Source organism: Falco punctatus (genome assembly GCF_963210335.1).
Source record: "Falco punctatus genome assembly, chromosome: 2".
In the NCBI taxonomy this organism is placed as follows: Eukaryota; Metazoa; Chordata; class Aves; order Falconiformes; family Falconidae; genus Falco; species Falco punctatus.
Genome location: NC_137581.1, coordinates 12267008 through 12399854, shown reverse-complemented (window position 1 = coordinate 12399854; position 132847 = coordinate 12267008). Strand labels below are relative to the sequence as shown.

Genomic DNA, 132847 nt, shown 5'->3' with positions numbered 1-132847 from the left:
TCAAATACAGGCAGGAGTTTACACTTTGCACATCCCACAGGGACAAGACTGATGAGACACCAAAGGACCTAAAATTTTGAGGGCAAAATGTCTCTCAGTTTCCCTACCAGAGCAGGACATGCTGCCTTGACTGCTCTTGCATCAGCTGTCATCCCATCATTCTGGGGACTCCTGGGAAGTCACTGTGACTGGTGTATGGACCTTAGTCCTACTGGCCTTGCTGGATATACTGGCAGCTCCATCTGAGGGAGCTTTTGGTGTGAGAGAGGTTGCGGGTTAACGGTCGATGGGAGCTGACGGACAGGCTGGCAGCAGAGGTGAGCCTCAGGCAATGGTCTCCTACCCGGTGCTTTAATACAGCTTTGACAAGCCAGAACCCTTTGGAATGAGCCATAATTTACATCGGACGTCTTTTGTTTCCCCTTTCAATGAACACAATGCAGTTGTTTCCAAGCACATACCTATGTTATAATGGACTCTGCAGTTAGATCCTTGGATCTAGCTTTGTCTGGGACCAGGGACTCGTCTGAACTCAGTAAGATGTTCTTTCTGAAGCTGAAGGTAACATCTTCAGATTCACCATTTTTGGGTGCAGTTGTCATTCTTCAAAGAGAACCTTGCTGTAACTCCAGGAGGCAAAATCCTCAATTTCCCTATCAAATGCTCCAGGGGCTCTGAGCAGGGCTCCTGCAGCTACAGCTCTGGGTCCTGCACCCCTGCACCAGGGGGAAAACCTCCCTCCTCCAGGTTCTGCCCAAGCCTGGAGCTGGGCACAGCGGGGCCATAAGAAGTGCTGAAGCTGTTTGACTCAATTACAGAGCACAGGAGGGATGGACCCAGTAAAAAGAAAAAAAGAGGCAAATTGGACAGTGAGCCTTTACAGCCTGTCCAGGAATGAACCAGTGGCCAGTGGCCAGCAGCAGTACAAATTTTAGAGAGAATAGGACAGAAGCTTGCAAGAGAAGGACATGGTTAATGCACTAGAAACGGTGCCCTTGAAAACTGCACATAATACACTGTGCTACAACGTACTTAATGTGGTATACAGCGGTTTCTGATGAGCATCTTTCCTAATTAGCTATTTTTCATTTTCTTCATATCTGATCTGGGATTCTGGAGAAACATTTTGCATTCACCGGTGCCTCTGAAATCAGTGGGGGTTGTGTTCTGAGCACACAAAGTACAGTATGATCGGATTTTTTTCCAAAACCATCATGTCCTGGGTAATCTAAATTGGGTGTCCAGGCTTCACAGGTATTTTCTCATTCTACCCCAGCTCTGTTGCAGACCAGAGGGTTCTTTTAAAATGTGAATACAGCGATTGGTATGTTAACTGCATTCAGATGCCACCTTGGTGAGCATGAAGGGATGGTCTGAGTGATGATAAAATGAGATATGTGTACAGGGTGGATGTTATCTTCTTCCATTTTCTCTCTTGTGTGTGTTTGCTCGCTGTGGCTTTTTGTGACCTTTTGAATGTTGGTGTTATGCAGTGCTTCGAAACAGGTGATTTAGTAACTAGCCGTAGAAAAACAGACCTGCAAGAACAATCCTGGGGGGGTCTTCGGCGTGAGAAGGGACTGGCTGCTCCAGATCATGCTGTCGGGAGGCTTTTCTTTCCCCTCTGGGAATATAATGAATCAGAGCTAGCCATGAGGCATTATGGAAAGGGGAGGTCATTTTGACTTTCCGAATTTCCTAAGCAAGTCAGTTCTCCCTGGTCTCACCCTCATAGCCACATCCTTGGAAGCACCAAGTCCTGTGTGCGTCCAGGTGGCCTGGCCAGGCTGACTCCGGTGTGACACGGAGCTCAGGGTTGCTGGCTACTGACCCCTCGTTATGCCTGTTGGGTTCCTTGTTGTTGACAACGACGAACTGGATTTTGGACGGGTGTTTTGTACTCTTCAAGGGTTAACGGTTAGTTTTGTTATCTTTTCCCTCAAAATCTTGCCTGCTTCTGCTTCCATAAACCTCAGGCAAGGCCTGCTGGTTTTTCCCTTCCTTTCCAGTGTCTTTATAGACACAGACTGTCCCCCTGTTGGGGTGAAGGAAGAGCAGTGGTGCAGGGGACATGCTGTGACCTTGTGGCCATCCTCCTGTCATCGCACCACAGTCCTCTGCTCACAGCGTTACGGGTGCGTGGCTCTCTGGCCCTGGGGCAGTGTGTTCCCCCAAGCTCACTGGTTCGGCTGCTGTCAGCCATGTCCTCGGCTATCAGTGTAGGTCAGGCTTTTAAACCTGGCTCAGTTGTTCCCTCTGGAGCTTTCACGCAGGTGCCTCCGGAGCAGACTGCAAACGCGGCAGAGCGGTGCCTACGGGGTAACGAAGAGTACGCGAGGCACTGAAATGCTGCTCATTGCACGAGACCCACACAGCCTGAGCACAGGAGTTTTGTGGAAAAATTAGTTGCACTTGGAGAAGGCATCATCTGGCGTATGAATAAGGGAACTCGATTAAGTGCACGTAGGTAAAGTTAATGCTAGCATCTCCGAAATCTTGAGTGGCTGGCTTTGCAAGTTTCATGACTTAAAGGGTGCCATGTTTTTTGTATTCGAAAGTGAAATTATTTGTATTGACAATACTGTGTTCTTATTTTTCTATTTCCTTGAAAAATATCATAACAGACCTATGAAAATTAATTTACAAGTTCTAGGAATTTATGAATGTTAATTCTGTTTCTAACACTGTTCCTAGTGTTTCATTAATTTTCTCCATGTAGAATTATGCAGAGACTTTGAAAGGGAATGAAGATGGTGCCAGGCTGTATTTGGCAGCTGCTGTTATTCAGAGGTCTGTTCCCTGCAGCCCCTCGACCCCTTGCCCTCTGTCTTGCTGGAGGGGACAAAGGGGGGCAGTGACTCACCAAGACCTATGAACAACCTGGGAAGCCCTTGGGGCTGGTGCAGCTGCTGGATTAGCCGTGCGGTGCCCTTCTGCTGGGTTTTGCTGCACACACCACCAGCGTCTGGGGCCTTTGGCTTTCCTGGGCTGGAAAAAAACCCAGTTTGTCTCCCTGAAGACAACCTCCCCGGAGTGTAGATACAGTTAGCTGTGAAACTATAGAGACACGACAAGATAATTGGAAAAAGATTTATTATTGAGAATAATACCTAATTTATTTTTATGCTTTTCTGTGATTATTTGTATCTCTATGACACTCTATTCTCTTTGTTACCCAGCGTCTATACCTCTTCTGGTGTACCCTGTGCCAGGGTCCAGGCGCGTTGCCTGCAGCTGCACCGTTTGGAAGGCAGGTGCAGGTCAGCCAGCGGGCTTGGCTGTGAGGCAGCCTTGGCAGAGCAGCAGCAGAGGTCACAGCATCTGTGACCCGTGGCAAACCATGGGTCACAGATGTGAAGGACGCTGGCCCAGGGAGCCTGCATAGCTGATAAACCTGGATGCACAAATAGAAAGGAGGGAAGTCCCAGCCCTGGTGTAGAACGACTGTTTGGTACAAGAGGTCAAACATGGTGTGGTGAAGCAGTGATGGAGCAGAAGCAGCCTCCTGGATGTCAGCTGGGCTGTGGCCGTGGTGATAGGGGTGCACGGGCACTTCTGATTTGGGTAGTTGCTTTAACATGTGGCTCGATAGGTATGGATTTACTGGGTGCAGGTGTCTAGTTGTCCTCCTGTGGAGCTGCTGTGATGGATCATTCTCCTCTGCAGAAACAGCTCCTACCACAGGCTGAACATCTGAGCTTCTTGTCAGGCAGCCTTCCTCCAAATCTTGGTCCAGTGAGGATGCAGCTGGTGCTGTGTTTTTTAACCAGCACTTTGCTTAAAGATTCTTAGCAGCTGGGGAAAATCTCTCTTAAAAAAAGTGTTATAGTAGGCAAATAGCTAAAAAATGCAAAGGAGAGGAGTTAGTTGCCACCATTTCAAGACTGAGAAAGGCAGAGATATGATAAGTATGTGTTTGAATCAGAAAAGACAAACACAGATATTAAAAAGGACTCTCAGGGTATTTTAAACCTAAAGTTTAGGCTGAATAAAATGTTCGGTACAGTTATATTAAGTAATAACCACCCTTGTGGATTTGCCACTTGAGAGCAGAGAAGTCTAGAATTCTCAAAAGCATGAAAACTGATCTAGAAACTCAAATGCCTCTAATTTTCAGCCACTTCAGCACGGAATGAAAAAAGTAGGTAATAATACGATGCTGACATGTATCTTCTCAGCGTTCAGCTGATGCCACAAGAGTTGGTATGGGTCCAATACTATTGAATATCTTTGTCAGTGACACGGACAGTGGGATCGAGTGCAGCCTCGGCAGGTTTGCAGATGACACCAGGCTGAGTGGTGCAGTTGATTCACTAAAGCAGGGGTCCTCAAACTCTTTAAACAGGGGGTCGGCGCGCGGATGAAGTGGCAGGCAGCCATCTGCGGCTGCTTGGTTTCCCCCCCCAACCCCCGGCGGGGGGGGGGGCGGGTTCTGTAAATACCGGGGGGTGGATTGAGGACCCTGGAGGGCCGTACCTGGCCTGCGGGCCATATTTTGAGGACCCCTGCACTAAAGGATGAGGGGATGCTATCCAGACGGACCTTGACAGGCATATGGAGTGGGTCCATGTGAACCTCATGAGGTTCAACAAGGCCAAGTGCAAGGTCCTGCACCTGGGTTGCAGCAACCCCTGGTATCAATACAGGCTGGGGGATGAAGGGATGGAGAGCAGCCCTGCCAAGAAGAACTTAGGGGTACTGGTGGATGTAAAATTGGACATAAGCTGGCAACATGTGCTTGCAGCCCAGAAAACCAGTTGTATCCTGGGCTATATAAAAAGAAGGGTGGGCAAAAAATAAAGGGAGGTGATTCTGCCCCCTCCACTCCACTCACCTGAGACCCCACCCGGAGTTCTGCCTTCAGCCCTGGGGCCCCCAGCACAAGAAAGACCTGTTGGAGCCGGTCCAGAGGGGGGCCACAAAGATGATCAGAGGCTGGAGCACCTCTCCTGTGAAGCCAGGCTGAGACAGTTGGGGGTGTTCACCCTGGAGAAGAGACTCCAGGGAGACCTTATTGTGGCCTTTCAATACTTAAAGGGGACTTTTAAGAAACACTTAATTACATATTACCAGGCCCTATAGCAACAGGACAAAGAGCAATGGTTTTAAATTGAAAGAAGGTTGGTTTAGACTGGATTTAAGGAAGACAATTTTTTATGATGAGGGTGGTGAGACACTGGCACAGGTTGCCCAGAGCAGCTGTGGGTGCCCCATCCCTGGCAGGGCTCAAGGCCAGGCTGGATGGGGCTGGGAGCGACCTGGGCTGGTGGGAGGTCCCTGCCCATGGCAGGGGGCTTGGAACTAGGTGGTATTTAAAGATCTCTTCCAATGCAAACCATTCTATGATTCTATGATTCCACTACCTGCATGCATTTTTCCTGAAAAATGATGCCTGAAACAGAACATTTCAGGTACTCCCTGCCACATCTCAAGTGGAACAGGAGAGCCATCTCTCATGCTTACACTTGGCATTCCTCCTGTAGTAGTCCAGAGTGATGAAGGGGATTTGGACAGTGGAGCTGGGATTTGATTTTATTTTATTTCATTTTATTTCATTTTGGTTTGGTTTATTTTAATTATTTCTTTTATTGGGTTTTTTTTTTATTTATCTGCATCACAGATAATGTGACTTACAGTGTCTTCCCAATTAAATCCTTGAATTCAAACCTTCCCCAGACTCTTTATCATAATATTTAACGTACACTATCAGTAGTCTCTTGGGAAGCAGGCCAGTTCTGTTGTAGTCTCGAAGACTTTAGTGGCAGAGCATGAGCTGCCACTGCCATTAGACATTGTGGTGCTGAGCAGAAAAAATCCACAACTTTTTTAATTCCACTACATGTGGTTTTTTTGTGATAGAGAAATTTCTGTTGCAGCCAAAAAAGTTATTAAATGAGGGGTTTTTTTCCTCACCTACGCTTTTCTATGCCTGCAATAATTAGCAGTAAGCTGGCTCAGAGACTGTCTCATCCAAAGGAAAGCAGCAAATAGCTGAAGCATTTTGCCTGCATCCAACAGAGGGATATTTCATAAAGCACAGACGAAACTGACAGCGCATAGCACAGTCAGAGCCTCTTGCTGTAATACGTGAAAGGAAGCCAGCGCTCCTTGAAGCATGCTGAGATCATCACCCAAGGAAAAGATGATGGATTTCTCCTACACAGAAGAAATTAACATCAGCTTTAGTGGTGGGTTTTTTTCTGGTATTGTCTCTGAGTGCAGGGCAGCCTACCCCTTCTCCTGTCAGCATGGGATGAGTATGTTCTCCTCTTGATTGATGGAGATGAGAAGAGGGCTGCTAAAAATACAGCAATTTCCTGGAGCTTCAGGAACGTTAATGCCATCTCTGCACTATCTTTACTTTCACTGTTCTTATGCGGAAAATGTTGAGAGGTTCCAAAGATTTCAGAAATCACAGTTTTCTGATAAGAATAAACCTCTTCCTAATTTCCTTAATGAATGTATTTAACTAGCCACAACTAGCTAATACAAATGTGAATTTCATCTCTGGAGCTCAAATCACTTAGCAAAGGTTGATGCCACTGTCTACATTTCAGTACCACAAAGAGCGAGCAGTTACTCACCCCCATCATTCAATTACTGAGATTCTTAAACATTTGCATATTGCATGTGAAACTTCAAGATGTTTTTTGATCTATTTTGGGTAGACCACAATTAAAATAGTCTGGCTATGTCCTTCACAGAAGTCATTAATGGACCACAGTGTGATACCCTAACATCTTTGCCAGCTACAGATGTCTGCTCTGTGGAAGAAGAGACTCCCCAGCTTGCTCCAAGGTGCAAGCTACCTTTGTTGGGTGAAGCTGCTGAACTGGGAGCTCATGGTGAGCTCTGCAACAGTTGGATGAAGCTGTACAGCTCTTGGACATGCGTAGGTAAACCTACCCAGCACTGAGCCATGACCCGTGTGTGGACTAACTGGGTGAGTTTCAGCTCTGTTGTCTCTACTTGTGCGCTGCAAGCACAGGCATCACAGGCAGATATTCCCACTAAAATTAGATCTTCATGGTCTTAAAAAGAAGTAGTGAATGGCTGCTGTAAAGTGTCAGGCAGTGGAAAAGTGTTTCAGGAGCTCTGGGCGTGTCTCAGCCCTCTAAATAGACCGGCCTAGAAGCTGTATGTGGACACAAAGAGTTTTAGAATAGCAGTTTCCCAGGAGACTGAGAATAACTTATTATTCACGACTGCCGTGTTCATGAATCTCTTGAGTGCTGATGAGACGGTGTAGCCAGCTCTGCTGCTGACGCGGTCTGCCAGCCTTGTGTCAAGGCCACCGGGCTGTGACAGCCGGCACCCGCGGAGGCACCCACCTGGTGCGGCAGCTCCCAGAGGCTTGGCCAGGGAGCTCGCACCTCCCGCAGCCGCTGTGTCTGGTACATCATCGCCAGGTAGCTTGCAATCCTCTTTCCTGGTCTTCCTTATACCACCAAAGGGGGACGAGAACGGGATTCCCCCCAGCTTTCCCCACCCTGCAGAGCAATGGCAGCCCCTGCTCCTTTCCAGGGTGATACGGTGGGCTGGAGAGCGGGTTTGGGCCGGCATTAGAGAGACAGAAACAGGGAAATGCTTTGGCCTATCCTTTCTTCTTCTGGGAATCGTGTTCCCCCCCAGCCTTCCCTCTGGTTTGCAGGCTTGAAGGGATTTCTGTGAGCTGCTGTGGACCACGGTGGGGTCAAACCTCTTGCCTCAAGCTCAAAGCCTTTTAGCGACACTTAGGGAGGAGGCAGGGAGGATCCAGTCATCGCTGCAGCTGTCCCGACCACAAGAAAAATCGCCTTAGTCTACAAAACAAGTGCATGGAGGGTTCCACACCCTTCAGGTCAGTCTCTCAGCCACATCTTAGGTGTACCATTTCTCCGCAGTCTGTGTCTGGCAGGCAGGGCTTTTTAGGACGAGACAGGTGTGCCCATCCAACTAAATAACCGAAGGTCTACAACCGATTCCAGGCTTTAAGGTGTCAACGCACTTGTTTCCACAGTGTGTAGGCCTAGCTGCAGCTATGTCGTGGCACACAGTCCTTGCCTCTGAGCCCCGAGGGTCACAGGGATATGGGGATATTAAGATATAATTACATTTTTTAATGCTTTTCAGTTGAAAGTGCTATAATGTCACGTTTGCCAGAGGCCACCAGAATAGTTGTTAATAATATGAAGCTAAGGACATGCATTGGATGTCTAAGAACGTGGCATTAGAGTCTCTGAAGGTACACAACGTGATGGGATGTGTTGGAGGGACGTGTAGGGTAGTGGGAACCAGACCGGTATGGTCTCATCCCTGCTGCCTTTTGGGAGCAGCTCTGGAAGTGGACTGTTCCCAGAGGCTTGACCATAAGTTGCCTTGGAGAGAGCCCAAGACAGGGCTCAGGAATGAGCTAACATTTGAACGATGAGGGCAGCAGGGACCAAAACCTTCAGCTGGGTCCCTGGCACTCCTGTTTGGCAGTGCAAGCACATTCCTACTGTCGAGCAGCCAAGTACCCCTCGGGTCTGTTCCCACCCTGCAGCTCAGGCTCCAGGCACAGAGGGGCTGTTCTGACCTGTGCAGCATCACAAAATTCTCTCATCCCAGTTTAGCACCACTAAGGGGGAAAAAGCAAACAAATACCCCAATTATTTTGTTGCTGGTTGAGAGATTTCACTTCTGTTGCTTTGGTTATCTGAAATTTTTAAGTGTGCAAGAGCTAAAGCAATTAAAACCATAGTACAAACACAGCAAGCCCAGGCTGTTTCATCCCAGGACTGGGTACCTGTTCAAATGCCTTCAAAGGCACCTACCACTTTCCCTGGACTACGTGGGGAGTGAGGCTCCAACTTTAGAGGACTAATTCAGCGGGCAGCTGAGTTGAGTGGGAGCTTGGCATTGCTTGGCATTCATTGGCAAGGGATTTTGTTTGCATGAAGGTATTTGGTTAATCTCAATGTTATAACGAGTTTGTAAACAGGTGAGGCGGCTCACATCAAAAAACCTGGAGACACAAAAGAGATGATGCAAATTTTACTACCAAAAAAATAAATCAAGTGTTACAATGTGAGCTGTATGTCACAGTCCTTCAGGGGAGGGTTGAAAACATGAAAATGTTTTGAAGCAAATTAATATGTGAATATTTAATGATATAAAGCCATAATAGATTTAATCTTTCCATTACAGTTTGTAACTTAAGAAATATACATTTTTCATGTTTAATAGAGTAATTACTTTAAAAAGTATCCTAGTAATTTGGTATATTGTCCTGGTTTCAGCTGGAATAGAGTTAATTTTCTTCTTAGTAGTTAGTGCAGTGCTGTGTTTTGGCTCTGATGTGAGAACAATGTTGATATGACACTGATGGTTTTAGTTGTTGCTGGGTGATGTTTATACTAAATCAAGGACTTTTTGGTTCCTTGGGCCCTGCCAGCGGGAGGGCTGGGGGGGCATGGGACATTGGGAGGGGACACAGCTGGGACAGCTGATCCAAGCCAGCCAAAGAGGAATTCCATACCATATGACATCATGCTGAGTATATAAACTGGGGGAGGAAGAAGGAAGGGGGGGACATTTGGCATTACGGCGTTTGTCTTCCCGAGTAACCGTTACGTGTGACGGAGCCCGGCTGCCCTGGGGATGGCCAAACCCCTGCCTGCCCAGGGAAGTGGGGAATGAATTCCTTGCTTTGCTTTGCTTGGGTGCGCGGCTTTTATTTTACCTTTTTTTCTCCACCTTTCCATTTTGTTATTATTGTTATTGTTATTATTGTTGTTCTTACCTCTTTATTCTGTTTAGATTATTAAATTGTTCTTACCTCAACCCTTGAGTTTTACATTCCTTTCTGATTCTTCTCCCCATCCCTCTGGGTGAGGGGGAGTGAGCAAGTGGCTGCGTGGTGCTTGGTTGCTGGCTGGGGTTAAACCACCACATATATTCAGTCAAATATTCCATTGTGAGGAAAAACGAACCAAATTCCAATCTAACGCTTTGATAACTTCTCTCTGAGCCACCCAGTTGGCTTTGATGTGATTGCCTTAGAATTGCAACAATGTCCAGAAAATCTCTGATTCCTTGAGCTATCTACTATCGTTTGCATTATTATGTTCCTCCAAGAAGCATGCTTTGTTTCCTGAGTTCTGCCTCACCCGCAAACTTGCTCAGTTCTTTCCCAAAAAGCATCTCCCTCTAGAGAAAATCCAAAAGGAATAACTAGCTTTTGAACAGCTGTACCACCAACAATTGCATTTCCAGATGTTATAGCCTTGGTACCTCATCGTTGTACTAGCTAAATCAAATAACTCTATGGGCTGCACACTTGTCAGACCAGATAATCTCCTGAGAGGTGACTGTCAGTCATTTCACAAGGTAATGATAAAACAATAAGGAAAACGTTTGTGTGTGAGGATAACAATCCTCGTAACATTTCAAGAAATCCCTTAGGACGAAAACCACAATGCTGCAAATGTTCCTGGAGGAACCACAGACTGAGTTTCAGGTGTCACCACATTACATTATGCAGCATCCACCCTTAGAGCAGGACTTGTTTCTCAGCTTAAAAATCAAATATGTTTTAGGCAATTGTAGCCTGCTGAAATCTCATGCTCTGTTACAGTTCTCCATTACTTTAACACAAGGTGAGAAAAATGAACGTTTCTCTCATTCTGTTTCTCTGGAGTCAGTATTTCTTTGATACTGATGGAAAGTCAGTGTTGTGTAACATTATGGAATTGTAGAATTGTTTAGGTTGGAGAAGACCTTTATTATTATTAATAAAGGTCTTTATTATTATTATTGTTATTGTTGTTGTTATTATTGTTATTATTATTATCACTGCTAAGTCCACCACTAAACCATGTCCCTGAGCACTGTGTCTTTTAAACATCTCCAGGAATGGTGGCTCAACCACTTCCCTGGGCAGCCTGGTCCAGTGCTTGACAACCCTTTCAGTGAAGGAAGATTTTAAAAGAACAGTAATATTACAAAGTGAAACTACAATTTCACTCTTTAGTTTGCTTCCCATTGCATGCATGAATGATACAGCTTTCGGTTACAGGATTACATGCCAGGTTTTCATGATGCTCTGCCTTATCTGATTTACAGAACAGTGTTCAAAAGCAGTTATTTAATATTTTCTTTCTCCTCTCTATCAACTATGGGTAGGTATCCTTTTCAAACCCTGCTCTGCAGGGAATTGATTTCTTCAGAGCACTTTAGAGTGCTTTGTTGTGGCACTCAGTTACATTGAGGAAACCTTTGCTTGTTCTGACACTTAACATTTTTTTAGAATGTCCCCATTTCATGAAGTGGTGTTATCACCCCTGTTTTATAAAACGGGGACAGAGAGAAACAGAAGAGCAAATGCATCTTGTACTCATGATGCCTGGAACTGAGATTATGAGAGCAACATGGTTCAAAATCATGTATAGGAACAAAGGAAAAGTCTTTTGTGTGTCATTTTATTGATGCCTGGATATATTCTCAGAAAGGCTGGAAATGTAATAACTTCTTCTAATCCATCTATCTGACAGCAATGGTAGGATGCTGTCCTTCATGCATAGTTAACAAACAGGGCAAAAATGGGAAGTTTTGCCTAGGGATTTGAATGTTTGCTAACAGCAGAGAAATGATGAGACCTAGGACTCCCCCAGTACTTGGAAGGGGTCACACCTTTTCCATCTTCTTCTTCTGGAGGTGTTGTCTTCTCCCAAATTTTGGCTTCTCATTCCAAGGCAGTACTCCATTCCTTCAACTCTTGCAGTCATTTTGCCCTAATGCAGCAAAGGCTGCTTTTTGCCCCATAGAATTTCTTTGTCTGCTTCCCTGACCTTCCTGTGCACAAGAAAAGTATTATTTTTTTAAAGGCTTAAAAACACAGCCCTTGCACAGAGCCCGTTGCTAAGTCTATACCAAATTTCATCTTCAAAATAATGGGGAGAACAATTTGAGCTTTTTGAATAGAAATGTGCTGGAATATCTCTCAGGCATCCTCCTTTATTGTTCTCCAAATGGTTGTCATTTCCCTGCAGAGGCTGCTTCTATCGTCAACTTAATAATATTAATCTCAAGGGGCAGGAGAATGATCTGGCTGTCCTTTGAATTTAAAAAGCCCTGGTTTGGGGCAGGGTTTTTTGCAAAATATGAAAGGTCTTCAAAGGTTTCTAGCTGAGAGTGGCTCCCAGATCCTGCTCTTAACTCTTCCCCAGTGGAGCTTTCTCCTTAAAGAAAAAGTGCCGCATCCTGCACAGTCCTTGCACAAGTGCAGAACGTGCCCAAGACTTCTGCTGCGACAGGGACAGGCAGGCTCAAAGTTCCTGCAGTGAACAAGTCCTGCTTGAATGGTACTCAAGGCCCATGCAGGGGGAAGGCATTCTAGTTGCTCCTAAATGATGGACAATTGCATTACATTCCTTTTTTTTTTTACCTACCTGTAAACTGGCAGTGCCTCCCTTGCTGCACTGAATGTCCCAGCTGGCCTCTCCTCTAGACAGGGCTTGTTGGTTGAACCTTCTTGGAAAAGAATACCACAGAACTGCAAATGGGGCAAATTAACTGGCAATTTAACGTCTGCTGAAGTGCTTACCCTCACCAAAGGGTCAAAGTGGTGACAGTTAAAAGCACAGATACAGGGAGTATCTGTAACTGGCAGGTCTCTCAGGAGAGATGGGACTTGTCTCACTGTTACCTCACACACGGAGATGAAGAGCTGAAGTCAAGCAATCACTGATGGCTAGTTCCACCTGACCTGCTGCCTCAGGCTTTCTCCTGCTTACTGTTTTCTTTCATGGTTCTTTTTACGTTGTAGGGGAAGAACTGAGACGAGCTTCTAGTGACATTCTGCCGTGTCTGGCCCACTGTCGCTTCAAATACATCATTTGTGAGCTGCAAGGTCTCACATGAAGCCCCCAGAGGAAATCTCTAGGTAGGTCTTCATGACCTTCAGCAAACTTGCTACCAGCAATGGTCCAGCAACCTCCACCTCCTGCTTTGCTGTTGCACTCTCTGAGAACCAGGAGAAGGCACTCCTCCCTGCCCCCCGAGGTGCTCAGTGCTGAATCAGAGGGCTGTGAGCTCAGGGTTGCCTCATCATTTGCCGCACTGAACTGTCTTGGGAACACAGAGACAATGCCTGAAGCCTGGGAGGCCACTGTGGTCTGGAAGGACATCAGTGGCCGCCGACCACTCAGCCTCCTGCAACAAGCCTTGGCAGAGGAGAAGGTGTAGTAAGGAGGAAGAGGAGGAGGAAAGAAACAGCTCAGCATTTCAATGAAGGTATTTCAGGACATTTCGTACCTTATCCTTGAATTAAAAACTGACCTGTGATTAAACCCTAAGGAGCACAGTGCTGTAGCTTGGGACGACTACATTGGTTGCTAACGCCAGATAGCCTCCCTGACATATACTTTTGACATTATCTTTCCCCTCATCTTTTGATGCCGTTCTGAAGACACAAGTATCTTGTTCAGAGTGTGGGAGTGATGCTCCTTCCCTCGAATGAGGGCAGCCGGGTTTTGCAGCACTTTGCTGTCTGATCTGTGAAGAGGAAGAGGTGAGAACTGCTGATGTTGTGGGCCTTTGGCAGCAGCTCTGAGATGTCAGAGCTCATCGGTCCTTCTACAGAGTAACGGCATGTGAGGAGACGTGCTTCAGCAGGAAGCAGTTTGTCTAAGAAAGTAGCTAAAGGTGGAGGAAAACTGTTGCTGCTGCTACGGGAGTATCAGAATCCTCTGGGTTGGTAGACAGTGTGCCTGGATTCCAGCTTTCCATCCCTCTCGTGAGCCCGTGAGCCCAGACAGGGTCTGGGAAATTCGTGCTGAAGTGCAGCTCAATGCCAGGCTGTGAGAGCAGGGAGCTGTTCTCTCTCCCCTAAAGAATGACCTTTCCTCCAGAGGAAGAAGGGAAATCTCTCTTCAGGAACTTGTCTCTACAGGATGCTGTGTATGAACAAGGAACTTCAGTCTGACCAAAAGAAGTTGTCCCTTTCTTCTCTGCAACTCGGACCACTGTGGCTATGGCCGTCGTGATGGACCTCCTCCAAAAGCAATGAAGTGTTTGACCAGCACTTCTGGGTCTTAGGTCAACATGAGGAGGTCCAACACACTTCCCAAATGACCAATTTGAGGTGCTCCTCTGGATGCCCTGTGGCTATATGGGTCTCTGTGTCAGCAGGTATCAGACTTGGGGGAGCTCCTGGAAAAGCTGTTGACCTGAAGACGCCTAGATGTGTGCATACAGGTGAGGGTAAGTCTAAGGCTTTCTGTGGTTTTTGGGCAGCAGGATAGAAAAGCATGGAGGCCTAAGACAGTGAGACTTCCACCCACTCCCTCTGGTTTTCTGGGTGAGTAAGCTCTCTTCCAACATGGAATTCCTGGTACCAATATGGCAACCCTGGCAAAAATTCTGGAGGAGCTGAAGGAGTTCAATGGATCCACTCTGAAAAATATAATTGAGATTTTCTTTGATGATGTGAGTGAGCAATATGACCTAACTCCTGTTTCAATGATGTTTGTAAAGTTCATCTGAAAAATGTGTTATAAGCAGGTGCAGATGAGGATATTTCGGGTTCAGAGACGATACTTCTTCTATGGAAAAGACCAAAGAGAATATGGGAAGACTGGGGGTGATCTCCTCTGATCCTCAGTCTCAGACAGGTATTCATCTTTGGATGCCAGCTGGAAAGTGCTGAAGAAAGCCAGGACACTAAGGAAGGAGTCATCTCACTGCACTGTAGGTTACTGCATCTGCACCTCTGCCTCCTGTATTTTTTCATAGCCAGTGGAGATGAAGAGAAGAAACCTCATTGGTTTGATATTTATTACATTCCTGAGCTCCTCCAAGCACACTGTGGGTTTTGCTTTCTAGAAAAGTGAGGATTCACTTTCTAAAGCCTGCAGCGGTACCCTCAGGCCACTTCTGGTGCTCTGGCTGTTTTTTTATCCTGCCCAAGCTTCAGAACGGGGCTTGATTGAGAAAATTCTGAGAAAGAACTGCGGAGGGAAGGAAAATCCTTGCTCTTTTTTATTATAAAACACTTGAGAGGTGTTTGAATACTGCAGTGAGCAACGGGAGTCCTGTTCTGTACTGTCTAAAACCTGCTCCTTTGCCCAGCCCAGGGGTGTGGGGACACAGAGCTGTCCTCTGCAGGGAAACAGCCCCAGCCATGCTGGAGGAAAGACTTACTGGAATGACCATCGTTTCTCAGATGCTCCTCCTGAGCCATATGGAGAGCACGGTATGAGCCTGAGGGGACAGATGTAGGACCTGGGAAAGGCTCAGAGAGGCACTGCACCTGTGAGTGAGCCAGCAATAGGGTACAGACTCTGGAGGTAGGCACTTTCACCAGCCAAGTCTCAATTCAGCATGTTACTTGTCAATACTTGCCATGTACTACAAGGGCTGGTTTTATGAACTGGCAAGTCCTGCTGTGTATCAATCCTCATAAAAGGGCAGGGTCAGGATGGGCAGTACAAGATTTTCCTAGTTCTTGTAACCAAAGAAATGAAATTAAACTTTTAGGAACGCTTTGAAGTGGAAGACGGGGGGTCTCGGTTCTTTTGCAACGCTCTTCCAGAGCTTCCATGTTACTCTGGCAATTTTCTGAGAATAAAAATTAAAAGAACACTATTATAACTACTGTCCAAAAAGTTTGACAGGTTTTAGCATCAGACCACATGTGTTGCACTACAGGCTTTTAGATGGTGACCCGCGACTGTTCCTGGAACCTTCAGTCACTTATGCTACTGTAGTTCATAAAATTGATTTTGTTTAAATAACCAAGAAGAATTGATACATATTTTATTGAGCACATTAGATGACAATGAGAGATTCACTGCAGCAAGTCATATTTTTAAATACGAAAGGGGAATTAGTAAAAAGTTAGGTTCATAGCCAACAGGAAACACGAATATGTTGCTTTCAGGAGCTTCAAGTTTTCAAGACAGAACTCTACTTAAATCAAACAGCTCAAACACATCCACATCACAAAACCTTAGTATTGCACTATAGCTCCTTGTTCAAAACACACAATGCACAATGTGCATCTGCATTAACCACGTATAAAGAACGATCAGCACAGACAGAGCAATGTAGGAAAGGTCAGAGGGGCTGTAGGTTTGCTGGGAGAAATACGGCAGTACTGGACCACCAGTATCCAACACAAGCTGTTTCTGGCTGGTAATGCAACAGCCATTAGGACTGCAGCTGTGCTACTGTCCTACGCTGAGGTAGCATAATACTATGGCTTTTAAAACTTTCTTTGAAATAAGGTTTTTCTTAGCTGAAAGCCATGTAATAACTGAAGAGTTCTTGTAATACTAGCCCAAGGTATAGCATGGCAGCACTTTGGGAGCCACTTGTTTAACAACAGCTGCCAAAATTCAAGCAAGTGCACTACCTCTCTGAATGCAGCACATAAACAGTTCTGTGCAGATGGTAACACCAATTACTTCTTTTCCCCCTCATCCTCAGCCACATGGAGAAGGCTAACAGTTGAGAACAAAACAGCATGTTGTTCTGTTTTCCTGTGAGCCAGAAAATGGAAGTCCTACCTAGCTATAAAAGAGGTCCTACTTTGTCTATAAAGACAACTTGGAAGAGGTGACAGGCAAAACATTTCAATTACATGGACAGTACAGAAAAACAAGTGAGCATATAACATTTGTGAAAGAGACACGCTGCTATTGTGGTGCTAAACCCCCCCCCCCACCTTGTATCTAAAATTCAAGACAAAGGACATTTTAATGTTCATTGAAGGTAGAGGTCCTGGGTAGGGGGAATCACATCAAAGCTGAATGCTACTTTGCCAAAACAGTCAAATAACAAACCAGGACAGTTTTCCAATTTAAAAATGCTCCCCCTTCTTTTGTCTGTTCAGCATCTTACCTTGAATTAAAATTAAGTCACAGTGTGTGTGTGTAGAACAAACTTTCCTTGTATTTACATCTACCTCACTTCGGCTATCCGGTGCTTAGCTCTGCTGAGGCACTCAGGTGCTACTGTAATACAAATAAGACTGTCTTCTCAAGTGGAATTTGGAAAACAGCACAACTAATATTGTGATTGATACTACAAACACATTGAAACAAATTCCACATACAAACATTACAAAACAACTTGTACAAACCATTACAAAATTCACTGATTTTCAATCCAAACTCCAAGGTGGGTTTGTTAGTCACTAAACCAAAATAACCGAGAAATAGAAATTAAACTAACATTTAACTTACATAGCATTACATTTTGTAGAAAAAAAACCTGTTAAGACATTATTAATTTATGAATGCATAGAAAAATCAAAATCCCTAACATTTATAGTACCCCCTTATAGTAAGCCTGTTTGTAGTTTCGTTTCTATCAGTGCCAAGTAATTAATCTCAGACATCAATGCTGAGATGGCTAACCAAGACATCTCAGGCTGAACAGAGCAATCTCTATTTTTCCTGTGAAGACACAGTCAATATCAGTGGCCAGCCACCACCTGGTACAGATTAACCAGACTCATAAAAAAACAACCAAACAAACAAAAAAAAACCCCAAAACCAAAAAAACCCCACCTTTTCCAGGGCCTCACTTAAACCCCAGAACTGAGAGGACCACTCTCAGCAGAGCAACACTTCAGAATGCAACGTGGCCATCTCTTCTTGTTACCTACAGGGTTGTGTTTCCCATCCCTGTACCGCAGAGTACTACTAGCTCTTTGCTGCTGGCAGCTTCAATTGCATTCAATGTATGTCACTTTATACTCATGGTAGAAATCTTTTGTTCTTGTTGTTCCTTGTGTGTGTGTTTTTGTTTTAATAAATAATGAAAGTCTACCACACGCTTTTTCAGGTACATGATTGCTGATTATTATACAACAAGTAGTCTGTAAACCAGTTTGGCCTCTGAGGAATTAAGACAGTTGCATTCAGAGCAGCACCTTGTGTTGAGCGCAGCAAAGGTGGAGGAGAAGCCCTCCTGCAGTACGAAGCTCCTGCCTGCTGCGGTGGGGACGCATCAGCATGAAGAATCTGTAAGTCTCTGGCGAAGTTTTTTATCTTCTCTCAGACTCACGCTGCCACCTGCATCATGGTCTGTCAAAACTAAAGAGAAAGTAAACCTTTAGAAGTGAAAGGGCCATCAAACCACTTGACACGTTCTGGTCTGAAGAGGAACTGCCACCAAGCCAGTGCTGCCAGGCTGGCTGTCCTGCACTGGGCTGGAGCTGCCGAGCAGCCTCCAGCTGTCCCCGCGCAGCCTGGATGTGGCACCCAGCGGCAGGATGCCCCGCAGCCTCTCCTGCCCTTGTGGTCCAGAATCAGCACCTACCACTGGTCTGTTAACACCGTCACTAATTAAAACATCCTGTGCCACAAGTGACGGAAGACAAGGCAACCAGCCACAAGCAGGCGAAGCTTTGCTGGTGGGTGGTGAGGTCTGCAGCAGCACCCCGGCAGAAGGAGTGGGCTGCACCAGCCGGAGCTGGTCACAAAATGCAGCTTCTTTCTGCAACGCATTTTAACGAGAGCTTCAAGCATGAGTTTGTCCTGCTCCGGAGGATGACAAGTCTTTGAAGTGGTTTTGTGAGAAGAAAACAGTCTCATAAGTTCTGCTTTCAGATGAAAATGAGTCAGATTTTCTATTAGCTTTCTCAGCTCCCGGAGCGGAGACCTCCAACTTGGGCTTTTAAATTCTCCCTATCAAAACCCACCCACCTGTCATTTCAAAACCGGACACATTTAAGAGGAAAGCTATTTTCTGTCAGTATCACTCCAAACTGCTGTACTAGAGCTGGCTGCCAGAACTGCTTCTTCAAATTTGAAAATAATTCTACTTGTTTGTCCTGAGTTCCCCTTTTACATAAATTGGCTTCTCATCCAAACCTCAGCCTACCAGGACTACCTGACCAACGCACAGAGGAACAGTTACCCTCTGCGTGCTGCTGCTTCTTTTTTATTAAGCACAGGGCATAGCCTTCTGAAGAGAAAGTAAGTGTTTTTTCCTGCCTTTGAAACAGTTGTTTAACTTGCCCTCAGCATTGTGCTCCCCTACCCAGGTCAGCTGCTTAACGTTTTGCAGCATCTTCACTTCCATGAGTGAAGGACTTTGTGAAGTGATAGCCCACAGAATCTGGTCTACTTCATTCAGGGGATGCAGCCACTTGCGTCCTGCTGCCTCTGTGGGGATGGCTACAACAGTGGCCACGCTCACATCAAATAGGAAGAAAGCTCTTCCATCCCTTTATGCCCCTCCCTGGATACTTGGCCTATCGTCTCTAATTCTGCACTTGAAGAAGGAATTGGAATCACATTTAAGATATGCCACATTTTTTAGCACAGAATCTAAGATTATATATATCTCATGTAACAGCGATTGCTCAGAGCTGTCTGAGCAGAGATGTCTAGGAACTGGTGGGAATATTCAGAGAACAGCTGTACCAATCCCGATCGACTCAGACCATTCTGGCAAAAATCACTTTACAGTCAATCTTCCTTTCCATGTAAGAAGGAACAGGAGCATGTTTGCTGGCTGCAGCCCTACTTCCCTTCTTTTGCCATTTTCTGTTCCTCCACCAGCAGCATTTCTGACCATCAGACTTATTTCTACATTCATCTAAGACTTCTGCCAAAGCCTGAATGAAAAGCTTAAAGCAAAAGCAGCAGTTACTCTTCTTTTGAGCTAATCTCTGAAAATCAAATGTCCTGAAACCACCAGCTTTCTCACTGGAGCTTCTTCAAGCACAACCTACTGTAGACCAGTCTAGTGCTCTTCTACCATGCAGGTGGGTTTAAGGAGTTCACGTTCAGACAGCTGAAGCCTCTTGCTGCTCTAGCAGAGAGGTCAGCAAGGACCATCAACTTAACAGGCACTTCAGCGTCTAGCCTGTGCCGCTGACTTGCAGCACCACAATCTTCTGGCACTTACAAGAAGTTATAGAAGTTATACTGCAGACAACAGAGCAAGGTCCAAGCAGGTCTGTTTGCTTGTAGAATATATGAAAATGTTTTGGTATACACATGGATGGAATACACATCTAGATGAAACCTGCTTTCTTTTGTATGAATGGATTTCTGGTTTAATGGATTTCTTATTCATTTCTCTATACAGGCAGGTTTGGGTGTAGCGTTTTTTGTGGTGTTTTTTTTTCTTTGATTTTTCTTTTAAAGAAAGAGCAGGTCACCTTACCTTGTAGCTCTGTTGCATTTCTTTCCAGCTCTTCTGCAGTTGTTTCTTCAGGCTTCTCCAACACAGCTGTTCCTGGCTTCCCATCTATGGTATCTGTCTTAATAGTACCAAGGTTTACCAAAAGTTGCATGACATCAAACTTTTCAGAAACTGCAATGTTCTCCAGCACTTTGAGGCATTTAAATGATTTAAGTTCACTCACATTTTCCTCAAGAAAGAGGAGGTAAAGGCTTAAGTCATCAAAACACTTTGACTTCAGTTTCAGAACATCGAAAGTTGGCAGGATTTCATACACTTTGAGAATACTCAGATTCCACCTCCATGGAACAAACATTGCATACACTACCAGTGGCATCACTAGTAGATAGACTATCAGGTTAATATAGCTGAGTACCTTGAAGACACCAACAGCAATAAGCTTGCATTGAACCACTTCTGGAACAGTTGTGTCATTTTTTAAGATCCCGGTTTTGATAGTGCAGAGAAACTCATCACTCAAAGAGGAGAGGCTAATGTAGTAGCTCAGGTAGAGGCATGCAATGAAAATAATTACTAGCGTGAGTACACGGCAGATAATGTATTTAATTATTAAGCATTTGGAATTCTTCTTTGTCTTCAGGTACTGCTCCACAATTGGGTATTTAAAGTGGCTTTCAGATATTTCCCACAAACTGAAAGAGAGAAAAAAACCCAACAAATCACATAGATCAGATGCTGCAGCATTCACCTACCCCAAATTTCAAAGAAATCAGTACTCTAAAATAGACACGAGATTGGAATCCCTCTTATTAGGGTAAATCAAGGGTAGTTTTATTGAAGTCAACAGAAAAACAACAGAACAGCAGATAAAGGAAGAATATTGACACTAATACAGAAAAGCCACTGAAGAGACAAAAGACCTGAAACTGGAAAATGGAAAAAAAAGTATAGCTCTCACAGTGAAAAAATATTTTTGTTCTTTTCCCATATGAAGCAGGTACAGTAAGCAAATCCATGAGGAAAAGCAGACTTCCCAAGCACTTGTTCAACAATAGCACACTGGAAGCTTTTTACTTGTCAAGCCCTAAGTCCACATTTTAAAGAACTGACCTAAGTCCCCATTGCATTGCTTGCAATCACTGCCTCACATACAAAGAGAAACAGGTTCCCTGACCTAGGATGAAACAAAACTGGATCTGGTTAGAACCATGCACCAATCTGATCAGAGAGGGGAGTTTTGCTTTTTTTGGGGTTGGTGTTTGAGGAGGTTTTTTTATTGTTTTGTTGTTTTTTTTTCTTTAAACAGAAGCTTTGCATACCTAGATCTGAAAGGACAGGAGATGATAAGTAACAGACTTTGCTCACAGCGTGCAAGTGACTGTCAAGAACATTGAGAACTGAAGACTGCAGCCATCCCCATTTTCTTATGCTGTGGTGGGTAAAACTAATTCACACCTACTACAACTGAAGAAATCATGACAGCTTAGGTACTTAGTGATCTGAAGAGCTCATAATGAGTTTTCTTTGAAAAAAGAAAGTTATAAGTTCCAGCTCCAAGTGCCCACAATAATGATTTCAGGTATCTTCTTTATTTTTAACCAAATTTAAAAATACCAGGTCACCATTCAAACCTTTGCAATGAATTTCTAAGACAGTGCAGGTTTCACATCTCTTAAGAACTTAAGGAAAAGACCAAAGAAAGCCAAGCCCAAACATCTTACCTCTGTGTCAAGTTCTCATTAACAGCTGGAACCAAGTCGGTAGGGTCCCTGGGGTCCCCACCGCGAATGCTATTAGCAGCTTTGATTGCCCTGTTATAGGCTTTGTCAAGTTCTTCCATAATAAATTTCAGGTCTGAAGAAAGGTGAGGTGCTGCGGTGAAGCGCCAGAACAAACATGGTAGATACAGCAGGATAGCAACGAGCAGAAGGATGTATGGAAAGAACTGAAGGGAGAAAAAAAAAATCTGATTAGGCTCCACCTGTATATAAAATAAGTCAGCCATCACCCCTAAAAGTCTATTAAATTCCTTATAATTTTATTTAAATGCTTTTAGTAAAACCCACTTCTGTGGTTATCGGGATATGCAGGGAAGCAAAATATCTTTTCAGACAGCTCCAGTGACCTTGCTGCTGCTTAGAGCTTTGCTAAAAAAAAAAAAAAAAAAAGACGTGGGGGTGGGGAGCAGCAGAATAAAGTTACCATGATCCTGATAATATTTTCATTGCATATTCAGAACTGCACTGTTGGAACTGAAATCGAGAGAGGCAGCATTAACCTGGGAAACAACAAATTGCAAAGGCAACCAAAGCAGCTATCAGAGAGGCTGACTGGAAGAAGAGGATAGTGTCACATAACTCTCCCTCCCAGATGTGTCACTACTGTTAATACCAACTAAAATGCTCCAACCACCAGCAAAATCTCTCCTGCTCTCCATTAGCTGTCAGGAGGTTGATGAATAGACCCTTTATAGTGCTGCATCTGTCTGCAAACACACAAAATCTGTTCAGAGTGCATGACATACGGTAACTGTGAAAGATGTAAGTGTGGCTGTAAAATTTAAGGGTATTTAAATATTTTTAGATAACTCCTAAATGGAAACCAACACAGGGCATCAGAATGGTCTGATGCTAATGCAGCGCTAAGAAGTCAGCCCCTACACAGTCCCTATTGCTTAGGGAAAGGGCTGAAGCAGTTATAAAGTACAACAGCTTGATGTCTTTCTGTCCTCCTTCTAGTCATCAAGTAGAGCTTTTTTGCCATGAGATTTAATTTCTAATTCCCTCCAGATGCTGGAAAGATGGTATTTTCTACCTACTGTGACATTATATTCAAGGTGTACATTCATAGATAATATTACCTTTACAGAGACATGATGTAAGACCTAGTTAGGCAAGCAGTTAACAACATGTACTGCAGATTTGGATAATCTTTAATTCATCACATTCCACTTTTGCTAGTAATCACACTTAAATCAAACCAATCCCTAAGGAGTTTTAAATTAGCTGTGGTGAACAAATCTGAAACAGATTTAAGGCATCTTAAGTGTTACAGCCATGCACACATGCACATTCATTGAAAAAGCCAACAGAGAATTTGAGAGGAAACTTGGACTGAAGTTATTAATCAGTGCAAGTGGAACAGCTCGACTTAGATTTGTAGATTTAACAAGATTAGAATTTGGAACTAATACTAATATGTCAACTTATGTCTGCATTAATCAAGAGAGAGTAAAGTTTTGTCCGCACAAAAGAAAAAATTGATGTTATTGAGTATTTTACCTGGGAAAGCTACTTCTAATATTGCCTACCATTAAAGCAAAAGCCTATGTTTTTATTAATACTATGGATGCATACAATACATTAGCACATAAATAAAAAATGACTTCTTAAAATAACTGCATCAGCAACTGGAGACCATAATACAAACCATCATTCTGGATGTGCACGTTCTCTACATAGCAGTAAGGCTGGAGATTTGTAACAAACAGGAAGACAAACCCACGAAAAGCACTAAATAGCCACAGAAAACTGAGGATACTGTACCAAAGGTCAGATTTTCCTTGCACCCTTCTTATGAATTCATAATGTCACTCTTTCTGCTCAATAGCTACGTAACTGAAGTTGGCCCAAATTGCTACTTCAGTCTTGAGAAGGAAAACTTCAGGAGAGGCTTACCCTTAAAACTGAAATGGAAACCTTGCAGGGATGGGCTAACCCAGTGCCAAGATTGTTTCAAAACCCTAGTGAAGTTAGCAAAGCAGAGCTGACTGTAATTATACTGTACATCCCATTGGAGGTAGCTCTTCCTCAGAAGCATGGAACAAGCATCAACCCTTTACTGCTTATCATAGCTGTGGTCTGTCCCCTCTCCGCCTCATGGGCTTGCCCTCACAGGATGGATGGACCTAGGGGATTCCTTCTGACATCCTGGAATTGCTATAGACTGCTAATCTGCCCAGTACTCACACGGAATCCATACTATTTTCTGCACCGCTAAACCACACTCACTGAATGGATTGCCTATAGTCACCATCAGGAATTTCGTCCGTCCAGAGCTCTGACCTATGCCAGCAGCCAAGACAGCCCTTGGGTGTGGGTGCTGCTCTTCAATCATGTCCTTACTGGTGGTCGCCTCTCAGCAATACTTTCTGCACCCGTGGCAGGACCCCTCTCCTATCCCCAGCAGCCCCTATAACTCCGCAGAGCTCCGCCCTCACTACTGCCTCCCTCCCCTCTTTTTACAAAGCAGATAACCTCAGGTCACCTGCTTTTTTCCGGGTTTGTCCTTTCTGATTCATTTGTAAAGTTCTGGCATGTCCGGCATGCTTTTGTAGACATCTCACTAACTCAAAGGCAACAGCTCAAGAATCTGCCCTTCATATTTATCGCTGTGGACGATGCCACCAGGTGTCACAGGTCTAAGTCCTGGATGCCTTTGGTCTACCCAAAGCTTTATGGTTTCATGTCCAGGCTCTTTCAGGCCTCTGGATTCTGTATTATGTAGAAATAGAAATGATCCATCTACGAACGCAGCTTAGCCTTATCTAAGCTCCTCTAAGCTGCTGCAACACCTTTTCCATAGGCCTTGGCAAATGCCAGCTTGTACAAGATTGCTGCAAAGCTTGTTTGACTTCACTTACTCCTGTGTCACATACCTCTTAGCACCCTTCCACTGGTGCCAGGTGGCGAAAGAAACAACAAAGAAACGTCTGATTTAGTAAGGAGTGTCCAAAGCTTCTTACATTGGTTTATACCACTTGGCTTTACTACTTGCACACGGGAAATTTTACAGGCATCAGATGATTTATGAATTCCCTTTCTGATGTTCAAACTGGACAAGCCACCAGCAGTATTCGATTAATTCCTTGAGATCTCTTTACCCCGAGGCCTACAAGACATGTGGCAAGAGGCAAGATTAGTTGACACACTGAAGTCACAGCCCCAAACCTTCACTGTCCCAGTCCCCACCTCTTCCTTTATACCTAGAAAAAGACTCTGTGGGCACGTTCTGCACTTGCGTAGTACATTGGTATCAGCCCTGTTGCTCTGCCCCAGACCTGCTCCAATCCCCACCACCTCCTCTGCCTCATTACAGACTCCTGTCTTACAAAAAACAGCTTCTGCCATCTTCCCTTGTACCTCCTCCTCTCCCAACTCCTTCACCACTGCCACTTCACCTAGAAGCATCGCACCACTGGGACAAAGGCACATCTGTCATGTGTTTACTGGGCTTCCCCACACCAGGCTCTCACCACTCGCAAAGCTGTAGCTTATGGCAGCATGACAAAACACTATGCAGCTCTTTTCTGAATGATCTCGGAACCAGAGCAGCAGCGTGACCATCAGTCCAGCTCTTTTTGTTTGGAGACAAAAGCCTGTATTTGTCAGCCCTTCCACAGCACTTAATGAACGACTCCATCCTTCTCGGATTCTGGCTTTTTTAAAAATGAAAGATATGCTTGTTCTATTTGTTCACAGTAGGCTTACATAATAGCTAATTGTTTTGAACCATTAAATTTAAGGCCTTGAACCAACAAGCAGAAGTGAAAATGCAAAGTCATCTGGCACAAATCCTAGGTTTCAGAGCAACAGACTCGGATTACCCAGCTCATCTGACCACATTTAACAGTCACACATAATGACTTCCCATTTTAAGAAGAGGACTCCATGGTATTCGTAAGCAGATGTTCACGTGTCATACGCTTTTCTTTTATGGTTTATGTATTTACTTCTAAGGCACCGAACACACAAAGAGGAAATGCTACTTCAGTCGTGGATAGTTTGTAGCATTTATGTTAAACGGGAAGTGTCACCAACCTCAAGAACTGTACGGTCAAAGATACGCCAAAGAAAGATACTGGCCTAAAAGTAAAACTCAGGTTTTCCTTTGCTGTCTAGTTATCAAGTTCCTTTTCAACAACAAGTTCACAATGCTGGATGTCAGATGGTATGGGACTGCATAACTGAAGAAAGGTCCTCTGAAAGCGGATACATTGGAATGGACAGAATACCTTATGGTTCAGAATGCTCCTTTCTGAACCTTGTTAGTGAAAGTGTGTGGAGGGCTACAACATTGTGCTTCAACCTGGATGCCCTGAGTCTTCATTTCCACCCAGCTGCAAGGAGGAAAGGACAGGCAAAAGCCCATCGAGTTTGGCACTCAAAAACAGAGTAGCAGAGCTTCAGCTAGGCTAATCCAAGTTGCTGGAAGGTACTAGCTATAGGTACTGTGCAATTAATACTCAGCATGAGACAGACAAAACAAGTAGTGCATGCACCAGGGACTCAAACTAGAGTCCCCTGTAAGTTTTCTGCTAATTATTGGTGAGTTCCCGAAAGCTAAAGATGATGGAATCAGGTTCACCTGCCCTGCTTGTCCCTTAGTCTGATGGCACGCTGGGTGGGACAGCAAGCTCCTGAGGAAGCAGAGCACTAGGAAGCCAAGAAGACAACTGTCCCTTGTTCTGTACTGCTGCAGTTCATTTCCCTTGACAGACCTGTGAGCTCTGTATACATTACAGGCTATGTACCCTTACTCCTCCTGAAAGCTGAGAGTACATCACACCTGAGCAGGATGCATCTGACAGTTCAGCACCAGAGACCGCCAAAGCCCATGTTAACTGGTACTGATGTGGCACTGAAATCCAAGCCATGCCTGAGTAGGAATCTGTGCAGAGAAAGATTCCTCCCTCCAGGCTAAAGACGTGTGTGCTCAGCATCACTACTCCGCAACAAGTAACCCAGATTGCAACTGCAGAACTAGTCTCTCTCTCTCTCTCATGGCCATACTCTGAGAGTAACACATCCCACAGGGCAGTCAAAGACAAAAAGAGCACCAGATCTGACACTGGCTTTTGGTAGCCTGTGGCACAACACTCCACCAAGCCCTGCAACAGGCAATGCATGATCTTTCATGCATGGGTAAAGACAAAGTGTTTGAGTAATCTGGTTTGCACATAGGACACTGGAATCCCCCAAACTATCTTTTAAAGATGCATTACCATCACACTCTCCTGAAGATGAAAGGAAAAAACAGACTAAAACACAAAATAGTCTATTATATAGACTATTTTATTCAATGTAGATATTTATAGACTATTCAACAGACTTTCTATAGTCTGCTCTACAGACTACTGGGACCTTGACAGGCTGGAGAGGTCAGCTCATGTGAACCTCATGAAGTACAACAATGCCAAGTGCAAGGTCTTGCATGTGGGTTGGGGCAACCCCAAGCACAAATACAGGTTGGGCAGAGAATGGGTTGAGAGCAGCCTTGACGAGACAAACTCGGTGGGGCTGATAGGCAAGAAGCTCAACGTGACCCGACAATGTGTGCTTGCAGCCCAAAAAGCCAACTGCATCCTGAGCTGCATCAAAAGAAGCATGGCCAGGAGATTGAGAGAAGTGATTCTCCCCCTCTACTCCGCTCTTGCGAGACCCCATTTGCAGCGCTGCATTCAGCTCTGGAAGCCCCAATGTAAGAAGGACATGGACCTCTTGGAGCAAGTCCACAGGAGGAGTCCACGAAGATGATCAGAGGGCTGGAGCACCTCTCCTATGAAGCCAGGCTGAGGGAGCTGGGGTTATTCAACCTGGAGAAAAGGAGATGCTGGAAACACCTTATAGCAGCCTGCCAGTACCTAAAGGGGGCCTACAGGAAAGCTGGAGAGGGACTTCTTACAAGGGCATGTAGCAATAGGATGGGGAGTAATGTTTTAAGCAAGAGGGTAGATTTAGATTAGATATTAGGAAGAAATTCTGTACTGTGAGTATGATGAGGTAGGCACAGGTTGCCCAGAGGTGTTGTGGATGCCCTGGAAGTGTTCAACACCAAGTTGGATGGAGTTTTTAGCAACCTGGTTAGTGGAAGTTGTCTCTGCCCATGGCAGGGGGGTTGGAACTAGATGATCTTTAAGTCCTTTCCCACCCACACCATTCTATGATATAACATCTCCAGCTTCAACTGTGCTAAGATACAGTAAACACACAGCAAATAATTTAAAAGGACATTTAAAAACTTCATCAGCTCAAATATGCTTTTATCATCCGAAGAAAATACAGCCACCAAGCGTGGTGTGACCCAAAAGGCATTTTCAAGGACGTCATCTACAGAAAACTTGCCAAGGTCTGGATAGATATCTGGCAGAAGATGAGAACCACTTCAGTGGCACTTAGAAAGCAACAGTTTTCTAATTCTACTGCATCTTCACTCCTTTTTCCCCCCCCGGTCAAACATTACTAAAGCATTACTAAAGCATTCTTTGTATGACTTCTACCATACCCAATAGTGATCAAAAAGTAACTTTAACTACAATAGCACAAAGCTGTTAAACTGCACAGGTCTGGATTACAGCCTCAAGAAAATTCATTGGCATAAGTACTCAACAAAGAAGAAGCACTGAAGTGTCTTCACTCACTTGAGATGAAAATTTTTCTCATTAAAATGTAGTATCATGGTAAGGCACCTGCTTCTTCAGTTCCAAATTTCTATTTACCACCAGGAAGAGCCTAAGCAAAGGCACCAGCCCCCAGACAGGCTAATGACAGCGATGGCATGTTTCCAGAAACAAAGGTATTAAGCTCCCTCTGGATATGACACTATCCCTGCTTGAGTAGATGGGAGATGTTCCATTGGTGTTCAGGGCTGAAACTTGAGCTACAAATGACTCATCATTCTGGTTGAGAAACTATCCTGCCTGCAGACCTGCAAGTGAATCTCAAACCATACATGACCTTTTTTACCTGACCTGTGACTTAATTCCTGTTTCGATACAGCTTAAAAACTGTATTTCTCTGGTTTCAGTTGGTAAGATGAAGGTGACTGAAGTAGCTCTAACACTATGCTCTCAAACAATGGTTTACAAATCCATCTGCATCCAGGTTTCCTTGCTCTGAAAGCGCTTAATCCCTCTGGGTGGGGCTTTATAGGTGAAACACGAGGGCAGTCCTCAGTCAGCTAAGAAGTTATACAAACAGGGGATAAAGAGAACCAGGTTACAATCACGATTGTAATCATATTAACAAAATAATAAAGAACCTTGGGATTATTTTGTGTATTTACAGACAAGCAATTCAAAGAACAACCCACAGGTCCACAGTAAATCTTACTTCTGCTACAAAAAGGGAGTATTTTCAATGAGATAAGCTTCACTCTGTGCATACAAAGACTTCAGACCCACTCTTTGTATGCAATGCTTTGAGCGGGTCCCACGGCACTTGTCCTGCGCTTTTACAAAGACCTGAGTCAGACAACTGAACTCTCCTGGCTGTGCCACGTGTGAAAACCTCTTCTTTCTGCTGTCAGTCAGATGAACTGTTTGCCTGCGTTTCACACTGGTATGAACCCCCTTCCTCTGAGGAACCATCTACTCCCTTTCCCTCTGCTTTGCTTACCTTTGTCTTCCTCCTTGATTCTTCCCAATTAATAATAGACTAGAAAATAATTTTTAAAATCCCCAGAAGCTTCTTGATCATAGGCACCTCCATGCCAGCAATCTAGATTTCAGGGCTATTAGAGATGTCATCACTCAATGTCCAACTGCCCCTCAACTTGCTTGCTATCATGTCTGGTGGGTATCAACAGCCAGTAAAGGTGATACTCACTGTTCTCCTGCATGTGTCCGTATACATTCTTCTGTGCCCTACAGATTAAAAAAGCTTCACAGTGTAATTGCCTTCTCCGCTAGTCTGCAAGGAGTGCCCTCTCACACTGGCCAAAAGCTTGTTTCTATTCCAGTTTAGGATCAAGCTAAGTTTTATCAAAATAAGTTGTCAGGTGGAACACTTGTCTTCAGAGCCAGAAAGCAAATAGAGGGAGCAAATACATGACTCTTCCACCCCAGATCACCACTGTCTGTCTCTCTTTACCACTCATCTTTAGAAACCAGTATCTCCATTCTGACACTTCAGACATATTCCCTCAAGAAATCTTTTGAGGAAATTAAACCTGAACGGAAAACCCCAGAAGAAAAGAGACAACAGAAGAGTGAAGCCCAACCAGACTAAGTTTCATCAGGGACAAAGCCGAAGATGAGTCTTGTCAGAGGACTCAACCATAGAATAATTTTGTCAGCTTTTTCACTGATGAAGAGAGGAAATCTGAGCGTTAATCTAAGAATATATGCAGGACATACCATAGTCCCTTCTTTCCATTTATCTATCTGCAGACAGTTTGTTTCTTGAATTGTGAGTACAGAACTCATTTTGCTTTCGGCTAAGGGTTATCCAGTGTGAAGAGCTATTCCAGGATCACTGGAAATTTCAGAACTCCTGTTCTCCAAGCAAAGAGGTCCTGGGCACCCTCTAGAAATGCACGGAACTCTAGAGTCAGGGAGCCCAGAAAGTTGCACTATGCTCCTCCACTCCAAAACAAGTTTCCAAACTGGTAAATCCAAGTGTTGGGAGAGATCTCCTGGAGCAGAAACTACAGCAGGTAAAGGTGCCCAAGCTGTGGTGACTGCCCAAAATTGAAACGTATATTTTACTGAATAATAAACTAAAAACTCCAACTCAAACTTGTACTCAGCTTTTCTGTAATGCAACCTGGTTTTGATAATCCTTCAGAGCAACTAGCTGCCTAGAACAAAAGCAGGGCAAGCTGCTGCAGGTTGGCTTCTTCACCAAAGAGCTACACTGTCCTGCTGCCTCTGTACACCACACTGAGCACTGTCCCAGGATGCAAACCTTTGACAGCACTTCTGACAGAGCACAAAGAGTGTGCCATAAGGAAATCCACCTGTTTCAATCAGGAACTGGGCCCTACAACCTCATCCCTCCCAAACTGTAATATAATGCCTCCTTCAGCATTTTTTACAGTCTTCCAGCATGCCAATACAGTGAGATGCTAAGTGAGCCAGGGTATTAGAAAGAAACTGAGATGCTTTGCAAACAAAAGCACTGCTGCCCAGAAAGCAGAAAAAAAGTTTTAAGTGTTGTCCGAAGAAAAACTAGGCCTAATGATCCCTGCTACCCCTCTGTGTGCATCCCTGCCCTTGCATTGTGGAGCCAAGGCTCTTCCCACCTGGGCTTAGGAAGGCCCTCTTTTCTCATTAACATCACTGTGCTCCCACAAAGGTTCCGCTCTGCCCGTTTTAAAAACGGTTATCTAACCAAAATCTGCAGAGCAATGCACCTGTACGTACCTCACAGCACAAGGTCAGGGGGGACAACCCGAACCCTGTTTTCCTGCTGAAGTGACCAGCCCCCACGACAAGCCAGCCAGCAGTGCAGCCAGCAGCTGCTGGCCCTGGATGCAAACAACAGCCAAACACTTTCAGACACCACAGTGGAAACCAAAGGTCAGTGTTAATAGCTGTAACACTCCTCCTCCCCTGGAAACTTGTAAAGTGTGGAAGCTGATGAACAAACGGTAGAAGGATATTAACACTGGCCTCCAAACAGCTTCTCCTGCTCCCAGTGCCCAGCTCGGAAGGGTAGGTGGCTAAGCATGGATTTAGGAGATTAAGGCACCCAGCCTCTGTTACCGCATCTGATTCAGCTTTTCAGGTGTACTGCTTGCACCCAGTCTGCAGGGTATTTACAAGGAAATGTCACATACCCTTAATTTATCATGGAGGAACTGTGGGAAGAAGGGCCCTAGCACCAATTCCTGAGACAGCACTATTCAGCAAGTTAACATGGGTTGCATCATAAATGTATGACTACTTAAGCTATTAGTTAAGAGCTGGAAAATAGGAGACTTGCAGCGATCAGCAGGTGACTAAGGCATAAAATTCAACATAAAGAAATAGGGTAACAAGAACTCATTCCTTCAAGAGAAAGGGGCAACAGCGTATCCAGGCTTGCAGGTGGAGTTTCCACCCATGCAAGGTGCCTGCATTGCAAGATGTCCCAGCAGCTTCAACTGGCCTCTGTAGAAGGCCTAGCTGAAGTGAAGTGGAACAGCAAGTGAGCAAGGAAGAGTTTTTGCTAGAAACCAACAAGTCTGGCTTTAATATTCATGAAACGCAAGACTGTCAGGTCAAGATTATGAGTGGAGCTAGCTGGAGAAGGCAGTAGTAAACCCTTACAGCTAGGGATTTGAGTCAGCAAACAAATCAGAGGCAGCCCTGAATAGTCTTTTGGAGGAGATACCACCAGCTGACTGGATAATAAAAGCTGAGGTACAGGATACACCAGCAAAACCCAGAAATACGGGTGCTGCAGGTCCCCGACCTGAGCTCCCTCTAACACCAGGTTCTCCGCTCCCAGGTGCAAGGGTGGTTATTTGCTGGGGCAAGTAATAAAGGGGCTGGGGAGGGCAGCACACAGCACCCCAAATCTGCAGAGTCCTCACAGCATTTCTTACTTTGGCATCAGCCCTGCCCGAGCAGGGCGATGCTGCCTCGTGAGCTCAGTCAGCTCCAGGCATTGGTATGGCATTTACTCAGTTTGTAACTCCTTGCAAAACCTGGTTAACTGCTTCAAGCCAGCTCAAGTATCTTAGTATCTACTGCAGTTTTTACCCCTAAATTAAGTCTCTTACTGTGCATTCAGTATGACACTGCTTTACCTGGAGCAGTGAAAGCATGGTTTGCAAGGGAACAGCCCTGAGGAAGCACAGAAGAGCACACTGAAGACAGAGGTTAAACTTGTTGGTACAAGGGATGTATTTAATCTCTCCCAAAATGCCTGTCTTCCCTGAGTTCCTCTCCATGCACAATTGGCCAAGTGTAACAGAATAAAAATACAAAATGTTTTTACTACTCTGTTTTCCCAAGCTTTTGACACAAGCATTAGGGCAGTTGTTGTATCCTGTATCCTGGTTTTAAAATAGTTTCTGGCTAAAGCCAGGTAAAGCACTCGGCTCCGGGGCCACACAGCAACATTAACATTACTCTTGTGTCAGATAACTGGTGACGCTTTAGTTAAAAACAGAAAATACCTTTTCTAGTACTACCTTCTTTGGAAGTAAGGGAAAGAAAACATTCTAAAAATAAAGTCAAGTCAAAGCCAAGGACTACAGCACAGAAGAGAAGCAAGGAAAGTGAGGCAAAGGCAGGCTTCCAAGTGGGGACAACTTTTCCAGGAGAAGGAGATCTGTACGTACTTTATGCAGCCACAGGGGAATGTTTTCTAAGTTGTTCTGGGATGGTTGCCTCTGTTGCACAGCTGCCCAGCAGTAGGAGTCCACGTAAGCAGCTTGTCGCCAGGTGAAGGAGCTGGGTGCAAAACAGCTTATCTGAGCACCTGGGAAAACAAAGCTAAAGTCATCACACCCTCAGAAGATTAAAAAAAAATAATAATAGATCAAGTTTAGGAAGAAAAGCTCACACTCAAGATTTCGTGGTATCCAAAGCTATTAGGTTAAGTGATGGAATGAAACACAGCGGCTCTGTAGGGAGGAAAGTCACCGAGTTCCCACTGCACTCAAAGGGTTAAACTCCCACAGGGAATCTCAGATGTCTCCTAAGGGTTGAGACAGCATATTAGAAGCACCTGCCTTTTAGGCTGATTTTCGTAAGTTTTAGGGGGAAACGTGCCCTCCAAGAACTACCTCACTTGCATTCGACACAGGTTGGCCAGAGGGGAACCAGCAGATATGACGTGTGACCAGGAAAGGCTGCTTTCCCGAGGAAACGGCTACCATCACCTACCATCATGCCACTGCAGTTCCCAAACACACAGCCTACAGCTTACACGCTTATTGAAGCAAGACCTCAAACAGCATTCCTGCTGCCCGGCAGTCCTTGCAGTGATGCAAGGGCAAGTTTGGTTCAGGGTGCTGCCACTTCTTCTGCCTCTGAGACTGCACATGACTTTTGAAGGGTTCAAGTTATACATGTGAAAACAGGGATTTCCACTTGCAACTTCTGGCAGAGCAATAGTGGCCCTCAGACACCTCCAAAGGGCACAAGGTCCCTCCTCACCAGTGCAGTGACATGCTGTGCCCAAGAACAGGTGTACCACCATCATCCCCACACGTTCCCAGTACCTCTCCAGCTGCTTGGGCGCTTCAAATTAAGATCAGGGCACTAACTGACAGCAAGAGCAGCTATCTAGCCAGCCTCACCCTTAGGGTCAAATTCTGCTCTGACCAGATACAGTCACCAACTAAGTCTTCCCACAGCGTATCTCAACAAGGAAGAGTGGTTATTGGAAATGGAGTATCAGCGGTTCCTTGGATAAAGCTAGTAAAACAGGATGAGGGGTTCTGGTTTTGCTTCTGAAGCTTTGATAGTGAAAGCAAAAAAAATCCACGTATTTTCAGCACTTTCATAAATGTTGAGAGAGGATAGCTGTTTCACCAAATGATTACACAAAGTGGAGATGGCTCTTCCATGAACACCCCTCTTCCAAAAGCAACTCCCAGTGCTTCCTCCAACATACCACCAGTATCAAAAGACAAACAGGGGGAAATATTGCTAGCTTTATTTTCTTAATATATTCATCAGTAAGTGCTAATGGCGTTGCTGTGTGCTTTATGGGAATATACACTTCATATAAGATTGTATCATTCATTGTGCCTTTTTGCTAGTTTAGCCTTTAGAGAATAAGAACTTCTTTTGTAACAGCAGCCAACCACTTTCGCCTTGTAACTTGCACAGCCTTTTTACAACGTAGTGTAGTCAAGAAGCATTACGAATAAAAGCCTTTCCTTATGAATCACAATTATTTCTATGGCTGTAGTATCTATCGTAAGGACATGGTCTGACGTGTCACAAGCCTCCCTTCATGGAAAACAAGTTACTGTTTATCAGATCGGAGCTCATGTGGTTTAGCAAAGTTGGCACCAGACAAACCCTTGCACTGTCCCAAAGCTTGGGGAGTTTCTGCTTTCCAATTTCCATTAGCTGTAGAAGCTCAAGAAATAATACGCTGCAGGGGAAAAAGAAAAAAAGGAAAAGAAAAAAAAAGGAAAAGAAAAAAGCAGGCAATTGGAGCATCTATTCTCCACTGGATAGGGACCATTTATGCTCTGCTCTCATCACTTAACGAACCTCCTGCTGCTGACTGTGCCTGGCGTGAAGCAGCAAACAAGAGACCCTTTCAAAGGGCGTGCAATAGCAATGTTCAGAAAGATGCTTTGTCTTATTCACGTCTCCCTGCAACAAGAGACACATTCCATGTGTTCATTCTTGTCAATGGGTGGGAAAACCCTGAAAGTGATGGAGTGTTTAAATTGGTGAGGAAAAAGGCAGCCAGCCTCCTTCTCCAAAATTAGTGATGAAAAATGCAGCCAATCTCCTTCTCCAAAGGGTTACGTGCACAACTTCATACCAGAACACCTACAGGCTGCAGCAGAGCAGTGACCCTCACTCTTCTGGTCCCCACGGTTTCAGCAGGGATGAAGGAAACCTTTAGCAACTTGACTTGGGAGCAAGTTGCTGAGCAGGTAAACCTTGACATCAAGCAGAAGCTGGGGACACCCTGGTTATTGCACTGGTTTTTAATTAACTTCCTGCAGTCTTGATTCTAAACACTTGTTACTGCAAATTACAACTTTGCACTGACAGCAGTAATGTTAAGACTTAAACAGGATGTTTTTGTGGATCATCTACACAGAACACAGACTATTAAATGCCTCTGAAAATGGTCACAATTTTCCATCATTTTTTCCTTCCTTCTCCTCTCCAAAGGAGTAATAGCAATAAATCTATACAGATAATTAACTTTATGGTGGGTTGTTCTGGAGGAAGGGAAGACCTGTGGTTTTTATTAGAGGAGAAATTACCCAAAGGGCCAAACACCTTCCACAGATGCACTTTGCACACAAGCATGCACTGGGCTGGTTTATGAAAGGCCGATAGTCCTCTGCTGTCAAAGGAACAGCCTCCTGGCTTGGTGACAGGAAGCCATCCCCCATCCTTCGCTTTCATAAGAAGGGAAAGAAGAAAAGCAGCAGCCAAGCCCATAACAACAACAGGGAGATAAAACACACAGCAAGAAGGATGAGGAATAATAAATGACTGCATTTGTTAAGCAGTTGCCACAACAGTCTTTGCCTGAGTTATCATTACACTTGGCAACGCACTTATATTGTAATCATTCCCTGGTACTAAAATCAACTTTGAAAGGGAGCGATGGGGGTTTCACTTACACTTTTGCAAACAAATGAGGATATAAAAATGCCACTTACTGTGGTTGCCCTAAGGAGAGACCACCCGAAAGAGCTGCAGAAACTTAAGGCAGCAACAGGTGTGCAGCCGTGCATGATAAAACGTGGCTTTTACAAGTATGCTGAGATTATCAGATGGAGCAGCTCGCTGGCAGCAGGAATTACTTGCAGGCATGCAAGTGCTGAGCGCAGAGTACAAGCCCGAATCACTGCAGCCAGCGAGCAGCAAGGCCGAGCTGTCACCCCACCCAGCTGCAGCATGTCTTCATGTGTGCTCTGCCAACAAGCCCCCAGCGATTTCCTCCCTGTCTGTACCAGGAAAACCCTTCTCTTTTTGCAGCTGGCTCCTCTTCAGCTCCTACAAAGCACTGTAAAAACCAGCACGGGGCAGCCTACAGGTGGAGGTCCTGTGCCCTGGTAATACCTTTTCATCCATTTTGCCTAAGTCTTGCAAGCTCATTTGGGAAGGATGTCTCATCAGGTGCCTGAAAGAAGATGTTCCAAACCCAGCTGCAACTTCTCAGAGTTGAGATGCTAGCAGTGGGCTTACTCCAGCTCCTTTCGTCCAAATGGAGGTGGAAATTTTGCTGTTGATGCTAAATGAGCAAGATGCAAAGCACTTCTGTGATTCCCACCTTACTGGCCCTGCAGATGCTTCCCAAAAAAAGAAACTTACCTACAAAAAGAAGCTCTCAGAATCCTAAGGAAAATCTCAGATCTGAAGGAGCCTCCATGTTCAGTATCCAACTGCTTTTCTGGGGTGCAAGGCAGGATGAGCAAAGGGCTCAGCACCCTCTGGCTGCATCCCTCACCAGAGTGCAAAGCCAGCAAGCTGGACTGGTTTCCTCCTGAGTGGCTCATCAACCCTCTTCTGACTTAAACATCTAATTAAGAAACTACAACTAATAGAGCGTACTTCCAAGAATCAATGTTAATCATATGCTGAACTATTTTTCCTAAACCAGGATCAGGTAGGTGGTTGTGGTTGACAGGATTAAACCTTCAGTAAGCAATTATTTGGTTTCTAATACACTGCAATCACTGGAAAAAGATTTGCATAAACTTGGATGAAAACCTAGCCATTCATTACTACTATAATTTTCCACATGGCAAAATGGACTAGCCACAATACCCAAACACCTGATTTATCTAGAAAGAATTATGCACTTTAGCAGCCACTAAGGAAAAACCCACAAACAAGAAAATCAAGGCACAAGTATGCAATGTACAGACTGCCAGGCACCATCCAACACACATCCTTCACCCCAACATCAAAAAAGATTTTAAAATATGAAAAAAGATGTCCCCATGCAGGCCAAAGAAGAAGGAACTGTATGTGTGGGTGTACATGCATACATTAAGAGTGCACCAGCAGGAATAATTTTATTAGATTTATAGATGCTTCTCACAGACCGAAGTGGCAGGTCGGGTGAAACAGAATAGACACTATGTTTAAGAAGGAAGTATGGAGAGACACAAATGGGTGCCCTGGAGAGAAGCAGCTGTTCCCTGAGGTTTACTTTGGAAATGAAGTAGTAGCAGAACGTAAAGCTCAGGTCATGCAGTGTTTGAGTGGGTCAGAGGAGCCAGCAAGGATCTTTCCTTCCATGGGGCTGCCTGTTATCCCTCAGAGCAGTCTCAAAATCATGTAGTGGGAAAAGAGCTGGGTGTTTATCAAGCATTGCCTCTGGAGCAATAGGTTTTTTGATTTATAGGAAAAAAAAACGTTGTGAATGAAATTCCCACCAGGGAGATTTAAGAAAAACAAAAACCAAAAAAGCTTCTCTTTCAAAAAGTTTCCCTTCGTCTGAAGGAGAAGCATCTGAAAACAGTGGCGCTGACCATCTGGCTCCACTGACAACATTGGTGGCACCCCAAATCTCAGGCAACACCAGAGGGCCATGATGCTTTTTAAACTAATTCTGGCTCCAAAAGCAGCTCACCATCATTTCTGGAGGAAATGTAAACCTGGCTCTGTAGAAGTTAAATAGAAAAAAAAATCTCCTCCCCCAACAGCTGAAGATGTTCACCCAAAGACAATTTAGACTCTATATTAAAGTAAATGCCTTTACAAGTTTGTCCTGGCTCCCCAGGCAGGCCTGCTCCTGATGATTGTAGCTTCTGCTCTTTACTGAGTGCTCCTCATATGCCAAAAAGCAGCACAGTGTATGCTGCTGTTCTCGGGGGTCTGCACCTCCAATGAAAGATGCTCTGGAGCTCACAGTCTGTCTGGCTGCTCCAGACTGATGCCACTCACACATCCGTTGACTCAGTCCTGTCATTAATGCCTTGGGTTTCAGAGCATCCTGCAGAACTAAATGCAAGGTGTGCAAATGCCAACTATTAGCACACAGCCTGCTTCAGCAGCACTTGGAGATGTTTTTCAGGCTCTCTGCCAGCAGCTGCCATAGTAATAGTCTTTGGCCTAGTTACACCCAACTTAACATTAGCCCCCAGCTCCTACGGAAGTCACAAGATTATTTCCCAAAAGCCTCCCCAGCAACTTGTGAATGTGAAGGGAGAGGAACATCAGCAGGGAGGGCCAGAGAGGGGGCAGAGGGAGAGGAAAGGAGCCTAATTCAAGAGTTAAGCCTATTTTTTCCTATATATTTGTTGTGATATAGTCTCACAATTGTGCCGTTTTCTCTTTTTTATCCATTAGATTCTCATGACTTGTTTAAGAAACGTGATTAACATGTACAGAGGGATACAGGCTCAGCCGGGCATGCAATAAGGGATGCTGCAGATGGTGGGCACTGCTGCCCCCATGGCATCCACAGGAGCTGTTGGGATGTGGCACCCAGCTAACACCCTTCTCCCTGTGTTTTCTGCTGGCCAAAGCACCTCAGATCCCACAGGCAGCCAACTGGGGGGATGGCAGCTAAAGCAAACAAACTGGAGAAAAAAAACTTTCTGGAAATTAGGTGGAAACTGAGCAGGGCAAGCAAGGATTGTCACCACTGGGAAAGCCCAGAGTGGTCAATGGGGACATAAACCCTGCGGTGTGTAGAGCACAGCACAAGGCTCTGCTTTGCCATGTTTGCACACCCTCCAGCATAAAATGCATCAGAGAGCATCAGTAGGAAATGAGACTTCGTTAGCGCAGCAAATGTTCATTTTGATGGATTCATACAGATGCTGTGGGTTGGTCCGTAGCCAGGCACTTCCCAACCCAGCATTCTGCCACAACTGATAGGCCAGTAGCGCTAGCCAGGCCTTCATGCTTATTATACCCAAGCTTCTTAGGTGTCTTTACTCAACACATGATGGTTTCTGTGTCCTGGGAAGGTTTCCAGAGTGTTTTCTTATATTCTAAAACAAACAGAGATGCTAAGCCAAGAAGATTAATTAATACCAGCAACGTATGAGCCATGCACAACCAACACCCAAACTGAACATGCAGTAAGGAGTGCTGGCGGCCACCATGAGATTCCCTTCTTCTCCCCTTCCCAGCTCTCTCCCTCCCTCCTTGTCTCCCTTCCCAGCCATCACCACTGAAGCGAAGCCGCAGTGAATGCAGCCAGCCCATGCTGCCCGCTGCACAGCAGTGCCCCAAAGCTGCTGTATACAGAAGGTCCAACAACATCATTTGGTGACAAGCAGCCACTGGGCTTAAGCATGTACGAGAAATTCCCAATTGCCTTCATAAGGGAAGACACAAATGGTTGATATCAAATGGACAACTCCCACATCTGCTTTTCTTTTGGCTGTAACCCAAGCCAGCCACTGATATTTTCCCCAGAACTCGGAAACAAGCCTCTGCCAAAATTAAGCAGCTTGTTTTGATTTCCTTTCTGCTCAACTGGCTGTACCCACTTAGGGCTGCAGTATCCTGCTACAAGCAGTGCCTTGGTAATAAATATCTTTATTTTCAGCTACATTGTTTACAGTAAGAAAGCGTATCTCATAATATACACACACATAGAGTTTAAAAAATGGAATCTCAATCCTGGCTCAAAGCTATTCTTATTAAATACATGGTCACGGAAAAAATGACACAGATGAAATCCTCACGATTTGTGGCGCATACATTGCTGAGGGTGCCCCTATCTTCCCTCCCCCCCCCACACCTTATAAGAGGAATGGGTGATTTAGCTATATTTTTATGGGGTTTATTACCATACTACTGATCACCTATACTGTATTTACCCTAAGAACTGCCAAATAACACAAGGAAATGGTATTGGGCCATAAGAAGTATAAGCATACACAACATAATCCTCACAATCATATCGTTATTTCCATTTTCAAGATCCCAGTATAAAAATACATAAAATTGTATAAAACAAGGTCTAGCTGCAAAGAGGTGCAGGATTTCAAGCAGCAAAGTCTCCCAGGACTGGTCAAGAACAGCTCAATCACAGCTAAGCACAACCAGAACCAGCTTAAAATCATCACAGACCTGCAGCTTGATCATGGGTTTCTAAAATATAACCAAGAATAAACTTAGAACAGTTCTCCTCCTGCCCCTGAAGGATGCTGAAGTGCAGCGCAGGCACTGACTCCAGGAGTTTTGGTAGTGCTCACTGACTGAGCATGGCAGCTGGGTTTTCCATGCCTCTGGCAAAGAAATCCTCTGCAATACTCACCTGGAATCTCATTTATTCGCTGAAACGTCTATCAAAACGAGAAGTTACCCAGCAGCTTCAGAAAACCTCTGCAGCCTTCATAAATATTTTAAGTATTTTGCAGAAGTAACAGCAACCACATGTAGGAGGAAAATTGCAGTTACCTGACACTGCACTGCAACGATACAGGAAAGCAGAGCGGGAAGGGAAGGTGACAGCTCGATGTGCCAAGAGAATTTTAGGTGGGAAGAATGCAATTATCCCAACAGAAATAGGAGCGGAGCATTCATTTTTGGAAAGGATGTTTAATTTTTGTACCCAGAGGCAGAGGTATTTTCATGCACTCACACACCACTTTCACAATCCCTTCTGATTCTGAGTTGCCTTCCTTCAGACCTAAAATGCACCCTACCATTTTCTCTCAGTTTAGCACTCCTGAGCTTTTTCAAAGCACAATTACATCAGGAAGCATTTGAAACCAATCCTTGCTTTCTATGTTATCGCTGGCTGAACACTAGTGCTTGCAGAAGCAGGCATATCCAGTCCCCCAGAGCCTCTCTCTCCCCAAAAAAAAGTTTCAAAGGAAGCATCTCCCGTAGGCAGCCAGCCTGCTGAGCCGCAAGGACCATGCGGGAAAGAAGCAACAGCTGTAAGAGCAGCGCAGCTGATACAGTATCACTTTCTGTATGGAAACCATGTGGTGCAGTTTCACTTATGCTGGGGGCGTGACCCATTCCTCATACTTACTTTCGTATTTATTTTTCAGAGGTGCTCAGCTTTAAACCCCATGCTTTCTGCTAACAGGTTCTCAGGATTATAAGCAAAATAAAGCACATGCAAGACATAGCGTGCATTTTAATATTTCCTTTATGAATCTACTGCAGTCACAGTTTTAATCTGAATTAGTGTAATATTGAAATATGTTATATATAGCGTGTACTGAGGCCCAAATGTTTGATTAGCAAAGATGAGAACTTAAGTCATCCAAAAGAAAGGCAGACTTTACCAAACTCTGCAATTCAACTGCATGTTCGAGCTGTACATAAGGAAGGAGAAGGAAAGAAATACTTCTGTAGAACTCATGAAAGAGACCTTGACATGCAGGCACAGTTTCAAACTGGATCCAATGGTCTTAGAGAAGCAGAAGGTAGAAGAATTAAGGGGCCCATACACGAGCTAGTATATGGAAATGCAAGCCCTCCTTTTCGTTGCTTTAAGATGAAATGTGCACCTATCAGTAGCAGATCTAAAACTAAAAGCAGCCGGTTACACTACAGAAGTAACAGTTGTATCCATCCCTTCTCTGATTGACCAGAGCTGCTGGGGCTCAGATCTGGCCTCGGTATTCCCGGCCTGGTTGTCCTTAGCTCCTCTCCACAGTTATTGCAGGCCACAGCACTTTGGGTCGAAACCGCATCTATTGCAATAGGTATGTAGCTAGATGTAAATAGTGTTTACATCTGGGGCATCTTATCTCTTAAGCAGCCCAGTATCTGATTAATGCTATTCATGAGGGTTTTGAACAGATTCACCACCAATGCACAGTCTCATTCCATCTTCCACTCTCTCGGCATTCACTTGACTCAAACCTATAGATGATGTACCTCAGGTATACAATGCTGAACGGCAACAAACAGGTATACGCAGTAAATCAAACTATTTCTGAGAGGGCAGAAGACCTATGATTCACCCCTGTCTCAAAATGGCCAGTACTGCTTATTCACCTTTAAAATCTTTATTCATATAGTGCTATTTAAACGCAGAGCGATTCTTACAAGCAAATAGCTTTTATAAGCGACCCCCCAAGTTACAAGTCCTTGTCATTTGGATTTAACAGTCTCCTCCCCATTTCAGACTCTGAAAAGCTCTGGCTAGGAGGCTGCCAGACAAGGACTTCTGGAACTTGGAGATTGGGGGGGGGGCGGGAACAGATGGCAAAATAACAAAGAACCTCGGCCTTTCTCCCGTAAGGCACAGCTTCACAGCAGAAGCTGAACTGAGCAGCCGGCAGAGCGCAGCAGAGCCGGGGGAAGCCCCCCGCCCCCCCGTCCTCGTCCCCGGAGCCGGTGGCGCAGCCCCAGCCCCAGGCGCGCCACCCGCGGCCCAGCGCAGCGCTCCGGGACCCCCTCCCTTGGCAGCTCCCCCCAGCAGTGGCAGCTCCCCCCGACAGCTGCCGAGGGCAGCGGGACGCCCAGCAGCTGTGAGAGGATGCCAGAACGCGGAATCCCCAAGGAGGAGGGCATGGGGAAGAGCGGGAAAGGCCGCCGCCCGGGATGCCCGGCGTACCTGGGTAAGGCTGCGGGGAGGCGCCGCCCGCTGCTAGGGATGCTCGCCACGGGAGCTGCCTCCCCCCGCGCCCTCCCGCGGCCCAGGGGTGCCTTCTGCCCGGCTCCCTGCTCCTCCGCTGCCGGCTGAGCCCCGCGGAGCGCCGCCACCCCGCCCCCGCCGCGGCCCCGGCCCCGGGGCTCGGCACCGCCCGCCGCCCCGCCGAGCCCTTTGTCGGCCGCGGGGGGCCCGTCGGGGAGGCCCGTTACCGATGGAAACCTCCTGGGCGAAGGCGAGGGAGATGAGGAGCAGCGGCAGCCCCACGGCGATGCAGGTGACGATCTTGTCCAGCGCCAGCTCCAGCCGCAGCCCCTTGTAGCGCGTCTCGGGCGGCTCCTTCAGCAAGAAGTCGGAGAAGACGTACTCGGTGGCGATGTGCGCGATGGCCATGGCGGGCCCGGCTCGGCACGGCACGGCACGGCACGGCCATGCACACCTCGGCCCCGCCCGGCGCGGCTCGGCAGCGCCCCCGCAGCCCGGCCCGGCCCGGCCCCGCGCAGCTCCGCCCGGCGGGGGGGGGGGGGCTCAGCCCGGCGCGGCCCGACCCCCCCGCCTGGGGCCGAGGGGCGGCCGTGGGGCCGTGGCAGCACGCAGGAGCGCCGAGGCCAGCCGTCCGCCCAGAGCAGCCAAGGCCACCGCCGAACCCTGTCCCTAAGCACCGCATCGAGGTTGTCTTAAACGCTTCCAGGGCTGGTGCTTCCGCCACCTCCCTGGCAGCCCGTTCCAATCCTTCACCACCCTCTCAGAGCGGACATTTTTCCTCATCTCCAATCCAACCTCCCCTGGCACAGGTAGAGGCCTTTTCCTCTTGTCCTGTCACTTGTTACCTGGGCGAAAAGACCGACCCCCACCTGCCTGCAGCCTCCTGTCAGGCAGCTGTAGAGAGCGATAAGGTCCCCCCTCAGCCCCCTCCTCTCCAGGCTGAGCACCCCCCGTTCCCGCAGCCGCTCCCCATCAGACTTGTGCTCCAGCCCCTTCCCCAGCCCCGTTGCCCGTCTCTGGACACGCTCCAGCACCTCAGTGTCCCTCTTGCAGTGAGGGGCCCAGAGCTGAACCCAGCATTCGGTGCGGCCGCACCAGGGCCCAGTACAGGGGACAATCACTGCCCTTGTCCTGCTGGCCACACTGTTTCTGGTACAAGCCAGGATGTTATTTGCCTTCTTGGCCACCTGGGCAAAAAATATGGAATGTTTCACCAATTTGTATGCCATCCTTGCACAGGTGGGGTTATGCAACCCCTGCTCAGAGCAGGGGGCTCTGAGCCGTGCCAGGCACCTTCAGGTGTCCCCCAGGAATGGAGGCTCGTATTGCAGCTTGCACCCATCGCCTCTGGTCCTCTTACGGGGCACCGCTGAGAAGAGACTGGCTCCATCTGCACTATGTTGTTTGCACACACTCTTAGGATCCCCCTGAGCTACCTCTTCCCCAGGCTGACCAGTCCCAGCTCTCAGCACATATGTCCCCACCCTGTCAGACAGACACTCCAAGCCCTTAATCTACCTAGCGCCATGTGCGGTGGCATTTTCCCCACCCAAAGTGTTTGGTCACCACTGCCATATCCCAAATCACTTTTTTGTGGGAGTCAGTGGGGTGCCTTCATCTTTAGTAACCCTTAATTCGTTTGCACCCTTATATTCTTCCAGTTGCTTCCTGAACATCTGTAAGCCTGGAGCATCCTCAGCCCCCTCAGACCAGGAGTTACACAGGTGCCTGTCCACCCCCTAAAGAGCCAACTCCTGTGCTGTGCTTTGCATGTAGCACTCCCCTAGCTCATACTACTTCTGCCAAAAGGGACAAATCACTCCCTTCTCCACCCAACTCTCTTTTTATAAAACCACTATGCTACCTGCTTTCAGTTGTTCTTTCTGTTTTTCCAAGCTGAAATCATTCCTCATATGGAAACTGTTCTACAACACCGATTCCCTTTCTTGTTCTTTCTGTGCTGTTCTGCTGCTGCTGCGTCCTCTCCTGCATATGGCGCCAGGGGATGTGACTCATGCCACATTCGAGATGCAGGTGCCCCAGACATTTACGTAATGGTATGAAGCTGTTTTCTGGTTTGCTCTGTTCTTAATTCCTACTGATTCCTAATATTCTGTTGCCTTTCTGCCCACTAAAAAGCACTGGAGATAATGTTGTCATTAAAATATTACAAATAAGATCCCACTTCCAAGATGCTTAGACAGTATGAAGCGCATACATCTAGGATTGCTTTTTTTCCACAAGTACTACTGTAAAAGTATCAGTACTAAATTTTATCTTTTATTTTTCACCAGTTTTTCATGATACACGTACTTACGATTGTCACTCAACTTGGTCACCCTTCTTCACACCACTTACAGAAAACAGTGAAGAGCAGGGGTCCTTGCAGCACACCATGAGTGACTTTCAACATGAAACCTGGATACTTTTTCCTATCTTTTAACCAGCTATTTAACCACCGTGGGCCCTTCCTCTCATCCCATGGTGATTTCATTTCCCTAAGAAGCTTTAACTAAGGACTTTCTCAAATGTCTTATGGAAATGTAAGCAGGCTCTGTTCATCCAGACCTCTAGTCTATACATTGAGTCCTTCAAAAACCTTGCTGAGGCACAATTTTCTTTAAGAAGAAAATAAAAAAAAAAATCTGTTTTGTTCCTTTGGCCACTTTTCTGGGTTTTTTTTTAGAACAGTTTCAGCCAGCTTGCGTTGTGTGGGTATCAGAGCTGCTTATTCCTCCAGAAAGTTTTTAAAGGTTGTTTTTGCATTTGTCCCCTTCCAAGATTTTGTCACTTGTACAGTTCCCAACTGCTACCCAAGCTCCTAATCCAGACTTTTCACACTCGAGAGCCTGTAGCACTCCGTGGACAGCACGGCTGCCCTGGTGACTCGTTCATTTTATTCTTGTGTTCATTTTGTTGCTTTAGTCTGTTCTCATCAGTGCTTCAGGCCAACACAGTTGCTGTCCTTCAATACAGGTGTCGGGGCACAGCTGACCACAGCACCGTGTCCTGAACCAGGCAGGAAATGATAAAATCAATGCTTGATGCTTGCTGTGATGCTTCATGCTCTCTGTGGCAGGCTGTGTCAACTGGGCAAGCAGTGGTGATGTCCTGAGGCCCTGAGGACCTTTGGAGGCTTCATTCTTGTTTCACAGCTGCCATCCAGCTGAGAAGCATGCCAGATGAACTGAACTGTTCCAGAAGGTTCATAGAAATAACCACATTTTTATTACCATTGTAATTGCTTTGGCTGGCTAGGTTCTATGGTCAAAAGTTATCTATGATTCTGCTTCTAAAAAGTCAAAGACATTAGCTCTCAAAGGAAAGTACCAAACAATTTCCTTTATTAACAGTGTATGTTAAAGTGAAAGGCTTTAATTTTGTATGTATACAGAGAGCAAATGTCCTGCACAGAGACAGATAGTGGTTTTACACAGAACAGGAGACCACAATTTTAAGGTTTACAAACCAGAATGATGAAAGGGCTTAGAGTATCTGTTTTTGTCAGCTCAAAGGGAAGATTTAGAGGAGGAGTCTGAAAGTGTTTATTGCTATGGTATAACTCCTCTTTGGGCTCAGTCCTGCAGTTCTGCCGCACTTGTGTGGTGGCTCTTAAATGTCTGGGGAAAACAAAGAACTGATAAATAACTGAGAAACATCCAAGAAACTTGAACATACTGGTTAACCGGACATCAATCCAGGACACCATTAAGCTACAATAAGAGTGATGAGCAGTAAAGTTTCCTAGAGTTGAACATAATTCCAAACACAGAAGTGGAAAAAAAAAAAATCCCAGCAACTTGAATTTACATTCAAAACCAAATTTGGATAAATAGTCTCACAGATGTGTTTGTTCTGGAGTTCCTCTGCCAGAGCTGTAGCTGATGTGAGCAGGCAAGAATGAGTGCTATCTAATTAAAAATGAGCTAGAAACATTCAAGCATCGATAAACATGGCCTGATTCTGCCTGTCTTCCTCGCAGAGCACAAAGATCAGCCTCCTGGTGGCTTCATTACAGGTAGGGAGTGAGGTGCTACTCAGTGCAAAGAATCAGGACCACAAGGAACAGCAATTACAAAGGTAACTAATGTTCTAAGAGGGTGCTCAGGGCTAGATTTTTAAAGGGATTAACAAAAGCTTTTAGAAACTAACATCAGGGGACTGCTGAAGTCCATCAGGTGCTAAAATATACTGGTAGGTCCCTAAATGCCTTTAAAAATCTGTCCCCAGTGCACAGTTTCCTCCTTTAACAGGGCAAAAAAAAAAGGAGAATTGCTTAAATATTGGTGAATTCATTGAGCCTGACTTTGGGAAACTGTGAGGACTTCCAGATTAAGACCTGTTCCTTCAGAAGCCAGCATGCTTTAAAATTCCCTGGTCGTATTTATTCCCTAGCGTGAGTCCCGTGTTTCTGCCCAGAGCACATGGATGCCGTGCTGCCCGCTCCTCACTCCCATGGATATCCTGTGCAGCCAGTGTGGATGCCATGAGGTGTGCTGCTCTGCTTGGCTGCCAAATTTGATCTTGGGTAAAGCTCAACTGAACTCCAGAGAAGTGGAAATGGTGATGGGTGGTATGTGACTCTTGGAGACGAACCTTAGAGCTCATATTCACTCTTGTGAGCTCTGGCTATGGGGTAGGACTATCAGCATATATCTTGTTCCAGTTTTATTAGCAGCATGTCATGAAATCCAGTGCAGCTCTGTACATGATGCTAAAAGTGAGGTTTTACAGGGGACCTGTAAGAAATGCACTTTTGTCATGCAGCGCCATGTAACGGATCCTGTTTCCTTGGCGAGTGATGAGGCAGAAGACAATTAATACTGTTGATAGAAGAACAAGTCCAATGAAAAAAAAGGCTGCAAGTATCAGGCTGGCTTCTCCAGGACTCAGAGGTTTGCCCCAAAAATTGCCCCATTTGCTGTTGTAATCTGTTAAAAGATAAGTAGTTCATGAGAAATCTATGCATGCATCGAGATTTTTAAATGACATTTTAAAAAATCCTTACCCTTTGCAGTGGTTCTGTTTTTTGCAGTACTTGTATCATATGCTCCAGTTGTGAGTTCTCCTTCTGAAGGAGCTTCCCACTCTGCAGAGAGAGAAAAAGCATAATGAAGTTGAAAGCCTTAATAAATACTTTTTTCTTTTCTGCAAAAGTCATGTTGATTTTATTTGATTATTTCTACCTTGTTGATCTAAACAGAAATCTCGATTAGATCAGCACAGCTACTGTTCTGTGGGCAACATCCCCCTTCTCTATAGGCATCTCTGTTACTTCACTGCTCACTGTAGTAATGGGACAGGGGGCAACAGTTTTAAACTGAAAAAGGGTAGATCTAGATTAGATATTGGGAAGAAATTCTTTACTGTGAGGGTGCTGAGAAGTGGAGCAGGTTGCCCAGAGAAATTTTACAACCCATCCCTGGAAGTGTTCAAGGCCGGGTTGGATAAGGCTTTGAGCAACCTGGTCTAGTGGAAGGTGTCCCTGCCCATGGCAGAGGTGTTGGAACTATGTCATCTTCAGCGTTCCCTTCCAACACAAACCATTCTGTGAATCTATGATTCAGTTATGCATTTGCTTGTTCCTTGGAAGTTTCACAGCCTGCATGAATATGTGGTAAAAATAAATTCCCCTTATCCAAGGAAGGAGTATTTTGGCTACATTAGGCATTACTTTTCTCATCCTGCTGCTACAGGGTTACAGGTAAGAGACGTGCTTTCTGGCACCGTTGCAACCCCTGTAGAAGAGTGTAGCAAGCACAGTGGGGACCCAGGAAGGAGATGCTGGATCCAGATGTTTAGTGAAATTATGTCATGTGGAGAGGCTCCCAAAGCATTTTTGGCTTCACTCACAAGTGGTGGAAGGGACCAGCACCACTCAAAAAGTTTGCCAACTTTTCTTAGTCAAAGGATCGCCTATATCTTGGACAGGATGAACAATAATTTTTGGAGCTTCTTGTATCTCAGCTGGTCTCTGCCTGTGCAGGAAGGAACTCAAATAGATCTGGCAGCTGGCAGTGATTGCAGGGTGGAACCAGCACCATGCCAGGCTGCAGGCCCTCCCTCACATCACGTGGCAGCAAGGCAGAAAAATAGCTTTGCAGTTGTTTTCTGCTCCACCTGCAGATGACTAATGGTCCACAGGCCACAGGCTGCTGCTCTCTTAGATGGGCTCTTGCAAACATCAGCTATTTTTAAGTTGCAGAGCACAGCAAAGATTACCGACTTTGCCATATAATTAGGGGTGTTTGTCCTGTCCCTAGATGATGCTAACTGGCCACGGCAGTAATGCACAGGTACTTCCCACCGGCATGCAGGGTGCAGTGGTGATGTTAGCTCTCTTCCTTTCCTCCCTGCCTTCCATCCGATCTGCTGTGATAACACCTCGGAGGCCTCAGACATGTTTCTGATACTGCACCTGATTTATTGATGGTGTAGGTTGTCTCCATGCCAGCATGGATATGATCAGCTACGTGGCAATGCAGAAGCCATGTTCCAGGGTTTTCTGCTACCAGTTCAACTGTCTGGAAAGTCCCAGGAAAAAGGTCATATACGTCTCCTCTGTGGTCCTTATCTGTCTGTGGCAAGACAAAACCAGCATCATGAGAGTTGTGCCTCAAATACCCCCCTACAGGCACTGAAATATTCCAGTTAGACTTTCAGCTCCTCAAGGCAGATCAAATGCTTCTTGTTACACATTTCTAGTGAGCCTCATCCAAGGAAACTAAAGTCTGTGGGCACTCGTCATTTAATCAACCAATTAATTAACAACAGAAGACCCCTCCTGAGGACTTCAAGTGCTGGTTAAGCGCAGGTGTTTCTTTGAAAGACAGATTTTTTAAACAGTCCTGCCAGTAGCAAGCTGTCACAACATAAAAGCATACTCTAAGCAGACATAACTCTCTCTGATTTCCTCCCTGTATCTTCCCTTATACCCCAGGGTAAACATGTACTTTAACCCACCTAACCATGTCCCCTAATAGTGACATTTGTTCAGGTTCATAACAGGCTCAGAACAACAGAAGCTTTGCAAGGATCTCATTTTGTATTTCCTTCGTATGCAAAACTCCCACTACCCCAGCATCAGTCCAGAGCTCCAAGCCCAAGCTGAAAAACCAGGACAGAACCCAGACTACTTTGCAGAAATTTTTCATCACACAACAAAGGTTTTACTTTCACTAATTTTACCAACCTTGAAGATGAAGGTCTGCGCATGGAAGTGAACTGTATGTATATCCACTTCATTGCCCATTCCTATCAAATACCAGTTTGTCCTATCACCTTCATTCATTGTTAGGCCCAGGAGACTGTTATAAATCTTCCCGTTGATAGCTGGAAGAATGACAAAATAGGACTAATTGATAACTGGACATGGTATGGGTGATGATAACTTCTACTTCAGGCACCTTGTCTCTCTGGGGAGAAGGGGGTGCCCAGGCAGAAAGGGGACAGGCATGTGTGGCCAGGGCAAGGGCTCTCCATAGCGACCACTGCCATTGCAGGGAGACTGTCCCATTTTTGTTTCAGTCTACAAATCACGTAAGTGAATAGCAGCACTTAGTTTTCTGTCTTAAAAAAGCATCAGGTAGTTTTTTTACTGGTTGAGATCAAACTCCTGAATGCCGAGAAGCTGCATGGAAAAAGAGGGAATAGAGTTGCCTAAAATGGGTACCATCTGTAGAAAGAGATGTTTGCTTTACCAGGGCTGTTCCTGCCCCTATCCAGTCTTTTCTGTTTGGCTCCTGGGCTGGTTGCTACTACAGCCACAGTTTTGAAATATCATCCTTAACGCTCCTACAGAACAAACCTGCAAGGAACACAGCTCACGAATGACAAGGGAATTCTGGCAGGGCAGCCTCTTCCCAAGAGTAAAAGATTAAATGATCTAGTTAGAAAAATATATATCTTGGCTGGGTGTCATGAAATCTTTTTGTTTCCAGAGTTGCAGTTTATGAAGCTGTCACATGGTTGGGTAATTGCAGGCTGAGTCTTCCTAAAAGGGCTTTGAAAAATAAACTACCGTCCCCTTGGCTGCTGTCACTTGAGTCCTACATACCATGCATGCAGTTGCCTTCTACGAAGTTCTCAGTGAAATTAAAATCATCAGGATTCTTATGAAGGTATGTTTCAATATTTTCTTTCAAGTACCAGGATTCATTTTCATCGAACACCATAAACAGAAGAGTAAATTCACGATCAATGTCTTTCCTTAGGCCTCTCTCATCTAGAATTCCTTTTCTGCAAACTACAAGAGGCCCAATCAGACCACTGTATGTGTCCTGAAATAAAATAAATATATGTGTTACAGATTTTCACTTCACTCAGTTATGAAATAGATACAAATTAACTACAGATTAAATAAAGATGAAATTCTATTTTCCTATCAGATGAGAAAAAAAATTACTGTCTGATTAGAGATATCTTTTTTTTTCACTACAAGCACCTATGTTAATGTACCAAAGCAATGTTTTGCCTTCACTCAAAACCCCTTCAACTATTCTTTATGGAGGAAATCACATTACTATGATGTATCCCTAGGGATTTCAGTAGATTAAGTTACGCAGGCATGTGCAACTGTAATCAAAGAAGACAAAGCATCTATAAATTGTTCCCCTAACTTGTGATCCTCACACAAATGTGAAGGAGGATCCTTTCAGAAACATTATGCAAGGCAGGATGCTTTAGCCAGAGCAATGCAATCTTTAATGACCATTTCTTGGTTACCTTTACAAAATTCACTGTTGAATAATAAACCCAAGTGATACAGTTTGGATCTGTTTTACCAGGGCCGGAACGTTCTGGGACATTCCATCTGTAGGTGTTTATTTCCCCTGAAACAGAGAGAACAATTTTACCAAGAGCGGCATCCCACAGATGGAAGTTTGGAGACAGGACTCTTCATCTTTCTCTTTGGGCAAAACTTGTAGCAGATCAATGATCTTGGATGCTGATGTTTAAGGTCAGTTGAAGATGCTGGGAGTCAAGCTCCAGAAAATGTTTCTTGGACTTTCTCAGCTGAAAAGGGCACAAAGATGAGGCAGTTGCCACTGGGATTTTGCACAGTGCTGCAGCAGTGGATCAGCTCTGGGCCAGGAGAGGAGAGCTGAGTACATACCAGCCTGTGGACTGGGAGCAACAGGAGGGTCCTTTCATCTTCCACTAAGCCACTTCTCTCAGCAACTACCAGAGGACCCCTGCCCATCCCAAAAGCTATCACCTCTGCCATGTCCTCCCTGAGCAGAGATTCCCTGACCTCTGATTTAAAAAACTGGAACAATCTGATGGAGAAATTATCTATTTGGGTGAGGGTCAGTTCTCTGCACTGAACACAAACACATCTATGTTCAGATTAACTGCCTATGCTGTGTTTCCCTGCTTTGTTGTTTTGGGGGTGTTTTTTTTGTTAGTATTTCAGGGGAAGGTAGGAGACCAAGATGTGGTCAACACCTTGCCCTTTTAAGCGGTGAAGAAGTGTTGAGCCAGGCAGTCCCTGGCCCAAAAGTCTTTCAGGGTGACAAAAGCCAAGAACAGCTGGGGGCATGTTACAAGTCAGGAGAAAACAAGGAAATCACAGAACTCTTGGTCGTGCTCTTAGTACAGACACAACCCAACAGCTGCCAACAGCAGCTGGCATCAGAGCAAAGGAGAGTTTTCAATCTTAAAATGGTTGTGAAGTGACCGAGCATAGTTTTATGTCACTGAGCCACTACACTATTTTGCTGGATCATGCAATAGTGGGTTTTATTGTATAACAATAACTCCAAAAAAAGAAATGGTGACTCTCAAATATCATGCTATATGAGATGAGTCTCATGAACGTTGTAGTATTGCAACAGGACAAGCATGTTCTGTTCATTACAGCATGGATTTACACACTTTAGCAGAGATCAGAAAGGCTTTCAAGGCACAATACTACACTAATACGACAGAAAACACTAACAAGAAATCTCAGAGGCATTCATGCCATGGAGACATACACTAGGGAAGAGTTTGTTATCTACCTGTATCTAACCTTCGCATCATCACTCCTTTTTAGAGGGTGTGATGTGAGAAGAGAGTCTGGCCATGATCCTTCACCACTTCCTTGCTTTTTACTCATCACTTCAGCGCATTTGGAAGCTTTAGATGGAAAAATCTCCACTCTACTTAAAATCTGAGACACTTCAAATGGCATCAAAGAAATATCTTTGAAATGCAAATGAAGCATAAGCCCTGAAAAGACTGATAAACAAGAGGAAAATGGATATTTTCTCCCTTTTTGCTGCTGGGTAAATGGAGGAATGGACAGGGAAAGGACAAAGCTGTGGTAGCTGAGAGCTGTTTTGGGTTAGGCTTCTATGGATCTGCTCTCTGCATCTCTTTACCATGCCACCCACCCACAGTCCCTTCAGGAGCTGGCAGTGCTATCAGGAGCACAATTTAGCAGGACATAAATCAGATTGATGACTTGTTCAGGATTTAGTAGAACTAGACGGGCTCTGGGAAGCTTGGGGAGAGTAGTCCAGCCTGATCCAGGATCAGGCAGCAAGGATTTCTAGATGATGGTGATGGGGACTGAAGTGTCCCAGAATGATGCTTGATTTGAAAGACTCGTGTTCTGTGTTAACTGCTGCTTCCAAAATCCTAAGGAAAAGTTTGTCCTTAGATCTTGCTGAAGAGTACTTGCCTTTGTCTTACTGTCAAACGCAGAAACCTTTCCTTGTCTAACTCATTCCAAGCCTGCTCCCATGTGGACACAGGAAACATGACAGTAGTGTTTCCAGTGCTACACCTCAACTGTTAACAAAACAGCATCAACATCATGGAGCAAATAAAAAACCCCAAGGGAATCATATAAATCACCTTTTTTTTTTTTTTTTCCATATATTAACCACAGGTCAAACTCCAGCAAAGCAGATGCTGGCTCACATTTGGCCATTAATTTCTGTGTGAATCCTGTGTTACAGGAAAAACATTTCATCTTGCAAATGTCTCTTGCAAAAAAAAGATTTAGTGCATCAGATTTTCTTTTCATTTAGTTTTTCACTGAAGCTCACAAAAACTGTGAAAAAAGTTGCATGGGTGGTGGAAAAGAAAGGCATGTACATTTTATATTTACTATAATGCCAGGATTTGAGTCTGACTTCCTACTAAAATATAAAACACAACATAAAAATTGAAGTACAAACATTTTGACAGGTATTTTTCTATATGAAAAATTTCAGTGCTTTGAGAACTATTTTCCACTGTTTTCCTTACTGGAAACTGAGGCATACTGGGTAAACTTTTCCAAAGACTTTTAATTCACACGACATCTACCTTTTGCATTTAATGCATCGGCTCTGAATGCAAATGCCAGTTCTGTGTAGATTGAAAGAGAGTCAGAGTTAATATTGCCAACTGCAACTCTACCACTGGGTTTCTCAGTTTTTAAAACATTGTGAGAGTTTCAGTCTGGAGCCAAATGCAGTGCTGGCTTACACTTCCCTCGCCATGGTTAGGGACCTGCTTCGGCCTTTTTTGGAGATTGTCCAGTGATACTACATTCCTCTTTCTATGCCTGATAGGAACAAAGGCTCATTCTCTGCCCAAACATGCTCACTTGTTCAAGAACCTACTTGTATAAACAACACAGAATTGTATCTGAATAAACGTTGAGCTTATTATGCCAGTAAGAACATACAGGTATGTGTAAACTCGACAAAGGGATTATCATTCATATGTTAATACGCTTTTATATACAGCCTTTGTAGCTCAAGAAAAAAAACCAAAAAAAAACAAACAAAGAGCCTTACCGGGGAGAGTAAGTGGTGTCTCAGGTTGTTCTTCACAACCCACTTCTTCTATACCATGTGCGCTTATGGAATAAGGCCTGCTGGCTTTGTTCTTAAATACGATCAGTACAGAGTCACCAACCTCAGCATGGAGTAATGGCCCTAAATTAAAATGGAAGATGCTGGTGATTAATGCTGCTTTTCTGAATTTAACAGACTCTCAATAGCTTGGCCTAAGAGAGGAGCCAAGGTCTTTCTCAAAACCCTTGGGCTTTCATTGTTCTTCCAGCAAAGGAATCAAAACTGGTTTGTTATCTTGGCTGATGAAAAAGTTCCATATATATATAAATAATCTTTTTTCTTTTCAGTCAATAATTGTTCTCTCCGGAGACAGGTCTTGGACAGCTTGGTTTTAGGGAAACCCCTTGTGGATGATTTTTGCATCTTTGAAAATTCTATTTCTTAACTATTTTTTTTACTTTTGTACTGCAAAAAAGGAAATGACAAATATATTCCTAGAGAGTGGTGGCTACTTTATGACCAGTTGTTGCCTGCTTCTCACCCCATAAAAAAAACATAAGCTGATGGTTATTTTATGACACACATAAAATTTTGTCTTGCCCAGTTTCAGACACAAATCCAGCCCTTAATATTGACTTAATCTGCCCATAAGAGTCTCCTGCACATTGCATGTTCTGAATTTAAGGTGAATCCTGGAATTGCCCTTTTGGCATCCTTTCTGATAGTACTCTTTGGAAATTCCTTATACATGTTTGAGAATGAATTCTCTAACTTGGAAAACATCTTTACACTCAGAAATTATACAAATTGGTTGTAAAGTCACCGATAACCTGGAATTCGTATTCCTTGTTTTCCATGTTAACAAAGCTGGAAAAACTTAGTTCTTGGAAAGCAATCCTCTCACTTATCAGGCTTAATCTGTGAGCTGAGAGCTACTTGCCCAGGATTTCCAGGTGCTCCTCCTCCTCTGCCCTCACTTTGCGCTGCGTGAAGTTGCCATTTGTGTACTCCCTGTAAACCACCTTCTTGTATTTTGAACCAATCAGATCTTCTGCTTGGCTCAGGAAAACGTGCCCATAGCTGCAAAATAAAAGGGAAAAAATTAAAAGCACTAAACTTTATAGGTCTAAAGGCTAGTAACTGTTTTGTTATTCACAATAGACATAATAAGAATATATGTCTTGGTCTGATGTGCTGGTTCATGTGAAGACCTGGATGCTGCAAGAGATTTAAACCAGCAATAAACGTGATAATCCTCACTAAATGAACACCTTCTTCAAAGAGGTAAAGTTGAGGATATGTTGCACTCACCACAAACCTTTGGGAACACAAATCCTTCACCAGACCTGTCAGAGCACAGGTAAAGTTCAAGCTATGAGTGGGTTTGATGGTTTGACCACTCTCTCCAGCTGCATCCTCCACTCCCATAAAAAATACTGCCTTTCTCTGTAAACCTGAATCCTCTTATCATGATGGCTGCTTCCCTATCTTGGTTATTAGTCACAGGAAGATGATAACCAAAGCCTAGCCCTGTGAAAGGAAATGCCATCATCTGAGATAAGAGGGGCCTGCTTTACCCTGTCCTCCTGCTGCTATGTACTGCGCAGGGCTGGATGCTCTCCCCGTGTGAAGATAAAGTGAGAAATTGATTGTCACTTCTGCATCTGGCACAGGATGCTTTTTTGTGCCCTCCAGGTTTGTGCAGTCACCCACAATTTGTTGCTACTCTTGTGGGAACCCGGAGGATTGACTCGCCAGCAGAGGACACTCACCACCAGCTACATAGGAGAGTGTTCACCCTCTTCTGAGAGCAGCTCAGTCTTCTGGCAGTTCATTCCCAAGGTGCCCTTGGCAGGGAAACCGCAAGGCTGGCTGACAACATACTAAATAAAAGCAAAAAATTGCCCCAGGAATACTGCTTACTGTAATAATATACTGTGTGTGCAACAGAAGCCTTTGACAATACTGGAGTTAGTATTTTCTTTAAACATGCTTCACCACTTGTGACTCTTCAGGTACATTATCTACTGACTCCACCATACTCTTCCTCTTTACAGGCTGCAGTTTCCCAGCCACTTTTCTAAAGTTTATTTTTAAAATATGTTCCTTGGTCCTTTTTGTTTCCACCAAAGGGGTCTCAGAGACCTCCTTACCCAATATGATCTGGAACGTGTATCTTTTGCACATTCTTTTTACTTCTTAGCACAGCGCAACATAGATGTGATTCACTTGCAGTGGTTACTATGTTCTGACTTTTCTAGGGGAGCCAGGTGCTACTGCATTGCAGTGAAGCAGGCTCAGCACCTCCCTAGCACACCTGCACTGCTTGCAGGGGCTCACGTCTGGGACAGGTACATAGGTTTCTTCTCTAGGAAAACCACAACACTGGGATGGGGAGACTGGGGAGAGTGAGGAAGGAAGAAGAGGGGGTTGGAGGACATCATTGTAGGGTTGAGCCAGGGCTGGAAGCCACACATGTATTTAGGGACTTGGAAGGCTTCTTGGGTTCAACAGCATTACAGTACACTCTGAGATGAAAACATTCCAGAATGATGCCTATGAGCTACTTTAGTCTGAGAGGCTGTCGCTTTGTAAACACTTTTTTGTTGTTGTTGTTAGAAAGTGCCTCCTAAGAAGTACCAGACTGGCTTCATGGAAGGATGCTCCAGTTTCCCCTCCATTATAAGTATGCTTCATGCCCACAAGCAGTTTTTTGCTTTGGGTACCTTTCTTCATTGCTGCTGACATTGTAAATCTTTGGTGCCAAGCTCTTATTTGAGGCATAGTCCCACTCCACCTCCTCCGCAGCGACATAATAGATCCTCATGGCTCCGTGCTGCTGCTGGGCTCGGGTGGTGTTACGGCAGCTACTGACCTCATAGAGATGTTTCATTCCACCAACAAAGTGATCAAAAGTCCTGCAAACCACTTTGAATGTGCCTGGAAAGGAAAGCACATGAAATTTAGACATTTTTAAAAACTTTGAAAAACAGCTTGGCAAATTAGGTCCTGCGCTTTGTATATCCCTGATCTGTCCTCAGACAAACCTGATCTGTGATGCTATAGGGAAAGTCAAGAAAAGGAATGCTTATATAGAATCATAGAATTGTTTAGGTTGGAAAAGACTTTTAAGACGATTGAGTCAAACCATTGACCCAGCAATACCAAGTCCACCACTAAATCATGTCCCTAAGCAACACATCTACACATATTTTAAATACCTCCAGGCATGGTGGTTCAACCACCTCCCTGGTCAGCCTGTTCCAGGGCTTGACAACCCTTTCAGTGAAGATATATTTCCTAACAGCCAGACTAAACCTCTTCTGGCACAACTTGAGTCCATTTCCTCTTGTCCTGTCACTCGTTACTTGGGAGAAGAGACCAACAGCCACCTTGCTACAGCCCCTTTCAGGCAGCTGTAGAGAGTGTTAAGGTCTTCCCTCAGCCTCCCTTCCTCCAGGCTAAAAAAAACCAGTTCCCTCAGCTGCTTCTCATCAGACTTGTGCTCCAGACCCTTCACCAGCTTCGCTGCCTTTCTCTGGACACGCTCCAGCACCACATTGTTCTTCTTGTAGTGAGGGACCCACAACTGAACTCAGCATTTGAGGTGCAGCCTCCACAGTGCTGAGTACAGGGGGACAATCACTGCCCTTGTCCTGCTGGCCACACTATCCACCACGATACCTTGTACCTTGTATGACACCTCACGACATCCTTGTAGTCCTCCTGAGTGGCTTGCCCCTTCCTCCAGAGGTCAAAACCTCTCCTTTTTTCCCTGAGTGCCAGGCAAAGCTCCCTGTTCAGCCGGGCCGGTCTTCTGCCCCGCTGGCTCCTCTTTCAGCACATGGGGACAGCCTGCCTCTGTGCCTTTAGGGTTTCCTTCTTGAAGCACGCCCAGTCTTCCTGGGCTCCTTGGCCCTTCAGGGCTGCCCCCCAAGGGACTCTCTCAACCAGGCTCCTAAACAGGCCAGAGTCTGCCCTCCAGAAGGCCAAGGTAGCAGTTCTGCTGATCCCCCCTCCTTACTTCTCTGAGAACCTACAACTCTATCAATTTCATGATCGCTGTGCCCAAGAGCCTCCAACCATCACCTCACCCACAAGTCTTTCTCTGTGCACAAACAACAGGTCTGTCAGGCACAGAGAGGATGGGGAACCCCCGCCCCGCGACCCCCCCAGCCCACCCACCTCCCCCGGAGCTCCGTCCCGAGGCGGAGCAGTTCCCCGCCCCGGCGCTGCCCCGAGCCGCCCGGGCCTGGCACGGAGCAGGGCACGGCCGGCAGCCCGGCACCGGGGTGGCTGCGTGTTCCCACCGGAGCCCAGCCGGGGCAGCTGCCCGGGCCCGCTGGGCGCAGAGCTCGGAGAGGCCGCGGCCTTCTGCCGGGGGGACACCGCTGCTCCCCGGGGAGCCGGCAGAGCTCCGGCGCCCCTCCCGCACCAGCTGCCGTGCCAGGCCCGTCTGCCCGCCCCGCTGCCAGCGCTGCTGGTCGCTGGTGCTCCCCAGGGCTTCTTGTGTGGGCGGGGGAGGCTGGGCTGCCATTGCTCCTGGCCACGCACGGGGTCCATCAGCTGCTGTAGCCTCAGCTGTGGGCTCCTGGCAGCTCTCGGCTCCTCCGAGGTTCCCTCAGTGCGGGAAACCCGCTGTGCAATGCACTGGTGTGCTCCGCTGCCGACCCTGCCGGCTCTGCAGCCGCTCGCCTCAGAAAAAATTAAGAGGACTGAAGGAGAAACTAGTTGATAAAATGGATATGCACCAATCATTTCCTTTAGTCACCATGTGCTTGATGGTGTCAAGACGTAAGAGGGTGGGGATTCAGGCTGTCGTCACACACTCAAGAGTAAACATGTGTAGAAGAATGGCTGCAGAAGCGTGGCCTTAGAATCTCTAAAGATCTGCACAGTCCAGGCCTGGTATTAGAATAGGCCTGTAATCAGAATTGTGCTGAAGTTGCTGTGCTGAAGTTAACAAGAAAGGTAGCCTTGAGCTATTCTTGAATCCTGAGACCGAGTAATTATGTTGTGCCAACAGGCCGTGGCTGTAACAAGCTGCAGCTGCTGGGAAAGCAGGTGCAGGGCCAAGAAAGATAGGGAGCGGTATGGGAAAATAGGGAGTAACAAACTGCAAGGCTGAAGCACAGCAACACAATTAGCTACATGGATAGAATGCTTATTTTAGTCATGATAATTAGGGGTGTGAGAACCGCGCGCCTTTAGAGACTACTAACCAATTATATTTCTGCTTTACGAATATGCATGTGTATCGGTTCTATATAAGTAGCGTTAGCAACTAATAAAGTTGAGCAAGATGCATAACTCATATTGAGCGTCTTCTTGACTCCGGCGAACCCTTCTTCCAACAAACATGCACATAAGACACTGCCGGGTTGTAGCCTGTAACTCCTACATTACAACAAGCCCTTCAGCTCAAAGCAATATGTGAATCCAGACACAAATGGAGATCCGCAAGTCAGCAAGTGACTTTTTGCTCCAGAGGAAACACTAGCCTGCTCCATCTTTGCTCAAGAATCTCCAGAAATTGCTTCTAACTATCTGAGTTAGATTAGCTTAGCCAAGGGAGCTCTGAAAAGCAATTCACTAGATGTCTGGCAGCAGGAACGCAGCCTTGCCAGTCAGCTTTCACCAGTGCTGCCCTGTCTGCAGATGTGCCCACAGGCAGCACGAGAAAACACAGGAGGAGTGTGCATTACGAACACTGATAAAGGCATAGAGAAACAGAATGTGTGTTTCAGAGATGCTGTTTCCTTGTCCCTAAGCACAGAGCCCTGGTGCCAGCCTTGGGTGCGTGAGACTCTCCACTGAGTCCCTGCAGCTCTCTGGTGTAATCAGGCTAATGGAGGCCTCTTAGAGACTTTACAATACAGCTACAGACCTGTTATACAAGAATACAAACAGAAAGATGCTGCTTATAACCATTTGTTTATATGCACCTATATGGTATAAAAAAGATTGAGTTAAATTGCACCTTTCTGACCCTTTACTCTCTCTCCATGAAAGGCCAAACCACCATGGGCCAGGTTTTTTGTAGCTCTGATTGTCAAAGGCTGCAGTGATGGTGGGAGCATCTTTTGGCATGTCTGTGGGCAGATTTTAATGTTTGTGCTCTCCTTCCCATTTACTCAAGTAGAAGCTGACCACAATGTAGTCCTGCATAGCTCCACCTGCTAGCACCTGCTGAAGGAGGAAAACACTTTCACGGCTACTTTGTATGTGAGTCAGTGATGGAACCAAAATTAGAAGCATAGCTCTGTCCAGACTGGATCTTAGTTCATGCCTTGTGCTTCTAGGGCAAAATTGACGAAAAGGGTAAAATAACATGCAATTAAAGAAAATCACATATGTTGTTGAATGTAAAGATATGATAATTCACTCAGTTTCCTTTATTGCCAGTAGAAGGTTAGCTGGCAAAAATCAATAAGCCCCTAGAATATATTGCTTAGTGTGAGTCCTGCAGTGCAGTTTCATGACAGACGATGGAAATGTATGGGATGGAAAAGGTGAAAATGTATGTACACATTGCCAACAGGTATTTCTATCAGGTGCTCTGGCCAAGGATGGCCCTTGGCATAGCCTTGCACAACTCTGATGACTCTTGATTTAAACAGTTGCACAAATGTTAAGAAAAGTAACGTTGCATCCTTTGTCATAAAGCTTATCTGGTGTTTCCAACAAACAATTCACTCTGAGTCTGAAGAAACTATCGTTGGATTGTACATGAGAATTAAAAGTATCCTTAATGTATATGATTCTGAAGAAACTCCTGAAGACTATTATTGAAAAACTATTACTGAAGTCATAAATACCTTAAATGATGCTGACTGTCTACATGTCAGTGGATTTTATCTTTGCCGAAAAAGCCTGTTTTTAGAGTTATGGAAATTCTGTGAGCATCCCATTAGCTGTCTCTGCCTGCTCCTCTGCCTATCCCAAAGTCTTCAAAGCCTTCACTCCTTGGTGCACACACAGATTTGTTTTATAGCAACTTCCCAGAAAAGTAGCCCATCCTGAATTCTGAGCTACGCCAGGTCCCCATGGTCTCTACACTTTCAGGCTCCCTCGTGCAGAGCAAAGAATCTCACCAACTATTATTTTGGCTGCCTGATTTCTGTGTGTGCCACACCGCCAAGATAAGTTCATGAACGTACCCACGTGGTCTGGCTGCATCAGCGCTGTCCCTGATAAATGAGGAAACAAGGCCAGCCCATCCCTCGTCGTCCCTCTCAGGTCAATGGTGTTTCCTTGAAACTGAACTCCATGCATGTCATAGTGACTGCCCAGTCCGATGAGGTGCCAGGAGACCTTGTCATCCTTGCACATGGCCAGGCCTGGCAGATTACCGAACAAGTAGCCATTGACAGCTGGAGGAGAAAGAAAGAGCTCGGTTGGCAACAGGTCGATGGAAACTCAACACAGAGCTTCTTACTACCTTCCTGGAAGACACTCGTGACTCAGCAAGTTGCAGCATTAATTAAAGAGGCATTTTGTGAAGCAAAGGTGGCACTGGATAACACCAAATTAGTATCTAAATGCTATGTGTATAAACTCTGAACTTCTACCTTTTCTTTTAGCCTATAAAATCTTGCAGTGATGTAGCATTTCTGTTCCGAGCTTTTCAGGGTGCCTCACAGACACCGGTTAAGTGTGTAAATTAGGTACCTCCCTTCAGCCTGGAGAATACATAACTAGATCATTAAGGCCACAGAGTGGGCCATAAAGAATCCAAGTCATAAATTCAGTTCTGACAGAGCCTTTTTATGTGATTTTGACCTTTGATTTCCACTTTTGCTTCCAAAATTTATCTCTTTCACAAGGGTGTTATGAGGCTTATCTCCCTATTCCTCAAATGCTCTCTATGATCACTGGGTGAAAGATATCATGGCAGAACAAAATTTTAGTATGAGATACTACCTCATAACAGAAGAATAAAATAGATGGGTCCAGAAAGCTCTGAGGTTCTCTAATAACGGATATTCTCAGTGCTCTTCAGAAAATTAAAGCAAAGAGAGGTTATGTAATTTGCTCAAGTCTGTCATGTCAGGAATAACTTGGAGGAGGTCCACACTGAAGTAAGATACTTATATCCAGAGGTGATGTTTTAAAATATTATTGGCCATCTCTCTTTGCTTCTCCTCTTTCAGAGGTGGTTGCTACCCAGGTGCGAGCTGACTCAGCAGAGCAGGTGGACCTTCATTGTCTGAGTCAGTGCCAAGGCCAGCAGGGAAATTTAAATCACCGGTGAACATTGGTCTCTTCTGCAGTTGGTGTCTGACTCTGGCCTTATGTCTTTTTACAGACCCAAGTGTTGTATCTAAAAGCTACACTCTATTCCCTTACTCCAGGTGTAGTTGGTAGGTGGATGCATTCATTGTTAATGTGACTGGGGCTTCAAAATACACTCCAAGGGCATCAGGAGCTGGCCATAAGCTGACTGACAGCTTTCCATCTCACCCTCCAGTGCACTGTAGTCGGCTATGAATAATGATAAAATCTGCCAACTCATCTTCTTAATATGACTGAAGAAAAGGTATCATTAACAGATATTAGGTATTTCATACCATGCATTTTGTTAGATTCCTTGAAATCTGCATCATTTTCATCTACTTTTGAAGGGTCTCCAGTAAATGCTTCAATATTCTTGTTCAGATACCAGCTGTCATTCTCATCGAAGATTGAAAAGAGAAGGTAAAATTCTCTGTCTATTCCTTTCTGTAGACAAGAAGGAAGGCAAGAGATTAAAAAAAAAAAAAAAAGTCTATGCAGAATTACCCAAGTTAAAATAATATTTTTTTTAAACAAAGCTTTCTTTCCCCAAAAAATTGCAGCCACCTTCTTACTGTGCCCTTGCAGAGACAGGGATTGGCACTCTTCTATCAGCCACAAGGATAAATAAAGTGTCCATTACTTACAGAGGGTGGAAAGACTCATTCATTGCTAATAAGTGTGTGGAAAAGATGGAAAACCTAGGGACAAGCCAGCATAATGTGGATGACAGTGTCATCTTCCTAACCATCCCCTTTGGTCAGCTTTAAACTTGAGGAATGGCGTTTATTTAATCTCTTAAAACTGAGCTGGGAACTAGGCAAATTGGCCTATATGGGAAGCCCCCTTAGTGCATGACACATTAGGGTCAAGCAGATGTCCATGTTGGTCACCTGCGTCCCGTCGTCATTCAGTGTGTTCTTCCGACAGACCAGCAAAGGCCCCACAAGGCCGGAGTTGGTGTCCTTGACAGCATCGGTGGCTGAGTAGTACAGATAGGTCAGGCATGGGGGATCACTCTCTGTTGGACCTCCATTTTCAGGCACCCTCCATTTGTATGTGAAGGTTTCACCTGGCTTAACATGGGCTCCTGGCTTCAGATAGCCTGCAGAGAGAAAATTGAGAAGCACCTAGGTTACAGGAAATTTTTCTCTTCCTGAACACAAGTGTTAGCTAGGAGTCAGACATAGCTGCTTGTTTCTATGAACACGGTCCCCCTGGCAGCCACAGCTCAAGCACCATCCCATAGCCTGAGCACTTATGCCATGGGGACATCTCCAGACTGGAGTCCTGTGCCATAGGGACAACTGAGCCCGTTCCCCACAGAACAAGTTTAGCTGCTTCACCCAGACACATTCTGATGCTATCTGTATCATCTGGGTTTAATCAAACAAGACATGCAGAGCTCATCCTTGTGCTTCAGTGGCTTCCTCTAGTGTTTGTTGCTTGCCTGCCCTGTTGTGAGATTCATCTGCAACATAAGCACAGACTCTGGCTTTTCATTAAACACCAACAAAGCAATTACATCAGCAAGTGGAGCTGCAGCTGTGGCTCTTTAGAAATTGAAACCAAAACTGATTCTGGTGTTTGTTTCTTTTTGATTTTATAGCAGCGCCCAAGAACCTCTGTCAGAGTCCCCAGAGGGTGGCTGCTGTTACTCTTTTTTGGAAGTTACTCTTAAAGGATTTGGGCCATTGTCTCCTGCCAAGCCACAGGGTCGATATAGCACCACTCATATAATTTAGCCCCTGTAAAAGAGTGTTGGTATCCACTCAGGGAGGACATACAAAAGAGCCTTGAAAGGAAAGTTGGGAAAAGGAGTCAGGTCTGCACCCTTTGTAGAAAAAATAAAAGTGCTAAGTAACCTTTCTGGTCTTTGCTATGAGGAATATCAAATCAGAAATTTTGTTTAACACTTAGGCATTCATTGACTGGATTTTCTCAGCAGGGTCAGATGTGCCTTGCAGCAGCAGACTGCACCAATGTAATACTCCTCTATAATACTCCAAGAGCATCCTCTGAAAATTTAGACACAAGTGAAAATAGCAGTATTAGATATGAACACGTACTATTTGCTGCAAACTGCAATGCAGCTTAGAGTACTGCTTCAAGAGTATCTGATACTAGTGGGTTCATCCTGCAACAGTGTTCAATAAGAAGAATGTTGGAGTTAAAAACCCTCTGAGACTGGACAAGCGCCAAATGCAACATGGAAGAGTATTTCCTGAGAGCGCAATTGAAAAAAGGATGTCTGCAGATATCTGTAGGTATGTTTACGTACAGCATTTTCACATTAATAGGCTGCACTCAGGCAATGCACAGCCTTTACATGTATACATTTGTAGATAGATATGACTGAAATCCAAGACACAAAGGTTACAATGAGAGAAGAAGGGGCAGAAAGACTGCTGATGAATCTGGAGTCAGGTTCCTCTCCAAAGACCCAGACGGATGCAATACACACTGCTGCTGAATTGTAGGGTTCGGTTTGATTTTGCTCCACACCAAAGCATGCAATGCTGATGGGTGCTCCTGCTGGGGAGCGTTAAATGAAAGCACAACAGGACTGCAAGCAGAGGGAAGCTGCACTTCCATTGGGGAACTACACCTGACATGGATGGCATGAAGACGTGTGCTCTTCAAGGTTGGACTCAAGCCAGTTGTTTCATGATGCATTGGAGCCTGCTGGCAAATTTGTTGTGTTGCAAGGTCAGCAACTAGAGACAACAGAATTTAATAAAGCCTTTTGTATTGATTTTATTGTATGATGTTATGAGTTTTACCTGTTGACCTCATTCTTTTAGCACACTTCTCAAAAGAGGGATTATGTTCCATGAGTTTCTTTCTGATGTGTTGTAGTAGAAAGAAAGCAATTTAGACAACAAGAAACGTACCTTTCTTTTCAGTGCTGCGAATGCAGCAAAAACTTTTTAAGAGGCCACTATATTAGTTCTGTAGACACTGTGGATGGGATTCAACTCACTTTACTTGAGCCACCTAAAGCTTAGTTCCTAACCCAAACTCTAAGCTTCTTCTTGTAGTTGATGAAACACATCTCCAAAGGGTGACCTACTGTCTCCTAAAACAGGTGTTCAAAGTAAATGAGACTTCTTACCCTCTGACGGATTTGCTTCTTGTCACTAACTGAAAAAGGTGCCTGCCAATTAAACATGATATTTAGCATTTTATGGTTAAATTTAGATGATAAAGTTCCTGTCCTTGCACAAAATGAGAGGAAGACTTTGGCAAATGCTCCATTTCAACGTTTACATATTTATGAGGATTAATAAGGATTATTGCTGCTTCATGTTCCAGGTCAATCATATCAAAGCTGCCTCCAACACTGACTATCCTGACAGTGAAGCAACGGCAATGCCCGACCTGGATTAGAGAATCAAGAGTGAAGCAATGCAGACCATGTGGATAGCTATATCCAAAGACTCAGCAGGAGCATCATACCAGATCTTAAGCTTCGTAATTCTGGAGCATGTCTAGACGAGATTCACTGACTGCAGGTGAGTGATATTAAATTAGAATTAATATAAATAGGATTGCGCCTATGACTTTTGCTCAACATGGACCTCAGCTAGTTTTAGATGCCTTGTCTGGCACATGTCCAAGGGGAAGAACCAGCACGTTGGCAGACTGGGAAGTCCCATGGGTTGTGACACACAGGGTAAACACAAACTAATCAAATCATCCCTTCTGTGCCTTAGCGTCCACGGAAAGGCTAAACCTGCAGAGCAACAGAAGATCCTTAGACTCAGGTATTCTGGATAGGATGATACAGCAGCACAGTCAAAACTCACCATCTAAGTAAGGAGCACCTTCCGACAGCTTGCTGAAGCTTACACCATGGGCCATGATGCTATAGCTTCTTTTGGCTTTGTTGGCAAAAGTAACTAGCACTGTATCTCCCACTTCAGCTTTTATAACGGGGCCTTAAAAAAAGAGAGTGAGGGAAGGTATTAGAAGAACTACCCTCTAACATATTTCCACCTAAACAAGAGAGGGCTGACTGGCAGCCGCATGCATATTCCCCTCTGGATCCAACTGGATCTGCATTCAGACCTGATGTAACGACAAGAGGGGAAAATATTCACTGTACCAAGTATTCCCAGGTGTTTCATGTCCTCTGACCAAATCTTCTTACTGAACGTTGCATCGGTATATTCCACATAGCGAACTTTCCAGTATTGCCCTCCTATTCTGTCAGTCCCTTGTGTGAAATATATTGCAGACTCACTGTGGAATTAACAAATCGGATTGGTTACTTAATTAAAGGTTCAGGAAGAAACTTTCATTTTGGATAAAGTTACTATTCCAGACACAGGAGAAATGATCCCCCACATTACTAGTTTGCATACACTTTTCTAGCAGACAAAGGGAGATATTACTGGTCTAAATTAGTTATAAATTAGTTAACAAATAGACATTCACTGTGCATTAGACTTTCAAGTGTTTAACCCCAATTTATTTAGGGAGACATCTCTGTGTCTGCTTACCTCTAACTGCCTTAGGGTAAGACCTGTGCCATTACCTGCGCACAAGGTATTGCTAATCCTTGTTAGCTTTCCTGGGAAATACTATAATACAATTAATCTTCATCAGTAATAACAGGGGGGGCAGGAAATTTACCACTATGGCACCTCTGAGATACTCCAATTGTAAGTGTGAAAGCTGCCTGAGGAGTCTCGACGCAGGGTCATTAGCTCTATGGAACTTTGAGTAGCTCACCAGGGCTCACTTTCTCCATGGACTTAATGGATCAAGATAAGTGCTTCCAGAAGGCAACTCCAAGCATCGCAGTTATGAATCTAACAGCCCGACAAGGCTGTTTAAATCCATTTCCCCCTGCTCCTTTCAATTAAAATTAATAACAGTGCAGGACCCAGCCCTGGTGACTCACTGCAGAAGTCTCACCCAGACTCCTGAAATTAAAGCACAACAGGAGAGGACAAGAAAGCTTACCTGCCAGTGGCGTTTAAACCCTGCCCAGTGAATTTGTCATAACCGTCAGGTCCGTAATTCCAGAGTACTTCTTCAGCAGCGATATAGTATCTTCTCTTGTGACTCAGTGGTGAAGGCTGAGACAGGTTTTTTTGGCAGATCTGAACATCATATAGTGCCTCCATGCCACCTGGGAGGAGAAAGAGTCTGGACACAGTTCCTGGCTGGCTGCAAAGTCAGCAATCTCAGGAATACAAATGCACATTCAAAACTCTCTAGGAGCTATGTGGATTGGAAACAATTACTAGGGTAAATTTCTACTTTTAAAGACTTCCTCTGCCTGCACTGGGCCAGATGCTATCACCCTTCTCTTGCAAGGTGATACTTTATGCCACAGGTGAAACTCACTGACATCAAGGACACTCTTTATTCGTCTTATTTACTCAATTCCTTAATCTGGATAAGGATGGTAGAATGATTTTGGGGGCCAGAGCACCTCCTGAAGTGTACAAAATGGCATCATCTCCCCTTGACTTTCATTGAAATAGAGGCTGGTTATTACCACACTGAAGGTGTTTGTTGCTTGCCAGAATCAGGTCTGGTTTGCCTGATGCAAATCCCACTGAAGTCAATGTGCAAATTCTCAAAAGTAAAAAATCTCCCAACTTGTCTCTGATATAGCAATTATGCATTGCCTACTGCCATGAGATCTAGTTTATGCTGTGTGTTTTCCAGCTTTTGCACCACACAAATATCACAACATCACCATCAAATTCCTTCACATAAACGTTTCTGAAAATGCTGCCAATTTTTGTCTGATTTCTGTTAAGGAAAAAACCTATGAAGTGTTCAGCTGGCAAGATTTTTCTTTATGGGTAAGTACTTATCTACCACAAAAAGTGATGATGAAGGCTCCTCTCATTGCTCATCAAAATCTCCGGTTTACATAGGAAGCGTGGAGTCAGCGCTGGGTCTAGCAAGCCTTCCTCACATGAATTACACAGCTAAGTCATTCCTACTAGCTGAAGATTTGGCCCAAGGCCCAGCACGTATAATTTCTACTGATGACTAAATTCATATTCATGATATTTATCTGGTGAAATAGTTCCAAAATTTTTAGTTAGTCACAAAAAAACTGTCCTGCTTCCCCTGGAAACATCTCTCAGTTTTCTTTTCCAGGCATAGTAGAGGCTTCTGAAAAGATCAGGGAGGTCTATAGCAGCGTACCTCGTAAGTGCTCATTAACCTGGCATGTTATGAGCCACCTCCCAGGGTTCCCGGGAGTCATCTCCGCTGTGATGAACGTTGCTGGGAACAGACCGACGACATCTGCCCTCTGGTCTCTGTTAGTGAATGTGTGGCCATAGAAATAGGCGGCGTGGATGTCTATTTCACTTCCCATGCCAAACAAGTGCCAGGAAATGGAAGTGTCAGCACACATCTCCAGGACAGGGAGATTGCCATAAATATAACCATTAATAGCTAAAAACAAAAGTATGAGATTTTATGAGAGGTGAAAGAGAAGTGCCAAGTGCCTCCGACCCCATTTCTAAGGTTGATCCTTTCCTGGCCCAGAAAAGAAACTGGCTGAATGTCCACGCTGAATAAGGCCCTCACAGGCTCCTTGATGAAGAGTAACATTTGAACATACAGCTTACAGCTCTGGATAATCAAATGGCCCAAATTCTTTGGTTGGGTCTGTGAAAAACTTCCTGGGGAATATCGAGATGTTGCGAAGGCCAAGTCATCACCACAAAGGCCTGATAATGAAGTTAATTTGTTCTGCAGCTATTGAGCATGTCTGAAATTTCTTTCCTCTTACTCTGAGTCATAAATATACCATTTTATGCCAGGCTTAAGCAATTTAGATTTGAAAATTATGATATCAGTCAAATCAGTCTAGTCAGCTCTCTCTGCCTCAGCTTCCACACCTGACATGAATGTGTCAGGACACCAGGAGAATGAGATTTATTTTAGCTCCTAGGCTCCATGAGACAACCAAAATACACCAGATCACCACATGGCACAAAGTACTATTGGCCAATGGATCTCTGAAGGGCAGAAGTGGTTGTACCAGCCAAACCACCATCCACAAGGCCCTTTGAGAAATGCTGGACTCTCTCAATACACACATCTCAAAGTGCTCTGCAGCATACTTTTTTTCTTTTCACAGCTGGTCAAACAGTCACCAAATGGCTTAAATCTGTTGCCTAAGACAAAATGTTAAACAAGTGGCAGAGCTGGGCATGAAAGCTAAATCTTTCTGCAAACCAGTATGTTTTGTGCTGTATTTAGGGAGAGAGTTTTTAACAACACAGTATGTCAACGTCCTAACCCATTCCTTGCTGACACAGATAAAGGAGAGACAGCACAAGGGACAGAAAGTCCTACTGAAATGAAAAGAGCCTGGTCACTGCTGTAGGTCACCATTTGCTCAAGAATCCTGCTCACCATGCATTCGGTTGCTGGTCTGGAAACCTTCATCCTCTTTGTTAACTGTGGCTGGTTCTAAGCAGAAGGTGTTTATATTCTCATCAAGGTACCAGCTGAAGTTTTCATCTACAATGCTAAACATCAGGGCAAAAGCGTTAGCAGCACCAGTCCCTTCTATTGAAGTCTCATCTGCAGTTCCTAAATTACAAACGAAAAGGAAAGTGATAAAAAAAGCTTTGGAGGGGATTGAATTTAGAAGTGACAACGACTTTGGAGCGCTCAAGGAAATACTGTGCTCTGCCCATGATCTATAGGGCAGGATGAATCTCACCTAATGTTGCCGTTCTAAGATCTCTTGACCCCCCTCCAACAGCATTTGAACAGACAAGACCTGGACTGCCTCCAGAAGTCAGTTCATCTCATCTAGGTCAAGTTGATATTTTAGGATCTCTTTGATTTGACATAAGCACAAGTACCTGCCAATATCTGTGGTCCCATTTTCCCCACCTTTGGCCCACTCCCCCCAGCCCTGCCCTTTAGTCAGTGTTAGTGTCTGTGTGCCTGCACAGTGAGGGAGATCACGGGCTGGATCCAGACAGAAACCAGTGACATTTTTCTTCACCAGGAATTAAGGGGAGGCAAGTGGTACCCTGCATTTCTGTTGCATTGAAGAGACTGGTGAACCATGCCCTCATAATGGCCGCCTGAATGCGCCTCACTCTCCATGGACTAACGAGGAAGCCTCAACAATTATCTAGGACTAGATACTTAAGTTTTAAAAGGCTGAAGGCAGGGTGAATATAACCTATTCAGGCTAAGTTCAGTATCATTACCTGAGCGACCATTTGGGGAACAACCTGAGACTATAAGAGCGGCAATACTGAGTAGTCTATTATTAACCATTGGCAGGTTCAGACTTCATCTAATCATCCAGTCTACCTCTAAATCCATGAAAACTTTTGCTTCTCCTGTCTCCTACGAGAAAGAGCCTGAGAGCTTTGCTGTCAGTCCCCTAAGGAGCCACCTACCACCACTGGACAAAGGACTACAGCAGTAGCATCATACAGATATCCACCTTGATGAATTCAAGATCGAACACGCAGATAACCTGGCTTTTCAGGCTGGGATTGTTTGGAATGTGTTATTTCCTAGCTTCATATATTATTGCGTAGTTATCAGTTCATTTTTATATATTTGGGCAGTTCTGCAGATTTCAAAGGCCCTCCAGGAGAATAAAAGTCTGAGACATTTTAATTGTGTGAGTTAAGCTGGAGACCAGGCTTATCCTTTCCACGTTGAAGTCTTTCTCTTCTTCATATATAAAACCTGCTTCATTTCTATGTTCTGTATATAAAATCAGGGCTGATTCTGTACTGTGGGAGGTACTGGAAAGCGGTGGCAGAGTTACAGATGCCCAGAGGGAGAGGGTGTGATGGTGTGATGGCTCAGCTGATAGAGGGGAGAGAGTTCCTGATGGCTCCAGCACAAAATTATCAGGCTGTAACGTACATGGGACAGGCTGCCACCTCAGCTATTCAGCACACATCCTCATATGGTTGTGATACACAACTTGTGAGCAAAAATAAATATATAATCTGTATCGGGAAAAAATTACAAAGAACTTTGGGGCTTCAAATATATAAATGCCAATGATGAAGTCACCTGCCCAGCCCTAATTTAATTTCCTTGGAAATGAGTCCTTTACCTGTCCTGAAATATTCCCAGTTGGGAAATATTTATTTTTGGTCTTGGCCATGACCAGCTGGCCACAGAGCATGCTGCCGTCCCTCCACCAGCCAAGGCAAATCTCTCGTGAAGCCAAAGGGGAGCAGGAAGGGGGTTGTCCCAGAGCTACAATACCTACCCTGGGATGCTCCTGGAATGGCCCAGCTATTCCTTGCCCCTTTTTATGGGCTATGTAGGGATAGACTTTAGACCATCATGTTTATACCTGTAAGCAAAAATGACTGTTAAGATGCCAAGCTTGGCAGAGGGGCTTGCTTTATCAGTGTTTCTAGTTCAGTACCTTTTTTACAAACCAGCAGTGGCCCAATTAAACCAGATGCAATATCTCTTGGTGTGTCAATGTGAGAATGGTAAATCCAAGTCAAGCAGTTTGAGTCTGCCAAAGTTGGGGAATAATCTTTCCTTACTGGCCATGTGTATGTGTAATTTCCACCGGGAACAACAAAGTCGTCCTCTTTGCTTTTACCGCCAGTTCCATCAGGGTAAAGTGCTCCTAATACATTAAAAGGAAAAAGGAAGCTTTTAGCCCCCCCCCCTTAACAGTTTTCCTTCAATAAATGTGTAATTTCTTCTATTTTATTACAGATTTATATATTAATAACAGCACTTACAAGTACAGAATCACTGAGAAGTTGTCAAAAATCTCAGGAGTTCTGGTAAAACCATCCAAAAAAATTGATAGTTAAAATCCATTACTTATCAGTACACAAAGCTTTAAAAATGTATTAACAGGCTCTATTTTTTCCTTAGCTCTTTACTCTCATGTCATCTACACATTTTGCCAGCTAACATTGTGCATCTTCTCACAGAAAACTGATGAGAGTAATGAATGTAAGCAAATCCATACAGTCCTCTAACCAAAATACACATGCATAGCTTTGGGATTCTGAAAATTAAATCATGTCTGTTGTAGCCCTATAGAGAGGAAAGCATTTACTTTTAAGAACTCCAACCATTCAAACAGGCTAGAAGTAGAAGGAAGGAGGGAAGATGCTTTGGTGACTTATAATTCAGGAAAGAAATTCAGGAATAAAACCCCACCTAACCTGTTTAGTACTGTTTTTATCCCAGGCGTCAAAGGTTTGTGGCAAAAGGTTTTAAGAGACGAGGCTGTTCCTGGTTTTAGTCATCAGCTGCAATTACTGATGAGTTTATGAGGGGGTGATCTAAAGTCCTTTGATGTCAATGTCCAGAACAATAAATACTTGGACAAACTTTTAGCCATCATATTAGCTACTCCAGGGGAAAAGGAGAGGAAAAGGCAAACCAACTTTTACCTTCAGAGTCCTTGTCATAGAAGACCCCATGTGGATGCACAGAGTATGGGCGGGAAGCAAAGTTTTTTAGATGGACAATAACGACATCCTCTTCTTCTGCCTTCAGGACTGGCCCAAGGAACCCCAGCCAGGCTGCTTTGGGGATCTCCTGGGAGTAAGTGTCATCTGTGAACTGCCTGAAAATAGCCTTTTTGTACACACGTCCTATCCGGTTGGCTCCTCTTGTCACATAGACACTTGCAAACCTGGTGTTGGGAAGGGAAAATAATTTAGACTCCTTTAAAAGCTGATCAAATAACTGGTGCTTAGAGTGCAGATAAAAAGTTCCTTTGGACATATCACATAACTGTGGAATAAAAGCTGAGGAGTAAACCTGGACAGTGCTAGCAGGATCCACATCCCCTTCTGTACAGTAACAGTCATCCCACTTGCAGGTCTGGTCTTCAGCACAGTTACTACAAGTCTTCACTTGAGGACCAGCCACTCAGGTCTTTCTGTACAGTTTTAGCAGTTTCTACTTCTTTTGAAGGTTTGAAACCTCACGTCTGAAAGATGACTGTTCAGAAGGAAAGGAAAACCAAACCAAGTTTTTCCAAAAGCAAATAAGAGTGATTCTAATCAACTAGTTTGACACCCCAGAAGAGTAGCATGAAATATATTTTTGCATGAAATGCATCATTTCTACATTTCAGAGGCTATGTTTATAGCAACTTCAAGTGATGGAGAACCCATCATATGGTCAGTGGTTGACATATTATAGCTATTAAATACCTACTCTCTTTGAATCCTCAATTGCATTTCTAGTCTAATATCATCTAGCTCCACACTCCAACCACTGGTTCCCATCAAGCCCTTTCTGAGATCAAAGAAGCCACATACCATCAAGAGATTCTTTTCTATGCAGGCACTTGCAGAAGTTGTAATTAATTGACTAAATTGCCTCCTATACCCATGTTCTGGACAAACCAAGTACACTGACATTCTTTATGCCATAAATCTTTCCTGAAGCTCTTTTCTGAAAGCCTTCCAATATTTCTCTATCTCTTTTGAAGTCTGAACTCAAGAACTTCAATATTTCTTACACAAGTGGGAATTAGCTTTGCCCTTTTAACTACAGCATCATACTGGCAGCCCATGTTCATCCCATCCATTATGATACAAAATCTTTTCTTACTTCTCTCCAGGTTACAGCTGACAAGTATGATACACTTCCTTATCCCTAAATATCCCACACGAAGAGGGTAAAAATGAACCCCTTTGCTACACAGCCAGCAGTGGACTGTATGATCAATTCCACCATACCTGACTGCATAGTTTTTGCATCCCTCGAAGGTTGTTTGAACTTTTATGCTTCCTAACAAATTCATTAAAAACCTGAACTAAATTTTCCTGAAGTATCACTGGAAGAAATATAGCAATTTCATATTTATAGTGAGTTTTTGCGACTTGCCAGTTCAACTGCTTGAACCCATTTTCTTTAGGTGCTTTTGTACAGTTTTGTACAGTGTACAACAACCTAAGTGTTGGATGTCACACGAGTTGAAAAGTATGAGTTGCTAGAATTTCTCCACCATAAGATCCACTACCCCCTCTTTTCAAGCTATCTCTGCTTGATGCCATAACTCATAACATCATTACAACTCTGTGGCCACTGTCTAAACCAGATCCATGAAGTGATCCAGATGTAAAAGCCTCCAAAAAGAATGCCTTTTCTTTTGAAAAATGTGCTTTATAACAAGCCGTGAGCTATTTTGGCACAAACGAAAACATTGCCAAGGATATTGCCGTGGCAGAAACATGGCTAGGATGGAGGGCAAGGGGCAGAAGCTTCTCAGTCTGCTTCTTCACAGAATAACATGTCAAATAAATACGTTCCAAAAGTGTGGTTAAGGAATGAGTTGCCAAGAAGTCTGGATTTTCAGTGAAGTAGCAGGTCTGAGGTAAATGTCTATGTGCACAGCAAGACCTGGCAAGTCACACCATGCTCACCAAGAAGATACCTTCCACTGCCGGGGGGGGGGAAAGCTGCTACAAGAACCTTTACCACAGAGTAGTAGGTGTTGTCAGTAGTAGTGCAGTGTAAATGCACATGCTTCCTTACCTCATGGCAGTGTATTGATGTGGCTATGCCCTAATTCAAATTATAAAGTGATTTTTTAAATGGTTTGTAATGTTTTCTCTAGAAATAAAAATCAAATAGATTTTTTTTTAGAAAGTACTTATTTTCAAGACATATTTTTCATTTTCATCAGCCACCAAATATTTCAAGTGAGATGCTGTAGTGGCACTGTGCTTTCCCCATGATGACAATGCCCTTATGCCCTTGGCTTTCTGTACAGACAACATTGCACATTATTCCATAACTTCACACTTCTGGGATACACTGTCTCTTCAGCAGGAGAACTGTACCCCAGAAAAGTGCACTTCTTGGTCAGGTTTTGTCAAATGCTTGACGTGAGCCTAACTCCTTTAAATGCATAGGTCATGGATCTCAAGATCCAGTTAGGTACAGAAGTTCAAGAAAACACCCTGAGAAAACCCTGTAGGTTTAGGCACCAGAGACTTTCTCGGTGCCTAAAGCCATGCTGTAGCATTTCTGTTGGTTAGATCTGTGCTTGTCTCCTAGTTAAAGCCATCTAGGAGTCGGGAAAGTATGTCTTTTTAGTGCCAGCTTTCTGAAAGGCTTTCAGACATCCTCCACCTGTTCAGAGCTGCAGAGCCCACTGTCAAGGCAATAAGTATCAAGGCTGGTCACAAGGTGATGCTCTTCTGTGCAGGGCATGAAGCAATGCAAGAGCCATGGAGCCAGAAAGGGATCACAGCATGAAAGGAGCAACCTGGTCTATTGGCCCCGGTTGATTTTGGGGTTTGTTTAATCTTTGCCAAAAGAAAAAAAACAATCAACTCTGGGAGACAAATCCTACATGCCACTGATGCCCTTGCTGTTGCGTTAGACTCTGGCTCTTTCATAGCTTCTCTTCCTTCTAGATCCACACTCTCCAAAGGGCAAAAGAGTTTCCTACCCAAAATGTCCTGATGTTTGGGAGTTTCTTGGAGTGCAGACACTTCAGCCTCACTCCTCCTTCTGTCTGGGAGGTTCTTCTACCTATACAGAGACATGTATTTTCAGCACATCCTTTTGATTGCCCTCGGTACCCGAGAACAGAGCACACTGATTGTTGTGAGTCCCACCCTAAGGTGTCCAGGCTGCCCCATTTCATCCAGGAAGTCTTTTGGGTGCCCACCTCAGCCTTGAAAGTAGCTGGTAGCTCTGTGTCTCTTCACAAGTGTTGCTGTGCTGCACATTAGCGTGCTCAAAGTCCTTTGCAGAAAGACTACCCACACTGGAGCTAATGGTATCAGCTGTAGGAAACTCATAGAAAGGATGCATGGGTGTGAATGACTTCTGCTCTGCACTGCCAGATGTCTGGATCATAGGCATGTAGCCACACTGTAGGGCCGGTACCTCTACCCAGTGCCACGGTGCACCCAGCAGATGTGTCAGAGGGAGCTGGCACAGGCTCAGTGCCATTGCCCCTGCTGCTTCACCAGTGGGACACAAAGGTTTCCCTCCATCCCTCTTCTTTCTCTCGGTGAGAGCTTCTTCTCAGTGGTCCATGAAGTCTTTGCTGCCAGTGCCATTCATACCAACGTGTCTCCCATCTCACAGTTCCTTACCACCCGTATCCAGAGTCCCTTGGAGATTTTCTCAGCTTCAGGATAGTGTCCTGCTGACCTTAATCTCCTGTCTTTGACAATTCTCAAACACCATTCCCTGTCTTCTTTTGATGATGTCTGCTTCCTTGGGAAACACTTAATTGTTTTTGTCTGTCATTTGTTCTGTCATTGAGTTAAACTTCCCCTTCAACTGCATCTCCTGCTTCATTCTCTCCCACTCACTGACTTTGCAATCTACTGTTGCAGCAGTGGCTTCTCTAAATGCTGTATGGTTAAACACATCCAGTTCTCTGAATCTGCCTTTGCCTCTTCCAGTGGTCACAATGTGCCTGTTCTACTGGGTGCCCCCTGTCAAAATGTCTCCTATCTGTTATTCATCTCTTGTCGCATAAAGACAAAACTTTTCCCTGCTTCGTCATGCTCCCCTACTCACTTCAACTACTTCATGCTCCTGGTGGCTTTGTGGTATCACTGCTTGAACCTCTTCCATCTTCCTGGTCTTGTGCAGATGTAAAAGCTGCTGTTCTAAATCTTGACTATCTCCCTCTACCTCAGTTGTCAGTCTGCACTTCATGTGCAGAAAGTTGTGATGATCAGCCATTCCTACTTTCTTACAGGAAAGAATACTCCATCCTCTGGAGCTGCACCCATGCAAGCTTCCTAAATCCTCTCCTTCTGCTCCAGTCAGGACAGTCTTGAGGTCACATACAGAGCTAAGCAGGCTTGTGAACCAGGGCATAAGAAATCTTGTTCAGCCTAGGAAAACCATGCAAATCCTGCCTTTCTTTCTGTAACTGATTTCATTTTGCCAGTTGGGCACTCTTAGCAGTTCTTAAGCTCCAAGAAAAGCTGGCAATGCACATGAGTGGGACAGGGAGTTATTAATGGGAAGATAACTCTAATTCCTCAAAATAAGTACAGACATAAGTACAATTACAGACATCCATCTCTCCGCAATGACGAGCACTATGACTCTTCCAAATGAGAGCAAGAGTAGATTCTACTTCAAATCAAGACTAGACATGCAGATAGTCTGCCATCTCAGGATAGGACCACGAGTTAGGGTGGGACCATCAGTTAAGTGTAATTTCTACACCTTTTTCTTTTATCACACAGAATAAGTATTTTGCCAACATTTTTACCATGTTTATGTTACCTTTGATCTTAAGCAGCAGAGCTACAACCTAACAGAGGTTATTTTTTTCAAGAGATGCTTACATGAATACTATGTTACAGTGTGCAATAAGAAATGGAAAGAGCTACATGTTGTGCACGGCCAAACAGACAGCTCCTTGGTAGACTTGAACCAGATCCCCCGCTGATATAATTTCAAAGCTGGCTGAGTTGGTTTGCCACTGTAATCAACATTGAAAAATCAGCACTTTGAATAACTACCAGATGCGGAGACCAAAATTTTCTCCTGTGGTTAACTTGCCAAAGAGCCACTGTATGCTCCTGGGTGCAACTGTAGGCAAATACAAACTTTCCTTTATTACCATTGTTCCACTAAAGTCCCATCGACCTTACACTGGCAACCATTTAAACACCTGCCTTCATGGGTTTGTTCCCTACAATCTGTTGGTGGTGAAACCTTCCTTAACCTCTACCCTCTTCACATACTCTATGGCTGGTTTTATAACAATTTTGTTTTCCTCAGCTCCCCATTTTCCCTGTGGCTCAAGTAACCCAGGACAGTGCCCATGGCTCCAGGCTGCCCCCATCATTTTAACCCCTGGGTCATGCAGCCTGTTCAGGGTAAGCCTCTGCCAAACCACGGCTCCCCTGGTAAGGCTAACGCAACGTCTGTGCCAGAGGGATGGCCAGTGGAGGGGGAAGAGGAGTTCCAACTCACATTTGTAGATGGTGCCCTGGCCACAAAGCATCAAAACCCAAAAGTTGTGTGTCCTCAAAAAAGAAAGTCACAATGTCCTCAGAGGATGTTTTAGGCCTTTTCTGACCCACACGAGCCACAGAAGAGGTCAATCAAATCCATAAAATCTTAGATGAAGCTCTGAGGTGTCGCTGGTTAAGTGTGGCTATCATGGTTTTTCCCCTAGAATAAACTTCTGCTTCCCCTGAACTCAATAACAAAACTCCTCTTGGGCTTCATTAGAGCCAGGATTTCACCTTGAATGCCCTTTTGATGTTGACCCTTCCCACAATGATCATCTCCGCTGATGCAATTGGGTCATTTGGCCGCATGATGACTCAGCCATTAGTTTAGCATCTCTGACGACAGTTTCATTGTCATTTATCTGGGTGGGATCTCCTCATAGGCAAATTGCACAAACTGTGTTTGATGCTGTGGTAACAAAAAACACCCGTTAGTGTTGGTGGGTGCAAGACTTGGCCCAGATAAATGTAGGATTGATGGCCTAAAGAGAAGAGATGAGCTGTTACATCAGGCAAAACTTAATAACATCTACCACCAGCAGAGCAAGATTTAAGTGTTCATCTTATAAACTAGTACAAAATTAATTTAAAGGGATTATCAACCAAACTCTAATCCTGAGGGCTGAGCCACAATAGGAAGGAAAAGACTGATGTATGTCAAGCCACAACACCTAGGTGTATTTTTCTTTTGAAAGGCCATTGCCTACGTGACCACTAAAGGGAGAAGGCAATGTCTGAGCTTACCCTCCCACTGCAGCAATATTTATGCCCTAACCCACAAAATCTCACTGGGATCTGCAGCACGTCCAGCAGCACTGACAGCACCTTGCACGCTGTGTGTCCAGTCCACCATGGCTTAATGACGTCAATTCTTTCACCAGTTATATCAGGTAGGAGGGGATGTTGAACACCTTCCCAGCTCACCCCTACTCAATGGCCGTAATCTGGATCTGTGCTTTCCAAAGTCCTGTATGCTTCAGAAAATGACAGCTTAATTTTTGAAGGGAGAACCAAGAGTGAAATATCTTGGTTTCATTCATAACAGTCCAAATTAAGAGAATGAGCGGAACAGCTTGAGGCTCAAGTAGACAAGAAAAAATGGCAGAGGTGAACAGCCTCGTTACTCCCTTTACAAAAGAAGCACTGATGCACAGCAAGGTACTTGCTCTGTGCAAGCAGCAGGCTGGCCCTTGAGCGCTGCAGCAGCACAAGGCCCAATAAAAATTAGCATCCAAGCAGAATAGTTATGTTAACACAGGGCTGCGTTTGGGTTAATCAGCTCTGACGAGAGGCAGCCTTTTAGCTCACACCCAGGGAGGTGCTGATGCAGCTCTGTGGCTCCTGGCTCAGGAGGCAACTCACTCAAATGCCAGCACAGCGGGAGCTGAGCAGCGTGGCTGTGCCTGGTGCCAGAACCAGCTCACCTGATTTCTAGCCCCATGCCTCAGCTACTGAAGTCTCTTTTCTCCTCTTTACTGCTAAAAACTAAAGGCTGAGGAAGGTATTATTGGCTTTGGCACGACAGCATTGAAAATCATCTCTTAAATCTCACTATCTGATCCAGGTAACACAACACTTTCCATTACATGCTGGCTAATTCAGCATTTTTATTAAGTAGTGAAGAATAAGTGGTTTTGATTATATCTCTGTGGGTCAGCCTGAATCAAAGGGAGCGTTCCTTTATGTGTATGCACTGACTCTTTTCAAGATAATCAGTTTGTCTGCAGCTTCTTTATCTTTGCTTCCCTATCAATAAAACTGGGATAGTGCCCCATCAGATGGGTGCTGTGAGGATGCATCACAAGGTGAGAAGTGCTACGCTCAGCGAGCCTGTGCATTGCTGCTTGCAGAACACGGCTGGCTCAAAATGCATTCTTGTCTCTACCTAGGACCTGATCCTTAAACTTTGTTTATGAAACTATGTTTTTTATAATATTAATAAGAATCAATTAATTAGCTGGAAAGTAACCCATTAGTATACTGCTGTAAATTTACATTAGAGGTTATCCTACAGAGCTTAATAGTCAAAATAGCTATTACTGGTTCAGTATTTAGTCCACATGCTTATGCAGATGCACCATTATTCCCAAATACAGCACTTTATTCTGGCTAAACTCAACACAATTTGGAAATGGAGTAAACTGGTTAGAAGAATCACTCCATTATTCTGTACATAGGGAGTTCATCGCAAACAGATCCCCAGCTTTGAGTGTATAGTCTACCTTAAAATCCTCTGTGGGTAAACCCTTTGGAATTAATATTCTATAATTATTACATTACAACAATGACTGAAGACAGAAGCTATCTTCCCTCCCTGTTGTGCCATGTAAAAGGCATCACACTTATGTCACAGACTTTGAAGTAAATGCGCCACTTGATGTTCAGGGAGCACAAAGTGCAGCCAGCATTAAAAGTACAATTTACAGAACAGATTCCAGTATCTCTATGGCACTGAGGTGGATTTACAAGTAGCTGCCCTTCACTTAAAGCTGAAGTATTTTTAGTGAGGGGTCTTGCAGTTTAGGGAGTGGAGAAAGTTATCCTCTGCTCAAAAGGGTAGGGAAGTGAGAAATTCAAGTGTTTAACACAACTGAAGAATAACCTTTCCAGCAAAGCTTGTTTTCATGGGCTGGGGACAAAATATTACCCTGAATTCTATCTATAAAGGTAACACCTACTGACTTGGATGCTATCTGGGACCTCTAGCTGTTAAGAGCATAAGCAGAAATTTGTGTTGAAAAATTTCTTCGTCGAAAAATTGTGTTGAAAAAAGGCTCTTCCTTGCCTCCTGCTTGTAGCAAAATAATTTCCTTTATGAAATCCAGCTGAGAATAATTCTGAAATTACTGGCCACTAAACAAAATTCCAGCATTGCTTGGGATTTCCTGAAAAGTCAGAAAGGATATTTCCATTTCTAACTCCTGGGATACAGCACTCAGCTCCCAGTGTGCCTCCAGACCTGGTATGGACACCAGGACCTCCTCACTCACTCACGGCTCCCACCCCAACCCCAAGCCTAGACTCAGAGGAAGGACCCCCGAACTATTTCTAGGGTGTCAAACAAAATCAATGAAATCTTAAAAATACTGCCATACTTGTTTGAAGCCCACACTGTAGACAGGCAAGGGTCTGTGCCATCCCCATCCAATGTCCAGGCCAACTCTCCTGGCGTGGGAGGGACACACAGCCAACCCCAGCAATGCGAACACAAGAACAGATCCCTGTTTTCCACTGGCCAAGGCACATTTCATCACAGCGCTTACCTAAACACTCCAGTTTCAGCACAGGTGATGGCTGGGACTTCAGTGTGACCCTTCGCTGTTGTATATTTAAACACTTATCTACACAGATTTCCTAAATGGAGGTCTCCACAGCTGCATGCATAGGGGGGATATACGAACCATCTACTTGTTTCTCAGTTGTAGGTATTATACACATCTGAATTTTACAATGTCATACCAAGCCCCTCAACTTTTATTGTCTTGCAAGGAAAAAACATACATTCTTTTTCCAGCTAAACAGACTTTTGTCTTATGCAAAGAGCTGTGCTTGATTATGGCAAAGCTGAAATTTACCTTTGGAGAACCAGTCCCAGAAATACCTACATCTCCATGAAACACACACGGGAGGAGGGGGGTTGAGCCCACTACCTGACACTGTTTTGACAAATATCAGTTCCTGAAAGTCGCCTTCAGACACACACTATCATCTTGCTTAATCAGCCACGATGGAAGGGAAGTCAGCCAAAGTCTACTCTTGCCTTGAAGCTGAAACCCTGCCTATGACAACATCATCAGAAGAAAAACAAGGAAAAGGCCATCTCAAGACATTTACAGCAACATTAACCACACTAGTCTTTTTTTTTTTTTTTTTTTTTTGGAGCTGTCAACACATCTACGATTTATCAGAGCCCCCAGTAACTTACTTGTCCTCTAAGAGGTTTTGTCCTGTGATCAGATTTTTCCCAGACGGTGCATAGTCCCAGTTCTCTTCCACAATCCCAAGGTAATAGGTTCTGGTCTTTGCTTCCAGCACTGCAAACAGCCAGAGGAACCCCAGAGCACAGAGGCAGCCACCATGCCAGGCAGGAGGCATTTGTACTTGTGATTGTGAGGCTGGCAGCGGGCAGGCAGCAGCAGGATGCACCACAGGGAGCTCACCCCTCCCTCCCAGCTCTTGACAAGTTATAAATAAGGAATGGACAGAGCAAAGCTCCTCCTTTTCAGCAGGTTAGGACTGGGATAGGTAGAGAGCCCGGCTATGCAGAGCAGGGCTAGGGAGGAGGTTGCTGTCATGGCAGGACCTTTGCCAATCCTTTGGTGAATGCATAAATTGCTCACTTACCCAGCCAGACTAGAGCCAGCTGGTGTCTTTTTGGAAGCCTGGATGGTTTTTTGTCCTCCTTTTTTTCAGACTAGGTGGTGTAGCATACTGGGGCAAGGGTTGGTTTTTTGTGGTTTTGCATTTCATGTCAAAACTTCCTTTCTTTTTATTTTTTTATTTTATTTTAACTCCTTTATCATGTCTGTGATTTCTGAAGCTACTATCTTGCTGCCTTCATAGGGTTCCTTCAATGGCATAACACTAGGTTATAATCAAGCATTATCAGAGAGAGAAAGAATTTGCCAGTACCTCTGACCCATTCATTAAGGCTGCAAGTGATCTGAATATATTCAGTTTTAGAGTGCTGAAAATAAGGCCCTTTTTTACAAACATTTCTGGAAGTTAGCGCCTTTGTAAATTCTTTCCATTTGGACACTAAAAATTGAGGCACACAAAAATAGCCCTTTTATTAACCTTGGTAATTTACATGCCCATGTGGCTCTCTAGAAAAGCAGTCCCTCCCTTAATAGTTTAACTTCCTCTGAGAGGAAATCTCTATTACCATCCTGCCAAAGCCAAGTGTAAATCTATCAGAGTATGACTTGATAGGATATTCTAAGCCACTTAGGAAACATTCCCAAAAAAATCACTTAGGTGGCAAGAAACTTTGCAAAATCATATTGCTCTCTTACTAATTTTTAGCCAACTAAAGACATAAAAAATGGAATACAGCATCACTTTTGAGACTCATTGCAAGCTTTAACAGTTGCAAAATTCCCCTTTCAGCTCCAGACCATCTGACCTCTTCTCATTGAAGCTAATGGTTACTCATGTCTTAGGGTTGCAACAGGCTTTACAAACGAATTTGGTAGCTACAGGTTTAATGTTGTCAGTGTCCTGGTTTCAGCTGGGACAGAGTTAATTTTCTTCTTAGTAGCTGGTGCAGTGCTGTGTTTTGGATTTGGTGTGAGAGCAACGTTGATAGCAGAGTGATGGTTTTGGTTGTTGCTGGGTGATGTTTATACTAAGTCAAGGACTTTCCAGTTTCTTGGGCTCTGCCAGCGAGAGGGCTGGGGGGCACAAGAAACTGGGAGGGGGCACAGCTGGGACAGCTTACCCAAACTAGCCAAGGGGATATTCCATACCATAGAGTGTTGTGCTGAGTATATAAACTGGAGGGGGTTGGCTGATTGCTGCTTGGGGACTGGCTGGGCATGTCAGTGGGTGGTGAGCAATTGTATTGTGGATTGCTTGGGTGGGGTTTTTTTCCCTTCCCTTTGGACTTTATTCCTCTCCCCTTCATCCCCCCAAGGCACACAGACACACAGAGTATCTTACTAAAGAAGCTTTCAGTTTCTTTAGGCTATGCTTTGAAACTCCTCAGCTATGAGGACTGAAAGCCCACTATACATGGGTAAGGATACAGACAATCGCAAATGGTCAGCTTAATGTGGCTGTAAAAGTAAGAGTCCCTCAGCTGTAAGCTTCTCTCTGATACATGTTGTTGTTCATTATCTCAAGTCAGTTAATTGATGAACAATAAGGAGGAGAAGTGATAGGACAATGCGGATGTACAGAGATTGGGATCCTCAGAAGCAGCACCCACAGACTTCCTGATAACCTTGAAGATCTTGCTCATCTCTTCATTATTCTGCTGCCCAACCACTTTGCCTCTCATGTCAGCCTATATCCTCTCTTCCAAAGTACTGAGACTTAAAAATCATCTTCCTTTTCCACTGCTTTGTTGTGTCACTTAGTTACTCAAATGATGCAAACTAATAGTGCTGTTATTCTAAAAGGTGTAATTAGAAAGCAAAAGAAAAGGCAATGACTGCAGGACAGGCAGAGGCTTTGCCAGCCAGTGGCACAGTTGCCAAACATGTAACTGTGTGGTGGGGCTGATGGGCTAGTTGATGCGCTATGAAGCTGTGAAAAGGCTAAGGTGACACTTGGAGGTTAAGAGGATCCCACTGTGATCACTGCAGCGTCCTGCGGCGAACACTTCCATTGCCAGAGTAGCTGTTCTGAGCCCAAGCAAGTTACAAACTTCATCTTCCGTCACTCAAGCGCATGAGTTTACAGAACTAGGTGCCTGTTATGCAAATATTAATTGTCGTAAAGTAGTAAGGGGTTTGCATTTGAATAGGAAATACATTTATTTAGAGGGTAATGTGCACTTTGAATGAGATTGTGTAGAGTTCTATTGCTTGTATCAGCCACTCGCAAGGCATTAGAGATATTTAAAGGCCATGTACAGGGCCAATTTCATCCAGACAGTTTTGCTTTTTTGGAACGAAAGAATTCTGTTATAAGTTTAACATAAATCTATATGCATGTGGACTCATATAACTCAAGTGCATGAAGCTAACAGGGAATAGGAAGGGGGAGTGTCCAGTTCTGAGCTGGCATCTGAGTGCACTATAGTAATTTAAATAATAGTAGTGCTATGTCCTAGTTTTTCTATTGCTTCTCATGCACCCATGATTGGGTCCTGGTTGCTTTCTTGCTAGAACAACTATTCAAAATTCAAATACGAAGTTAATTTCTTTGTCTATTACTGTAAAAAATTATTTGTGTAACAGGAATAATGTGTGGGCATTAACACCCTATATCAGCAATGTGTTGTAAGTCTGGTAAACGCCTTAGCTTGGCTTCAGCATTTACTAGATCTGGCAACTTGTATACCCTTTTGCATCCACACATTAACACTTAATTACCTTGTCACATCATTAAACCCAGGCACATTTACATTCCGGAGAGGTGTTGTGGGCATGACTCAGAAAAAGATGAAAGAACAGCTGTTTTGCCCTTGCATCAGGAAAATTTCTGGGAAGCTCCCCTTCGGCACTGAAGTAATGGGATTATGTTTGTCGCTTTGTTCAGGATCCTTTCAGCAAAAGGATTGGATACTGGCTCCTCTGAGACTTTCTGTCCCTCTGAAGGCTAAAATTATTGCATGGCTGGGTTTTGAAGTTTCGTAATGAGGAGCAACGTCCTTAGGTCTGAAGAGCGAACATCTTGAGCACCAGGTTGTGAATGAGCCCTGAAATATCACAATGGAGCTTTCTTTTGAAGTACATCAGGAATGATTGCAACAATTAGCTTAAGTTAATCCACTAAAGCCCAGACTTGTGCCAACTCATGTTAACGAATTAACTAGAATACCCATGTTAACCTGGTGATGGCCATAAGGTCAATGAAGACAGATGTTGGATGTGCTGATCTTCTGCAGTTCCTTGAAATTAGGCGACATGAGTTCAGAAATGAGCACTTTATTCAGACTGCCTACTACTGAAAGGCAGCTTGCATTGAGCAGATGATGAGCTGATGCTCAGGCAGATTTGACTACCCTGATCCCTCTGCTTCTTCTGGATAGCAGTAGAGTTGCCATTCATAGACACACCTTCCTGGTCCCTCTGCTATGTTGGTTTGTGTCTGCATTGCAATCCAGGTTGGGGAATCAGTCTACTTGTTTCCAACATAAGATTACCCTCAGCTGGTATTGCCACCAGACCTGGAGCTGTGTCTTTAGTGACCATCCAAGGTGACAGACTGTCTGTGGTAAAGCTGGGAACTGAATTACACCCTCCCAAATTTCACACCACTCTTTTAACTAAGCCATCCTCCCCCTTCATCAATTTTCCCAAACTCTCCAGCCACGAACATGTATTAAATACAAAAGCCCCAAAGTACATCTGGGAAAAACAATTTCTATTGCACTTTCTAATAATTTTCTGAGTTGCAGCAGTAGTGAGCAGGAGGTAAACCTCATGTTATAGCCTTAGATACTCACGCAAGGTGTCTATGAAATACTTGAATCTTTTGAGTTCATAGCGGTACACTGGAAATCTCAAAAAACCACCTGCCCTCCAAGGCATTCACCACTTCTGTTTGCAGTTCTGGATGGGACTTTGGTGAGAAAGGTTTCCTTGCCATATACAGCACTTCCCAGGAGTACTCCAAGTTTGTGCACTGAAACAGTTAGAGGCAGAAAGACAAAAAAGCTGCTGAAACTACAAGAATAACAAGGATCAGTGATCAATGAGGATATTAGAAGAGCAGCTGTAACCCTATTGCAGGTGGGCCAATGTGGACCTGACTCCCATCTGCCCAGAAGTCTCTGTGGCAGGATGCAGACTGAACCCAGCCCTCCAGATTCCCACGTCAGAGCCTGCATGGCTCCCTGGCATTGCCCTCCAGCCATTTGGGCTCAGTCCATGCATCCAGCTGGGGTCACAATTGGACTTTTACCACAACAGTTGTCTGAAGATCATTAGGGCAGAATAATTTTCTCTGTATATCCCTGTGCAGGCGGTCTCCTTGCCGAACAGCTGCTTTGGTATATTACCTTTTGTGGAAAAATCTTGAGCCAAGGTGTGAAATGGAAGAGAGGGCTCCTGCTATGTCAGAACCAGCCCACAGATCCTTTCTTTTCCATCATGGGTCTGAGCCAAATCATTTATCTGCCACACTGGTGACAAAGGATGATACCATAGCTGAATTTAGACTCTGGAGAAACTAATTATACGTTGGAAAAAAAGTCACTTAAATTCAAAGATTGTAAAGGCGTTCAATGAGAAGCAAGGAATTTAACAGTGTACCAAAAGGACCTGCAAGTTTGAAGAGATTAAAATAAATTGCCAAATAGGCTGGGCAAGTGAAATGTGTTCAGCCTCAAAAGCCATTGAAGCAAAGCTAAAAAAAAGGAAGTTTTGATTCTAATTAAGAGAAGCTTCTTGCATGTGGTAACTCATGTAATATCTGCACTGTTAAAACAAGCTAATACCTCGACAGAACTTCAAGGTATATTATTTAAGGGTTACTATGGAGCTGCCCATTGCAGCACCTAACAAACATGAAAGAGCTTAACTTTACGTCATCACTGTGGGGCAGAGCATGTTTATTAACCCTATTATACAAATGAGGAAAGGGGAAGGCTGGGTAACTTCCAGGTGCTTGCGCAGGAAGGCAGCCTGGTCTCCTGGCTCCCCGTCCAGCACTGGAAGCAAGAACAGCCCTCCTGCCCCACCACCTTCCCTCTGAGCACGAGGGTGCTGGAGACCAGGGTCTCGTTGGACTTTCACTGTTTGTGGGAGCGATGCTGTGACCTGGTTGCATGGCAAAACCCTTTCACACCCACCTTTTCTGCCTGCCGGCAGGAGGGCCAGTGCCCAGGTCCACCTCAGCTCTCCCCTGAGCAGCTCGGCTGCTTGCCCAACCTCCTTCAGCCTCCCTGCGGGCATTATGGGATCCTCTTCCATCACGTCTCGCGGCACTGACCTACTTACTCTAGAGGAAATGTGGCCCTTTTGTTTTCTTCTTATGAGATCATTGCCCCATTTTCTCTCTGGGTAAATAGGGGAGTTGTGGTAAAAAAACCCAGCAGTGGAAAAGTAACTGGGACTATTTAAAGCAGGTAGCAGAAAGGAAGGTATCGAGCATTGTGGGAAGAAAAGAAAGAAGTGATGTGATTGCATCTGCACAAGTGGCTTTCAAACTGTTGCAACCTCACGTCTCCCAGGCAAGCCGTCTCCAAGAGGGTTATAAACCTGCAACTTCCCATCAGGCTGGTGACACTTTGCTTGGAGTCTGTTGATTGAACGTGAGGGTGTTGTGTGCTGTGGAGGAGCTAGCAAAGCTACCTGCTGTCCAGACAGCTTCTGTCCAGTTACTCTGCCTGAAAAGGAGAAAGTGGGGAAAATGTCATGACCTTGTGGAAGCCTGGATGATTGCCCACAGTGAAATGATGTCATTTATGGGATGTGCAGATGACTGCCAACACTTTTAGTGTCTTTCATCTGTGTCTACGAAGCTTTGCAATAAAAAGCAGCCCTACAGCTCTTCAGTGACTCTATTGCTTCCTATTTGAAGAAGTCTATGTTACAGCCAGAGTGCCATTCCTGGAATGGAAATCTTTCAGGTCTGGTATTAAAAGGGAAAATAATTTCTACAGAATTAGAAATTCCACAATCTACAGAAAGAAACCTCTCCCTTCCACCAACACAATTATCACCTTGCTGTGGTCTTTCAAAACATTATTAGCCTGTGTCCTATCATTTTGAGTTAGTACTGAACCTTACTGAGTTCCTACTGAGGGTTTTTATTCTCCACTGCCCACCTTTTGCCCAGTCTCTCCTTTCACCTGCTGGGTACAATCCTGTGAGGTGCAGCGCTCCATTGGTTTAACAGAGATGTGCAGCAGACAAGATAACTGTGGTTTAAGACCTCAGAGTTGGATCAGGGCCCTTGGCGTCTTTCTCTGCAAGTAAGGGCTTGTGAACACTGTGGCAGGGTTGCAGCATTGCAAGCCCACATTTTGCATACAAGACAGAGCAAATTTGCCAACTCAGGTGCAGATCCCTCTCCGAAAGGGTTACGAAGTGAAAGGCAGCATGATGCAAATGTGGCTGCACCACGCCTGGGTCTGAGCTGGAGCGTTTCTTCACCGGAGTCCACTTATGTATCTGAAATAAGGACCAACTCAGACAGAATCACTCTGGCTTTGCCTGCTCACAGTGATGCCGACATAGTGTCAGCAGAGCTTCCTCCTTTCCCAGGCCAGGTCAGCAGTCCGAACGGGAGACTTCTTGAATTACGGTGCCTGAAATGCGTCCTCCGGCTCCTACAGGGCTTGGGGCAGATCACATAGGTCCACAGTCTGTATGTTTTGGAAGTAAAAAGTGGACATCAAACCCCACCTTTGGGCACCTGAGAAAACTGCCTGACCCTCAGAAGTGCTGAGCAACCTCCCCTAATGGAGGAATCATGGTTTCAGCTGACTAACTGTAAGCACTCAGTTAGCCTTTGCTTCTCCTCATGTGTGCTCATCTGCAAAGTGGGGATCATTATATTTGACTCCATCTCCAGGTATTTGGAAGCCAATTTAGTTTATGCTTGTCAAGCATTTAAAGGTCTTCAGATGAAAGGAGCCGCAGATAGGCAAAGCATTGCTATTACTATTAATTATTTCTATTGTGCAAGTAGACACGAAAGCAGCAAGGGTGATGATTACTTGCTTCCTTTACAAGTGGCAAGACACAGTGCAAATACGCAGACAGGGACCCTCCCCGCCCTGCAGTACACATAATCTTACCAGCCAGATAAACCAGACAAAGAGTGAGGAAAGGAGCGCAAACCCAAAGAAGAGCAATGCATGTAGTGACTTACTGCACGCAGGGTTTTAGGTGTTAGTTTGTTTTGTGGTTTTGTTGGGGTTTTTTTGCAACAACTGCTTTTTAAAAGTGCTCTGTTAGCCAGAAAGAACAAGATCACTATTCTGTGGTATTTAAAAATTGCAAGCCAGGCTCTCAAAAAAGGAGTACAAAAGAGAGTAAATGCTAATTCTTCTTATTTGGCTGCTGACTTTTGAGCAGATCAAGCTTTGAACTTTTTCTTTGCAGCCACGAGGGCTGCAAATAGTTCCCTCATTAAAAAAAAAGTCCAAATTCTCAAAGAACAAGTTGAAGTATTTGGGTATGTAAAACAAATTCCTGATGGTAGCAGGTTGCTGTTGATCAGCTGCTCAGCAGGAAGGAGATGAGCATGGGCTTGGTGGCAGCTCATCCCCCTTCCCTCCCAGGCTCCCAGTGAACCTCACACAATTAGTTTCTATTCTCCCCAGGGTGCCAGGGGCTGGGTGCATACCACAGAGGAGTTTACATGCAGTGATGAGATGCTCCACAGTAATTTGTTCCTTTATCTAATGCCTGACTAGACAGGCAGATGGATAGAGGAGTAAAAAAGCCAAGTGGCTCCCAGCCAGATGCTGAAACCTCTCACACGTGGCTGTGAAAGGGCTGGCACTGGCTCAGCGGAAGGGGTGGGAAGCATGACCGAGGCCAGCAGTGTAGCGGGACTGGGATGCTCTGGGGTGAGATACGCTAATCTGAGCCATTCCACGTTTCCTTCAGAGTGTGAAGGGTCTCAGAGGCAGATCCTGGGCCAGGGAGTACCAGGCTAGCTCAGCAGTTGAACATCTGCATCCCTCAACCCCTTCAAGGACAGTTTCAGCCCATCAGTGGAAAGAGGTTGTAGCTGGATCTGCAACATCCTGGGTGAATCCAGCAACCTCTGAACCTTCTTGTTACTACTGTCTAAATCCAAATGGTTTTCTTGTTTGCTTTTTCCCAAGTAAAAACACCCAGTTCATTTAATATTAGCTGGGGAACAGGCTTGGGACATCAGCTGCATTTTTTTGGTGAGTTTGAATGTCATGGGATGAGGACGCCTGCTGCAAGCTACCACCAGACATGCACTATTATAAAACCATTAAACTACTCTTAAAAGAATCCCAGCCTCTTTCAAAAAGCAATTCCTGCACAAGGAAAAGGCAGCAATGTTTCTGGCAGGGCACAGGGAAGTGCATCCTTGTCACATAACAGCCGTACACAACAATACAAGCACCTTAAGGATATCAAAAGTAGATTTAAAACGCTGAACCAGCTTTCCTCCATGCACTGCTTCAGCTTTCCAGGTCTGCATTCCATGCTTGGGCTCTCACCAAGCTCCCTCTAATTGGGTTTCTTTGCCTCCCTGTGGGCAAGACGCAGGCTGGAAGCCCCAGCGCTGTACAGGGTGGGATGTGCCTAACAGAGGACACCCTCCAGATTTTTATTCCTTTAATGTGTTTGGGTTCATCTCTCACCTAGCTCTTTTGTGAGCCTGTCTCCACCAACTATCTTCCCTTTTAACACCTCCCTTGCTTCTTGCCTTTCTCCCCAGCCTCCAGAGACCTGCGGGCATCGCAGAGTTAATGCATGTCCTGCCCTTAGCTCAATTTAGGCCCACACCCTAATATAAAGAATGGATTACACCACCAAGGAATGACAGAAGCATATACTGGACGGTTTGTTCATCTTTTTAAGTCAGCTTTTTCATGCTTTCCTCATGCCAGCTGTGGAGGAGCTGCAGGCTCCAGCCGGCTCTGCTACAGGGAGCAAACCCCATGGCAGCACAGTGCTACCACTGCCAGCGTGCCCATGGTGCTCGGTACAAAGGGCAGTGCAGCTGCCCTGAGCCATACCAGCACCGTGCTGCTAGTCCTCTCTGACACATCATTGCCCTTCACAGAGCCACACAATCGTGGAGTGTCTGAGGTTGGCAGTGACCTCCAGAGGTCATCTGGTCCAACCCCCCTGCTCAAGCAAGCCCACCTGGAGAAGGCTGCCCAGGACTATGCCCGGATGGCTTTTGGATATTTCCAAGGATGGAGATGCTACATCTCCAAAGATGGAGAAAGACAGTTCACACCTGTTCAGAAAGGGCCTTTAATTATGTCTCCTTTTGGTACCTAATTTTAGACAACAACCTGCAGCCCACCTTCCTCAACATTCCCTCACCTTCAAAAAAGCCTTGAAACTGCCTTCCAGAGGACATAGGAGCAGAAAATATAAAGAGTTCAAAGATGGAGATTGCTCCATTTCTGGGAAAATTTTGTGACGTAGTTGCCTGTGCAAGCAGAGAACCCCTTTCAGAAACTCAGGCAGTGCTAAGAAATGTCCAAAGGCACTTCCCACTTTGGGAAATATTGCCGTTATTGCCTTGGGCCCTTGTGCTACGTAAAATATGTGGAGATTTCAAATACTATTCTGTGCCACAGTGGGCCCAAACTAACAACTCCAGGGTCAGCAGGGGGATGGATTGTCCTTTCTTCAACCAGGCAGCACCAGCAACAAACACACAACAAACAAATCTCAGGATCTGAAGACCAGCTGTACTTCCAAAGGCTTACTCAATTTTTCCACATACAACGGTTTCTCTGGTACAAGCAAAGTAAGTAGTAAGTACTTCTACTACAAGCAGTAATTCTGACTACAAACCCAGCCTCATGTACATGTTTGAAACATCACAGCTACGCACACACCACTAGTATTGATTTTCCTTTTATTTTGCTTTTGGCACAAGACCAGATAGGGATGGTTAACGAGAGGACAGTCCCCCTTGCATTAACAAAACACTTAACGATCACTTCTAACCTCTCGGCTGTTGCCCTCCTCTTTCATTCTGGGGGGAGTTGCTGCTCCAGGTGCCTCAGCCTCGCACAGGAGTTTTTAATCTCTCACAGGTTACCCGACCAAGCCATGTGTCTCTTAGTCTGTCCAAAACCACCACCCTGGACTACAGAAACCTTCCCTCCTGACAATGTCGAACAGCTTTAAGAAACGCAACGCGCATTTTTTGACAAAGAAACGTGTTTCTTCAGTATGTTCCCAATATTTATTCTTCATTACTGAAGGCTTCCTGAGACACCCAGGGCAGTTCAGAGCAAGTTAGGAAGGGAGGAGAAGTAGTAACCAGAAGAAGTAACATTTCTCCTATTTGGTCAGGTAAATAGGGGGCACATTTTCCAGTGGGTACTGCTTTTAGCTCCTAACTCACCTGCACCCTGAGCACTTACTTGGACAAACCCCAGTGACAAAACACAGGGATGAGAAATGCTTTTCAGCCAAAACCAGAAAGAAGTGTTGCATGAAACCAGCGAAATGAAAGCACAAACCTCTAATTATTTTAATATTGGATAGTGACAGTGTTGTTCTGTGTTAAGAGCACAAACAACCCTTGGCCACAGGTCATGGTTCATTGCCATTTTAGAAAACAGTGGGACTGGCACAGTGCTGTGCTGGGAAAAAAACGCTCAGGTAATTAAATAAAGCTTTGTGATAAATCAGATGAACATACATACACACTAGCAAGCAGTGGGTAATACTTCGCTGGATGGGCAGAGCTTGCCGGGTGTTGTTTCAGGGTCATTCGCCCTCCTCCCAGAAGGTGCTTCTGCAGGGCATTGGTGGTGCAGCCCTGGGGTGCCCTGGGCTCACAAAGTCACTGATAACCACGGGATTTATTCCCAAAGGGCTGTTGTCTTGGTCGTGGCACTAGTGTCCCCAGAGGCAATGCTCTGTGTGTTGTCATCAGAGGGGGAACCTTATGCTCAGCACAATGTCATGTCAGGGAGGAGAGAATCTAAGTATGTAGGAAAGGGGGCTATGCATAAAAAGGAGAGATAAGGGAGAAGGAAGGTGGGGAAAAAATTGAAAAATAGGTAAAATGGAAGAGGAGAGATCTACTCATGTGACATTTAAGCTGTTGTCGCTGTGAAGTGCACGTCCACGCTGTGAAGTGTGTGTTAGGACAGCCTGTGTGTGACAGCTCCATGCAGTCAATACACTCCCAAAAAGTGTGGAGAACCTATTTCAAACTTGGTGCAGAACAACTTCCACTCCATCTCTTCAGACTCATTTATATTCTTAATATAAGCACCATAACCTGCACCACTTAATTATACCATGTGATTTTTTTTATGGCTTTCTCTGATCTGATTCAAGACTTGAGTCTTTCTGCACTGAGTTGCTCCTCATCTTCCTCTGTGCTCTTGCTGTGCCATCGGCTCTTTGTTGGCTGGGGTTACGTGGGTCTGGGATGCTCTGGGCAAAGGAAAACCTGAATAATGCTGGTACTGCCATTTCCACTGTGCTGTTTCTACCTTAACAGTGCATCTGCACACTCTTGGATACAGGCAGGCATGTTAGCCTGGGTACCTGCTGCCAGAGCAGGGAGAGCTAGCTGGGGCTCCAGGGCAGGTTACCTGCAACGCCCAAGCCCATGAACCTTCTCACAGCCCGCCCATCTCAGGAAAAGCCTCTTAACAGCAGTTTGCTTCCTGATTCTTCCTCAGGAAAATCAGTCTTCCTTTCCCTCAGTTCAAGAAAACATTAAGACCAAAGTGTCACAGGAAACAGCAGCAAGAGGTAATTTGTGTCATGGTGCCAAAGTGGAATAAATTGAATTGAGTGGAATGTCACTGTGTACTTGGAATAATGCTTTGTCTTCAGAGGAACCACTTAAGGTGCATAAATGAGAGCAGCTGCCTGGCTCCTTTTTACACAGTGTATCAACAGCAAAAAGGGCATTTTCTTGTTAGCACGCTGCAGCTGCACTCCAAATGGGGCAGGGCTATTAATAGAGTAAGTGGGCAGTCAGATATGCCCTTCAAAATCCTGTATGGGGCTGTAATTCTTCAGTTTCTAACACACATTACACCACTTGAGGCTGAAATGGTTTTCATTTGCAGAGTGTTGAACAGGATTTTTCACATATTTACATTTCCTCTCTCAGTACCCATGCTACTACGTGTAACTGTAACTGCAGAACTAATAAAGAGATTATGGCTAAAAGGATAGAAATAAAAGGAGGACCAGAGCTGATGTACAGTAAGTCAATATAATCAGGAGGCATCGATCAGTGGAACACAAAATGCTTTCATTGCCTTCAAAGTCAATATTGCAGGGGGAAAAACAGATGTACACAACCATATACACTCAGCTTGGTCACTAAACTTCACAGACAAAACTAATTTTTTCTAAGTGTTTTAGAGCTTGTTTTTTTAATTTCTTTAGGATGACTCTATCATTTCAGAAAAATAGGTAGGAATCAGGCTCTCTGGTGTTAATACAGACTTTTATTGTGCTCTTCCTGGTACTCCTTCTGTACCTCATAATGAGCAGTATTTAGTTCAGACCTTATCAAAGACTGAATATAGATCTTACTCAGTAATGAGCAAATCTAAAGATATTCTTGAAGCAGTAAGAGAATTGTGTTTAATACAGCTTACCAGTATTTTATGAGAGACAAAGTGCTTGTCTTTGGCTGAGCCCCTGAGCGCAAAGTGTTGTACAAACATAGATGAAAACACTGAACTAGTCCCAAACAATTTTAAATCTATGTAGTTGAACAAAAGACGACAATTTACTGTAGGTAAATGGAAAAGCACAAAACTAATATAATATCGGTTCTGCTCATGATGCACTTGCTTGAAAAACTATTAAGCACCCAGTGGAGAATGGCACTGACAGGTGTTTGAAATTAAGAGACACAATCAAGTCTAGGTATCAAGTCTAGACACTAAATTATAAGTGATAGATGAAGTATGGTAGGCTTTGGAAGTTGAAGAGAAAAAACTTTAAAAGGTCATTAAAACAGCGTATAGTTCTGGGGACACGATACAGATGAGAAACTACAGAGGTGAGCCTTGCACATCACCCTGGAGAGCTATGAGTAGAATCATAATCAAGGATGCTGAGCCCAAATGAGAGTGTTAGTTATGTGAGGATAGGAAAGGTACCTTAGAGATATTATAGAGTATGAGTCTACAAAAACTCCAAGCAACCAGGATACAAGATTTAGGCAGAGGGTTCACCTTATGTATCACTATGAAGTTTCCTTATTTGCTTCTTAACTCTCTGTATAAGCTGGCAGATCCCCACAGCCCCCAGATGCCTCAGCTGTCAGTGCAAGTTGCTGATGGTTTTCAGTCATTCTAAATTAAATTATTTAAATGCTTTAGATGTCATTAGGTCTAGTGCCTTGATGCTGTCTGATGACTGTCTGAGACTTATTTTGTTCCTTTGGCTTAGGATTGAAGCACCACCACAAAAAACCATGGTGAAATGCTGTTGCCACTGATGTCAGTTGAAGGTTGGGGTGCTGGGTTCAGAGGGTTCAGCTCAGCTTCCCTGCTTTTTGCCATCTGTATGACAAAGGTTCTTAGCCTGAGATCACTCTATGGGCTTTTTAAAGATTTTCTCTGGCTGTGCATCACTGACGGAGACAACCTTCCCTGCATCCTTGGATGCTAGTGGTGTAAAATATGCAACCTGGGGACTGAGCTCCCAGGCTTTGCCCCTGTGCTTTTGCATCCATCCTGCTATGCTGGTAGTCCTCTATGGATGCAATCCATCTGACTGCAGATGCGAATGTCTAGATCTGAACAAGTGTTGAGATTCTTTCACCATTAATGATTTACTGTAACCCCACAGTAATTCCTAAAACAGATCTTGTGATTTTTCTGCTTAAAAGTGTCTCTTTCTCTCAGTAGGAATAAATGCAGTCTAAGGTGGCATCTACCTCATGGACACCCAATGTGACATGAATTCCACCCTACACAGCCAATCTTTTGTAGTGAGATCAAGGAATGAAGATGAGAGATGGCAGGGCAGATAGTGGAGTATTTTGCATCTTTGCTTTCACTTACGTGCCCTTTTCATTAATGTTTTTGTGATCAAGTCATTCTTCCATCTGGATGTTGAGAAAAAGGCAACAGAGGTGCCTGCCAGAGGGGAGATGTTTTAGGTTGAAGAGAGGGATCTGAGCATATCCCCAGCACGACTGGGGCCAAATCTAACCTACCAAGTAATGTATATTTTTATACACTTTAGTGTTTGGACATATATTAACATTTATTACTAACATATTTTCTACCAAAAAAAGTCCCTTATTGGTCAGTATGAGACTTCTCCTGGTTTATTTTTCATGTTCCTTCACACGCTTCATTGTGGTTTTCATTTCTTGGCCCATCTCCAGTGTCCCTTCTACCTTTCTCTTCTCCTCTGCCAAAGCAAATCTTCAGTTCCCCTTCCATATTCCCACTCTTTCCTCCTTGGAATTGTGTTTTCCTTTCCTTGCTTTCTCCCTTGGTCATACCTCTCCCTCCTCTCCAGCCTTTCTGCCCTTCTCCCTGTCTTTTCCCCTGTCTCACTGAGAATTTTCTTTTCTTTCCTTCCCTTCCCATTCCCATTCTCCTCACCCAGCTCTTCCAGCATCCCACTTTGGAGCAAAGTCAGTGCCAGATTTTAACAGCGGCATCCCACTATGCAGAAGGCAAGGCCACACCAATGGCCAGATTTTGCTGTGCCACCACCTCATGCTTCAGCCACATTTTCTGCCACACACCTGTTGCTCCTCTTTGTGGCCTTGCACCCCTGCCATCTCCTGCCTTTCCTCTTCTGCCAAACTGTGCACGGCTGAAATGGTTCCAGCAGTAAAAAGGTCTCCACTGCTCCGATCTGCGTGTCCCGGGGGGGCGAGGCATTGACCACTGGAATACTGCCTTAAAGTAATCAATAACACTGGGTGACACGCCAACCTCATGCTGGCCAACCAGGGATAACTTGGGGTATTTCCTCATTCTCCAGAGAGAAACAGCTATTTGTTTAAGAAAGGCTGTCACCCAAAAACATCCCTGTGCCTCCCTCAGACCGCCACACTCCAGGAGACAGGAGCTGGAAAGCCTGAAGCCGGCTGCGGGGAACTCTGGAGCCTGGAGGCCATCTTAGCCCCGTGCAGAAGGTAAGCAAAGGTATTTCCACGCTTCCCTCAGCGTTAAAAAGCAAAACTTTCTAAAACCCTTGTTAAAAATTAGAAGCTTGCTCTAGCTGCCCTGCTTAACAAAGCTGTAGAAAGTGCTTTTGTTTGCTGAATTAATAAAGTGTCTTAAGTGCTTCTGGCAATGCAGTGTTTTTTTAAGCAGTAATAACATGGTCAGATCCTCTGATGTACACAGGAGCAAAGCGGCATTGATTTTGGTGGTAGAGGCTCTCTCTGGGTTTGGTGATTGAAGTTTAGGGAAGCTCTCCTTGCAGTTTGAAGTGGTATTGAGATAGGTCAGAGAGAATGGGCTGTAAACCCCTGTTCTTCCAACCAAAGCTGCGTCGTGTTGCTCCGCACTGGGTGAGAACTGGGCCCTCTGGCTATGTACGAAAGATGCAGAAGAGAATTTATAACTTGCCTATAAGACTTAGCTTTTATAGAAGGAGGCCAGGATGTGCCTGTGCTTGCTTGCTTCTCTCTGGGGAAGGGAAGTAGGGGAGGCTGGGCAAACACATGGAAAAACAAAAGCTGGAATGAGATGGGGAAGGAGACAGGCAAAAATCAGTATAAAAAAATAACAAATGCTTTGGGTATATGAGAGAAAGACGGGTAAAATATCCAATATTCTTTCAATTTCCCTTCAATCCCTACCTGCTTCATCTTTCATTTACATTGTCAGTCTGCTTAGATTTTTATCTCTTTGAGCTGGGGCTTTTTCCAGAGGCTTGCAAAATGCTCTGCCCAATTTTGAGCACTATATAAAAACCAGTTAATGACTGTAAACCAAGAAGCATCTCTGTTAAAAATGTTTCCTTCTGGAATAGTTAAATGCCAGTTAACTTGTTTTAAAGCTGGGTTAAAAAGCGTAACGTGGTCATAAAGTGCTCAGAAGAAAAAGTGTATAAGCACAGTGCTCTTACTAAACTTGTAGCAGCAAAGAACAATGCAAATTTTTTGCTATAGAAATGCAAAGTCAGAAGAAGTCTCTGGCAGTCTCAGCTACCTCACAGCAACGTACAGCATCCCATAAAGTCTTTCTGTTTTCCCTCTCAGCTACAGAGGTCTTAGGACAATGGTCTGTCTTCATGCCTTACCTCACCTCTCCACTGTCTTCATTCTGTCAATGAAATCAGTTTCAGCCTGGCCCTGGCTTTCTCAGATATCTTCATGCTGTCTTTCACCTGGGCTTCTTTGCTTGGGAACCCAGCCTTGATGGATTTCTGTACTCCTAGCCCATTTAATACCTTCTCAACACCAACTTCTGTCACAAAACTTGCAGGATTAGCCAACACACATGACTAAATTAAGGGACATTTCACTGTTTACTGCCTCAGTTATTACAAAAACTATTTGCATGTAGCAAGTGTAGGCATGCATGCGTGCATGGCTGTGTGTGCGTGTGTAACACGGGTGTGTGTACTGAAATGGTGAGTGTCCAGATTCTCTTCCTTCTCTTGCATTTTATGACTTGCTCACAGGACAGCAAAGCCATCTTTGTCACAAACTATCAGCTTTCTCTGAGGACAGAAACCTGCAGATTGATATTTCCTATTTTTATGCATTTGAAAGCCTTGAGCTGGAGTAAAGCTACAACAAAACATCATGAAGAAGTTGTGATCAATTTGTGCCATAAAGTTGATGGCAGTGTGAAAGTTCAATGATCTCTGACTCAGTAGTCTAAGATGTCCAACCTGACATGGAAAAATATCTGTGGATCCACTTTTGTACTGATCAGCCTTTTCTCTTTGGCTATAGATCACAGCGTGGGTGCAGTATGAGCTGAGGCTGTTCACTTTGGTGAAGAAGGATCTAATAGCAGCCCACAACTTGAAAGGGAGTGACAGAGGTGATGGAGTAGTGGGAGAGGATGTAACAAGGAGCAACAGCCCTGTTTACAGCTTGGGACATTCAAGTTGGCCATGAGGAGACTTTTTCACTAAGAGGTTGGGGCAGCCCTGGAACAGGCCACCCAGAGAGGTGGTGGTAGCTCCAAACTTGGGGGTTTTCAAAGCTCAGCTACACAAAGCCACGGCTGACACAGTGACCTAGTGTTGGTGGTAGTCCTTTCAGCTTTCAGCAGCAGGTCAGGCTGGAGACTTGTAGAGATCCCTTTCAACAAGTGCTTCATTTATGTTGACTGGTTTTAAAAGATAATTCTTTGGTTTTAAAAGAACCTGACTGCTGTGAAATCTTAAGCTGCTGTTTTGCATGTTGCGGCAGATCTCTGAAAAAGAGATGGGATGGCTTTGTGACCTGCCCTTAGCAAAGAGCCACAGGATTAGACATGGTTCTAGTCTTTCAGATATTTTAAGGTGGGTACCAAACAGCCCCATAACCCACAGTCTTATCTACCCTTACCTGTAGAATAAGCACGTCACAGTAAACCGTAATGAAAGTTTGTCCAGCTCTTGCTGACAGTGTATTTTTGATTGAAATAGAGAAAGTGCAGTTAATAGGGGCTCCGGTGAGGCTCCCTCATCTGCCTCAGTTGCAAGGCAGGTTTGGACATTTCTATGAAATTCCTGGCAGTCGTTTCCTGCTCTTCTAGACCATCAGTGCAGGAGATTTCAAATCAGCTTCCCAAGACAGTGGTCCCAGACAATCTGGTGCATCCACCTCCCCTTCCACCCAGGGCCTTAGCCCCACCATGAAGTCTGCCAGCCAGGGTATCGGTTTGTGTGGCTGTGGCTTTGTTACTGATGTTCCCGATGGACAGATACTTGTCCATTAACAACTAAAACAAAACTTCCCATTCATCTCTTACCAACATATATTTAGTCCTGGCAATTTTAAATAAATTCAAATAAACAATCCAGTTTTTAATAATTCCATTTTAATTAAAGTCTCTGAAGGGAACAGGCTCTTTAGAACAGGATTACCCGTGTAAATCTTAACTGGAACATCTCTTGCTTCAAAACTCATTCTTTTTTTCACTAAAGAAGAAAACTGCTGAAATCCCATGCCTCCTGTGCTGCAGTAACCCAAAACTCCCTTTTTTCCTCAACAGAGAGCTACCATGTGCACAGGAAAGTGTTCAAAGTGCATCGGGATCACCCTGTTCCCTCTGGCAGCGTGTGCCATAGTCTCCAACATCCTCCTGTACTTCCCCAACGGACGAGTTCTGCAGCTCAGCGAGATAACTGACCTGGTCTGGTTTTTCCATGGCATTCTGGGAGCTGGCATACTGGTAAGAGAGAAATGTTGCTGTGGTTTCTTACGGGGTTTGTTTTGTTTTGGGTTTTTTTGTTCGGTTTTGTTCTGTTTTAATTCAGGGCTAAGAAAACCTCTGGTGACAAAAAAAAGTCATAAAATGTGTTTTGCATAAACATGTGAACAGCTTAACTGGGAAGTTGGGTAAAGGACTGAGAAACTGCACTCAAGACTGGGAAAAGTCCCTAATATATAATATATAATAATAATAATACAAGTTATTCCTGAAATAGATATCAGGACCCCAAGTCAGGAGGAAGCAACAGGATTGACTTCTCACTGTGGAGAAGGGTGACATGGGTGTTTCATCCTCCATGAGTCAAAGCAAAGCTGAGGTCCTAAGCTCAGCTGGAGGTGATAAGTTTTCACAACTGTCTGCAGCCCCTCATTACTCCTCTGACTGATTTTATGCTCATGTCATCCACAAAAAACATTAAGGGCAAAACTGAAACATGTTTCAGTAGGTGTTTGTTAGAGATCCAGCCAACACTGAATGAATGTGGAGCTGCAAATGGCTTAAATCCCAAAAGTCCCCTGTGTTCCCACACCCCCACCTACCTCCTCTTGGGTTTGATCTGGTTTGTGTGTGCTTTTCTATAACCAGTTCTCCGTTCCACCATTCAGGAAAGATTGCTTTTATGTGAATACTCATAACTGAAAGGGAACATGTGTGTGAACACTGATTTTTCCAGTACGTTAGAAAGCCTGCTTCGTTTATGCTCTAGCAGTTATCCACCCCAGTGCAGATAAAAAGCCAGGGGAGTAATATGGATATGACAAGTACTGGCTGTTGTGCAGCCTAGACAGATGGTAAACTGGCACAGAGCTGGATACCTGCACATCCAAAAAATGAAATTTAAGAATAATTAGCTTAGAAAAAAAGCAAATCTCATTCACAGTCCAGCTATGATGCAGCTACCACTTAAGTCTGTGGAAAAACTACAATGGATGTGGTTTAGACTCATACTTCCCAAAGCAGAAACGTGGTATAACGTCGTTCAATAAATTGGTCTCCACCAGCAGCTTGCCTGCTTTGTCTTCCAGCTAACACTTGGGCCTATTACTCACGCTGAGCTTGAACGTAAGCATGGGTTTGTGGAAGGAAGCCTAAAGGAAGAAGTGGAACTACATGAGAGACCTGTGGAAAATTTGTATCACTGCAAGCCCAGGAGTCATTGGCATTCAATGAAAGGAAAGGCAGATGTTAGGCATGAGAGAGTCACAGGCTCATTGAAAACGTGCATTCTTTAAAGGCTTCCACACAGGCTTGCCTGTGGCCAGCACTGCATACATCAGAAATGAGAACAGCAAGTGAGAGGGGAGGAAAAATTTGCACTGACCTTCAAAACACAGCTTTAGGAGTAATTATTGATCCACAAACAATCCTGTTGGGTGTACGTGTTTTCCAGAAAACAGCATGACAAATGCCCAAAGGTGAAGAGAAGGGGAAAGAAAGCATTATCATCAGCTCCGTTTTCCAGGTGCTGGAAGCATGGAAAAATGAAGACTGGCTTCTGGGCCTCCTAGGGAGCTAAGCAAGGGGCAGAATGACCCATGACTGGTGCCTGGTCCTCCACAGTGAGGACAGATCAGGCTGCGAAGTGTTCCCCCATGCACCCAGCTTCTCCCCAGAGGAAGCTCAGGAAAGTCATGCCAACAGATCACCCGATCTTGGAGAATCTCCCTGTAACCAGGACACAGCCTCCAGAGCCAGGAACATGAGGGAAAATTCTTAACAGCCTGGCCTAGCCCTGTAAGCTGAAAAAACTGCTTCCACCTGGGAACTATCTGTAGATGGATACCCAGATCATCAGTGCACTCTTGGGCTGAGCAGCCAGCCCCAACTCTTCCTCCTCCTCTGCTGCTTCTCTAATGGAAATCTGTATGACACGAAAACCTCTCCATTTCCTTATTTCAAAAGTTTGGGGTGTAAAGGGAGGAAGGCTGGCTCCATGTGTCATAATAATATCTTTCCTGATGGAAAGCCCACATGCAATGCTGGGACATGCCTGACTGAGCCATAGCTCACGTGCAGGTCTCATTTTACTGACAACAGCCAGATCTAGTAAATTCTCATTCCCTTGTCAAAAAGCAGGTTTTTATAATCAGGCACTGCAAAAAAAAAGAAAGCTGCCAATCAAGCCCTTCATTCTGAGCCAGACTAATAGATGACACAAAGCTGTTTGCCGCTTGTTAGATGGGAAACCGCCAAAGAAGAAAAACAGCTCTGGAGGAAAGGGAGTCTTGATTTGATCAGCAGAGGTATTGGCTCTCCTGAGTGCCAGCCGGTGGCACCCTGGGGCTGAGGCTGCCTTGAGGACCACCTGTGATTATTTAAGAGCTGACTTCTTTCCAGGAAGAGGAACATCTTTTTAACCTCAATGCTTTACACCTGCAGGCCTCCAGCTGTGGTCCAGAACCACTGTGGGTGCTGGAGGCTGCCTCTGGGGTGTGCACTAAAGGCCTGGAGAGCAAATCCTTTGAAAAATATTTAGGGGGCTGCGAATCTAAGCAGGTTCCATAACACTGTTCTACACAGTCTGACAGATATTCACCTACACGCAGAAATCGCCCAGGCTTCATTCACCATGGACACTCTGCTCTTCCTGCCCAACATGGGACAATGTCTCTCCAGCATCTGGTCAGGCAGGTTTACAGCTTTTATGGCTTTTGTGTGTTTGGTTGGGGGGGTTCTCCTTCTTTCATTAACTTTATAGGGACCTTTTTCTACATTCTCGAGTACTCATTTTCTTGTGTTGCTCTTTGAGATGCCTACACAAGCAGTGGTGGGCAGAAGCAAGGCAGCAGGAGTGCTCTGACTGCACAGCTAGATCCACAAAAGCTTTCTTGACCTCTAGCTACTAAGCTAAATACAGCCTTTCCTATCTCCAGAGTGCCTCTGTAAGGTGGCATTATATCCTGGGACACAGATGGTTACTGACTTCATTGTATCAGGCCAGCTCCACCTGATAATTACCATGGAGAAAGCTGATGTGAGCTGGGAGTTCCCTGTGGAGTGAAGGCCATTTTGTAGGTTTTTCCAGAAGCTTAGCACAAGGAACCCGTCAGATGTGTTTCAGGAAAGACTGCTTTCGCAATTGTAAGCCAGAGCAGGATGCTCAGCAAATTTAAACTGACATAATTCTTACTCTAGTGACGCATCTTTTCCAAGCAAAAATTTAATTTTCTCAAAACTGACACATTTGTCCCTGAAAAAAACCAACAGAACCCTGCTGAAGAGAAGCAGTATTACTGAATTCAGTACAATTCAGCAATCAGAATTACTGTACCAGAAACTTGCAAGTCAGCTCTAGCTGTAATCCCGCTTCTTCCGGAGTTACTCTTCAGCAAGTACCAAAACCTAAGCAGGTGTAACTCATAGAGAAGAGGCAGGTGGATTGCATTTGAGGAACATGATGCCCCAGCTTTTAGACTTAAAAACCCATTCCAGCAGAAGTGCCACATGCCAATTCAGCTTGTGCTTTTCTCGCAGGTTATTTTGCCGGCATTCATGATGCTGGGAGCAGGCGGAGCAGGATGTTGCGCTAACAGGTGTGGGGTAAGTGGATATTTATGTGTTGAAACGGCACTATAGGGTTTGCAAAACAGCTTTTAAATGGCTGCTCAGCAGGTGGAAACGTACAATGACAAACCACCGCACCACCATCAACAGCAATGTCAGGGAAATGCAGGAGAGGAGCTTGATCTACAGCATCCCTGGGCTGGGGCTGAGAGCTCAGTTAGCCAACAAGAATGTTATGATATTGCAGCCACTGATACAAGGGAAATCATAGTCAGGCAGGGCAGATGCTGGAGCATTTAAGCACAACACTGAGGGCAGAGGGGTACAAAGATACTTCAATTCACCCCGCAAAGTAAAGCATGGCTCCAGCTTTCTCCTGCTCAAGGCAGTCCTAAAGACTGAGACAGCTGCCTGTTCCTCCTTCTGCTTCCACCTGGTCCCGTTTCTTCCATACCCTTCCACAGCAATTTGTTTTTCCACAGGTTCATCCCTGCTTACCTCTGTAGGTGTAGGTAACTCCCCTACTTTGCAGGCCCGTGCTAAAAGCCTGCATTCCCGGGGGCTGGTCCTCATGCTTTGACCCGGAGCACACATATGCCTAAGTGTTATGCACATGAAAGGTACAAATGCAGTTTGGGGTCTGTCATCCAGAGAAATGCCAGACAGGCTTTTTCCCTTGATATTTAAGAATATTGTAGAGCAACATGTTATACAGGCATCTCCATTAATCCTCAAGCCCTGGGCACAGCCTTCTGTGTGGCCATCATTAGTAGAAAGAATTTAGAAATGTTTATTTTGGCCTTCCCAGAAGCAGCCTGGAACAAGAGATTCCATACAATAAAGAATGTCTTTTCTGTATTCTTCAATTAACATTTAGTTTGATCCATGAAAAGACCATTACCTCTTCAGGATGTTTTACTTCAGTTAACTCATTATTCATAATACCAAAATAACATTCTTAATTAAGATGTCAGCAAGTACCTCCCAAGGGACATGTCATTCCATTAATCTTGCCAAACATCACATGCACAGAGAAGATGCTAACAATGGTCAAGCAGTCCAGTTGCAGATCTGGGGTGTCAGCCTAGGCACCCTGAACGCCATGCCTGAGCCAGCTACTTCTCCTGATTTTGAGTGATGTAGAAAGTGGTGGTGAAAAGCAGCCGTACTGTGGGTGTTTCCACACTCCGCTGAACATGGTAAGTCATGAGGGGACTTCCAGCTGAACTGGGCTCAGTTCACGTAGTATTTCAGGTCTCCCTTCTCCATCCTTCATAGCACCGCTGAATATTACAAAGCCAAGAGCCAAACTTCCCCAGACTGGCTGGGTTCACTCCCCCAGCCCACTGGTGCTGGGTGGCACAGTGCCGTCCAGCAGCCCGCATCTGCAGACCCACCATACTCCTCTTTTCCCCTTCACCACTCTTTTGATCTCTGAGCCATTCCTAGCAGCAGCACATGGATGCCAGGTATCCTGTCTGCACCTTCCCATCACTAATGGGTTACCTACAAGCTGTTTCTCCTTTTCCTTATTTGCTGTTACAAAGGAATACAGTAAACATTGTTAAGAAAGTAGTTGGATTATGTGCTACAATATTTGTATAAAGAGAGTTAGCTGATGGCCAAGTGATGAAGGTACTCAAACCAGAGAACAGGCTTGCTGAGGACAGTGTATCTTTGAAAGTGCTCTCTTCTGGGACTGTGGGAATTGCTCACCTCTTTGAGGTGAGGTGAACAGGGGTGAAGCTCTACAAGTCACCTTATGTTTTAAACAGAATGTGGCTCAAACGAGAGATGAGATGGGGGCATGAGCGAAGAGCAAGTGGCTATGAATAGCGTTAAAAACAACAGCTTCCCCGGCGCAGCTCCTGGGGAAGAGTGATTTCCAAGCATGCAAAAAGAGGTTAGCATTGCAGGGAGGCCTGAAGGCCAGGGATGTGCTTCTTCAGGAGATGAAACCTCAGGGAAACTTTGTTTTGGGGATACTGGGAGGAAATGCACAGAACACCCACATCAGGGTTGCTCCGATGCCCTGACTATGTGGGCTGTATACACAAGGAGGGTACGGTGAGAATCAGCAGGCAGATGAGAGCAGAGGAACCCTGGGACCAGTTCAAACACACATGATGGCAGGGAGATCCCAAGGTGCCAGAGCTCCTTGTGAGGTAGGTCTGGGTGGACCTGATATGGGGTGCCCAGCTCTTGGTGGTTTGCCCACCAGCTTCCACCTACTGGCAGGGAAATAGCCCACACTGGAGCTACTCAGCAGCCTCTGTAATCCAAAGGCTAGTCTGGCCACCTTTCTGCTTTGGGGACCTTAAGTATAAAATGGTAGTTTACACTGAATACTCAGCATTGCTTTTCATAGGGGAAAAAAAAGGCTAAAGAACTAATACTTACCAGAATTATTATTCAACCAGAACCACAACGATTTTCCTCAGGATAGGGACTCTATCCTATTATATTTGGTGCAATTTCTGGTTTAATAGTTTCGGACTTCATCAAAGCCTTTACATGCTGCTGAAATATCAACCACAGTAATAATTATTATTATATTTCTCATCCTTTTTATTCACATTACTGAGTTCTCCAGTTCACAGTGATTACTTGCTGCATTGAGTAAGTTTTTTCATTAATCCATTTTAAATTGTTGTCTGCAAACATACCTAGATGGCTTCTTGTCCTTGTATTATGGAATAATGATTTAGAAAGCTTCTGTGTCTTGCAGCTTAGAAAGTACACACCTGAAAGCATCCACTGCACTTACACAATGAGGAAAAAAGCCTCCCCCCAAAAAAAATACAGCTTCTGTAATTGCATCAGCAAATATACTGCAGTATTTCCCTCTAAGCCTTCCTTAAGAGTTACTAGAAGGACAAGAATAGCCACAGCAGCTTTCTAGACAAACAAACCTAGAGAAGCAAAGATATCTGGATAATCAGACAGGATATTAATCCCCTCCCCCCCCCAAAAAAAAAAACAAAAAACAACCAAAAAACAACCAAAACTCAAAACACTCAACAAAAAAAAAAAGCCAACCAAAAACAACCCCCACCGAAAAAACCTCCAGAGAAAGAAAGAGAGACGAATGAAATGTGCATGAAACAAGAACGAGTGCAATAAAGAGCAGCACAAGCTGGGACAGGAGGAACATCGTAACTTCACCAAAGCAGCTGATGTAAATGTTCAAAGAATGTGTTCAAAGAGTGCTAAAAGTCTTCATCAGCTAACCAGAAAGAATCCAATTGTGTGAAGGATAAAATAAAGAAAACATTAAAAGAAAATCAGCAAAAATTATCAGCAAAACCTTTGCAAGAGGTAGAGAACAGGCCAACACCACGGGAAATTCATTTCAATGAACTCAAGCATCCCAGCTTAGATCTCATGCTGCAAATGAAGACACAAAACTAGAGGAAAATTTTTTGAAAAAGAATTAGAACTAGGGAAAATACTGAAAGGTTGAGATGAAGAGCTAGCTAATAAAATTCTTGGATTTCCACAGATTACAGGGCAAGCCTCTAGAAAAGTCTCCAGAACAGTAAGTATAATGAGGAGATGTCACTGCATGTCTAGAAAACGCTGAGGAGAGCCAATCTAAGAGCTGCAGCAACTTCAGAATCCCCTTTCAGTGACAAGTCTTTGTCTATATGATCATGTGCTCAGTAAAGGACATAGATGAGATGAAGTTAGTCACACAGCCAACAGATTTCAAATGAGAAAATCACGTGTCAGAGAATAGTTATCAAAGGTAGCACTGATGAGTACTACTAGTACTAGAAATAACCACTATCATAAAACATAGTAATAGGGAAAAAACATTTTACTTTCCCTATTATAATTATCTTTGGGATGCCCTGTACTACTGTGTTGTGCTAAAACTAATTGTTAGCCTAATTAAGATCCTTCAACCAAGATGCAGATTGCACAGTTGAAGTAAATGAGAAAACAGGTGGGGAAAAGTGGTTCAGCATGGGCAGAAGTTTCAGGCAGAGTATCTATCAGTCACTCACCTTCACCACCAGGCATGCCTAGTTACCTTATTATGAGAGACAGTGCATCAGCTTTGCTGCTTTGGTCCAGGACAATATACAAAATTACCTACATTTTGCTGACAAAGAAGCTCTTCTAAGAGGTAAGTCAGCCAATAAGTAGATAAAGACAAAAAGAGTTATCCAGCTTTGCAAAAAAAGGTAGAGTTATGAATCAGACATGACGAAATAAACCTCATGAGAAATCCCAGCAATTTCTAACTCAAGGATTGCTTTAGAGGCAAAACAACACACAAAATGAGTCAATTCACACACCAACAGCCTGTAAGGTTGTACAGAAAGCAGTAATGTCATCGGCTGGCAAGTTGGAAACTGCATTCACCAGCTTGAACACGTTTAAATAGTGAATGGTTTTCAAGACTATGTCACAAATCTCCAATGTGGATGGTGGGTATTTCTATTTGACTCTGTAGTGCAGAACTCTGCGCAGCGGCTGGCATTAGGAGGTTTCTACCTTCCTTCTGGGCTACTAGGTTTCACTGGTATTTGCTGGCATCAGGGAAATGTGAGGCCTGAGGTACCTGGCTTCACACCCAAGTCATGGGTAGGAGTGTTTCCCACGTGCTTCCTCAGCCGTGCCTCTGCCCTGAACCCGTGGCGGTCTTGCTGCCTTGGCCCTAGCCCAGGTCTCCTCCTGGCTCTCTCAGTCTGCTCCAGAGCTTCTTTTCTCTCTCCTTCTTGGCAGAATTGTGAACAACCACAAGCACTGACTCTTAACAAGACTAGTGGGAAGCCTGTCCCAGATATAACACCTGTAGCACCCTCCTGAGATTCTTGTTTCTATACACAAACAGCAACCAGCTACACCCTATCCATGGAAAGAAAGCTACCCCAAAACAGGGCAAAGGTATCATCTGGGCCTGTTTAGCCTGGAGAAGATAAGACTGAAGGGGGATCTTCTCAATGTCTACAAATACCTTAAGGGCGAGTGTCAGGAGGACAGGGCCAGGCTCTTTTCAGTGGAGCCCAGCGACAGGACAAGGGGAATGGGCACAAACTGCATCACAGAGAGCTCCACCTGAATATGAGGAAGAACTTTGTTACCCTGAGGGTGACAGAGCCCTGGCACAGGCTGCCCAGAGATGGTGTGGGGTCTCCTGCTCTGGAGACATTCAGAACCCACTTGGGTGAGACTGTGCAACCTGCTCTAGGTGACCCTGCTTTAGCAGGGGTTGGACAAGATGATCTCCAGAGGTCCCTTCCACCCCTGACCAATCTGCTGTTCTGTGATTCTGTTTCTGTGGGAATGGCCAAAGTAAGATGTATACTACATTACACAGAATTCAAAATCACTGCTGGTTCGCTGCCACCACACGCAGCACAATTAGACAATTAGATTTCTCAACACATGCAGTGGTAACCACATGTCATGCTGTTGCAAAATGAAGGAAAGCAGCAATAAGAAAGGCTCTTTTGCATTCTTCATCAATTAGCAAAAAAAAACATTGCATCTTCTGTTGCTTTCATACCTGGTTTGGTAGTTGCTTGCTAGTTTCTGTTGGTACAATGGCTGAGAAAAGCAGTCTTGGTGAAGAGCTGGAAATGCCAAGACACATGATATGGACCACATCAAGCCAATACTGGCTTCATATTGGCTCTTTGAAAGAAGACCCAACAGATTTTTCATAGTTGATGGATCAAGTATAAAACTCTGAATAAGTAAAACTCTGGGTTCTAAAAGCAAATACAGTCTGAAATCCTTTAACACCTAGGATAGATGCAACGGTCAGAAAAAGTCAAGTATTCTTTATTCCCACAAATACCATTCTATTATTATGAGTTTCAGCATACAGTAAGAAACAGATAAAGATAATTCCTTCCCATTCACTGTAAGCTTTCCGTGTTATTCAAGCATCTCTGCGTGCAATGTTTGAAGGCCTTTTCCCTTTCAGATGCTGGTGTCAGTGGTTCTGGCTGTGCTGGGATTCCTGGGAGGAGTGTATTGTGTGGTCATCTCCTCGCTGGGGCTGATTGGGGGCCCTCTGTGTGACACAGGTGATGGAGAATACCTCTACCCTTTCAGGAATGACACCCTGGAGTGAGTATGATTTACAGGCTCCTCCAGCTTTGCTTTCCCTAATCCCACCACCTGGACTGTTCCAAAGTGAACTGATGGTCACCCTGCCTAAGCCTCAGTTCACATTTCTCTGAGTAGCATGTTCCAGCTGGTCATCCCTTTGACCAAGGAATAATCCTTGGGCAAACTGCCAGAGTTTCTTCTGTTGTGCTGGTCAGCAGCCCCTTGTGCGAGTTGCACCATGCTTTCAAAAGGCTGCTGAGCTGTGACTCCCACCAAAGTCAAAAGGAAATGTTTGATAAACATGCCACCTTAATCTGTTAAATCATGAATTGTGTCTACCTACTTCTGAAAAGCAAAGCCAAAATCTCTGAATCTTTATTAACCTTGGCAACCATGCTCTTCAAGCCGGAGCTGGAGATAATGGATGGACTGGGCTGAGATACCACAGCAGGAACGGAGAATATGGAGACACATTTTAAAAACACTATGGACCCTTCCTTTTAGTTATTAACACTGCCATAAAACAAAAGGAAGATTCTTGTGCATGCAACAAAGTACAGATGTGGCTCTCTTCCCTAGTCATCAATTGCACCTCTGAAAAGGGAATTCTGAAGATAATTACCAGCTTTTAACAATTATAATAGGATTTGAGACTCACTTTGTGCAATCAAGTTCAGAAAATGTAATGCCAGAAAACACAGAAAGCATTCTCAAATTTTTATTTTCTAACACATCGCCAATTATTTTTCTCTATCACAGAGACAATTACTTGTTCAACCAGACAACATGGAACATTTGCAAAGAACCTGAAAACATCATCCTTTGGAATATTATCCTCTTCTCTATTCTCCTGGCCATTGGTGTGATTGAAGCTATTCTTTGCTTTATTCAAGTAATCAATGGACTTATTGGCTTCATATGTGGCACATGTATGAGGAAAAGAAAGGTTGGTATGCAGTAAAAGATACCAGAGTGCTTTATGTGCTTACTGCTTTTATTTTTCAGGCACTGGTAACTGTACATGAGCAGTTCTGCACAACTCCTGCATGAGCTCCTCTGGGAAGCTGAGGCAGAGCAGATGCATTTGCACACTGTGTCTCTCTGCACCTCATTGTAGCCAGGGATAACCTGGTCCTCAGATACTTCAAAACAATGGACCAGCGTGACGTGTTGATGTACTCAGTTGCATGGCTGTCTCCTATTCCACAAGCCTTTTTAGTAAGGTCATATGGCATCTCAGCATCTGTAAGTGAGAGAGATGAGAAGTAGAGGTGTTTTTAATTGGTCAACAGTAGTAAAAATGTCATTTTACAAAATGGAAGAATACCTCTGTCAGCTTTCATTTGTCTTCACTGCTTCCTTTTCACTGTTTTGGTTTTTTTTGGTTTTTTTTTTGTACAAGATGCTTGCAGTAAGTCTGCTATATCCCCCTGGAATATTAATTAATGATCTTTCATTCATTGTCTTTCAGACAAATATTTCTGGAATGTGATCTACAGGGAATGCCAGGACAAGCCCCAAGCTGCTGATTCACATACAATAAGGATAATGAACTGTGCTGTATTTATGGGGGGATGATAAACAAAACCCAAAATATTCAGGAGTTTCATGGGGCAAAACGATTTTTTTCATAAAGAAATCAGGGTGGAAAACAGCTAGATCGTTTAGATCTGAGACTCCAAAATTTCATCTCTCTAAATATGCCTGCTAAATGTCAGGTACTAGCAAAAACATTGATCCGTCTGGTCCTGCCTGCTATACTTGTGCATGAAACACAACAGTCCCCAGAGAAAAGCTCACCACTTGCCCTCTTGTGTATATGGGAAAGTGAACTGTTGTTAATGTATACATTTATCAGCTGCACGAAGCAGGTACTCCCTGGCTGGATTTAAATAACCTCCTGTCCTCCAATAAAACCTACTGTGAGCTCACCTGTCTGCTCCTATTAACCTGCAAACTGGGTGCTCCCAGGTATAAATTAAGATGTGCAGAGAATCTATCAAGCGGTGTTTGCAACACAACAGAGTCAACTGAAGCACATGGTTTTCAGTCTCCTTCAGCCACCCTGGAGCCAAATCCCCTTGTGCCGGCGCAGTTGCTTGCTGTCATGTTTGACAAAGTCTAGCACACTTCTAAATCAGTTCTTCAGGAAATCGGAAAGATGTGGAAGCCCTGGAGGAGCATTTGGTCGACATAGACGGTAGGGTTTGGAGCAAGAGTTTAGAATTGTCTGCTTTAACAAAATGGTGGAGACCCTCACCACCAATTTTGCCCTCACAAGACTACATTTTCCACACAGGTCTGTAGGGCTGTTGTAGAATGGATCACATGGACAATGCAATTAACTGGTAAAAATAAATATTACATTGATACAGGTAGTAATTATGTGCAACTTACTAACAAATAAGAGATACAATCTGAAAGGCAAAAAATTGCATCAGTCTTAGTGTTACAGCAACAGTAGTCCCAACCAAGAACTGCATAATTCTTCATCATCACTCAAGATCAAGCCCTTGATGCTAAAGTCCATGACTGGCAAATTTCATAAATCCCATCATTTCAGTGACTTCCTCAAAGGTTAATTCTTGGACATGCCACTGACTTCCCTGAGTCAGCCAAACTGTAATACAATCTTTATCCATCCTGAATGCATCTATGCAGTTACAAAATTCTGAATATATTTAAAGCACTTGGAGTCTGTTTTTCAAAGAGAGGCATTTATGGTTTCTCAGTCAAAAGTTGTTCATATTTCTGCATTGTAGCACAGGAGCAAGTTGCTTGAACACAGTTATTGCAGACACACATTGCTGTTTGCGCTGTCCTCTAAATGCAGCACACAACATGCTTTGTATAAATGTCCCCTTTTTACAAAATGGGGAAGAAAATATCAGTTGCAGTAGGTGCAGAGCACATGTAAAATTTGTTGGAGCATAGCTTCACCCCTAGAAGCAGATTTGACCTATGAAGCTTAAAAGCACCTTCTCTAAAAAAACACATAAGACTTGTCAGTTTTCAGTCATGGCTATGTGCATCCAAACCTGCCAGGTGGGTTAAAAAGCTCATGTTCACTGTCAGCAGTGAAGCCTGGGCCGTGCTGCCATATAAAGCAGAGATCAAAATAAAGCTGATTCAACCAGGAAGAGTCAAGGAGGCAGCTAGAAGGATAATCAGCATGTAGTCAGGTGGAGAGAGATTCCATCAGCAGAGGGGCTCTATGAGCTCCTCACAGTCCCTAAATATCAGCCCTACCCTCATCCTTTAGTTCTGTTTCCCTGAGTATTATCTCTACGATAAAGCCTGATCGGGCTGTGCCAGCACAGGGAGAGGGAGAGGTACCCGCTGGCACACACCACCTCCAGCACCGAAAAATACATGTGCTGTACTGCTGGCATCTGCTTGTTCCAAGCTGTCCTGCCCTGGGGATGTTTAGTGCCGTCTGTGTGCTTAGGGGCACACCCTCTGTCCTGCCAGCTGGGCACTCACTGGCCTCACTGATCTGTGTCAATATTAAATATTGTTATTCTGAAGTTCTTTTCTGGCTTGATTTCTGTGACCTAAAAGGCTTGTGACTTCAAACTAGCTCCAGTAGGAAGAGACATGGAATAACACAGAAAATTTAACTCTAAATTGTCTAACTTGAACTGCCGAAAAAAGAGTCTTTTCTGGGGTAGGCATCAAGCTACGTGGTCCGTGGAGGGAGGCAGCCTTCCCCCAGACCACACTGAAAGGGATGTCTAAGGCAGGTGGGAGGCATTGTCTCCATGGGCAAGACCCAGTTGTCCCCCCCTAAACAGGAGCATCTGGTGCCATTTGAAGTGCAGCAAAGCATCCTGCTCGACCTCCAGATGCCACACCAGGTGGCAAGGGTCTCCCACATGTCCTCTGTCACACCTGAGAGCTGCTCACAGATGTCTAGTGACCCAAGTACCTCAGCTGGGGCTAGCAACACAGAGGGGTGTGTGGCCAAAGCAAACACCTGCCTCTTGCTAACACAAGGATGCTAAAAATTCATTTAGTCAAGATACATAAAGGTGGTTAAAATTAGGTGAAATCACTTCACCTCATTGTTTTTTGGATGCCCTGAATCACCTTTTACATGAGTCAAAGCCTGACTTTTCAGAAGTGTCACCAGACCCTCCTCCAGCACGTTGCAACGGTGGCAGCTCCTCACACCGAGCACTGCAGGGACACCTGTAAACCCAGGCTTTTCTGGTGGGCAAGGCTTCAGAAGAAAATGACTACGTAATACTAATAATAATTTTGATTTGGACGGAGAGTTGGCTTGACTGAAGATAAAATACCGTGTTTCATAACGGGGATTACTACAGATTTAAAGTTGGGGTTTTCTTTTCCAAAATTGAAAGAATTATTTCAGGGAAATCTCCTAACAAAGGAAAAGAAACATTTTGTCTCTGAAATGTATTGTACACATGAAGAAAACCAAGAAACTCATAATATTCTTCTATATCTATCTTTTACCTCTATTAATTTTCTATCTATCTATCTATCTACCTACCTACCTGTCTATCAATGCCTTCTCTGTATCTCTCACTCTTAAATAACTAATGGTCAAAAACTCACACAGGCATAATAACATGTTTTTATTATTTTAAATAGTTATTATATTAATTAATAAATTAATATTATTTTATTATATTACTCACTGTTCAATCCTACACAGTCTTTTATAGAAGGAGTAAAAGGATGTTACTTTCTAATCAAATTCTCCCTCTGTCTTCTACATTTGAACACATGCAGGAGATCAGCCACATGCAAATCTGTGTTGGTTGGAAGAGAAAAAAATGTTTCTGGGATTGACTTGGGATAGGAATAAAACTTTAGACCAAGGACACCATCTGAAAAATTGTAAATGTTTAGAGACCAACGGCCCAGTGTTTCAGCTGCCGGCATCAAGGACGTGATTCAAATACCTGGGCTGGAAACCACAGACTAGTTCCTACCATCTCATTTCAACAGGAACTGTCAGATCATTTTGATGCAAATAGCTCAGATGCCTTAGGCCCCAGTGCTCGGTTTTTCTTGGCACGAAGAGCAAAGCAAACCAGTGAGAGGCTGGTCCCCGCAGACCTCCCTGTGCCACAGCCCTGTGTCCCTCCTCCCAGCGAGTTCCTCGCAGGCAACCACCTCTTTGCAAACAAACTTTAAAAAAATCCCAAAGAAAATTAAGAAAAAAAAGAAAAAAGAAAAAAGAAAAAAGAAAAAAGAAAAAAGAAAAAAGAAAAAAGAAAAAAGAAAAAAACCTTTCCAGATTCCCAGATTACTTTATGTAATTTTGTACAGAGCACAACCTCTATGGGCTTGTCCCTTTCCAGAGGAGTGAGAGGGGACACTTCAGAAATGCCCTTCCCTGGGGACCCCCCTCATGGCTATGCAGCCGATGGGCCACAGAGGGCCATCTAAGGCTCAGCATCAATAACGCAGCATATCTAACCCAGAAAGGCAGGGCAAGGGCTTTATCCTCGGCACAGAGATCACTGTTTTGTCCATCTTTATCTCCTCCTGTCAGTTAGCTTCAAAGCAGAATAGCTGTAAGTGCTCACTACAGTGCAGATCAATTCCACCATAGATAGAAAAATTCCTTGGTACCTAGCACTCCTCGCTTTCTTCCAGGCACTCCTCTATTTTTATCAGCCACCCACGTCAGAGTTTGTTCCATCAAGGTCAAGTGATAAGAAAAATGTAAGGGCTCAGCTGAGTATCCCCCAAATAGATACTCAGAAACATTGGAGATAGACCAGAATATCCTGGCTGCTGTTCCAGAAAGGGCACATCTCCCACAGGGGCTCTGAAACGTCTGCTTGCCCATGTGGACATCTCAGAGGCTTTAGGACATCTCTGGTGGCACCAGCCATCTCTACCAGAGCATCTGAATCAAGCCCTGAAATGTCTACTGGGTACAGCAACACCGATCTTAAAAGAAGCCCTGAGTCCAGCAAACTGAGATGTGCCCTTGTCCCATCCTGCCTCACAGGACCTAAAATAGGTCAGTGAATCACCCCCTAAAACTGCATATTTCTCCCCACAAGTCACACAGGGAGCTTGAAGTGAACAACTCAGCAGCTGGCACCCAAAGCTGCTGCCCTCCATCATGAGCGGGAAGGTGAAGCCCACCTCAAACATCTCCATTAGTGAGATTTCTGGGTTTTTTCCAGTAAAACAAATGCATCAGCTGAGAGTCATCTAATGGCAAAAGAGCACAACAGCAGACTCGGTGAGGAATTGGTCTTCTTGGTATAACCTCATGCTTTTACAATCCCTCCATGCACTGTGTATCATCAAAACCACTCCAGCTTCAGATGAACCGCCTCACAGCTACTTTTTCCTCTATGTCTCCTTCATCCCATCGGATCATATTTTCACTTACATTTTTTCTTACCAACCACATCTGCCTTCCATCCCTCTGGGTCTTTAAATGAAGTTTCCCTGCAGATTTTTATGCCTGCCACTTTTTATGGGTTTGTTTGGGTTTTTTTCAAGAGACGATAACAAGCAGAGTCAGTCCAGACATTCTCTTCAGCTATCAAAGAATCACTTCAAATCTCAATTTGGACATGTCGAATTTAGTTGACCCCCACATGAAGGATGCAACGCCAGGTCTTTCCTCCCAGTAGCACCTGGCTGCAGAGAGGGCTGAGCCCTGGTTCTGGGCATCTTCAGCCACGTGCACGTTCAACGCTATTCCACTCCTGCTGGGGAAAGAGGCTGCAAAACATCTGCTCATAGAAAAAAGCTTAGTGTGTGAATGTGCGTAAACTGCACTTTAAGTTTTTGAAACACCCTGTTTAGAGCAAGGCAGGCAGCCCAGAGAAACCAGTGGCTCCATTGTCACTGACAGCTGCGGTTTCTGTGACTTTGTAGCACAAAGTAAGGTGGAAGGTGGAAGGCAGTGTTTCTAACTACCGCCCAGAAAATGTGCCTTTCAAATGCACAGTGTCCCTCTTTGTACGTGAATAACTGGGTCAGAGTTAAAACTCCTTACTCAGTCAAAATAGCATTTGATTATAAATATAAAGGAATATTTCTCCTAAGGCAGGATAAATAATTATCTGGTTGTCAGACTTTTTCATCTTTTTAACTTTCCCTTTTTTTAATAAACTGCTTACAAAGTCTTCCCACCAGATCACTGCATATCTTACTGAAACCCTTATTTTCCCTGTACAGAGGTGTCACAGAAAACATGGGACTCCTGCACTTCTCCCCTGTTTTTCCCACAGCCATCACTCATGTGCCTGTGTGTTCTTACCATGTCCTGCCCGTGGGACATTGCTTAACCTGCACCACTGTCATTTCCATGCACAGCTACTCCTAGCTGTCTGCAGGAGATGGCACACTGCATTAAACCTTTCTAAAGATTTGGGCTCTCAAACTGCTGCTCAGTGCATCCGTGGCGAAGAAATCCACTCCACAGATGAACTCGAGTATCCAGGAAAAGTGCCCTAGATAGAGCAGTTTTTACACAAAACTGGTTATGAAGACTCATACTTGGATAGATGAAAAAGATTTACAGGGCAACTAAAAAGATACTGGTACGGCAACTGTATAGTAAATATAACTGACTTAATTTCTCAACACACATATGAGTTTTTCTCAGAATTGTGTCTGTTTACAAGGAGCTTCACAGACATTGAAACAAAGCCTGTATCTTTCCTGTAGCTTTATTGCAGAGTTTAACGAGACCTTGCTCTCCTGCCTGTTTCCAGCAGTGAAATGATAACACACTTGCTTTGAGTATCAGCACGCTGTTCCTTCCATCAGTCAGTGGTAAATCTTCTTCTACTCAGTTTATTTTGATGATTATTGTGGGTTTAGTTCAGTCAACTTTAAACAGACAAATTCTTAGCCCTATCTTCTGCGTTAGCCTTGTGCCTGGAACCTGGAGAAATACAGATTATTTTCATACCATTGCATATCAAACAAAATACAACATTCCTCCTCCTTTAAGCCAAACTAGTATTACCCCTCACATCAGTGCTCCATTGCTCTCATCAGCACTAATTCCTACCTTCTTAATCTCTGCTCCCCAGAAAAATAAGATTGGATATCTTCTGAGGAAGGGGGAAAACTGAATAATTGCCAGTAGTCCTCCGAAGATAGAGGTTCTCCATCCAGTTCTCAGGACTTTGGGTTTATGGCTCTGTTTCTCACTGCATCTTTCCTTGCAAAGCATAGCAAACTAATACTTAGCAGTTTCTTTACAAGGCGGCACTATTTTCTCTGATTTTTTTTTTCTTTTTTTTTTTTCTGATTGTGGACTTGATCAAAGAATATTATCATCACGCCATTAATCCTCTCTATGCTCTAAATTAAGTGACAGAAAATGGCTTTAAATATACCAGGCTTAGTATCTTTGAGCGTGTTTTTTATGTTAACTTTAGCTACTGGAATCTGGGCTTCTTGGAAGAGCAAGAAGGACCAACAGAACAGAAACGCAACTGAAATGGCCATAGTTGGAGGCAGGAATATAAATGTTTTCATTGGATTGTTTACTGCAACAGGTAAGTTTTCTTAAAAGGCTTTTTAAAATTCTCCTTAAAACACATGCATTACATAGATCTGGGGGACTTTGCTTTCAAAGCAAGTGAACTCCTTTAATGTGAGGGCAGATTTTACCTAAGTGTGGCTTTAAAGGAGTATGGTTTCATGAATCATTTTGGGATGGATTCTTACAAACCTCTTCACACTGAGCAGAACCTAATGTTTATGTAGATTCTTTTAAATTAAAGAGATTAATTTAAGAGTTTAGTTAAGAGTTAAAGAGTTTAATTTAAGAGTGACTGAAGAATACGACATTTCATTAAGAAGGACTGTGGTCTTAATCTTGAACCAGCTTCTGTTATCCAGCATAACAGAAGAATTTTACTCCTGGAACAATCCAGTTCTGTGTGGACCAAGTTGCTACTCATGGTGAGCATTGGGCTCTCTCCTACAAAGAAAATGCCTCCCCACTGGCTTCTACCCTCTGCCTCCCTTTCCTCTCCCTGCTGCCTGGCATCATCTGAAATTTACTTCCCTGATGCATTTTTTGTGAAAGCTTCCCCAAGTGGTATTTGCCTGGCTAAGACACTTAAGCCCATGTTGTAGATTTGTATTCTGACAGCAGTGTCTGCTTGCCTTTTTTTTTTCTGAATGCCTATTTTCTTTGACTGTGGAAGTGATGCTTATGGAAGATGATCTATCAGTCACGGCAGAACAACAAAGGCAATGCTGTTTGCTCTAGCAAAATTCTTCCACTGAGAAAAATGGAATTAAATATTAGTATATTTCAAATTGCATCTAAATGTTTAAACGTTAAGATTTTCCATGCATACATAGATATTCTTTCTTGAACCTGGGAGATTATCTAGCGTGAGATCCTAATACTCTTACCTACCCTCAGCAGCCCATCTCACTATGGGAGAAAACTGTAAAGAAACTAGAAGTGTGATTAAATAATTGTATGAGAAAAAGGTTTACAAATACTGCTTGAGAATATGTGTTGCAATTCTTACTTTTTCATCTTCCACATTTACAGCTACCTGGGTCGGAGGAGCATATATCAATGGCACAGCTGAAATTGTCTACCTGCCTTCAAAAGGATTATTGTGGGTCCAGGCACCTGTGGGATTTGCCTTGTCCCTTGTTATTGGTAAATAATTCATGTAATCAGGACACATAAGATTAAAAAAAAATATTTGAGTATATTAAGATGCATAACAGAGTACAGAGTACATTTTAAAGGTGTTTTTGTTCCTTCAGTCTCCCATGGATCTAGAATAAGCATTTATAATGCTATCCTCTAAACTGAAACATAAGAAATTGGGGTAGCTTGGAGCTAGTATAGTTTTGCCTGCTTGGAGAAATTTATAGGACAAAAATCTTATCTGAGAATTTTAGAAGCATGTGGCTATGTGAATACTGTTTTTTTATCATGCCTCTTATTCCCAGACTATTGAGAGTATCAGTATCATTTTAACTTTTTCTTCAAAATTTTTGTGTGATGAAATAATACTACCTTGAGATTTCCACTAAAATCCTTTCTTCTGAGTAGTCTCAGGATGAATTTGTAGTGCATCCAGTTTGTCCCACTTTACAGCTGGTCACTATTTTGTTGAAAGTGAGCTAAGTTTGCAGTGTCCCATACCTAAATTGCCATTTCTAACTCCAAGAATTACTGGAGTTACGTTGAGGTTCAGCTGTCTTGCCAAGACCAAAGTTTCTTCCAGTCCACACCAAGTTATACCATAACTCTTGAGGGACGCAGAACGATTAAAGCAAGGAGACCTGTGCAGACCTTGCACAGGAATTTCTAAAAGAACAATAACCTTTATTCTCAAGTCAGAGAAAAGAGTCCAACTGACGTGAATATGAATCAGGCTTGGAAATATACCGCCAGCATTTCTTACGTGAGTAATTCTTACTAATGAAATTGAGAAATTGCAGGTCTGATCCTGCAATCTTTACTCAGGTCAGTAGTGCCCAGGCAAGCAGTCCTGTTGGCTTCAGGGTTAGGCACAATACATGTTCTTTGGTTTTAATGAGACAGCTGTACGTCTGAAGTCTAATATTTAGATGAAGGTGGGTGGGACTCAGCTCAACGCACAGATTAAAACAATATCGTTCTGGGAAGAGGCAATGAAGCCACTAAAATGAAAATGTAACCAGAAAAGGAAAGTATATCAACATGTTGCATCACACGGTCAAGGACAGAAGTTCATCTCTTTTTTTAGCCAAATATGAGTCTTCAATGCCTCACTCTGCCTACTGACATTTTCCACAGGAAGCATTTCAGAAAACTTTGTGTGGCAGGTTGGTAGGTTACTGGAGATGGAGAGAAGACTATATGTGGGTGTCCTCTAAGCTCAGTTCCTTTTACAGTTGCACAGGTATCTTATGCCATTTGGGGTGCCCTAGGGGGGTCCTACCTGGCCTCTAGTAGCAGTTCTGGAAAGATATAGGTCTGCCAAAAGTGGAGGGTCATATCTGTCAGTGGTAAGGAGTTGTTTTTTATAATCTGACACCTCTCAGATTGATGAAACCCCACATTTAGGCAAGTGAATTGAGGCTCCGGTGTCTGTCTGTCTGCACCATTCTCTAGGGTCCATTACGTACAAATTCCACACTCACTGTACAGGCCTGATACGCAAATACCACAGTATTCTTACATTTCTTTCCTGGAATATAATAAATGAAAAATTCTACCAAAATGTCATCACTTCTGATAGGTGGTTTCTTCTTTGTAAATCCAATGAGATCCAAGAATTACGTGACAGTGATGGATCCCCTTCAAGAAACTTATGGAAACATGATGGGAAGCTTACTCTTCATTCCACCCCTGCTAGGAGAGGTGTTCTGGTTTGCAGCTATCCTGGCATCCCTGGGTAAATACTTCTTTTGCTGTTATACTTGTTAAAGGTCATGTGGCACAGCTATCAGACTAAAATACGTATTTGGGAATTGTGTTGGACTAAGCTGTGGGAAATTGTGCTTCATGTCTCCTTTTGTGAGAGGAACACAAGTGTTTCTTATTTTTGGAAAATATGGTTTTAGGTTAAAAACAAATGACAGTAGTATATATTCATGGTATTGTAATAGAGAGGTCTGGCAATAGGAGTTAGCACCTTCCGCTTGCCTGTGGGACAGCAGGTGTAAAAAGGCAAAATGCCTTGGCAAAGGCCACGCAGCAAGGTAGCAGCAAGAGCAGAAAGTGAACATGGGCTCTCCTGAGTACTTGCTCTGCCTGCTCTCTGTGGAACGTGTGCTTCTCATACAGTGTGGTGTGCTGGCATTGAGGGAGTCACATATCCTTATTTATTCTGTATTCTGCACGTGTGGAATCTGTCTTAAAATACCTGACTGCTGTCTTTACCTGCAGGAGCAACAATGAGGGTCATCTTGGATATTGGGGGCTCTTTGGCCATCATCATCTCAGCATGCATTGTCATACTCTACACTCTGCTGGGAGGCCTCTACTCTGTTGCATACACAGATGTCATCCAGCTGGTTTTCATTACCCTCAGCCTGGCAAGTCCTGTGCATTTCTTTGTTACCAGTTTCCTAACTAAGGGAAAAAATCCTGCTCTTCTTTTCAGTATGTCTCAGACCAAAAGTAACTCCACCAATACTGGCCCTTGCCCTAGAGTTCCTCTTCAGAAGAGGTCTCCTGAACTCTCGTACAGTCCTTAGGCATTTCAGACAGTGCTCACACAAGCTATTGGCCTTTCTGGGTGAATGCAGCTGCTCACAGATAAGGTCTGCAGAACCTGTCCAGAACAATCTTGGCTGGAAAGGCGAGAGATCTGTCTACTGAGGGCACCAATTGACTGAATCACAGGCTCATGTTCCTTATGATGCCATGAACCAGAAACATAGATTTAGAGTAAGAAAGGGGGAGAAAGGAAGATTCAGTCTGGGTTTAATCTTATTTAACTCTGTGTTCTACATCTACCTTAATTTCAGTATCTGAATAGATTGTCCAAGAACAAGGACTCTGGGGAAACGGTGAACTATTTCTATTTCTATTTCTATCCTAGTGGGTCTGTATCCCCTTTGCCCTGGTCAACTCTGCAACGGAAAGTATTTATTACACTGCCACTCATCAAACTTACCAAGACCCTTGGATTGGGAAGATAGAAAAGCAGTATCTTGGAAGGTGGCTGGATGACTTCTTCTATCTGGTATGGAGTATTTCGTGGACAGATGGTTTGGAGAAGGGATTGTGCGGGGACTTTCTGTCTGGAAAACTTGTGGGTTCTTCCAGCCAGGAGCCCCATGTTGCCCAGTTGGCAGGGGCAGGATGATGTTTAGAACCTTCTCTCAGCCACCCCACAGCACTCTGAATGGACTGAGGAGATCCAGGGCTCAGCTGTAGGAAGGAAAGAAGCATGAGGGACACTCCACCCTTTGCCCATGTGAATAAATGTACCTCTTGAGTGAGACCATCCAGGCACTTAGTTCCTGGCACCTAACTGAGGCATTTCCTACCTTTTGAGAGGTTGATCTTACAGCCTCAATAGTGTGCTTTTAACATAATTTTGTAAAATGCCCTCTATTAAAAAAAAATAATATTAGAAGCCTGAGCTTGTTTGGTAAGGACAGAATCTTCTGATTTTATCTGATGAAATTTGTCTGCTAAGAAAGTGAAAATGGTGGTTTTATTTTTAATTTTAGATTATGCTCTAACTAAGTTTGGGTAAATTTTTTTACAAAAGTTGCATTCCTGAAAAACTTCTCTTTTCCTTCCTCTGTGCCTGTTTTACTATGCCTGCAACCTATTTTTTAGCTTTCTCAGCCTGCCAAACCATTAACTTCTTTTGATAAAAATTTCACATCCATCACAATAAAAACAAAGGAAAAGGACACCCTCAACCATAAGAAATATCATCCTCAATAGTTAAAGCTGGGTAACATTTATGCATTTGAAGTAAGAGTTTTATAACAGTAAAGATTATCATCCATCTGAACGGACAGAAGATGCCCTACAGCAGCCTGGTGGGTACCACTGGTAACATCTGAATGTTTCAGGTACTTGGGAGCATCCCATGGCAAACTTACTTCCAAAGAGTGCTCTCCACTGCCTCACCAGGACAGGCAAGGCTCATCTCCTACCTCTCTGGACTTGGGTGTTTTTCAATGGCCATCCCCTCTGTGCTCGTTGGTGCAGTTGCAGCATCAACAGGTAAAACTAATTGCTTTAAAATTATAAAATTAAAAAAAAAATAGTCTCAGAATAATGAACATATTTTTGTCAAAGGTGAATAAAATGGGAACCAACAAAGTCCTGATTTAGACTCCAAATTACCTAGTTCTGTGTACCTAAAATGTAGCCCTGGCCACCAAGCTAGGTAGTCTGTACAAGAAATGTGGAGCCCTCTGAGATTCAGTGCACAACTACTTAGAGACCTTTAAACAGTCCCAAGACCTGTTTAAACCTATTTCATTACCATGAATTGGCTTTTCATTGACGTTGTGTTGAGGAAAGATGAAGGCAGACACTGTAAAACCCTGTATAATCCTATTTTCCAAGAAGTGCTTCTGTTAATGCCTTCTGCATGTAAGATCCAACAATATTACTACAGATTGCTAAGGTTCTGAAGAAAATCTGCCTGAAGGAATGAAGAGGGTCAGTCCTGTAAACTCACAGCCCCCACCCAGGGGATCAGTCCTGTCTTAGCTGTGAGCAAGTATTAAAGAGCAGCCAGAGCACCAACCATTTAAAGAAATGAGTTGAACTCATTAATTCATCTGTCATGAGGGGCACCAGAGCAAAACTACCTTCTCCTCACAAGCAGGGTCTAGAAGGTTGACCTTTGTCTGGAAACACATGAAGCACAGCTATTTCTGTAGATGCTACGGGGGAAAAGGAGATCTTTGACCTAGTGAAAGCTGCAGCATGCTAAGGGGAATCACCAGAGATCATAAGAGAATCCAAAAAGTTAATCCAAGTCCTAAAATACCATGTGAGTCTCAGACCTTAGCCCTGCTGTGACTGGTCCTTGCGGAAAGGCAGCTTCAAAGACAGCAGAAACGTCAATGAAGGATTTGTTGTGACTTTTTCTTGTTCTGTTTTAAAGACTGGAATCAGACAAGCTATGGTCTTCCGAGTCCACACGAGAGAGGCGAATCGGCGATGATACTGCCACTTGTTTTATACTACCTCTGCCCAGCATACATCTCCATCGTTGGTTTGGGAGCCATCGCTGCTGCCTCAATGTCATCTGCAGATTCAGCTCTTCTCTCTGCTGGCTCCATGTTTGCTCACAATATCTACAGGAAAATCCTAAGGAAAAAGGTACTTGGTTACAGCATTCAGTAGTTTTGGTGTCAGGAAAGACTCTTTTGCTTTAGATCTAGTCTGCATGGTCTGCAATTATTGCTGTTTCCCCTTTAGCTGCTGAACTGAGTTCTGGAGCCAGAGCTTCAAACATAGGTCAAGGGTGTTCATATCCTTGGTCGGGATGCAAATACCCACACTGGTGAGCTTTGCTCTCTATAAAATGACTGGTATAGCTTTTGAACTAGGATACTGGTAGAAACAGTATTAAACCGTGACCCTTAACATTACAGAAGGCAGCTCCATCTCCAGGGGTGCCTGCCTTGGGCAGCTGCTGGTGGCAAGCACTGCCTGAAAGCAGCAAGGGCTCGGTGAGAATCAGCCCAGGGCAGGGCAGTACTGGTCACCCCGCTGGTAAATGACATGTCTGTAATGTTAGAATCTCTGTTTTACAGGCTACGGAGACAGAGGTCTTATGGGCCATGAGGACCTCCATGCTGCTGTTTGGGGCAGGGGCTGCCGGTCTGGCTTTTTACTCCAGCTCTGTCTATGACCTCTGGTTCCTCAGCGGGGAGCTGGTGTATGCCCTGCTCTTCCCCCAGCTCTGCTGTGCCCTCTTTGCTCCCAGCACCAACACCTACGGCTCAGCTGCCGGCTTCTTTGTTGGGCTCCTTCTGAGGCTGCTGGCAGGGGAGCCTGCCCTGAGCATCCCTCCTGTCATCTGCTACCCAGCCTGCTCCCTGGTGAACGGGACCTACAGTCAGATCTTCCCCTTTAAAACATTCATCATGCTTCTTACCTTGGGGATAATCATTGCTGTTTCGTACCTGGCTGCAGTTTTGTTTCAGAGAAACCTCCTTCCCCGCAGGTGGGATGTTTTTAATATCATGGGGGGAACCAGTACCCTCATCCCCCTGCAGCAGATGGAGAAACAGATGGGTTTGCCAACAGTTGCACTAGAAGAGAATCGTGATTAAATGTGGGCCCTCATTTGAAAGGTCACGGTGCATTTAGCAATTAGAGTATGGCACAAAAGGCATCGCTCTTCCCTTTGCTTTCTCCAGTAATGAATTATTTCAAGTCCTTGCAGAGTAATAAAGATGCACTCTGTTCATCCAAGGAGAATACGTGAGCTCAGAGTCTGCAGTGATTAAAGGTGTGTGGTGATGGAGCACGATCTTGTGGTAGTGACCATGGGGCATCTCAGGCCCCAACAGTGTTTGCTTCGGGGTGCCCCTGGTACCCCACTGGAAAGCAAAACTACAAATCATGCTCCAACATTTATGGCATTCTCAAGTCACATACTTTTCTCACCACAAAGGAGACAAATTCATGTGTAATTGATCAGGTATTCTTGATTTTAAAAAAAATAGGTGAGCAAACCTGTTCCCATTACAACAGCTAGAGCTTTAGCATAACCACCCCTGGGGAGCGCATCAGACTCACAAAACCACAGATCACTGAATGCAGTGCAACCACCACAGCAATCCAGCAGGAATATCAGTTCTGCACCATTCCTTGTATGCTTTACAAAGCTTTCCTTGATACCACAAAAACTTTTGCATATGCCTCTCCCCAGCCGCAGTCTCAGGTCACACAGCTGGCCTGGTGCCACGTGGCTGAGGAGAGGACATCCCTTCTCATATGACCTGGTAGGGCAGAAGCAGATGAGCAAGATGAAGCAACAGCCCTTCATTACTGGGTAAGAAAGTTTTACATAGCTATTATTTACAAAAACTCAATCAGCTGGAAAAATGGACATGACAGAGAGACTCTTGAATGAGTCTTCTCTAAAACACTTGGTTAAATCACTCCTGTGAAGGTGTTACCCAAGAACAGCAGTGGGATGGTGTGGGGCACATACCCAAACCGGTGCGTGAGAACTCAGAGAACTGTGATGGCAGAAGGATGCTGGAAACTGATCCTGAACCTGCCTGCAGGGGCATGAAATCCTGAGGGTAAGATCCCAAAAGTTTCAAGCCCACAGGCCTGTACAGAAAAGCCCCCGATGCCTTGATTGCATAAATTCTCAATGGGTCAGAAGAAAAACAACCCTGCTAACTAATGAGTTTGGTCTCTAGCCTGAAGTCTGATGGACCGAGACCATTCCACAGTGGAACAGGTAGTTAAGATGGGAGCTGGAATAGACTCAGAGGGATGCTGCAGTGATGGCTCATGGATGGCTGTCATTTTATAGTTCCCTTGGTAGCTGTGCAGTGGTTCCCCAGGGGTCAGTCACAATCCACCCACAACAACCAGCAGGATCTGCGTTCTCCGCAGCCCCTCCCCACAAAACCTTTACAAAGTGGGTTGTAGGAGCTGCTGTGCCTGGAAACACCTGGCACTGTGGAGAGGAGATATTTACTGACATAACAAAAATACCCTACAGCAGAGCAACCCTGACAGCCAACTGAGCTGCTGAGGGTGAAAACAATATGCTGCTCAGTGAATTGCTTCCAGCACATGCTGAACACCCCGCTGTGGACGCACAAGGTGAAAAACTCTGCTGGTGCCACCATGCGTGGCCACAGCAAGCTCAGTGAGGAGCCACATGTCACTGAACTGTATGTACCAAGGCGAGTGCAGTGGCTCAGGAAGAGGAATGGCAGCCCTAAGCTCTACATATGGCTTTGATGACTCTGCTGCCCGTGGGGAACATCCATCTCTTTTAAAATACCCATCCTCAGCAAGGTGGAGATTCTGCTCCTCATCAGAAAAAAATACAACTTTATGCTTTGCCTTAGCAGTAGTAAACACCTGGGCACCCTAAACTGCCCATGCACAGCATTCCTGTTGATATGTTTTGTTAAACCAAGACCAGAAATTCTTTTCTGCATCTCTAGAGACTGCCACGAAATATTAATTATAACATGTGTCTAGAAAAAGGAAAAACACCTGTTTTGAAAATCAAAAGCATTACCATTAACTATGCCCCAAGGCGGTCACCCACTGAGGCCATTCACACCCCAGTGATCTGAGTGGGAGCATGTGAGGTCATGCTTAGCTAAGGGAGACACCAAAGCAAGCTATCATTACCATAGCGCCCGAGGAGCTGGGCTCTTGTTAAATCACAGTTGCTGTATGCTGATTCCAGATTTAGGGGTGACCCAGTCCGGGAACCTCTACAGCCCTCTGTGTGGAGCAGACCGAAGCTGACACTTGCACAAGGGCCCAGACCTGCTGCATGGCCCGGACGAGAGTGAAATTCCAATGTCTTCATGTCAAGGTCAGCATCCCACTCACCGACCATCCCACCCAGCGGCTCTGAAAGGCAAATAACTACATCTGGAGATCTTTTCTCTGTGCTGCTGTGCCCAACTTCTCCTGCTGTTCCCCTGCAGAGTCCCAGATTTTGTCACTAAAGCCTTTCCATGCTCATGCTCTTGGCCTGGCGGGCAACAGATCCACAGCTTCCTGAGACAGTGTCGAAGGACAGCGCTCTGGGGTAGGACCTTGCTGAAGAGCATGACTGCCACCATCATGTCACCACCCAGCATCACCACAGAAAACTCTCAACAACTTCAGACAGGAAAGTCTTAGCACTGTAAGGGGTATCTGGCATATTCAGCAGAAACACTTTGCCCTTACCAAGCTTCTCTGAATTTTATACCACTAAAACATGCTCTGCTTCACGCGGAGAGATGAAAATGGCTAAGACACAATTACTGTAACTCTCCCGAATGTTTACCATTTTCCATTCTTTTATGACTCCCTCCTCAGAACATCCCCCAGCAAGCTTAAAACGAAAACATTCATCAAGGTCAGACAAAGTTTTGAAAGCAATTACGTGCAAGTAAAATAAATATAAAAGCAATTCTAGCCTATACTTAATGACAAAATGCCTAGCTGTTCCAGTCCAGCACACCCAAAGTCCTTGAGGTGTTGCCAGCATGGAGGATAATGGCCCAGCTCCCATGGAATCATTCTTCTCACAGGCTGCTGCCTCCAGTTCAGTATTCCTTTATTTTCCTTGCCCCCTCTTTATGAAAAATTTACTCAGGCACTGGAGGGCCCCAGTTTAGCTCTGCACCTGTGGATTTACCTCCTTTGCCCCTTAGATGTATCCATGAGGATGCCTCTGTACAGTTCCACTTTTCACTAACTTTCCGGCATTTTTTAGGTTAATAATACCATGCCTAATTAAAAAAAAAAAAAAAAAAAAAAAAAAAAAGAAAGAAAGAAAAAGAAACAAAAGACCTTCAATTTGGGAAGCATTTGGTTTGTAGTGAGCTCTCAGCATCTCATCAGATCCCCACCAGGCATCTTTGGATGTCTGGGTTATATAGATGAGGAAAAATAGGACATAATAGTTCTGAAGGGAAATCTGCATCTCTTCCCCTTTTCATTTATGCTCATTTTTAGGTTTTCCTAAATGTGTCCTCGCTAGAATAACAGCTGGCATCCAGCAAGAAAGCAAAGAAACACTTGCAGGCTTGCCAGACATTTTTAGCACTGTCAGGGAGATATTTCCACATGAGCTATGAGCTGCATGGGGCCAGGATGATCCTGTCATGGCCTCCACGCAAATGCTGTGCTCTCTGGCTTTACCCCCCATGCCACACACAAATCTTCCCTTATGTTTCCCAGACTTTACTACAACGCCTGCTGGAGAATACCTCAGCTCGCAGAGCTTTTTGGTCTTCTAATAACTTTTCCTGCTCTAGATCACCACTGACTTTTGTGTTCCTATAACACAGGAAGAACTGAAAGACATTAATCCCTCACAGCAGGACATCTGTAAATTTGGGAAAAAAGACAGCTTGCTTTGCTGATCCTTAAAACTTCAGGGTAACCCATCATCCCCAGGGATGGGAATGCTCCTGCATGGCTTTCTCTGCCCCTCAGGTAAGGGCCAGGATCATCTTTGTGACTGGACTTTGGGCCATCTGGAATAATCAAAAGGAGAACAATGTGAACTGGAGTAAGGTTTCCATTATCAGACACAAAAGCATGAACACCCCAAATGACATATAGCTGAAGTTTTCCTCAAGTTTACTAGAAGATGTCTTCCTTCAACATTAAACCACCCCAAGAACACGGTATTTTGTTCCAATTCTTTGGCAAAGTGGCCAAATGGTTGTGTTGTGGGTTTTTTTTTAAATCTTTTGGCAGGCCTCCTGAAGTAATATAGGATGTGCCATGGCAGAGGTGTTAATTTCCCTCCTTCCTTCCTCATTTCCCTTCCACCAGCTCTCTTAGCTGACCCCGGGGGTACTGTGGCACAAGTTAGACTTTGCAAATCTACCTTAGGCAACTCACCTGACTCACTCGTGTTTTACTTTCCCAGCCCCTTGGAGAGAGACAGCATTCTAATTGACACCAAGAAGGATTTTGAGATCTTTGGAAGAACGTTGTTATACATGATGAACACTCTTTTTGCACAAGTTGAGAACTTCTGTTCATCGTTGGAGGGCAATTGTGCCAGCCAGTTTCATTCACAGCACTGGACCGGTGGAGGTTATTTAATCCTTACTTTTGACACTGCCCCTAACAAAATCCTCACAGGCAAACTGGTGAAGTGCAGGTTAGATAAACGGACAGTGAGGTGGACTGAGAAGTGACTGAACTGCCAGGATCAGGGGGCTGTGAACCACAGCACGAGGTCCAGCTGGATGCCAGTCACTAGTGGTGTACTCCAGGGACTGATGCTGGGTCCACTCCTGTTTAGTGTCTTCATCAACGGCCTCAGCGCTGGGGCACAGCGCACGCTCAGTGAGTTTGCAGGTAATACAAAGCAAGAAGTGGCTGATACAGTAGGTGGGTGTGCTGCCATCCACAGGAACCTGGACAGTCTGGAGAAAGGGGTTGGCAGGAACCTCACGAAGTTCTGCAAAGTGCAAAGTCCTGCACCTGGGGATGAACAACCCCAGGCACCGCGACAGGCTGGTGGCCGAGCCAGAGATGTGTCCTTGTGAGAAAAAAAAAATATCCAACAGCCTTCTGGGCTGCATCAGGTGGTGACCCTTCCCCTCTGCTTAGCCCTGGTGAGAGAGCCCAGGAGGGCTACAAAGGTGATTAAGGGTTTGGAGCATTTGTCATACAATGACAGGCTGAAGGAGCTGGGACTGTTCAGCCTGGGGAAGAGAAGGCTCAGGCAGATCTTATCAATGTATATATAAATACCTGAAGGGGGTGGGGGGTGGGGAGACAGAGCCAGACTCTTCTCAGTGGTACCCAGTGAGAGGATGAGAGGCAACGGGCACAAACTGAAACACAGGATTATCCATAGAAAAGTGTTTTTCACTCTGAGTGTGGTCAGGCACTGGAACAGGTCACACAGAGAGGTTGTGCGGTCTCTGTCCTTGGAGATATTCAAAGCCAACTGGACACAGGACAGAGCAACCTGCTTTCACCGACCCTGCTCTGAGCAGGAGGTTGGACTAAACATTTCCAGAGGCATCTTTCCACCTCAGCTGCTGTGTGATTTTGTGACCCTGGAAGAAAGCAATTACAGTCTCATGGCACGATCTAGAGGCTAAATGCCTTCAGCAGCAGCACCTCTTTGGTGGGCTGGACTGGGGCTCCTTTCAGATATGTTCTTACCTTAGTTATTGGTAGTAACAAGCAGTGGGATCATAGATTTAATTTTAAAGTTATCATAAAACTATGCCTTTTTTCATTGCCCAAATTGTCCACAATAACAGATGTCTAGCTGAGCTGGCTGCATGCAATTGTTCACAAAACCTAACAAAAGCTGGGACAAAAAATCAGAAAGGTCTGGATCT

The 132847-nt window shown here is 44.5% G+C and overlaps 5 protein-coding genes across 10 annotated transcripts in view; 3 read left to right on the top strand and 2 right to left on the bottom strand.

Annotated features, from left to right (window-relative positions):
• Positions 1 to 15756: 15756 nt before the first annotated feature.
• Positions 15757 to 44094, bottom strand: PANX1 (pannexin 1). The gene is made up of 5 exons (XM_080376233.1): positions 43286 to 44094; positions 33175 to 33314; positions 21846 to 22069; positions 20146 to 20816; positions 15757 to 18062 (listed from the first exon to the last, which is right to left on the bottom strand). The coding sequence occupies exons 1-5, from the start codon at positions 43464 to 43466 to the stop codon at positions 17977 to 17979; spliced, it is 1302 nt and encodes a 433-aa protein (XP_080232359.1). The 5' UTR covers positions 43467 to 44094; the 3' UTR covers positions 15757 to 17976.
• A 79-nt stretch (positions 44095 to 44173) lies between these two features.
• On the bottom strand, positions 44174 to 83178 carry HEPHL1 (hephaestin like 1; the record flags this gene model as incomplete). Its single annotated transcript, XM_080375641.1, has 20 exons — positions 44174 to 47989; positions 48067 to 48147; positions 49477 to 49636; positions 50251 to 50390; positions 51115 to 51337; positions 51783 to 51889; positions 54833 to 54973; positions 55773 to 55912; positions 57559 to 57772; positions 61993 to 62205; positions 63403 to 63553; positions 64000 to 64211; positions 66916 to 67047; positions 67215 to 67351; positions 68078 to 68246; positions 69284 to 69538; positions 70508 to 70687; positions 72516 to 72728; positions 73513 to 73757; positions 83009 to 83178. The coding sequence occupies 20 exons, from the start codon at positions 83176 to 83178 to the stop codon at positions 47787 to 47789; spliced, it is 3486 nt and encodes a 1161-aa protein (XP_080231767.1). The 3' UTR covers positions 44174 to 47786.
• A 17-nt stretch (positions 83179 to 83195) lies between these two features.
• Positions 83196 to 117846, top strand: LOC308058973 (transmembrane 4 L6 family member 1-like). The gene is made up of 6 exons (XM_080375640.1): positions 83196 to 98529; positions 101558 to 101737; positions 105254 to 105319; positions 111225 to 111370; positions 112112 to 112298; positions 112824 to 117846. Exons 2-6 carry the CDS (start codon positions 101567 to 101569, stop codon positions 112842 to 112844), a joined length of 591 nt encoding a protein of 196 aa, XP_080231766.1. The 5' UTR covers positions 83196 to 98529; positions 101558 to 101566; the 3' UTR covers positions 112845 to 117846.
• A 90-nt stretch (positions 117847 to 117936) lies between these two features.
• LOC308058975 (high affinity choline transporter 1-like) lies at positions 117937 to 130316 on the top strand. The gene is made up of 8 exons (XM_080375642.1): positions 117937 to 119868; positions 120885 to 120998; positions 122575 to 122730; positions 123225 to 123373; positions 123883 to 124026; positions 124874 to 125027; positions 125923 to 126140; positions 126578 to 130316. The coding sequence occupies exons 1-8, from the start codon at positions 119691 to 119693 to the stop codon at positions 127097 to 127099; spliced, it is 1635 nt and encodes a 544-aa protein (XP_080231768.1). The 5' UTR covers positions 117937 to 119690; the 3' UTR covers positions 127100 to 130316.
• Positions 130317 to 132084: 1768 nt separating this feature from the next.
• The window catches only part of VSTM5 (V-set and transmembrane domain containing 5), a 22718-nt gene continuing 21955 nt past the window's right edge, over positions 132085 to 132847 (top strand). For all 6 annotated transcript variants that reach the window (XM_080375619.1, XM_080375618.1, XM_080375626.1 and 3 more), the window contains exon 1: positions 132085 to 132847. This exon is cut by the window's right edge and continues 15414 nt beyond it. The gene's annotated coding sequence lies outside the window, so the exon portion shown is untranslated.

Bases quoted from the DNA above. Each gene is read 5' to 3' on its own strand.
- LOC308058975 (XM_080375642.1), top strand. From the start codon at position 119,691: ATGGCTTTAAATATACCAGGCTTAGTATCTTTGAGCGTGTTTTTTATG. The intron at 123,374-123,882 runs GCAAGTCCTGTG...TTTCTATCCTAG, and splicing joins TTTTCATTACCCTCAGCCTG to TGGGTCTGTATCCCCTTTGC. The intron at 126,141-126,577 runs GTACTTGGTTAC...TCTGTTTTACAG, and splicing joins GGAAAATCCTAAGGAAAAAG to GCTACGGAGACAGAGGTCTT.
- PANX1 (XM_080376233.1), bottom strand. From the start codon at position 43,466: ATGGCCATCGCGCACATCGCCACCGAGTACGTCTTCTCCGACTTCTTG. The intron at 33,315-43,285 runs GTAACGGGCCTC...TTGTTTTCCCAG, and splicing joins CGCCCAGGAGGTTTCCATCG to GTGCTCAGATAAGCTGTTTT. The intron at 22,070-33,174 runs GTACGTACAGAT...TTCTCCCTTCAG, and splicing joins TTCCCCTGTGGCTGCATAAA to TTCTTTCCATACATCCTTCT.
- LOC308058973 (XM_080375640.1), top strand. From the start codon at position 101,567: ATGTGCACAGGAAAGTGTTCAAAGTGCATCGGGATCACCCTGTTCCCT. The intron at 101,738-105,253 runs GTAAGAGAGAAA...CTTTTCTCGCAG, and splicing joins TTCTGGGAGCTGGCATACTG to GTTATTTTGCCGGCATTCAT. The intron at 111,371-112,111 runs GTGAGTATGATT...TCTCTATCACAG, and splicing joins TTCAGGAATGACACCCTGGA to AGACAATTACTTGTTCAACC.